At 42.9% G+C, this 130,629-nt stretch overlaps 7 protein-coding genes and 1 pseudogene across 9 annotated transcripts in view; 2 read left to right on the top strand and 6 right to left on the bottom strand.

Moving 5' to 3' along the window:
- Window positions 1–14,258: 14,258 nt before the first annotated feature.
- On the bottom strand, window positions 14,259–34,994 carry si:dkey-121b10.7 (heparan sulfate glucosamine 3-O-sulfotransferase 6). Its single transcript, XM_056430623.1, has 2 exons — window positions 34,157–34,994; window positions 14,259–15,719 (listed from the first exon to the last, which is right to left on the bottom strand). Exons 1-2 carry the CDS (start codon window positions 34,666–34,668, stop codon window positions 15,101–15,103), a joined length of 1,131 nt encoding a protein of 376 aa, XP_056286598.1. The 5' UTR covers window positions 34,669–34,994; the 3' UTR covers window positions 14,259–15,100.
- Window positions 34,995–51,317: 16,323 nt separating this feature from the next.
- msrb1b (methionine sulfoxide reductase B1b) lies at window positions 51,318–54,644 on the bottom strand. Its single transcript, XM_056430706.1, has 4 exons — window positions 53,924–54,644; window positions 52,856–52,998; window positions 52,619–52,736; window positions 51,318–51,937 (listed from the first exon to the last, which is right to left on the bottom strand). The coding sequence occupies exons 1-4, from the start codon at window positions 53,976–53,978 to the stop codon at window positions 51,921–51,923; spliced, it is 333 nt and encodes a 110-aa protein (XP_056286681.1). The 5' UTR covers window positions 53,979–54,644; the 3' UTR covers window positions 51,318–51,920.
- A 104-nt stretch (window positions 54,645–54,748) lies between these two features.
- neurl2 (neuralized E3 ubiquitin protein ligase 2) lies at window positions 54,749–57,951 on the bottom strand. Of its 2 annotated transcripts, none has more exons than XM_056430704.1 (2): window positions 57,149–57,951; window positions 54,749–54,955 (listed from the first exon to the last, which is right to left on the bottom strand). In XM_056430704.1, the coding sequence occupies exons 1-2, from the start codon at window positions 57,888–57,890 to the stop codon at window positions 54,840–54,842; spliced, it is 858 nt and encodes a 285-aa protein (XP_056286679.1). In that variant the 5' UTR covers window positions 57,891–57,951; the 3' UTR covers window positions 54,749–54,839. The 2 variants fall into 2 exon arrangements, with proteins under 2 accessions (XP_056286679.1, XP_056286680.1); XM_056430705.1 differs by having other exon boundaries at window positions 57,181–57,951.
- A 1,735-nt stretch (window positions 57,952–59,686) lies between these two features.
- On the top strand, window positions 59,687–73,483 carry tex2l (testis expressed 2, like). Of its 2 annotated transcripts, none has more exons than XM_056430650.1 (12): window positions 59,687–59,753; window positions 63,247–64,661; window positions 66,648–66,848; window positions 67,222–67,543; window positions 68,490–68,749; window positions 68,865–69,014; window positions 69,096–69,195; window positions 69,697–69,829; window positions 70,200–70,331; window positions 70,753–70,965; window positions 72,825–72,945; window positions 73,033–73,483. In XM_056430650.1, the coding sequence occupies exons 2-12, from the start codon at window positions 63,279–63,281 to the stop codon at window positions 73,198–73,200; spliced, it is 3,183 nt and encodes a 1,060-aa protein (XP_056286625.1). In that variant the 5' UTR covers window positions 59,687–59,753; window positions 63,247–63,278; the 3' UTR covers window positions 73,201–73,483. The 2 variants fall into 2 exon arrangements, with proteins under 2 accessions (XP_056286625.1, XP_056286624.1); XM_056430649.1 differs by having other exon boundaries at window positions 70,194–70,331.
- A 6,973-nt stretch (window positions 73,484–80,456) lies between these two features.
- On the top strand, window positions 80,457–83,424 carry LOC130203787 (NADPH oxidase organizer 1-like; annotated as a pseudogene).
- A 7,115-nt stretch (window positions 83,425–90,539) lies between these two features.
- On the bottom strand, window positions 90,540–101,887 carry LOC130203978 (SH3 and PX domain-containing protein 2B-like). The gene is made up of 5 exons (XM_056430448.1): window positions 101,760–101,887; window positions 101,612–101,669; window positions 92,697–92,835; window positions 92,478–92,585; window positions 90,540–92,037 (listed from the first exon to the last, which is right to left on the bottom strand). Exons 1-5 carry the CDS (start codon window positions 101,885–101,887, stop codon window positions 91,295–91,297), a joined length of 1,176 nt encoding a protein of 391 aa, XP_056286423.1. The 3' UTR covers window positions 90,540–91,294.
- Window positions 101,888–107,145: 5,258 nt separating this feature from the next.
- On the bottom strand, window positions 107,146–110,479 carry LOC130203702 (NADPH oxidase organizer 1-like). Its single transcript, XM_056430065.1, has 7 exons — window positions 110,308–110,479; window positions 110,110–110,190; window positions 109,940–110,012; window positions 109,604–109,787; window positions 109,305–109,513; window positions 109,086–109,193; window positions 107,146–108,645 (listed from the first exon to the last, which is right to left on the bottom strand). Exons 1-7 carry the CDS (start codon window positions 110,380–110,382, stop codon window positions 107,903–107,905), a joined length of 1,473 nt encoding a protein of 490 aa, XP_056286040.1. The 5' UTR covers window positions 110,383–110,479; the 3' UTR covers window positions 107,146–107,902.
- Window positions 110,480–127,101: 16,622 nt separating this feature from the next.
- Window positions 127,102–130,629, bottom strand: part of LOC130203705 (glucose-induced degradation protein 4 homolog) — a 3,942-nt gene continuing 414 nt past the window's right edge. The window contains exons 1-6 of the mRNA XM_056430067.1: window positions 130,601–130,629; window positions 130,093–130,152; window positions 129,563–129,670; window positions 129,377–129,478; window positions 129,148–129,278; window positions 127,102–128,392 (exon numbers count right to left, since the gene is read on the bottom strand). The exon at window positions 130,601–130,629 is cut by the window's right edge and continues 414 nt beyond it. Coding sequence (XP_056286042.1) covers window positions 128,329–128,392; window positions 129,148–129,278; window positions 129,377–129,478; window positions 129,563–129,670; window positions 130,093–130,152; window positions 130,601–130,629 — 494 coding nt within the window. The 3' untranslated portion in view covers window positions 127,102–128,328. The remainder of the gene's footprint in view (window positions 128,393–129,147; window positions 129,279–129,376; window positions 129,479–129,562; window positions 129,671–130,092; window positions 130,153–130,600) is intronic.

Genomic DNA, 130,629 nt, shown 5'->3' with positions numbered 1-130,629 from the left:
ACATTAATGACAAATAAAATGAACTTTTTTGATTTTAGAAAATGGCTGCAATGAAACAAAGAGTGAAACATTTAAAGGGGGTCTGAATACTTTCCGTAGCCACTGTAATTCAGACTTTGGCATTGGCTCACAGACCTCTCAGCAACCTCAGCTGGGCTTAGATGATGGCAAAAGATGTCATTAGAAATGACTATTGAACTCAATATGTTTAAATTCGGTTAACTTTAAGACTAATGGCATCTCCCACATCCATACAACAGTTTTTTAGTATGTCGTATCTTCATACTGTGATACAAAGCAGAAGGCGTAATACGATTGTTATTTTTACATATTGATGGATGCTATTCTCCCACAATGCAATGCCAAAGGAGGTGGAGGCTGGGAAGAATGTTTTTTATTCGGGTTAGCTCCAAAAGGATCTTAAAAAATATAAGAAACCAAAAGAAAGAAAGATAAAGTTGCTCTTTGTTCAACTGGCATTTCATTGTAAATATAAAAAAACCAAAAGAAAGAAAGATAAAGTTACTCTTTGTTCAACTGGCATTTCATTGTAAATATAAGAAAACAAAAGAAAGAAAGATAAAGTTGCTCTTTGTTCAACTGGCATTTCATTGTAAATATAAGAAAACAAAAGAAAGAAAGATAAAGTTGCCCTCTGGCATTCCATTGTGACTTTCCTAAGATGCTCCGTTTGTTTAAAGCGGTTAAAAATGTTTATTTTGTCATAAACCAACTATAAAAAACGATGATAATAAGTATGTAACGCACACTTTAGGATTTAAAGTGCTGACGTTGAGCAGATATAAAGTTTGACATGTTCCCCCGTCTTTGCTGCTATTTGCTAATTTGCGACCCTAAACATAAAGTAGGGCGACCGCTTAGCTTTCTCCGCTGCGCGCTCATAAAACAAAACATTTTGATCCGATGATGGCGCAATATAAAATGTTAAGGACTCACCAGAGTTGTTACGGTTCATCCCACGAGCAACATAAACGGTGGCGCTACAGGAGAAGTCATCAGGATTCTTTTAATGTCATTTCATTCAATAGATGTTAAGATATTTCAGTCCTGGATCGACCGGCCGGCATCGAGATGTTTTATGGTGCAGCAGCGGGGTTTTGTTTTTAGTCACCCTGAATCTAAATTTCGGGGGTTTGTGCAAGTGATTTATTGCATTTTGACAATGCATGTATGTTTAAACGTACGTTGTGTGCATACATATAGTTTTCAGTATCCAATCCCAGAGTATCACATATTTCAAGCATTTTTTTTCATCTTCTCGGACTAAAAATCCTTCCTGATATATCACCAGTGTCAATTTTATGTTGCCCGGAGAAGTTTTCACCCATTCGTCATTTTAAGTGTGTTTCGGGCCCGGAGCTCTACGTCAGCGACATCAAAGGCCGCCCCGCTGTCCCAGTCCATCACACACGTCTTCACAACATATACTGTTTATGTAGTTCCCCTCTGACAAGCCCTGACAGAAATAATCTTGCTCCACATTTGACCTCCGAGAGTTTTGTTTTTTTCTCAAAATAAAATAAAAATTCTTTGAAGTCTTTTTTTTCTCTTCCTCAAATAAATGGAGAAACACATTTCTTCAATTATTACCGAGTGTTATAAGAAACAGAAGCTTTTCTCTTTTTTTTTACGCACGTGTTCCCGCCGAACAATGAAATCATTATATTCCCGGAGCGTCGGCCCCTAAAATATGATACAAAGCAGAACACAGTTTCACGCTTTAATGGCATTTATGAGCTGATTGTTCAGTTATTTCAGCTTCGCTTTGTTTTGATGCTGATGTTATGGTACGTGGGCCGCTGGTCCTGTGTAGAACATCATACGTATGGCCTCACATCGGCACACGAACAGCATTTCTATTATTCCAAATGCAATATTGTCTCTGGAGAGTTTCATTAGACAGTGAGATATGCAAACTTTGAATAACAGTGACATCAAGTCGAGTAAAGAGCTTACTGCAGTGGGAATATAAAAGTCATTATTATTGGACTTATTGTAAGTCTTGGACTTTCCACAGAGCAAATTATTTGGCCATGAATCATTTGTATCTTCAGTTTTTCTTTTCTTCCAAAAAATGAAATGAACACTGGAGTCATTGTCCTCTAATTTACTGGTGCCTTAGTTAGAAATGCTCAGCTAGAGGTTCAATGATCTCACAGTAACAATATGAAACAAAAATATGATTGAATTAGATCTGTATTCCCTTTGTTTATGGTCACGGTGTGGTTCACAGTTCTTCTCCCCCCTCCCCCCCCTCAGTCTATTGTTATCTGTTTACTTTTAAGTATTTAATATGCACAACATGACGCATAATAACAGAGACAAACAGATCTATAATGCTCTTGTTATTTCTCAAGAAGTAAAAGGTTATCCTCCATCTCTGCTGTCTGTGCTGTACAACCTGAGCTGCCATTGATACCTCTCTGTGCGTTAGATATGAAGCTTCAGCCAACAGTTTTACTAGATATAATACGTCAATAAGTGACCTTTAGAGGGGCTGGGAGGCACAGCCGGCTTCACACAGTCTAACAGACACAGAAGTGATGGGGTGGTGTCCATCTTCTCTTCTAAATGTCTGCAAGAAGCATTCTTCTCTTTGTCCATGCAGCCAGCAGCCGGTTAGCTTAGCATTAGCATCACGAAAAAGCCCCTTTAACCCTCCATGGGGTCTGGGGTCATTTTCACGATTTTACACAATTTCTTAAATTCACCTTTTAAAAGGCGCTTGCATAACATACTCATGTGTTTTCCATCAAAACATTGCATAACAATCTCAGCTCTCTATATAATGAGGCACAATTGTCCTCAGGCACAAGTAAAGAGATATTATGGTTGAAAATTGAAGTTTGATTTTTTAAAATTCTTCATATATCTTGTGAAAACATTTCTTTACTCGTGTGGATGGACTGTTTGAAATTGGTTTACCAAAAAGGTCTTGGGCTCCACAGCTTCTTGTTGTTTTTCCTTACACTTTTTTACAGATGAAACCATTAAGGAGATTTAACGTGTTTAGAGGCGCTGATCTGTCTTTTTTCCCCCTGCAAATTCCTGCAAAAGTGAAACAGGAAAATAAATATTGATGCTGATATACAAAAAAAAAGAAGTGATTCTTCAGTCAGAAGAACTTGTGCATTCCCCCCCCCCCCCCCACAAGAGATTTCTTTATCTTTATTTCTAAGAGACCAGATGTTATCTGAGAGACAGTGCAGCTCTCAGCAAACATAGAAGCAACCAAATTGTATTAAAGATGAGTACAGGAGACATTCTAGCCTGCAATGTCCATAATGAGTCTTGCATTGCGGCGCTTCACTGATCCATTAGACGACTCCGAACCCATATCCGGTTGGATGTCAGACCTTCCTCAAAACTACTCTAAACTCTGCCATTACTGGGGGGGGGGGGGGGGGGGGGGCTCCGTCTCATCCCTCTCTCTCTCTCCTCGGGATGGTACCAGCGTCCCATATGGAAGACATCACGCAGCTCTCTTCACCGAGCACTAATAACAGTGTGTGTGTGTGTGTGGTGGGTTCAATAAAAAGGAATGGGACCATTATGTACTGCATCGTGTACTGCAGCGCATTAGCGTGGCCTCAGCAACCAGTCCAGAGAGAGAGAGAGAGAGAGAGAGAGAGAGAGAGAGAGAGAGAGAGAGAGAGAGAGAGCATGTGACTGGGAAGGGCCAAGCTCACCCAGCAATAACCAGTCGGGCTCTGAGGGTTGGAAGCTGCGGTGGAGAGGGGGAACACACAGGGAGATGGAGAGAGAGAGAGAGAGAGAGAGTCTCTGGAGAGACGGGCTCCGCCAGGGGTAACAGAACATCAACTACAGTTTTTACAAAAGGATGTCGAAGACGAGTCTCGATGCAAATGGAAGTCAGAGTATGTCATGCTCAGCTTAATAAGTAAATAAATAGGAATGCATGCAAAGGGGGGGCGGCGTCTCTGGGAAAGAACCCACCAAGGATGGGAGGAACATGTAGAGCAGCAGGAATGTAGAAGTGGAGACGAGAGCAATTTAACTCCAGGCGAGTTTTAACGACTGAAGAAGAGGACGGGTTCTACTTGTTGTTTTTATTTAGAAATCTCTCCCAAGTCCTCAGGACAGCGGTTCACAACGTTCGGGTGAGGGACTCCCAGAGAGGGCGCAGGACACTTTAAAAGGGATGGATATACACAATGTGAGGAAGGGAAGGAAACAAAAAACATCACGTTTCTATAACCTCTGCTATTTGTTTGAAATTGATAGTTTTACCCTTTTGATGCCTCCGAAATTATTCAAATTGAGCTTTTCCAGTCAGCAAACACACAAACAAATACTCTTGCTTTGTTTACATCCACATTGAGTGACTAGTGGTGAACAGCATACCGTAATTATATTTAATAAACACTCTGTTTAAAGAGCATAATGTGTTGGGTACTCACACATTGCTCACACTTTTCTTTTGACATCAGCAGACCCACAAATAGAACAGGAGCACGCTTATTCAAATAGTGTATGTGTGTGTGTGTGTTTCTGTCTCATCTGGAGATGTGTTTCTGTTATTTGAATGAAAAAGATAAACGCACACAGGGAAAGCGTGTGCGATACTTCCTTGTAAATTAAAATAATATTCAAAAGACATCTGCATAAAACTTCTGCACAACGTCAGTTTAGCATCTCACATGTGAGGCGGACAAAATAACAGAAACACCTCGTAACAAATAAAATAACCATGCAGTGGATACCAGTTAAGAGAATGTTGTGTGTGGCGTAAAAAAAAAATAGAATTTTAGTTTAACACTCAACCTCAGCTGGTGGTTGAGTGTTAATCAGCCCCAGCTGGAGCTAATCTGTGTGTGTGTATGTGTGTCTGTCCCCACAGTCTGCCGTCTCAATAAAAGATATAGTCTAACATCCTCCCGTATGCTCATCTTGTGATGCTTTGGAGGGACCTGTGACAGCCAGGAACCTGTTACAGATGCCTTTGCCACTTGCGGGCCCCCCGTCCCTCACCGTGACATCTCACCTCTCACCACCCTTTAAACCCCCAATTAAATGACCTCATCGCCCCTCGTCGACTCACGTCGATGTGAAGAGACAATCGAGCTCGACGAAGACACCAGTTGGCAGCGGAAGTGGGCGTCGCCGCCGCTGCTGCTTCCTGGGTGGGCAGGCGGGGCCGCGGACCCTCGGCTCGGCGGACGTCCACATGACACGTCCGTCCTCACGTCAGCTGCCGGCAGTGGACACGACGGGTTAGTTCAGACCTACAGCGATGCAGGGAATCCTAAATAGCTCCATCAGGACATCAAGTGCACTGTGTGTGTGTGTGTGTGTGTGTTTCAGCCTCTTCCTGAGGTCCATGAAGGCAGCAGGCGGCTTATATTTGGTATGACTGTCAATTTTGCTGGTGCCTTCTTCCCCCTTTTCTTTTTACTGTGTTTGGTCACCTGATACGGACCTCCATGCCAGCCCCCCCCCCCCCCTGTCTCTGTCTGTCTTTAAAACTGGTTTCATTGAACCTACTCGGGCGTCTGTTATATTTGGATTAGCCGACACCAGCTCGCCTGGTTTATTTTGACCTCTTAAGCCGTTTTTTTCAATGACGTTATATTCCGGACCACCAGAGTTGGACTTCTGGTATTTCCCTCTTGGCCTTGGGATTACATACCTACAGTAGAGGAACAAGCACACCGGGAAGGGTTTTTCCTCTCATTGCACAATTGTCATATAAAACTGAATATCAAGGATCTTAAAGATAATCCATCGTGAAAAAGATCAATTCGCTGCTTGTTTATTTTTCCGATAACGACTGATAGCTGTGTGAATAAGGACTAATTCATGAATAAGTGCCAATGCAGTCCTGATAATACCATCGCACAGTCGCTGTGTAATTGATTTCCTTTGTGTCGGACTGGAAAGTGGCAATCGCATGTCAAGTTGGCCAGAGATACATTTGTGTTGTAAAAATCATCCATTAACTCTGGACACACATGCACGCACGGGCGGTTTTTGCAGCGGTGCCACGTACACGCACCGGCACTAAAATCTCACACATCTGCTCACCGTCCTCGTAATTGTGACTCCATCAATATCATATTACTTCGTTCCTTCAGCTGCTTATTGATCACGCCTGCAGCGGCCTTTCTCCCTCCGTGCGCTGGTTACGATGTGCTCTATTACCTGCGTGTTAGTGTCAGCCTCCCAGTTCAGGGGGGTGATGGAATTGAGTGTGCATCATGCAAGGGCTGGGGGGGGGGCGGGATTATGTTTTTTTCCAGGCTACACACGCTTGTCTCTGGGAATGTGAAGAGAGTCTGTGGTACAGATGGACGCCTTATGGCTCATGGAGTCCGTTACGGTGGCCTGCATGGGATGTATGGATTAGGTTTGGACCAGTATGGATTTATAAAGGCTCGTACTAAAAGTGATGGTTTTGTGTATATATATATATATATATATATATATATATACATATATGACAGTATATATATGTGTATACATATATATAGATTGGCTATACAGGACTGTCTCAGAAAATTAGAATATTGTGATAAAGTTCTTTATTTTCTGTAATGCAATTAAAAAAACAAAAATGTCATGCATTCTGGATTCATTACACATCAACTGAAATATTGCAAGCCTTTTATTCTTTTAATATTGCTGATTATGGCTTACAGCTTAAGAAAACTCTAAAATCCTATCTCATAAAATTTTAATATTTCCTCAGACCAAGTAAAAAAAAAGATTTATAACAGCTGAGTGTTTGTCAAGGCTCAGGAAACCCTTGCAGGTGTTTCGAGTTAATTAGACAATTCAAGTGATTTGTTTAATACCCTACTAGTATACTTTTTCATGATATTCTAATATTTAGAGATAGGATATTTGAGTTTTCTTAAGCTGTAAGCCATAATCAGCAATATTAAAAGAATAAAAGGCTTGCAATATTTCAGTTGATTTGTAATGAATCCAGAATGCATGACATTTTTGTTTTTTTAATTGCATTACAGAAAATAAAGAACTTCATCACAATATTCTAATTTTCTGAGACAGTCCTGTATATACCAATTTATTTTGATTTTTGAATACTAAGTAATAGTATATATATATATATATGTGTGTGTGCGTTTGTATATCTGTATATATATATATATATGTATATTTATATATTGGCTATATATACCAATTTATTTTGATTTTTGAATACTAAGTAACAGTATATATATATATATGTGTGTGTGCATTTGTATATCTGTATATATATATATATATGTATATTTATATATTGGCTATATATACCACTTTATTTTAGTATCTATATATATTATTTTGGCTATATATATTTACTCTTTCTTCGTATAGCGAGGAGGAAGTGACTGGATCGACCTCTGAAGATGATGTTTGACTAAACTGAAACTAAACTCTGAAGATTAAATTCTGTATTTTGACATGTCTTTTCCCATGAGACTGAATAGTTACATCCATGTAGTCTTTCTCGTTATTAATTTATTCCTTAAAGTAAACCAAAAGTATGTCAGTCTGCCTCGGAGGGAGACAGGTGACAAACAATGTCATATTTAGGTGGAGATAAGAGAATAATTGTGTCTTCATGATTGTTCGTATTACATCTAAATGCCCCGAGTTAAACTGTGAATTATAAACCACATCTGTCTGTAGTTACATCTTCTATCTCAGCTTATGTGTGTTTATTACTGGGAAGGGAATGGAAAAGAAAGATGGAAAGTGTGTGTGTGTGTGTGTGTGTGTGTGTGGCCTATGATTTCTATTTTCCTTGGGCCCTTTCGTCTCATTTCTGGTGTTGAAGGCCCGACCTGAACACTGGACTCATTCCCTCTGTCTCCATCCTTGTCTAATTGTCCTCAACCCATCTAATGTCTCTCTCTCTCTCTCTCTCTCTGTGTGTGGGACATGCTTCTCATTGAACACTGAGTGTAAATTTCTGACCTCCTCGTAGCCTCTGAGTAAAGCGCTCCGATATTAAACAATGAGATGGGGATGGGGGCGAGGGGGGGGGGTGATCTGGTCCCCCTGTCGGGACCCCCGGAGGGATGGGATGTGATCTTGTTCCCATCTCGGGCTCCAAAGTGGGAATTAACCGTTTGCTCTGGGCGGTCCGTCTCCAACGTGCTCGGCTGATAATAAAACAGAACCATCTTCTCTCATAGCGATGGATAATATTCACCCTGAATGAACGACTGACTCAGAGTGTAAGTAAACTTTATTTATGCTAAATGTGTTTTTTTTAAAGGAAAAATCACCAATAGACCGTTTTAGACATATTCCTATTGTAGTCTCCGACACTATATTGATTATTTCACACTATATTTAAGCGAAACAATGAATTAAAGAATACATTGAAAGACAAAAGTACAGATTTAACCACACATAAATACAGTTTTCACTATTTCACTACTCTCAGGTATAACTCAACTTTAAATATATGTCTTTTTTTAAAATGTCGGTTGGATTGCCTCACTCTACTTACTAAATCACCGATCTAAGGAACTGAAAAGGAACATCACAACAAGAACAGCAACAGCACATTTTCCATTTGTGCCGGAGTTCTTTTTACCTTTCTCTCTCTCTCCCTCTCTCTCTCCCCCGAGCTGCTGAAAGGCGATCGGGGTCCTTGAGGACGAGACTCTTTCTCCTCAGCGAGAGCGAGAGAGGAAACTCCATCTGACCTGAGAGCGCCTCCAGAGAGGAGACCCGACTCCCCAGACATCTGCTGCGTGAAGCGGCATCTACTTTACCTTTAGGTGCAGAGGGGAATAAGGGAGGGAGGATGGAAGGAAAGTGTAAGATTGGGAAATAAAAGTCGGTGTGTGTGTGTGTGTGTGTGTTGGAGTCGATTTTTACAAGCGTCTAATACGTACAATCACATCTGTACATTTACGCCCCATGAATAGCAATTCAACCTACAAAGGTATGAGTAATAGAAACAATATAATAACTGTCTATACACAGAAACTGTGATAATCCAATGAACAGACATCACATATTTATCATAGATTCAAATAAACAAAATAACATATTTAATCAAATACATCTTTCTTAATAAATTACATCACATAAATAAATTACAAGCATAAAATGCTTCGTTTCCCCCCTGTTTTATTTAGAGGATTTAGTTTCCCTCTCTGGATTAACAAGTAAAATATTTTCTTTTCATTATTACATATTATATAACTTGTTTTCAAGGCTCCACTGAAATTCAAAAAATCTCATTTAATCATTTTCACCTTTTTTCAATTATTTTATTCTTGATTTTCAGCAGTAATCATCTATCTGTCACTAATAATTAAATGCATCATACATCATATCCCCAGTAGAACAACCAGTGGCCTTTCTCTAAAAAAAAAAGCGCATGTTTTTCCAGGAGTTTGACATGCACTTTAAGGGTCAAAGGTCATCCATAGATACCCTGCGGGGTCAGCTTCATTAGGTGTTAATGACGCTCCCCGAGGGCAAGTTGTCAGCTGTGCTTCTATACCTTTTCTTTGTCACTAAATCCAGCTTCTTGTTTAAATGAAAAGACGACCTGAGATCTGTCCATCCGGCCGTTTCTCCACCGTCTCCTTTTTTTTCTACGTCCTGGATCCCGAACGACGTGAAAACCCTCATCGAAACCGGCTCTGCCGAACACATGGCCGACTCCATGAGAGAGCCCATTCATTAAGCCCACAGTCATCGGGAGGCCGTTCCAATGGAAAGCGGCAACGCGCCGGCATGCAACGCGGAAACTTGGACGCGCTCCCGGTGATTTTGTAAATTAACGTACGCGGCGCTACGTCTTTGTTCCTCCCCTCCATCGGCTAATGAGAGAGGAAACACGGGAGCAAATCCTCTCCGCTTCGCCGGAGGAATGCGGCTCACGCAGCCAGAACCGAGTGTTTTCTCCTCATTTGAAAGCTGGCTTGTCCAGAGCGGAGAAGGCCTCGTATTCAAACCAATCACGAGCTGTATGATTTGGCGTCGTTTCGGGCAGTTGTGATAAACAGACAACGGCGGGGCCGAGAGCCCGGAGGACGTCGTGGTGATGTTTTCGAGGCTTTGATTTCAGCTTTTTTGTTTCGAGGCGGCCAAGTTCTTGTTTGCAGCGAGATTCACCAGTCCTCTCCGCGCGGCCACAGTTCAATCCCTTTACTGCCAGATGCAGTGCCTCTAGGGGTGCGTTGAATACCTTTTGAATGTCGGGGTCACACGGTACAGTTTGAAGAAGGAGGAGGGCGGAGGCGGGGGGGGGGGGGGGAGGGGGTTGAGATTGATGCTCATATATAAATCACCGGTTCTTTAATTTTGCATCTTTTTGCGGTTGTTTGGATTTACTTTTTAACTGGAAATGTTAACATTCACTTGTCCAGGCCAATTGAAGTAATCCAGCCGTCGTACTAACAAACCAACAGCCCATCACCTCCTCACTGTATGTGGTTCACAACGCCAGACGCGTGCGTTTGATGCCAAGAGTTCTTCAGTTCGAGACAGAGAGAGAATTGTGTCCGGCTGTATATGGAAGATCCTTTTGTTTCTGGCAACAACATAACAAAAAAAGAACTGGATATTTAGTGTGAGGGGAAAATGAGTTGCATGTAAAAAAAATCTTTAAATCTCTTCACACTTCCATACTTTGAGGTCAAAGGGCAACGATCTTTGCCTCCTTCCCATTTATGTTTCATTTAAAATTCACACGTCAGATTGATATATTATTTTGTCGCTGATTAAAATCCCTCCGCAGTCCCACTGTGGCCAAACATAAGGCACCGTGCATAATGAGGTCAAGGAAAGGGTTTCTCCCTCCACAATCTCCTTCAATAATGACCAATTCAGCTCAATCCTTCACATTAAATGTGTCCAAGGGAGCAGATTGCAATCGCTTTCTCAGTCCGAGAATAACCCCGTGCATACGAGGGTCAAATGACCATAGATGACCCTGGTGGTGGAATGCTCTTTGACCTCTGACCTCTGGCCACACCAGAGGGCTGATCCTGAGAAGAGCAAGTGGGGCAGAGCAGTGACCAGTTGCTCGCGTCACTTCGGGAGAGGAGATGGCGTTTTCAGTTTAGTTACTTATAAACAAGTTTGGGCATTTTGGTGTTTATTCAGTGGGATTTTTAGCATGCCGCGGTGGCAAGTTTTGGTCAACCTATTGTCCTTTAGCAAAGAAATGTAAGGACTTGAAGTTGCAAGCTGCCACTCTTAATATTTAGTGCTTCGTCATCAATCGGTTGGTCATTCGGTCTACCACAACTAAAACATATACACCACTATTTAATTAATTACCGTCACATCTGATACATATATTAATGATTACCTTCTGGTTTCGATGATTGGTATCCCCACCAAATAAAACAAGCTTTAATTTGCAGCGTGCACTGTGGTTCGCTGTGGGTTTCTAAAAACCTGTCGTCCATCTGCCTGACTGTAAGCAGGCGTGCACGCCGGCGGTGAGTCAAGCAGCCGTTCCTCTCCTCGCGCCCCAGTGAGGACACTTGACCCCCCCTCAACAAGGGTCACTGATCACTTTCATTAGGAGTGTGAAGATCTGAAGCGGTGACATTTCACCCATCCATCCCCATATATCCGGGTTGGGTCTAATCCGCGGCGTGTTTGGATCCGATGCACACGGAACCGCTGTCAGGGAGGTCATTGTGTGAGGGATGGGAAGAAATGCATCAGGAGTGGAGCTTTTCCGGATAAAGGTCCGCTCTGCAGACCTGTAGCTGAGCCGTCCTGTTTGCATATCAATACTATCAGGCCTGAATAACTTCAGTCAGCTGATGAATGAGAGATTTTCTTCTATCTCAAGTCTCGGGGCTCTTTGGTGCAGAGAGAGAGCGACATAAAGGAAATGTAACTCATCGACACGGAGGCTGGTTCCCTTTATACGTCGCTCACCCATGAATGGGGTTGTGTGACGAAGATATTCTATAACGAGAGAGAGGATGCAGGGTGGAAAATGAACACCGTCCAGCTGTCATATGCAAGCAGGTTTTTTAGTGAAAAGGTAACTGATCATCACTAAAAGTCTCTTCTGAAAAAGGCAAATAATAAAGCTACCTTTCTTGACCTGGAGCTATGTTGATACAGTAGGTTTTATAATCCCGTTTTCAGATATTCTGAACAAAAAAGTAAATTATTCACCTTCCTTTAAGCCACAGGTATCAAACACAAGGCCCCGGGCCGAATGCGGCCCACCACGTCATTGTATGCGGCCCCTGACGGCTTCAAAGACATATGATCATCTTTATATCCTGTGCTTTTATTTTGAAGGTTACAAATTAAATGGATTTGCATTATAATATTAGAGAAATATTCTTGTGTACAATTTTTCTACTCTCGAGTAAACAATAATCAAATGCAAAGAGAGTTATTTAACAATATGTTAGGGGTAGTTTATACACTGCTTCAGTTACACCGGCCCTTTAAGAGGCGGCCATGATGCTGATGTGGCTCACGGTGAAGATGAGTTTGACGCCCCTGCTTTAAGCTCTGTTTTAGGTGTCCACCGAAATAGATATCTGGAAATATCTGGCTCTTTTCTTGCATTATGTTCTCGTTGATGCTGGACAGGTAGTGTGCAGTGTGTTCATCAGTGTGTGTATGTGTTTTTTCCATATGTTCCGCCGCAGCCAAATACAGTGAATGCAATCAATCAGTCCATCCAACCGCTAACCAGCTGAACCCTTTCTGTTGGATGATAATCATAAAACTATAAACAAAGCGACAACCGATACCACCACGGATTTGTAATGAAATAAAATATCAACGTGAAACAACCGCAGATAGATAGTCGACGGGTAGAACAGAAACCACAGGACTGTGCGGCCCTGGACAGATTAAAGTCCTTCCCTGGTCCACAACCCATGTGTACCCCCTTGTGTATGCGTGTTTATCTGCATTGATTGCAGATGTGTGTGGAAGATATATCAGATGTTAAATAATATTGTACAAATGTATGATAGCGACCCATGTTCGACCCGGAGTTAAATCAAAGTGACAGTGGGACACGGTTTCAGCACATATCCCCGCCGCCTATAAACTAAACAGGCAGTTATTGATCTGGACCATCTCCCTTCAGTGGAGGTCCCAGAGGTGGAGAATGCAATATTAATGGATATGGGTGGGAGGGGGGAGGGAGTTGTTGTAGGTGTGTGTGTGTGTGTGAGAGAGAGCATGCATCCACCCTCATAGCTCATGCAGGGCAACTCCATGAACCAGCGTGCGGGTGGCGGGCGTGCAGTTTATGGCGGCCAGGCTCACAGGTCAAGGGGGACTGAAGAGGTCAAAGATGGTCCATTCCCAAAAGGTCTCCAATCACCCCAGTGAATTGATTGCTTACACATCAGGGGGGAGCCACTGTCCTGTGTTGACTTCAAATGTAGACCCTGCAGCCATATGAGCCCCCCCTCCTTAACTGCCCCACCACCAACTTCTGCAACCAGGAAGTGTTAGACCACTCGCTCACGCTCCCAGGAACAGCTGCACCTATTTGGGATTTTTGGCTTTTTTTCTCGTAATTTTCTGTTCAATAAAAGGCTACAGCAAGCTAGCCTGTTAGCTTCTCTCAGCATACAGACTGCAGGGGGGGGGGGGGGGGGGCTGAGGGTAGCAAGTGGCATGTAAACAAACAAGATTGAACCTGTTCATTAGTGAGTGTTCAAGTGTTTTAGGCTGATGTTGTTGCGTTTGGACTCGGGCAAAGCTAGCTGTCTGCTTTAAGCCTTAGCTAAGCTAAGCTAAGCTGGCTGTTGGCTTCATTCAATACAATTGAAATGTTCTATTTCATTGTATAGCCAAAAAAATAAATATCAGTATAAAACATTAAATGTTCTTATGTAGAAACAGAAGCAAATGTCTGTTTTAAAAATCTATTCACTTTGATATTTCGGTAGTTGATGGATTTTGATCCCTTTGGAAAGAGATTTTAAAGTTATTTATTCAGTTTGTTTATTATTATAAATAAGCAAAGTCTAAATATAAAACAACCTAGAGCATTTCCATAGACTGTGAATAAATGTCAGCTTTACTACTGATCATTCCTTCACAAAAATCACAAAACAGTGATTAATTCCTTATTTCTTTTCTAAACATCCAGTTTCTCTTCCGAGGAAGAAAAGAAGATCATCTGCTCGACAGATGATCTTTAGATCTCCGACCGCAGCAACACGGGTTTGTTTGGAATAAATAAAAAAGACTCGTGAACTGAGAGCATCAAAAGCAAAAATGAGCCCCAAACACATTTTTGAATAAAAGTTTTAGTCAGAATTTTCTGCAGGATTTATCATATACAAAAGTCTCACAAAAAAAACATCTGAACAAATAGTTTGTCATATTATAAATTAGGCTTTTAGAAATATAGAGTTGCATGAAAGTACCGTTTGTGGAGGTGAGTGTTGATTAAATGAAGTAGAAAACAATCACAGATTCACGCGTCGTGTGCGGAGAACCTCTCATTGGCTGTGTTGGCGACATAAATAACGGCGAAAGTGTTTTACATTACTACATGTTCATTCACCAGGACCCGGTAGAAAGTATTCTGAATGATTAAGTTATATCTCAACAATACACATATACATTTATTTCCATTGTGCCGTTGTGCATATTTCTAAACCCGTTGCCTCTTTGCGTTGTTGTTCTTCCCGCGTCCACGATGGTCCGATAAGTCGTTCGGTTTATCGTAACTTTTGCCAAACTGTCGAGCCTCGTTACTCTTTTGTGCCATTTTGGTTTAACTTCAGGCACATCTCTTTGCAGCGTTGCCCGTCTTTTTCTGGAGTTATTTTCAAAAAACATAAAAAAGCTTTTTAAGTGTTTTGGACATCGAATGACAGCTCAGCGTTCTCCTGGCCAAGTCCTCTGGTTTACCCTTGTCACAATGCAGCAGAAAATCAGCCCTTCTCAAAAGAGTTCCGTTAGCTGCTCACGAACTTTGATGCCGCGGCGGCGTCTGTAAATCTGGAGGAAAGAAGGAGTTTTCATAGCTTAAGAAAAGCAGGAAAGGTATCCCCGTCTGGTTTTGGTCGCTGGCTGACCGAGAAAGCCGGGGACAGTTTTTTAAAGAGCTTTGGCCAGTAGCCGCTCAATCCCAGCCAAAATTGTGGCCGGTCATTTGGTAAAACTTGAGATTGAAGGGTCTGTAGAAGTCTCTGAGCCGATGCAGGACGTCAGAGGGGATCTGGGGGTGGGGCCTGCCCTTCGACTTCCCCAGGCACCGCGGCCTGCTGCTCCCCTCCGGCTTCTTCAGGCAGGGGAAACCTTTGGTCTGGTTGAAGTAGAAGTGCTTGTCCGTCACCACACGTTTGAGCCCCAGGAAGTCCTGAACCCGGCCCATCTCGCCCGCCGGGTCCGTCACCAGGCGCTCGCCGCTGACGAAGAGGAGGCGCGACAGCGGGAAGAAGCGCAGCCAGTTCTCCAGGTGCTTGGCGTAGATGCCGATGCGCACGGCGCTCCAGGATGTGTCGATGAGGCCCGCGGTGGCATTGCGGAAGGCCAGGTTCTGGAAGGAAGGGAGCCCGGGAGATTTGGACAGAGTCTGGGTGTAGTCGGACACGGCCCGGGTCACGGGGTCACGCACCACCACGATGAGTTTGGTGTGGCGGCTTATGGAGAAGACGCGGCGAGGGGCCTCCTTAGTGATGAAGTAACTGGGGGTTTTCTCCATGGTGATCTGACCCTCCAGGGTACGAGGCATCAGGTTCCTGCACGACGGAGAAAAGAAGAAAAACTATTTTGACTACTATACTTGAGAAAATGCCAACATACATCTTATATATATATATATATATATAATTTTGATATATATATAAGGGAATGTGATAATTTTGATATATATATATATAAAAATTATTACATTCCCTTGATTTTCTCATTATTCAAAGCCATTAAAAAAAATTCTGGTTTGGAATTAGTGGGTTAAATCTGTGATTAGAGGAAGATAAACATGACATTAGCTGTGCCGGCATTGATGGAGTGGCCGTGTCAGCTCAGAGTAAGAGGGAGTCTGTAAGCGGCTACTGTAGGAAAACCGCAAGGCTATAATAACCTCAGGAAAGTCATTTCCTCTCCTCCGCTGCCTCCTCCTGTACAGGCCGGGCTCTCCCTCCACGGGCCTTGAAGATATGAGAGCGTCCCACAAAACTCAAATAATAGCCACATTACTGTCATACCACTGGTATTTGTAGCCTTACAGCAGGGTTTTAAAAAGGTAGGTACTCTCAATTGTTCTTCACTTTGAATACAGACAGTGTTGGACAAGCTGTAGTTACATGATTCTCTCAACCCCAATATTCTGTATTTATATATATATATATATATATCACATTTTGTTTCAGCATTATTGACTTCCACGTCTCATCAATATATTTGGTGGAGGATGAGTACCAAAGTTTATGAAAATAAGACCCCAAGTTGTAATACACTGGGATGATCCTTTTTAATGTCTTCATTATTTTGGCTGCAGTAATGCTTATAGATAAAAAAAATAAAATAAGAGGCAAAAGTCCGTAGGGCTATGACCTTATGGTGGCCATGTGTTTGCATTCAATCCTGGTTGTTGCATTTGGCCCTCAGATTGTTATTAGAATCGGTGGTTAGAGGTATTCTAGTCACACTTTGGCACTTAGAGGACTGGGCTGCCCTCTTCCTCTTGATCTGTACTCCTACTTAGATGACTCAGAGGCTGAGAAGACGTAGTAGTGCCTTAAAAGAAAACCTCAACAAATCCTGACCAGAAGCCTGCCTTTTGACTGAGAGTCATTATAACGTGCCAGAGCAGATTGTATATTAAAACGAGGGAAATGGGAGGGGAAAGAAAAACACATTTGTCTCGTGCCCTTTATTTCATTCGAACGCTACCGTAACGTCTAATGACCTCCGTTGAGAAAAAAGGAAGAAAAAAAAAATTCTATCCTGCCAATTTTCCTGTTGAATTCAAAGAGGAGATCAAAAAAGAAAATACAAATCTCAGTTTGTGTTCTATACATTAAAGCAATGAGGAATGCTAGGGTTGCATCTGCGCCCCACGCTCTCCCTCCTCCCAGGCAGCCATGCGGTGACGGTCGGGTTGGAGTCTCTTCGCGGTTCGTCTGTGAATGAAGAGCTTAGGGGGCCTCGGAGCTCTGGTGTGTGGCGATGGAGTCGACTTCTTTCCCTCTCTCTCTGATCCAACACACATAATCAGCCCCGAGTCTCCGATGCAATGTCCCGCTGGCATAAAACCGTGATGGGTATCACAACAGATACACACAACTTATGGTATTCATAAGAAACCCCAGAGATGCGTCACAGGGCTTTGGCCAAAACACAAGAAAGAAATATAGCAAATACCAAAAGGGAGACGAGTTTTGGGGGAAAACAATTCAGTTTCTATGGCTAGCCCCAACATCGGGATGTATTATGATGAGCATATGAGGCCAAAGCACAAGCTGAAACCTCTCGCTGTGAAGCCAAGTTTCTGAGGGGTGTTTCTGGTCACCACATGATGTGAGTTTCATGAATCTACATCTAATTTTCCATACGCATCCAAAGCCATTTTCACATCAAAATGTACCCTTTTGATACGGTCTTTTATTTGTCATTCATCTGTAAGGTTATTTTGCATGATGGTCTGGTTCATCTCGCTTGTCCTGTGATTCCTGACTGACTCCAAACAACCTGTATTTTTCACTTTATCGAAAGAAACGCGAAGAAAAACACACAGAACAACAACATGAGCACAGATATGCAAGATATCTTCTATATTTACGTTTTTTTCTTCTTCTTCTGTGGTTACAGGCAGAGACATAAAAAAAGCCAACCGATCTGAAAGCAGAAATAAGTGAGGCGCTCGTGTGTTTGATGACTAAATGGACGTTTGATTTCATCCAATCGCTCGAATGGAAGCTGCTGCCGATCCATTCGAGGCCGAGTGGGGCTCGACATCGACATCGTGTTTACATCCTGAACCACTGGGCCTGTAATCACAGAGCAGCCCGGCGACAACAGAAAGCCCGGGAGGAGGCCACCGTATGGGGGAGGAGGGATGAAACGGACGGTTATGGAGAGGAAGAAGAAGAGAAAAGGAAAAGCCCGGGCAAGAATAAAAGGAAAGAGGGGAAAGAGGGAAAAGCACAGATGAAGAGAATGACGCAATCCTCTCATTAACCTGACATTTCTTCGATGTAATCATCGTGTTTATTCTTTAAAAGAAATAATCTTATACGAGCCGCCGTTAGCGATCTGATGTTTTCATCATACCGTTAGCATCTGTGGCAGGAATGCATTCGGCTCGGAAAGAGCGCAGATATACGCACATCTGCACTCTTACCAAATGTGTCTGGACCCCTTTCACATGCTCGCATTTAGCGGTTGCTCTTTGTGGGTGGGCCGAGCTTTATTAGGGCTTGTTGAAAGCCCGGCAGGCTCACGGGCTACTGGTTTACGACCAGAATACGTGGATAGACGAGCGAGCCGTGTGTACCGACCTGCGTCAGCCTCTCAACACAGCGTTCTTCATGCGCAGACAGACCGTTTGAAAAGCTTTTTTTCCATTCTTGCCTCCTAAGCCCAGTTTAGAACTAGATATCTTTTGACATTTTTACTCCAAAAAAAGATGCCAAAGATATATGTAACATTTCCAAAACGCTATGCAGAATTTGCAGTATAATACAGGCCAAACCGCACTCATGGTAAACTGCCACAGAGAGACAGCGGTGGGATTAGGCGCAGCTAACCTTAGCCACAACTAGCCTTAGCCGCAGTTAATTTAGCCGCAGCTAGCCTTAGCCCGAGCTACCTTAGCCGCAGCTAGCCTTACCCGCAGGTAGCCTTAGCCCGAGCTACCTTAGCCGCAGCTAGCCTTACCCGCAGGTAGCCTTAGCCCGAGCTACCTTAGCCGCAGCTAGCCTTAGCCCGAGCTACCTTAGCCGCAGCTAGCCTTACCCGCAGGTAGCCTTAGCCCGAGCTACCTTAGCCACAGCTAGCCTTAGTCGCAGCTACCTTAGCCGCAGCTGGACGCAGCTGCAGATAGCCGCAGCTAAAGGTATGTTTGTTTTCTTAGCCTATAACTAGCTGTTTCCTTATTTGTAAAAAATATCAACTTGAAGAACTAACATCTCGGTATATATAAAATGATGCAGTCACTAAATCTAATAAAATGAGAACTGAACATTTTTTATTTTTTTTGCCATGCAGACAAAGTTCTTTATTAAATGCAAGTGAGCTGAATTATTGGACATGTAGGCCAAAGTGTTTATTGAGAGTTCAAACATCATTTTTACTTTTTTAAATGTGTCCCACCGACGTGAAAGCGCAATACGAAATCGAGGAAGGAACACCTTTAATAACCTTTAAATCACAATAAATAAAAATACATATGCTGTATAATTAACGGTGGACTGACATATATAATAGAACAACAGAGCTACTGATTACCTGATCACTGAAAGAGGACATTAGGTGTGTATTTTCAACCCTGCATCCCCTGAAGACTGTTGCCAAAGGCAGAGTGCAATATTTGTATTATTTAGGTGTTGATGTACTGTATGGTCGAGTCAAACATTTTGGGGGGGGGGTTGGGGAATTGATCTAAAAGGGCAGACAAAAGGGCATTACAACTATCTCAGCTACGCAGCCTCAAAACCTATTTTTCTGAGTTATTGTTCTACTTATAATGGCTTGAAAGGGCTTTAAGTACTACTCAAATGTGAGTTTATTTTACTTCCAAATTAAAAAAGACACCTGCAGGTATTGCCAACACGGCGGCTTGTCAAGTGGTAAGCACACACTCCAGTCACTGTCATGTGTACAGCTTGTACACCACACATCTCTCTCTCTCTCTTTCTGCCCTTTCGACTAAGACACTCACTCACACACACGTACACACATAGATCCACATCTGGGAGTAATAAAGTCCTCAGTGTGTGTGTGTGTGTGTGTGTAGCGGAGATGAGGGAAGTGTTTCTGGGTTCGGAAGTTTTCCTCTGGTGCCGGGGGTTTCGGAGCTCCGAAAAGCTGTGATCCATACGGCTCCGCTGGGCCCGAGGCCAGACCCCCGGACCCTCCTAATCCCCACCAGCCTGAACTGCGCGGAAATGGACTCTTCCACCCTGAAGGTCAGACGCAGATGGTTGTGATTCAGAGGGCGAGACCACCGGGGGTTCATGTAATGCAACATGTTCATCATGTGCAGATTTCTCTCTCTGGTACACGCGATGTTACCCCGTCTTCTCCTTCATCCATCCCTCCGTTTATCCTCCACTCCCCCCACCCCATCTCCCTCTTACAACATCAAGGAGAGGCCTCTCCTGTGTCCTTCGAAGTGAGATTGTTATGAATACATTTGACATGTGTGAAGGAATTTTAAAAACCCATCGACATCCTCAAACCCCACGACCGAGGGACAGATGAAGACAGATACCGTCTGCGCGTGTTCAATGATCTGTAAAAAGCTGCTGCGTGGAGGGAGGTTTGTCATTACTCACGGCAAATACAGGGCGAGGAGCTTCTGTGGGCTGATTAGAAGTCAGAGAGGACTGGAAGCAACTCGATAAAAGGGGAAGTAAAGTAGTACTTCACTGTGTGTGCGTGTGTGTTGGAGTTGTGCCATTACATTATGATGCTTCTGGCCAAAATAGAGCCAGTAGATTCATTGCCACGTAAAAATAGATGTTCTCATTTTGTTTTAGGTATTCTGATTGTGAGGCTGCCAAAATGCAGAAGTAATTAATAATAAGTATGGATCTGGGTTTCATTGCAGGTTTTTTTTGTGTCGAAAGTTTCAGAGGATGTTCTTGCAAAGTAGAAAATGCAGGTGAACACAGTCTGTTAACAGCATTAAATAAAAAAAATGAAAATAATAAATCTAATTCTAAGGCATTCTTCATTCAAGAATCTCAGCGTGCCATTATTTATTATGAAATCAGATTTTTTTTTAAACCTTTTAAATACCATGAATAATGCAATGTATTACGTTTTTATATATAAATAAAGCTTACAATTCTGTATTAAGTATATGAAATGATTGACATATATGTGCCTCATTTATTCGAAGTACTACCAAGTTCTGTATAACAATATTTCCTAGAAATTACAAAAAAGTATATGTATGTGGCCTGGATGTATATCTAATGCTACGGTCTCGAGCAGGCTAGTACCAAGACCTGCAGATACACTGAATATTGGCACACGGTATCATCCGTCAGCCCCTGATACAATATCAGCTATTACATGAACCCAAATCGCCCACACCTCGTGTTACTGTATCTCACTCCTGCACGTGTGTGGCGGACCATTACACCCTGCGAAGGTCACCGTCTGGCTGAAGCACCAGGGTGGCGAGGAGCATTCTCACCCAGGAGGTTTCACATCGACGGGGTAGGTCGGTAGGAAAGGAGCTGAAGAATGTGTCTGGCTGAGGGGAAAAATCGAGGCGTAACAGTTAACGGAGACATCAGAGGGTCTGCAGAGAGCGGTGAGTGAGTGAGAAGTGGTCGGTCAGAGTTTCCTCTGAGAAACCAGGGCGGCCCTAATGACAGAGGAGGATCTGTGTGTGTGTGTGTTTTTATTTGTGGTGCTAATTCTACACCATTCTAACACTCAGCATTGGCTGACATCCTGTTTGAATAATCTGCCAACTCATGTAACACATTCACAATTTGTCTCGTTGGGCAATTTGCTTATTCTTGGCAGAGATGAAGAGTTGTTTGTCATAAATTGATTTTTTTTATTAATTCATTTGAATTGATGGTTCCAGAAGATGTTTTAAATATATACGATGTTTCCCATCACCCCGGCCCTAGTTAGACGAGAAAATTAACACCACTCTCATGTGTGACTGTACGTTAGATACGTCGGCTAGTCGTTCCTACCCGTTTCTACCCGTTTCCAGTCTTTATGCTAAGCTACGCTAACTGGCGGCGGCCTTATATTTACCGTAGACACTTCAAAGTGGGCTCAAGCCTCTCATCTAACTCTCGGCATGGACAGGAATACACTAAATATAAATTATGATGAAGTCATCTCCGGGAAAAAAATATCACACAGCGATGACTAACAAGTACCAAAGTGACCACCGCAAGAAGAAAAAGAAGAGAAAATGAAGAACAGGAAGAGGGGATGCAGTGATATTATCTTTCTGATAGCGGAACAACCTGTAATGTTGGAACATAGAAATAAGCCATGTGTGTGCACTTATTGCCCCCCCCCTCGACTTATCAAGTGGGAAAATCTGCAGCCGTGTTCCTGCCGGGGCCCTCGGTGGACCTACTTGTGTGGCTTTATCACCGAGATGCCGGGGGGGCCGGGGGGGGCCCCCACCCTGCCTTCATCCGATCCCATGAACACAGGATGGGCAGACAGAACGTTTAAACGCGGATCCCCGTGATGGCACGATGGTCCGCTCCAGAGTGACGTAACTGGGCTGCTAATACGATGAATGTATGTGGATGGACTGGTCCATTAATGAAACGTAAAATTCTTCCGGAAGAAGTCTTTTCAATGAATAATCATGTTTATCATCACATTAAAGCTGAAGCTAAAGTAACTCTATTAGTCGAATTATTTGGATCATAGACTTATTGTTGGAATTTGAATATATTAACGGCTTTTTTTCTCGATGAATTATTTAATAAGATATCACAAAGTATTATAAGACCTTCTGAAAAAAACTACTGACACCCCTCGTAAACATGATTAAAGAAGCTCTAGAAAACAAAAAATTACCAGACTCATTGGAAATTGCAACACTCGTATTACTTCCGAAACCGGGTAAGGACAAACAGAAATGTGACTCATACAGACCCCTCAGCCTCTTAAATGCAGATTATAAGATACTATCCAAACTAATTGCCCTCAGACTGGAAGATGTTATACCAAAGATAATACACGCTGACCAAACAGGCTTCGTCAAAAACAGGTACGGAGCTGATAATGTGCGGCGACTGCTCCACATTCTGAACACCGCTCAAAAAAATAAAAATCCTATGCTAATAATATCTATGGATGCAAACAAAGCATTTGATAGGATTGAACCAAGCTTTCTTTTTCGGACTCTAGAGGCTATGGGTTTTGGAGAGAAATTCACTCGGTATGTTAAAACACTTTTCAATGCCCCTAAAGCTAATATTTTAACAAATGACGTCTTGTCTAACACTTTCTCACTAACCAGAGGCTGCAGGCAAGGCTGTCCAAGCTCCCCGCTGCTCTTTGCACTTGCAATTGAGCCATTAGCCATCGCCATCCGCTCCAACGCCTCCATAGCCGGAATTAAATTTGGTACAAGTGAACATAAACTTTCTCTTTATGCAGATGATCTCCTATTATATATAACCGAGCCACACACATCAGTCCCCCCTCTATTGAATTGCCTCAAAGAATATAGTGCAGTTTCGGGGTATAAATTAAATTACACTAAAAGTGAGATTCTACCACTAAATATACAGGACAACAATATTAGAGCTCTCACTGACCCATTGAGATGGTGCAAAATTGGTTTCAAATATTTGGGTATACAAATTGGCAAATCGGATGAACATATATTTAAATATAACTATATAAAATTATTGGAACAAACCAAACTTAATCTTCAAAGATGGATGGATCTCCCTCTGTCTCTCATAGGCAGAATTAATACTATTAAAATGAACGTTTTACCTAAGTTTATTTACCTATTTCAATGTCTCTCTGTAAATGTTCCAAAGAGTTTCTTCAAAGAGCTTAACAAAACTATAACCCCCTTTTTATGGCAAATGAAAAAACCCCGGGTTAAACTCATCTCTCTGCAGGCTCCATATTCAAGGGGAGGGCTTAACCTACCACATTTTAGAAATTATTATCTTGCCTCTCAGTACCGACCAATCTGGATCTGGCTGCATGCAGAGAACAGTGAAGTTAGATGGGTCTCAATAGAACAACATGTGATGAAGTCTATGCCTTTAAAGGACGTACCATTCATAGGTAAAAAATTTTTTAGCCACACTCACAAACAATTCAATAATACTGAACACATTTGCTGCTTGGCAGGAATCTCACTCACTCCTGGATATAAATATTTCTTTTCTTCGAAGGGCACCGCTGTGGGGTAATCCCAACCTCTCATACCACATAGAGGATTCAGTGTTGCGGGGATGGAGGGATAGAGGAATTAAAACAGCTGCTGACTTATACATTAATGATACATTTGCTAGCCTCCAACAACTAAATGATAAATTCAACCTTCCCAAACATAGTTTCTTCAAATTCTTACAAATTAGAGACTGGGTTAAGGAGAAATCTAAAGAAATATTCCCAGATATCCCGAAAGAAACTCCCCTTGAAACCCACCTATGTAACAAACTATGCAGATCAACAAAAGGAATAATATCTTCAATATACGGTATCATCAACGGAAAGTCACCTGTTTATGATAAAACATCTACAAAAGGGAAATGGGAAACAGACCTAGGATGTGTCTACGAGGAGGCAGACTGGCATCACCTATTGGAACAGGCACAGACGGTATTAATCTCCACAAAACACAGACAGATTCAATTTAATATATTCCATAGGACATACTACACCCCTTACAGGTTACATAACATGGACAGCAACATTTTCCCCAGATGTCAGAGATGTAAAGTGACAAACGGTGATCTTCTACACATGCTCTGGAGTTGCCCATTGATAGAAGAACTTTGGAAACGCGTCACTGAATTAACCTCAAGGATAATAGGAATTCAAATTGAACAGGACCCAAAGATATGGATTCTGGGGGACACAAGCTCTATCAATGCAAACTACCATAATAAATACTTTATCTTACTTGTAGTACTGCAGTGAAAAATGTATTCTGATTAACTGGAAATCTGAAAATCACCATCAATAAGACACTGGATTAATGAGCTTGTGTCCTACTGCACACCTGAAAAGATATTATATAATGTGAGAGGAAGCAGGCAACCTTTGGAAAAATCTGGGGCCCTTCATAGATATTCTGCCATCTCTGGACTCGGCTGATCGTGGTGGTGTGAGACCGGCGTCAAACTAAGCCCGCTGCAGGTTATTTATTTTTTATTTTGGTTTTATTTTGTTGTGAGTGCTGTATTGGTTTATGTAGATACAAATGTGTACGGATGGGTGTAGGTAAACTGTGTAGAGACTGTGTAGATGTATAAATGAAAGGAAACTGAGAGCCATACAAGGGGAGGGGTGGGATGGGGAAAAAGTTTTGTGTAATGTTTTTGTTTTGTTTGGTCTTATTTTTAATTTTTATTTTTCATCTTATGTTAAAAAAAAAAACATCATCCTTGTGTGGTGATTTCCACAGGATTATACATTTGTGTATTTTCTTTTGTAGAGTAGTGTTTTCAGCATAACAAACTGTAGGTGCTATTCCACTGCGGATGTTCTGTGGGGCAACATTTTTGTTAATAAAAAAAAAATCTTAAAAAAAAAAAAGATATCACAAAGATATGTGTATATTGTTACAGCCTTGCAGCGCATGTTTTAAGAATAATTTTACTCAATCATATTTATCAGCTGACTGCACCATTTTCTTCTTATATTTGGACACGTGCAATTAATTTGAAATATTTTGTCACATCTCCATTCGAATATTCTGAAATATGTATTTTGCAAGGACATTATTCCCAAACTGGCGGGCCAACAAACTGTAGTTCATCAAATGACCACTTGGAGGAGAGTTCCAGATGGGAGTCAATCCCCCAGAGACCACCATGTTCACAGCAGAAATAAACATGTTTACAGGGGATGATATTTTACATCATTCACCTCTTATATCAAGGCTTAGAGTTATGTATAATTGTGCGGTTAATTGTGTGATGATGGAGGATCTCTGTGCTGAAGGGGCAGGAGGATACCAGGAACCGCAATGTCCGTAATGTCCCTGAAACATGGCTAAACCCTGGATTCCTGGTGCATTTTAACCAAGATGTTTACTTTTAAAGAATCTATAGACTAGAAAAAAAGAAGGAGGAGTTCTGTGCTTTATGTTGGATCACTGGCGTTGTAACTTTACAGTGTGAAATTCCACGTGACAAATAAATGATGAATTGATTCGAATGAAGAAGTCATGAGGGCCATTTTTTTTTTCTGTGAGTGAAATTCTAACATACGTCTTGCTCTATGTTAGCAGCAACCGGCAAAACCCGGTGCAACAAGGCCGCCGGGTTACCCATAGACATGATGCTGTTCACTGTGGTTATTCCACGTGTTCCAAAATACATTGCAAATATTTCCATATATGCAAATCATTAAACATATTACATACTCACTGATATATATCGCTCAGTTAAAGATTAAACACGAGTCAAAACGTCCATACTTTAACGTTTATTATTCCATATGAGCACAGGCGACAGACAATGAGCCAGCTCATCTAAATGACACACACACACACACACACACACCTCAGAATCACTGTAATCGACTCAATATGGACGTTATTGCTCGCCTGGCAGCTCCCCGGCTCCCGAACACTCGATCCCGTACGATGCTAATAAGCCACTTCCGAGCGGCTCCGGCCCGCCGCCCCTCGTGGTTTCTCAGCTCATTGTTAGCGGCGTCTCGGGCTGAAACACCGGAAACCGCCGCTGGCAGAGGAACAGGGTCCTTCAACTGGAAACGGGCCGCTCAGCGGTCGGCTATTAGTGTCACCTATTCGGCTCGCCGGGCGGAGTTTGGATGGACATGAAGCGACGTGTGGCCAGGGCCGGTTTCCATATTCCCTCCAATCACGACGTCTCGTTTTTGGCTCTCTCTGCCAGAGCATCGGGTATAATTAATCTCATTTCCTCCGGCACACGGACATCGCAGACTATTAACCGGTCCGAGTCGGTTACGTCAAAACGACGGGAGTTGGTTTTTTTTCTCCGAGGACGTTTTAGCAGCGGAACAAAGAAAGGTGTGTTTTCTCCGGGTGGCTGCAGGTTCTCACGACCCCTCCCCCACACACAGGCAGTCAGACATTAAACAGAGAGAGACACAACGTGAGAGGTCTACACACACACACACACACACACACACACACACACACACACACACACACACACAGTCAATAATTACCTGCCTCTGCAGACGGCCCAGTGATGCTGAACTGATGCGTTTGAGTGTCAGCAGTAACTTTACGGGTGTAACTGTCAGCATCTCTTTGGACGACTAGAATAATGGATATTTTATTTACTTATTTTATTTTATTCATGTACGTTCTACATCAAACTCACTCTTCACAATATTATCTTTAAAATAAAGGGATTGACATTTTATTGTTTTCAGATCCGATCTTTAACGTATAACAGTTAGATAAAAAGAGCCAGCTGAGAGTTAAAGAGCGCCGCCCTGAACGAGCATCTTGAACACATCACACTGAAACCAGTGATTGACGAGTTGATTCCACTTTGGAAACAAATATCTTGGTAATTGAAATTGAACGACGATGCCAAACTCCTCAGTTTTGAGAACTTTAGGCTTTTATTTTGTGTGTTACATCCTTTTAAACTAGACGTCTTGGGCTTTTGGATTATTGGTTGAACACAACAAGCGAGCAATAACCTCACATTGGGCATGTTTCACTATTTTAAAAACATCTTAGAAAACCATGAACAATGAACAAAATGAACCAGAAACATAATTCTAACCATGATGTTTTAATTAGGCGATGATGTCACTATTTAAACCTCCTTAGTGATGGTGTTGGGTTGATGTGAGAAGCAGAAGCTTTTTAAATGCATCTTAAATTAACATTACACCAGCAGACTGGTGTAATGTTAATTTAATATCCACAGTCCTGGTTCTGCCCCAGTAAATGGAAGATAATATAAAGTTACAAACGTACTTACTCACATTAATTTTCCTCTCCTGAAACTGTCTCTGCTGAGCTCCAGAGATACCCCATATGGGCCAGTGTGGACAGGAGGACTGATTCCTCTTTAGAATATATATATTATGAGCATGTGAGTATTGATTTAAGATGCACTGGAAAATATAGGAAAATATATGACGTATCCTTCAAGTCCTCTTGTGTCGTTTCATCACGTTTTATTATGGTCCCACTTCATATTGGTGTATATGAGTAAGTGCTTATTTAAAATGTCTCTCTGGTGATGACGGGAAGCAACGAGAAAGAGAAAAAAAGAGAGGAAATAAAAGCAAAATGACGTAGAGAGGAGAAGGCGGAGGGAGCGGAAAGATTATTATGTCGTCGCGCTCCATTTCACATGTTGGCGTGTCCGTCATGTGATGTCTGTTCCACGAGTAAGAGCAGACTTCTGATGAGCGAGTAAACGCAGCGGCGTGTTACTTAATATCGGCGTTTAAGACCCAGACCGATGAATTAAAATCAGTCACGGTGGTGAATTTGTGTCTGTGATTGAAGCGGTGTGAGGTTCATTCCATTATGATTTAAAGAGAGAGAGAGAGAGAGGCATGCTGGGAGTCTATAGGTCGTCCAATGACGAGCTGTCAAAATATCGAGGGATACTGAGTTCTGATTTTTTTTCTTCACAAGTATAAATCCATACCTGTCCCACACCGATTCATCATGTCACGTTTGATTATACCAGTATACTTTTTGTATACCTCATTTACATATTAATTCTGACATGTACATGTAAAGTAGCAGCACGTGTCACCTCAGGTTTATTAGCCCCGACAGCGTCGCTCATGTTTATGCATCAACCGACTGCTTTTTCTTTTTCCTCCTTCTGCTGACGCGGCTTCGTGTTTGGCACAAAGAACTTCTTTCTTCCACGAGATCTGTGCGTTTCCTATTTTTTAACAAATTCTTGCTTGAACGCCACTCTTTTCCGCCTCCCAAAAAAGAAACACCCTCTTCGGTAGGAAGGTATGTGTGGCAAATTTCTGCTCTCAAATTCAAAACTTTTGCTCTCAAAATTTAAAAAAATGCTCTCAAAATTAAAAATGTGCACTCAAAAAGAAATAGTTTGCTCAGATCGGATATTTTTGTTTCGAGCACAGCAATTTTTTTGGGATCGAGAGCAACAAAAAATTTCTGAGCAGATGTTTTTTCCAGAGCGTTTTTTTTCGAAAGTAAATTTTATTTTTTAGAGTGAATTTTTTTTGGAGTGAATTCTGTTTGTTTTAAGTGAATTTTTTTTTAAGATACCTGACTTTTTTTTGAGAAAGCAAATTTATTTTGGGCATTTTTTTTTATCTGAGAGTTAATTTTTATATTTTAGAGAGCGTTTTTTTTCTTCTGAGAGCAGATAGCTTTTGGAGAGCGATTTTTTTTACGTGAGCAAGCTTCTTCTTTTTTTGGAGCCCATTTTTTCATTTTGAGAGCAAAGGTTTTTAACTTGTGAGCAGAAATTTGCTCTGAAAACTTTTTTCTTTGTTTGTGTAATTAAGACACAAATCTACCTTCATATTTCTGCAACATGCAGCTACCGAGAACGCGATCGGAGAGGAATTCAACCCCGTGAACCGGAGGGCGGGAGTCTGACAGGAAATAAAGCCAGGACATTCCTGTCTAGGTGAATCGTACAACGCTTCCTGAGAGAGAGAGAGAGAGAGAGAGAGGAGACAAATACACCACTCGATAAGGAAAGAGATTTAGAGAGCGAGAGATAGAACATGGAGAGGGGGGGGGGGGGGGGGGGCTCGTCCGATGGCTTTGCGTTACGCCGTCTGAGTGACCGGAACGAGCCCAATACATCCACCGACACTCACACCGCGGGGTGTAAATGTCAGCGGTGGGAGAGGCCCGAACCGCTCCTTGTCCACAAGATGGAATATTCAGGAGTCAATTCATTTCTGCTGCAGCGGCGCGATAAAGGCAGGCGGTGAGCGAGGGCGATCAATAGAGAGAGAGAGAGAGAGGAGACCCATTGGAGGAGATCGATATCGGGAGATGACATTTATATCTCCGGGGTATTTATAGCGTATAGAGAAGAAGAAGAAGAAGAAGAAGAAGAAGGTGGAGCGGACGGGACTCGCAGGTTCGTGGCCGAAGCGCCGCGGATGAATCCCTCAAAACACACACACACACACACACACTTTGCACACCACGGCCGTCTAAACCCTCGTCCTCCACCACCACAACCACAGCATCGCTTTCCAGTTGATGCCGAAGCCGAGGCCTTTCCACATTTTTTGGCCCAATGCTTCCTTTAAGGATGTCCCGTGTGTTTTACTTTGGTGGGGGGGGGCAAGGCTTCCTCAAAAGACTCAGACATGAGGAGTCAGAGAATACGTGTTGGAGTGATACTTTCCAGGCCCTGCATGATATTGTTGGCTTGGCGTCTAACACTGGATATACATGCGATCGACCGGGTACTTAAACATGTAATTACACCAAATGAAGACTATTTACAGAAGTACACATGATAGAGGGAAGGACACGGAGGAGGCCATGAGGACAGAAAGGGAGGGAAGGAGTCGTCGAGGCACACGTGTTAAGATGTGTCGCTTTGGTGAAGACAGCCAGGGATGAAATAAAATCATAATTTGTCGTTATATTTTTATTTTTTATATAAGATGAGCTCCTCAATCTGTCCCCATCCTCATGGACGTTCAGGTAGAGACATCTGCCTCATATAAAAGACCCGGGACGAGTGTGTCCCATTGAACTACACCCCCCCTGGGTACAATAAGCTTCCCTTATAGCAGTAACGGTTGAGGTGTGTGTGTGTGTGGGTGTGTGTGTGTGTGTGTGTGTGTGTGTGGGGTGCTTCATGAGGCCTTGTTTATCTACGACTTGTGGCGGGGGCCTAATCCCCCTCAGCCGCTCCGCGCGGCCCTGAGCCGTCCACGCTAATGCCCGACCTGTCACGACGCCGGTCCAATCCACCAGGCGTCGACGCGAGCTGTCGGCGGATTAGGATGGAGAGAGGAGGACGCCTTCAAGAGAGAAAAGAGGAGAGGAAGAGGGGGAAGGAAGAGAAGGGAACACGTCCCGTCTGTGTTCAGAGTACACGGTCAGTTTGCCATCAACAGACGGTCAGAGGAGCTTCGGACTACGAGGGGCGACTGTGGGTCAGTGGTTACAGGTCCGTCATCCAATCAGGGGCTCGGCGGTTCGATCCCCGCCCTGGTCGAAGTGCCCTTGAGCAAGACTCTTCACCCTCAATTTCTCCCTGTAGCTGTGTCCATCTTTTGGATAAAAGCGTCAGCTAAATGAAATGTGATACTCTCGGAGCGTGTGGCTTCAGCTGAAATGTTTGTCGTCAATCAGTCGCGTAAAAAAGAGAAATTGCAAACACGAATATTTAAACGTCGTCCAGTCTACAGAGTCGAACTCAGAGCGAGTAAATCATTGTGCAGAGCGACGCCGGCACGTTCAGCCGAGTGGAAAGAGATATGGTTGCGTGCGTCACGCTGATTTTTCCGCCAGGTTATGCGGACAAAAAGTTAAACTAAATTGACCTTTGACCCCCACACTGACCTCCAATGACGTTTTTTTTTTGGAGAGCGCAGTTTTTTTCCCGAGAGCGCTTCTTTTGGAGGGCAACGTTTTTTTTTGGGAAAGCGAAGATTTTTGGCTGGAGAGCAAATTTTTTTTTTTTGGAGAGCGAAGTTTTTTTTGGAGGGCAACGTTTTTTGGGAGAACGAAGTTTGTTTTTTCCGGGAGCAAAGTTCTTTTTTTGGAGAGCGAATGTTTTTTTGGGGGGGGAGAGCACATTTTTTTTCTCGGAGGACGCAGGTTTCATTTCGAGAGCGGCGGTTTTTTTTGGAGAGCAACGTTTTTTTTACAAGAGTGAAGGAGCGGAGATTGGACCAATGAGATTCTGGCACAGGAAAGATTCTGAAGTTATGACGAAGAAATATTAAATATGATCGAGATACAAGGTCAGAGAATACATTCTTGAGATTGTTTAGTATTCATTTGTCATCTATATTATATCATACAGCTGATATTATACGATGTCATACAGCTGATATTATATGATGTCTTACAGCTGATATTTCCCACCGATTATGTTGTGGCACACGGGATATTCTCACGTTAACCTCTCAGGAAAGTGATGAAGAGAAGAAGAATGAAAAAGGACACATTTTGTAAACATGTGGTGAAGTGTTTGACTTTGAGTAGCTTCACGCTGACATTGAGGATCATTTGATTTCCCCTAAACTCCATCAATTCACACACATCAGAAACGGCTCCATTGATTAGTCGACCCAGAGAAGATGAATTATTTTGATAATCGGTAAATCGTATTTTTCCAGACACGGTGCCAAACATTCACTGATGTCGGAGACATTTGCTCATCATGATGATGATGAAGATGATGATGATGAAGAAGATCATGATGATGATGATGGGCACTTTTCACATTTTATAGACAACGAAGTTTAAATTCTAGTTTGTTTCCTGTGATTTTGGCGTCTTCTCCTCCGTGAAACCGATAGCAACCAGCTGTTTTACAGACGTTACGACTACTTGAATAAATAGTACGGACGTGAAAATATTCAATACAAATATTCAATGAAACTATTTAATAAACTATTAAATAAGGGATTCAGTTTTACATTAAACGTCCCATATCTCTCACAACTGTATCATCACACATGCAACAGGAAAGCCTTATCCTCCTCTTCCTGAAAACCACACTGAGGAACCAACACACACACACACACACACACACTTTGATCTCCAATGTCACTTAGTGCTGTTCCACCTGAGCCTCACAGGGAACAGATCATTACCCGGCTGTATTGATCTCTCACAGCCTCTCTCTCCCTCTCTCTCTCTCTCTCTCTGTCATCTTCTCTCAAACCCCACTTCTTCTTTTTTCTTCCCGCCACACCTCCAAGGTTCTTTTCTTTCTCTACTCGTCTCTTTATCAAACCATGATCTACTCCCTGGATCCCGCCCCCCCCCCCCTCATTATTCCTCCTGTAATGGTTCCCCCTCTCCCTCCCTCTCCCTCGCCCTCGCCGTCTCTTCTCCTCTCATTTCTGTGCTATCAGATAACAGATATCATTTCCAACCCAAAACACGGAGGTTCCTCTCGCAGCGGATGCTTCAACTTATCAACGAAGACTTAAAAAAATAAAAATAATGGAGGCAATTTGTGACAAAAGAAATATGTCAGTCAATCTTTTTTAAACATTTAAATAAAAAAAATAAAAGGCCTTTTCTTTGCTGATACTCCAACAAACACCTGCCAGAGGGGTCATCCACACTACCACCATCCACAACAACCCTCCCTCCCTCTGGGATGCGGCTGCATGCGCCTGCGGGGGCCCTCGGGGGACCACCAGTGCACACTTAGGGAAGCGGCGTGTCAGCTCAATAAACAGCAATTTATTGGCAGGGGACTGAATACACCGCCATCCTCGGGAGCCCTCAGCAGAGCATCTTATTGGTGCTGAGGGATATTAATGAAGAGGGGAAAGAGAGACTGATCACGCCGCGCATGAGAGGACGCGCCAACCACACGCCTCACGTGCACTAATGAGAGCAGAGTGCATGTGAAACAGCTCTGCTCTCGTTACATCATGCTCGCTCACTGACGTGTCATCATTTAAAGTAACTAGACGACGACACGTGATAAGGCCAACTAAAGCACCGAGGTTGGTTTAAAAAAAGTTATTGATAGATATACGGCATTAAAAAGTGTAGAAAACTCACTTTTAAATTCTTCATACTGGATCATCGATCATTAACGTGTATTTCTTAACACTTCAGTTAGAGGATGAAACAGATTCTAATGAGATTTAACTTAAATGAACTTAACTGAGATACGGAAAACACTTAGATTTATTGATGATAAAACGATATATGCAGGCACACCCATTGAAAAGTCATTATACATCTTTAAGAATCAAGAGAAGAAGAGGGTCTATACTTGCAAAGCATGACCTGATTATACAATGTGTATATAATCCATCAGGAATAAGATAATTACATCGTGGAGTTAAGTCTTTTTAAATCAACGCCTCCAGCTTAATAAACAAAACAAAAAAATAATAATTAAAAGGCTTCTGTGCCATTTTGAAGTAGAAAGGGGAAAGTCTGTCTCCTGTAAAGTGACAGTGAGCAGCTCCAACTTCCAATCAGGCGTCCGCGACTTCTGCCCCTGAACTTTGACCCTCACATTTCCCCCGTTTTGGAGACAGCGGGGAGGGGAGGACCGCGTGAATGTCAGTTCATATACAATTCGTTGTTGTATCATTTGGTACTATCAATATAAATGAAGCCTACCTGTACCAGTCCAGTCCCTTGTCGTAGAAGCGGTCGAAGAAGTGCGGCTCCGAGCCGACGGCCCTCACGTCCGGATGGATGCGCAGGAACTCCAGCAGAGCCCGGGTGCCACCTTTCTTCACCCCGATGATGATGGCCTGCGGGAACTTTTTGCTGCCGAAATTATTGGCTATGGAGATGTTGCTCGACGGCACGTCGCCGCCTCCGCGCGACAGCTGCTCGCGCATGACCCGCGACGCGTTGCACGCCGCGCCGCGCGCCTCGCGTCCATCGTCCACGGGGATTTTGTTTTTCTGAATATTGTTCTGCTGGTCGTACACGGGCCTCGGCAAGGAGTCACAGTATCCGTTGAGGCAGTAAAAGAGGTACGTGAAGAGAATAATCATGGTCAAGAAGACGGACAGCTTGGACTGCACCCGCAGGTGTCCGAAGTTGAACGCAGCTCTCCATTTACTACATCCCATGAGTCGCACTCCGCAGCACGAGGACACAACGCAGGAAACACGCCGCATCAAAAGACGTCATACTTCACTAAAAAGTCACACTCGGCGCTTTTTCAAAAATGTGTGCGTAAACAAAAACAACCGCGACAGCAAGTGGCGCAACACTTGCCCACTCGCGCGTAAAAAAAGCCCCGCATGCTCCTCAGTTTAGCTCGCTCGCGCTTTATACTCTCTCTCTCTCTCTCTCTCTCTCTCTCTCATTCAGCATCAGAGACAAACTTGTAGATGTTTTTTTCCAAGAATTCAAAGTCCCACGGGAGGCTGAGCTGCGTGCCTTCTGTGCGTCAACGTCCCCGCAGCGCTGCGTGCCTTCTGTGCGCTCCCGTGGCTCCTTGGCAGGCAGCGGCGGCGGCGGCTGCATATAGGAAGGAGAAGAAAAAAACACCCTCGACACTCCTTTTCCCGTCTGACTGCCAAATCCACGCCCTGTATATCAAACACACGCCCTTCTTTAACACTCGGGTCGAGCGACACGAGAATAACGTCAATACCCTCCAAGTTGTCAGACAGGGAAAAACTCTCAGTGAACTAAATATGTTTACGGGTTAGCTTGATTGCGTTCAATGATTCGGAAGAGGGTGGGACATATCTGGAACATGATGAAGAGGGGGGGTATTTGTTGTGATGCACTTCCCCCTTTAAAGCATCCCCTGTGTCTGAGCTACCAGGTTGTTTCTTCCCCGACATTCCTGGCTGTGGACGGGCCTCGTGTCCACCTGTTGTCTGCGGGCCCTCCGGACCACACACCCGGATGGAGACATGCCACGACGCACACACGTTAACCTTTACACTGTTGCACGACAGGGGGACAGACAGGTGGCATCAGCTCCCTCTGATTTCATATCGTTACTTTTTTGTTGTTGCAGTGTACATATTTTTAAATGATTAAGAGCAAAACAACAGGCCTAAAAAAAAAACATTCAGGAGAGCTTAGGAAAAAATGTCTTTAGCCATCATATGAGACATTTGCTGAGATGCAGGTTTTTGGAACCATTGAAATCTAGACATTTGCTCCTGAATCCTTGCCAAGGGCACAGATTATATCTTCAGTAATGACGCGGACAGGATGACATTTCCGGATCGTCCCCTCCTGATACCGGTGTGAGGTGTGTTACAGCCGATAGAGAAACTCAAGTCAGCCCTGTTTTATTTCTGCAACCTTTTTTTTCCCTCGAGAACATGCAACCGCCTGCTCCTCTTTTCATTTCATTATATGAACTGCATGTCATCCAAATATTTCCCATAAAATTCCACCTCAAGTGGCTTCAAAGATAATACATAATATATTAAATTGCGTGATGCTGTGTGGCTGCTCGGCTGCATAAATGTGAAACATTAGGGCTCCTTTTTCTTGCCATAATTTCCCCATATTTGCTATTTTTTGCCAATTTAAGGATGAGAAAAATCTAACATAAAAGGTTTTGTGGGTTTGTCGGAATCTCTCTCTGTGTCCCGGCGGACACTTATTACTTTTATCTACCCACGCTTTCTGGACTAAAAGCTGCAGTTCAATTTACTGCATGTTTTCCACGCAGACCGCCAAAGCTCCAGAGTTATAAGAATAAGCTCGCTGCTGCTGGGATAGAAGTGGCCTTACAGCTTAAACTAAATGTACTTACTCTGTAGTTATAATGTATTCATTCAAATTAAATCGTGTCAAAAGCCGTTGATGTCGGGAAGGATTTTAACATGATTTAATTTAAATGAATGTGTGATAAAACTACGATAGTTTATTTGCAATAGTCACAACACACCCCTCTCACTGTGTGATGCTGTCGTGGCTTTTTAGTTAACTTTTATAAAGCTTTTTTCCATAAATATATCAGTTTATGGTAAATATGGAGATGCTAATCATTTGAGGGACTATCCAGAGCATTTAATAAACAGTTATGGAGATGTTAGTACTGGCCTCCGCGCCCTTGAAAGTTGGCTCAATAGTCAACGGATCCTCATACAATATTCATATCGGACATAAAATGTTCATATTCATGTATTTTTTTCAAGAAACGTCCTGCAACGTGTCAATTTCCCCTCGTTTTACATGAAGTGCTTTTTAAATATAAACTTCCATCTACATAGGAAACAACTTTCAACACTTCTAGGTTCGATTTAGGAATAAATTGTGAATTACTTGGCAACAAAACTGCTAGTAAGGTTAAGGAAAAGCTTGTGGTTTGAGTTAAAATGACTACAGACTTAAGTACCGCTTGTACAAATAAATGTACGTTAACTTCTAGTTTTACACGGAGCACCAACACTCGAGACAGTGAATCTAATCATGACGCAATACTTAACTAAACAGATATAGCCTCCATTTAGTCCTTGTGAAATATGAACTGGGAATAAACCAAAAATAATGTTGATTTTTCAACAAATAGGTCAAAAGGGTGAGCAGAAATGTTCCAAAACCCACAGAAACCTGGAAAGTTGAAAACCTCAAATGATGATACACGACCGTTCAAAGGTTTGGGGTCACCCAGACAATTTGGTGTCTTCCATGAAAACTCACACTTTTATTTATAAAAATGAATTCCGAAATTAATATAAAATATAGTCAAGACATTGACGAGGTTAGAAATAATGACTTTTATTGTAAATATGAATGTTGTTCTTCAAATTTGTGGCTCAAAGGAAGGCCAGTTTTATAGCTTCTCTCAGCAGCATAACTGTTTTCAGCTGCGCTCACATAAAAAGGGTTTTCAAGGATTTTCTACCCCTCCGCTAGTCCTCTAAGGCGATAACACAATGTACCATTATAACACTGGAGATGGGCCTCTACACACTATGTAGAGACTTCATTAAACACCAGAGATTAGTCATTTACCACATTAACTATGTAGAGAGTGGATTTATGATTAATGTAATGTTATCTTCATTGACAAAAACATTGCTTTATTTTGAAAAATAAGGACATTTCTGAGTGACCCCAAACTTTTGAACTTGTGTATGTCAGTTTTATTGTCGCTACTGTTCCTTCAAGCACACTTGGGTTCCTTGCACTAGTTGAGGAGGCGACATTGTGTTTGATGCATTGTTGGGATTTATTGTGGCGTGGTGGAGTTACACTGGACCGACCCATCCCATAATGAACCTTCAGCGTCACACGGTTCTGAAATGGATGCTTCTGGTATTAAGCCTATTTTTCAAACAGTTTTTGAAAATATACGTTTTAGATTATAAATCACAATGTATTGGCACTTTCCCCCCTATATGTTGGAACGTAAGTGAGGTGCTACATGGCAGCACATCCAATACGGATGATAAATCTGAGGGGGATGACAGTATCTATCGACCCCGGGCCTCCTCCGACCTGGCAGTATGTCAATTTCCCCAAGTCTCTAAACAGAGAAGGCATCATTTACCCTCCTGTACTCTCCGAGCACTCCTCCATATTGATCCGCCGTGATATTGAAAAACAATCGGAGAGGTGCCACTCTGCAGTCAAGGTGATCAATAATGTGGGCGTGGTTTGTTTTGTGTCTGAGGCTCAAAAGTGGTTCATATTCGTCTGTTTGTCAGCAAAATATTTTTTAAGGGCACTTTGGGAATAGGATGAGAGAGAAAATATTCAAATTATTGTCTGCTTTCTTCTCCATTTAGACTTGTTTTTAAAATTAAGTTGATTTTGATTATTCATTTATTTAGTACATTCTAGTAAATTCTAGTAAATTCTAATAAATTCTAGTGAATTCTAGTAAATTAAAGTATCTTAATTCAAGATGCCAGCTGAGATGACTGTTTTCCATTAGCTAGTTAGCTTTAGCCAGGGCTTTGCGTTAGCTGGCCGTTTTTGTCCACCGTGATTGAATTTGCGTAATTTAGTTCATACATAACTGATTTTATCATGATATCTTTTCATCTACATTTATATATAATGTTACCGATAACAGTAGAGAAAATGATGAGGTAAATGTATTTTTAGCAGTGGCTAGACGAGTGTCCTACTAGCTAACTTTGAGTTAGCTTCATTCTGTGGCAGGGAGTCCAATAAATGTGGTTTCCAGACATAATAGTTGGATTTTGCTTGTTTTTTAGCTTTTAAAGTAGCTTTTCTGAGAAATTATACATTTCTTATATATTTTAATGTCGTCAAACAGATTTCAAAAGGTCTTAACTCGACCAAATACAGATACAATATTGGCTTTTCTAGGGAAAATTCAGCATCATTTAATAATAATTCTAGTCATATTGGAATGTGAACATGTTTATTTGCTTGTTTTTGTATTGGTATTCATAATTGCCATGGTGGAATACAAACCTGAATCAATCACAAGATACTAGAGCTAAATAAACGTCACAACATTAAATATATGCTTTAATTTATTGCAATATGTGCAAAAAACGAACAAAAAAACACAACAAAAATCACTGGGTTATTATAGCCCCACTATATTGTAGCTGTGGGGAAAAATATCTGCAGTTTGTGCTTTATATATTTTGGCCAACATCAGCTATCGTGTGCAATATCCATCTAACAACAGTCCGATGTATGGGAACTTCGCCCCTTTAGTCTACAGTGAAAACCCGGAAGAAAGGCATTCCCACACACACACACACACACACACACCTCTATCAGTAAATGACATCGTCGGTGTTGGATTCCCACCCAGCTGTGTACGGTCTGTGGCGGTGGGAAGGCAGACAGCTGTACAAAGCCCGGCGGTCCCTGCTGTGCTCTGTAACCCTCGGTGACGTCCCGGTGGCTTCAAAGCCTCCTGGACACAGAGTTAACCCCAAACTGGTACCTGTGGAAGTTCAACACGGACGTCCAGACAACTACCCCCGCTGTACTGTGCCTAAATAATCTCCATTTAAAAGGTCAACTAACTGACGCAGGGTTCATGCATGTGGACCAATGGATTTCCAGGACTTTTCCAGGACTTTAAACCAAATTTTTAAAAATCTCGGTCCCTACATAAAAGCGTGAAAAATGTGCGAATATGAAAGCGTATGCCGGCTTTAAGCGTCATTCTTTTAAAAGCATATTCATTATTTGAAACTCTGTTAATGCACATTTCCAGGACTATTCCATAAATGTGGGGAGTTTTCCAGGCATGGAAAGAAACATTTACAAATTCCAGGACTTTCCCAGGTTTTCCATGACCCTATGACCCCTGAGACGTTTTACATGCATATGTTGTACTGTTGAAACCGTGAGTAATACTATACGAAGAACTAGTAGCAGCAACAAATGTTATACTTCATCTTGGAGAGTGAAACCAAATGTTGTCTTCCAAAAGGAAGTCCTCGGGAGAAGAAAAAAAACAATCTTTTGTCCGATTTTTTAGAATTTACTACGTTTTTTTAAAATTTCTGTCAAACAGTTGGCGGCGGCGTTGCAGACGTTTCCCTCAGAGGTCGAGAAATTCAAAGCATCTTCAACCAAATCATGTCTAACCTTCTTCTTTGTGTCTCTTTATTTTTAAAAGCCTTTTTTGTGTTTTGTTGTTGTTGTGCTACTCACAAAAGCTTAATCCCCTCACTGTTCCCGGGTCAAAGTGAATACACCCGACTTCTCAAGTTGTCCAGAAGGGCGTTGCAGCCATTGTCCCCTCTGGAGAATACGGAGCATTGTCCCAGCGTTGCACCGGATCGCCGAGGACACAATGCACGGGACGAGCTGCTGAAGAACTGCTCTTCAGATGGCCTGTCGACTCACCTGGATGGAATGTGCCCTCCCCGCACATACACTTGTTACCAAAGTCCCCCCAGACATCATCATCCCGGATTAAAGGATGAGTTACATGCAGGTTTTTTTGTTCTTTTTCAGTCCAAAGTTCAGGAAACGCCGTTATCCCGATAACTGATTGCAGAAAGAGGTTTTACACGTCGGCAGCCACAGCTGATGTTTAGATGATAAGAAGATGACCGTGGTTAACACCAGTGAGGATCACTTCAGACTCATGTCATATCACGAGTGGGAAGAGAGGGAATTCAGACTTGTTGTTTCTCACCAGATCGATGGAAATAAGCCTGAATTAGCTTCACATTCACAACCGTTTTCAGAGGTGGAAAGATTACAAGAATAAATTAATCATTTACTACTTTATGGAAAGTGTACTCAAGTTCACACTGTACATGTGGAACAAAAGTAGTGAGAAAAATAACATTTTGGGCTTGGATATATTGTTAAATTAAATAACATAAGCTACAAAATAGATTATACACAAGTGGAACAACATGAGAAACAAAAGCCCTGATGTCCAAACTCTGCAACTGGTTATCAATCATAAATATACGTGCACCTTCCTCAGTGCACATGTACAGCCTCACAATAATTAACCAGAAAAGAGACAAAACTGGAGAGAATAGCGCCCGGAACTTCTTTAATAATTTCAAAGCAGACGGCGTAGACATATATGAAGTATTGGCATCGTCCTCTGGAGAGGAGGAGAGTGAATTGTTCTCACCAGTAAAACCAGTCCAGCCTCTCCTCACATACAAAAGGTTTTCAACGTCACGGATTAACCGCCTTAAACTGTAACGCACAGTCACTCTGAGCATACAATAATCCTTTATTTCCACCCCTGACAGATTGTGTCTTTTTAATTATGAGGAATTGGTTTTAGGTTCATTAGTTTTAATATCGGGTATCATTTGCATCGATTTGTTGACACTAATAAACTTCTGTTTCTACCAAGTGGGAGTTGAGCTGTCACACATTACTGATGCCGCTTCACAAAGTACAAGTAAGCAGGCCGACGTGAACGATTATTACGGCCGCATGTAATTATGGGATGTGTGTAGCCGCGTGAATGCAGCATAACCCGAGACTGTATTATTAGAAGTAGACGTCAAACCCAGATGGCATCTATGTGCCATGTTCACACGGCATTTAAACAGGTTTAATTAATAACAGTAATAACATTAATTACACCTGTTCTGTTTCAGTTGGCCACAGTTCTGGTGGACGCCGCCTCACTGGAATGACTTTGACATTATAAATAGAATAATTAACACACATGACATGTGTACTATTTATTATTTCCACCATCTTGGTTTTTAAAAAAAAGTCCGGCTGACGGCGTCATAGTTTTTGAAAATATTTGATCAAAAATCCAAAGTTATGATGTGAAAATGTCGCTGGATGAAAAGAGTGTCATTAAAGGTATGACACGCAACAGCAATATTACAAATTCAAAATATATAAAGACAGATTTTTTACATTGTTTGCTGTTTGCAGCCTGTCAAACGTCACTATATCATTGAAGCCTACGGGCAGAATGCATTCTGGGCCGCAAAGGATTGAGTTTGCCAAAATGAGAGCGAGTATAATCGCTCTGCGGGGAGCTGATTATACTTCCACTGCGGAAAAAATGACAACACGACGATGTTTTTGCTGCTCGTATTCAGCTCTCCGCACACATCTGTGTTTTTAACCGCCTCGGCGCGATCAACAAAACGTTCGAGAAACCAGAAGTTTGACGGCGACCGCTCGGACGGGACTCTTTGATTCCACCGCTGCTCGAGTTTCGGCAACTGAAAACACGCCGGAATGTGTCTCTCTGCACCGAAAGATGTCAACAGGAACAAAAAGGGCCCGGCCAGATGCAGCAGCCAATGGGAGAGTCCACGCAGCATATCTGAGCACGCCGTTGGGCTGAGTGTTGTGTGAAGGCCGGTGGCGGGGGGTGGGGGGGATACGCTCAGCTTCTAACTGCAGGGCAGAGCTCTGCGGCGGGCCTCGGGTAAGTACAGGGCCCGGCAGCGCCGTACATTATCACATGGGTGTGGCCACGAGCCGCTGAGGAAAAAAATTTGAGTAGAAGACGGCACGTGAAGGGCCAGGCATGCCGGCACAGGACGCTGGACACCTCACTGGGGGATACGGGGACATGTGAGGGTGGAAATAAAGATTTGGCCAGCTTCAAGCAGTCATTGAAGGTGAGGAGGGGGGTGGCTGCCTCCATGTGACCCAACCTGATGCCTCCTCCCAGCTTATCTTATTTACTGCAGGTCATTGTGGTTAAACAGTGACCGCTGTCTCATAAAAAACTCAACGTGTCTCTGGGTTGTTTGCAGGAAGCAAAAAATAAACCGTTCACTTGTGTTTATTTCTCACCTCATCTTTAATGTATATTTTTGTATTTAAAAAAAACCCCACTTCTTTCTTTGTTGAGAGGAAAAACTGTAAAGGAGAACAAATGAAATTCAGATGGTTCCTGCTCCGTGGAAACTTTCTGGTTTTGCATTGAAACAAATATTGAGACTCATGGGTCATTATGAATATACGGTCTGTGTAATGGGATTTAGGGAAATCCATCATGATCCGTTGATGTGGTCGGCCACAGCGCGCCGACCAATCACGAGCCGCGTGGTGTACCGACGCAGGAGGAGATAAGGCTTCAGGTGTGTCATGCGACGTTCAGGCGCAGACAAAACAACGTGGAGAGAAATCAGCTTATCTCTCGACATCCGACGTCTGTTGCGACAAGATCGAGAGAAGAAAGTGGCTGAAGCTAAACGTTACATTCGGCGAGGCGGCGGCTCCTTTTGGGAGTTAGTTTCTACCACAATGCATGAATTTCTCAACTCTTTATTTTTATTTTTAAGATAGATATTTAAAAAGTCATGTTTTCTTCTCTTTTCTTTTTACCAGTCGAGTGTCCACTCTCCAGAAACAGGAAGTCATGTGTATCCTCGAGGCTTTGGGCTTCATGAACCTCACATTTTTTGAATTTCCTTTCGTCGTAGAAAGATCAAAGTCCTTCAACAACGAGAAATATCGTAAATATGTTTGCACGGTTTTCATCTGAATGTTTTAAGATATATCGAGTACTTATCTGTCGGAGCAGGCGTTACATTGTTCGTATAGTTTAGTGTTTCAGATCTTGCATTTTTGTATGTAATCAAATTTTCTGAAGAGGACCTGAAACTAAGGATTGAGAACATAAACAAACCATAAATCATAAGAGGAGCAGGGTAACTAACTCATGGACTTCTACACAAACAGACTTTTTGTTGTTGTTGCAATCAGAGGAGTCGCCCCTGGTGGCCATTAGTAAGAATGCACATTCAAGGCACCGTGGCATTGTTTTGGTTACCACACACACACAGGCGTTCATCTCATGTCATCTCATGTCATGTCTGGCAGGAGAGTAAATAAGCATAACGTTTACTTTAAATGTGCTTAGATCCAGGCAGATAACAGCTAATACGTGCATTTCATAAACTTTCCGCTTTAAAAAATAATAATTTACACAGCACTTGAAATGGCTGCTGTGAAAGGGACGTATTGCTTTAATGTACACATCTTCACGTGAAGTTGGACAAAAACAAGCTGTGTCATTAATAGACAGCCGTGCTGTGAACACAGGACTTGAGTTACATCACAGGTGACGTCAGGCTCCTTTAATGACAGCTATCAGCTGATCCGTGCTGCACTCCACAGCAGCGAGCAACCAGCTCCTCCGATAGCTTATCGGACAGGTGTGACTCCAGGTAATAAGGCCACCCTGTAAAATGTGCTGATCGGCGCTCCACTCTGCTCACAGGTCAGTACGCGAGCATGCCGCATGTGTGTGTGTGTGTGTGTGTGTGTTCTGGCCTCCATTCAAACATTTAGCTAAGAATCCTGGACTGTGCGCTACAGCGGCTACCGAGCACTTTACTGGAGAGGCTTTCCACCAAAAATGTAGGATTCCGTGAGCTACAAGTGATGATGTCATTCATGCAACAGAAAGCTGGCCTGTAATGATTCACATCTTCTCTGCTATGAAATTCCACGCAGGAGGATGATACACCAGAAGCTGGATGCGGCTGAAAATATAGATGGAGGCCGTCTGATGGGTAGTTAGCAGAACCCAAGGGCAGAATAAAAACGACCTCTGACCTCTAAAATGCTTATGTGGAGGGCCAAGCTTTTTCTTTTTTTACTTAGAACTTCATCAACATGCCGTAGAATCCTCCATTTGATTATTGGAAATCAATGGACCGTGGAGCGCGAGGGGGCTTCGGGAAAACTTTGAAAACTAGTGAGATCTTCAGCAGTCTCACCACAGAATTATACCTCTGGAAGCCTGAGCCTGAGCCTGACCCAGTGGGAGAGACAGGCAGCCATAACAAACATGACCCCCTCAACCACTGCCACCACACACACACACACACACATCTGCTTTCATAGCATATCACAGTTGGCGGAGGCCAAGAGAAAAGCTCCTGATTAAATAGTTTGGGAGCGTGCGTCGCTCCGGCTCGGGGAGCTCAGCGGCTTTGAAGCCGGTTCGCGGCGCTCGCCTGTTATCTGCTCTCGGGGACTGAAGATAACGCGGTAGGACAGCGCTCGGGAGGCGATGTTTACCAAAAAAAAGTCGGCGGCGCTGTCGGGGTGGGAGGGGGGGCATCCCCGCTGAGGCAGACGTGAGGCTCGAGAAGGAAAACCAGACGGCGGTGATCGGGCAGATGGAGCTCCCACCTGGATGTGCTGCTACCTGCTGCCGCCAGACTTTTTAAAACCGGGGTTTAGCTGTTCCCGGTTAGAGGGTAACTACCAGCAAGTTACTTAGACAAGTCGATTAGAAGTTCAGATAAGACATTTGCAGGATTACAGCAGAACGTGGATCGTGCAGCAAGAGACATGAGGAGGAAACTAAACCAAACATATTAGATTATAGATTAGATATTCCTGTATTCGTCCCACAGTTGTGAGATTGCAGGATCACAGCAGCATTAATAAAAGGTAAGAATAAAACACAATAACAATACTAAATACTAAATATACAGAGGAAACTGAATGACATTGGTCACTGCCTTGTGTACACAAGGCAGTGACCAAAGTCAATTTTCAGCAGGTTAAAGTGTCCATGATAAAGTGCTGAGTTTTATTACTATATAGCCGTGGTTGTATTTACCCAGATTTAAATGGAGGTGAATAAAACTCAATTTGTGGCACTCGAAAAAGAAAACAAACTTTTAATAACACACGGTTTGGGACCCTGGTGACCTCGGGGTTGAGGTGTCAACCATGGCTAGGAAACTGCTCTCACTCTCCCCTACGTCCTGTTATTGACCGTCTAATAAAGACTGAGAAACACCCAACAAAATCTTTATGAAAACATGTCTTTTGGAGGAAAAAATGATATACACAAACTCCTTTCTAACATAGCAATATTGCAAAATACAATTGTAGCATACCAGAGACGCATTAGACGAACACCGTTTACACAATCGGAGCAAATGCGAGACGTCGAAGCAGAAAGACGATAAGTCAACGGCCGCGTGGCTTTCCAGCTCCAACCGACGGTGTCGATACGTCCGCTGACTTATTGAGCCGCAGCTCGATGCTCTGGATCTCCCGAGCGTGATGCGTGGCGATAGGTGTGTGTTTGTGGAGTCCGCGGGGACCCGGCGGCTGACATCGGGGACGCGAGCCGGGCCCGCCGCTCTCTGCAGGCACCACATGTCAGGACATCAAGATGGATGGTCGCGATTGGCTCCGGGTTCAGAGGACGGAGCATAATTTAGCCCAGATGCTAAGTGACTCTCGTCCCACTGGCGGACCGGTTAGCCGTCTGCGGGGAGGATGACGGCTGGAGACAGGTTATGATTAGACGTCTGAACACACCAGAGTCAATGTATTTTTATATATAGCCTATATATATTATAGGATGACAAAATACATTTTCAATTGCTTTTGCGAACAGACTTACTTTTACAAACTCAAGGCAAGCACTACGTTTAGGGGTCAGAATTCAAATGTCACACAAATGTTGACAGATTTTACACATATAGGTACATTTATTTGTCATTTTGAATTCTACTAATCACCACAATCATGGGGAGAGAAGGAGGAGTACGAAAAACAGCAAAGTTCCCAGGCTGGATTCAAACCAGGGACCTTGTGGATTTGCAAAATGGGAGGCGCTAAAGTCAAAGTCATTAAGTTATTGTTCCACTCATCAGGTATGTGACTCACAGGTGGAGCCTTGTTATATAACTTGGATCACCATGAATATCGGTCTAAAATATAATAATATGCATCCGAAAATGATGCGTCTCCCATAACATTTAAAGGGTATAAACTGAAATAAAACATTGGGGGGGAAGTTATTTCCAGCTCTTACGGTGTATATATTTTGGTTTCTGCTAAATCGTTTCAACATGAATACCCCGAACTTTATGGAAGTGTAATATTTGCTCGAAGTCATCGGGCTGGACATCCATTGCAAAGTAAAGACTGTTTAACGCCCGAACAAACAAATAAAAGGGAAACACCTCGACTCCTTCCTCATTGCTCGAGTATCAGCTGAACTTGTGTCCATCAAATTTCAGAATATTGCACCAACAATCCCTCATGGGGAAATGTATCACGCCTTCAGCAACACTTTGCTTACATCACACGCACACACACACACACACACACACCCTGTTGTTAACACAGTAGTTTGCTGCCAAGAGCAGTTAAACTGAATATAATTTCTTTATTACATCATATGCCTTGGAGTGAAGGAGCGCGTTGAGGCCGAAGAGCTTCTTCCTGGAAACGGGACATTCAACACAGTTTCAGTCGGTGAAGGAGTGTTTGCCTTTTCACAATAACATTTCCCTCGCACTGAGATTTAACCAGACCCGCTAGATTCTGCATAAGACTCCTGAAAGAGGAGATTAGACCGTCTTCCTGTCAGACAGGATACGACTAACATGCCCCGATGCCGGCGTGGCAAAACCTTCCTTGTGTAGCAGCTGCCCCTATGAGTGGAGGCCTTCACTTGACTGTTTAACGGTTAAATCTAACTCCTAATCTTGATTCCCCATCACAAAACCAGTGTCTCTGTGAGTGTGTGTTTGTGTGTGTTTTGGCACGACATCCTGCTCCAATATGCCCCGAATAACAACGATGTCATCCACCTGTTTTTTTGGGCTCGGGGGTAGCGATGACTGATGGCGCAATTTTGAATAATCATCTTATCTGATCTGGAGCTGAAACCCAAAGAAATTACAGACCATAAATGTGAAATGTCGTCTATTCTGGGTTTATCCAGTTTTAGGAGAAACGATACAACAGAGGGTTTCCACTCAGCTTCTTTAAAATAATGTTGATCAAGTCTGAAAAAGTGTTTTTCTTGTTCACCGAAGCTTTTACTTTGATAGAATACACTCTTTTGGTTTCATTTAGCCTTTCAATCATTCCGCGGTTGGGGATTTCTACCGGAAATGTTCATATTTAATGGAAGATTCACCTTCTCCAGCACAGACGTGAAAGGTGGAGGTTGTTAAATGCAACAGTGCAAAGAAAATACCTTTTTAGAAGGTGCAGCTGTCCTCCGAATACCCTTTCCTTTTATAACATTGTGGAGGCAGCCCTTTCAAAATGTCTCGGGGCAGCTGGGTTAATGCACTGCCTGTGTGACCCAGCAGCGGAACGTCTGCCCTCTGTGGGGTTTCACCGTTAACCTCGAGATCCCTGGTACAAAAAAAAATAATGATGTCTTGAATTCACACTGCATTGAGAGACGCCTTCTCCTCTGTAGATACTTTCATGTGAAACCCCAAATGCTGCTTTGCTCTGAATATGAGTCATAGGCTACAGTTGGTAAAGTCAGTAATGGGAAGATGCATCATTGCCGATGTACAGGACTGTCTCAGAAAATTAGAATATTGTGATAAAGTTCTTTATTTTCTGTAATGCAATTAAAAAAACAAAAATGTCATGCATTCTGGATTCATTACAAATCAACTGAAATATTGCAAGCCTTTTATTCTTTTAATATTGCTGATTATGGCTTACAGCTTAAGAAAACTCTAAAATCCTATCTCATAAAATTTTAATATTTCCTCAGACCAAGTAAAAAAAAAGATTTATAACAGCTGAGTGTTTGTCAAGGCTCAGGAAACCCTTGCAGGTGTTTCGAGTTAATTAGACAATTCAAGTGATTTGTTTAATACCCTACTAGTATACTTTGTCATGATATTCTAATATTTAGAGATAGGATATTTGAGTTTTCTTAAGCTGTAAGCCATAATCAGCAATATTAAAAGAATAAAAGGCTTGCAATATTTCAGCTGATTTGTAATGAATCCAGAATGCATGACATTTTTGTTTTTTAATTGCATTACAGAAAATAAAGAACTTCATCACAATATTCTAATTTTCTGAGACAGTCCTGTATTTGTCTCACAGTTAAGCACAAAATGCCATAACTACATCTCTAGTTTGCTAGATTTGGGCCAGACACATGACACTTTGTTCTTGCCAAATAACTCATTTGGATTCAGATTTTACTGAGGAGAAAGAAGAAAGTGAAGCACTGACAGGAAGGTTTTGTATTTTCCTCAACCCCAAGATAAAATGATGTAACTATAGTCAGATGTTATAAATTAAAAGTACAGCAACAGTGGTGTGTAGGAATCTTCTTCCCCAAAGTCCAGAGCCGAGAGGAAAAAGGAGAGCGCGGTGGAACATGAAAGAGAGAACAAAATACGCAAGAATGCTAACGCACATTCAGGTTGGTGCGTCCTGTACGCAGCCAGCTAGCTAACGGCTAATATCTGTCGCCCTATGTTTGGGACAAATGCGCAAACTTTCCAACGCTCCGATTTCTGGAGCATTTATGTTAACACATGGTGACACTGGTCCACATTATACCTTGTACACATAGTCATGCTAGCGTTGTTATTGTGACCATACAGCGTTGATATTAGCCGTCAGCTCATTTCCTCACGGAGCTGCTAGCATGATTAAAGTCTTAAAATGAAAATGCATCCAACGTTATTTAATCTTTTATGAGATAACATGTGTTTGTATTGTGTTCAATCTGAAGCTAGCTAGCTTCCCTAAGTTATAGCGGGTTACAGAGGTGTTCCAATAGGCTGACATTATTTATTGAAGGTAGCTAGCTAATAGTAGCTTAATAATATTAAGTTAGCCACTGCATAGGGTTATCAAATTGTTAAGTAATCCTGTTCCTTCGTCTCAGAAAACTAGAAGACATTCAACTATAGTTTTTGTTCATTGTGAGCAATTAATTTACATTTAATACATTCGTTTAAAACAGCGAGTTAGCGGTCGCTCCGCAGAGCGCTGTTTCTATGTAAAATGAGTAGAAACAAAGAAAGACAATAAAGAATTGGGGAGAAATGAAGGAAATGCGAATGAGAGGAGAAGACTGAAGAAACCTCTGATAAATGTTAAAGTACAGAGTGTAGAAGGTTCAATTACATCCAGAATGCACCGAACCTCACGGACTGATGGAACAGCGTAAGGCGATCCGGGGGAAGCTTTAATTAGAGCCCACCTCGCTTATCTGACGCAGCGATCACATTCTCATCTCCCTGCGTTTGCGTTATCGGACGTAGCCGATCCTGTACAGTTTGACGGGCAGTGCGTAGGCTACCACCATACCACGGACCAAGGTTGTGGGTTTGATTACCAGCGGGACCACCTATGCTAAAAATGAACACACTCGCAGTGCAGTGAGGCACCTTGGGTAAAAAAAACCTCAATGAAATGGACTGAAAAGAGTAAACTCTCGAGTGTTTGTTTGCCTGCCAAGACAAAACAAGAGGAAATGTACTCAGCCATAACAACCTCAACGCAAGGTCAGGCTTCTCCTCCACACCGAGGGCTGACATCCATTTGAATCGCGTTGGCAGCGTAGAGGCGGAGATGGATGTGTGTGGAGTGGTGCTCCAGAATATTCAAATTGTTGTAATGACCTCTCATAATTGCACGCTTCAAGAAGTGATGTTTTGAGAGAAAATATGCTTTACACTTTACTTTTCTGTGGCGAGAGACCAATGAAATTGAGGACGGCGTGGGTCTTTTTGTGTGTGTTGTGGCGTGTGTGTGTGTGTGTAGGTATCAAAGCATGACATAACATAAGGTTAAAAGAGACTTGAGAGATTCGTCCAAGACCAGTATAGCAGTAACTGTTGTGATTGGCACACACGTTGTTCTGTGATTGTGTGTGTCTGTGTGTGTGTGTGTGTGTGTGTGTGTAACTTCCTTTGTAATGATAGCCCTCAGTCTCTCACCAGATCTACTCGTCTAAACCTCATGGTCTTTGCCAACCCCCAGAGTCGAGAGGATATGGCCTGAGCCTGGGCCCCCTGTTCGCTTCTGAAACAACCAACATTCATAATTAATGCACAACAACAAAAACAACAACAACAACCTCAGACTGCTCATGCTCACAACAAGCGAGCAGGCATATGCATGCAGGTAGTACACCACAAGCTGTCCAAGAACAGAAAGTATCCCATGTTGTTTACGTCAGACCGTCTGTAGAGGTGTGAGCGTGTTCTAGCAGGACAGTAGCGCCATCTAGAGGTCAGTTTGAGGAACACCAGTTACTCGACTTGTCTAAAACTAAAAGTATTTAATTCAGAAAAACGGTCCCTTGTATTTGGGTATTAAGTATTATTACTGGTATGGTAGCATTTGGCTGTTTTAGTGAGTGGAAGTAGAGATCATTTTAAAAGGAACAGAAACTTTTACAACATAATGTTACATTGTAAAAGTTGGTAAGTGTTTAATCTATATTAATGCATCATGCTTCATGTTCATCATAAGTGTGGAATGTAAAATCTTATTTTAGAAATTATACTATAGCTGTCAGATAAATGTATTATGGTTAAAAGTATTCTATTTCCCTTTCAATTGTTTTGAATAAGGCCTCGAGGTACCTTCACTGAATAAATTATATACAGAAATGCAGAAATACTTTAAATTATTATTTATTGTTTGTTCCACATCAATATTCTGTAATAATAGAGCCATCAACAACAGTTTTTCATTCGTCCACTACACTCTTGACTCAAAGATAAGATTTTCAAAGTAAAATGCAAATCTAGAAAAGTTCTAAAGTTCTAAAGAAATCTTGAAATAAATATACAAAACAGATATTAAAAGAGCAGACTGACTATGTGAGCTTCTCCAGTGCATAGATAACACGGTTATACATGTAACCGTAGTGAGTAAATGATACCAGCAGTACATTTAAACATAATAATTTTTAAAAAGCATATTTTCCTACTTTCTGTATAAGATCAACTGATATGATTTAGATTGAAACAAAATCATAATGATGGAGTTAAATCGTATTTAAGATGTATTTGAGGAATGTGCATTTTTTTTGTGAAGGTATATTTGCAGAGGTAAGGTCCGGTCACTTTGTCACAGGCTGGTCAAAGATCCTTCAGTGGACAGGACGTCCCTCTCGGGCCTTTTTCCCCATCCACGTCACCCACTGACCCGACCTGTTCCCTGGTCCTGGACTGAGCGGCAATCACCGCAGCTGGAGTAGAAACTCATCCCTCGCTCTTCACTGCTTGTCCTTGGCTGGGAGAGAGACACACATGTAATCAATGTTGATTCACAACGACACAAAACCTTGATACCAGTCAAATCATACAAAAATAGGTCAATATGCAGCGGAGCAGCAGAATCAGGGGACAAATTGGAAAAGACACACGCATTTGTGTTAATTAAGCACAAATATGGTCGTGGAAAGTGTCTAAACTACATGCACTTACATTTTCAATTCAATTCAGTTTATTTGTATAGCCCAATTTCACAAATTACAAATTTGTGTCAGAGTGCTTTACAATCTGTACACATAGACATCCCTGCCCCAAAACCTCACATCGGATCAGGAAAAACTCCCAAATAACCCTTCAGGGGGACGTTTTATTCCTTTATGAACAATTTCACATTGAAACTAAATTTCAATTTGTTCAACGTAATCACATTTTATTTCCATAACTCTGGTGCAACATCCACTTTGTTGGATTGTAATAATTATCCTAAAATATAATGCCGTTTAAACTACTCTCAAATAATACTAACATACACGCAACACCAACATCTCTCTGCAGAGACAACGTTCTATTTGAATTGAGTGTATACAGACTTTGCTGTGGAGGGATCTCATAAATATTATTTGAAAATACGAAATTAAAAACTGTCCTCCTTCACACTCAAACCTCTAACAAGTCTAACTCACGTCCGTGGTCATTTTACCTTTGTTCGGGACAAACTTGAGCGAGTGACTGAATATTCAAAAGCGTGAGACTCCGTCCTCCGGGCCGTCGTTTACAAATTCGTGGCCGAGCCCGTTGCCACACTTGCCACACAAAACCTGCGTACACACATAAAACAGTCACATCGCCCTCCATGGCTCACATCCCTGTTTGGTGTGTGTGAAATAATACAGCAGTGGGGCAAAAACAACAAAAAGAGGGCTCAGAACACTGTGACCTTGAAGGCAGTGAGACTCTCCATCATCTTGGTGACACTGTCCTCTCTGACGGTGTCGGTGAAAGCCGGCCAGGGAGACGAGTGGGAGAATTTGGACCGGCTGGAGAACAGTGGGTGGTTACACTGGGAGCACACGTACATACCTGCAAGGGGACAGTTATTTTTAAAAGCCGTCACATTATTTAATTTACCACTGCAGAGTTGTATTTTATGTAATAGGACAAATGGTTAAACACTAGATGATTAAAATGAGAACAAAAACAACTTTTGAACAAACCTAATTGTATTTCATTCTTATTTGTTTGTAATTTTTTCTTTGAAAACATTTATATGGATATATAATATTAATTTATGAAATATAATGATTTGGACGACCAGCTGAATACTTTAAAATGCTTATTATATTACATTTTTTTAAAGAGTGATTTTACTCAAATATACCATAACTTTAGTGCAAGATTATTTTAAAATAATAGAAAATTACATAACGTTTTTGTGACACCACGTGCTCCCCTCCACTCATCACGGTGATATTACGCAACAACTAAACGTTTTTACCATAACTATCAACAGCGTTATTATTATTATTATTATTTATATTTGAAAATTCAACGTGAAGTTTCTTTGGGTTATCCCTTGAAACACTAGATGATTAAAAGGTATAACCCAAAATAACTTTTAAACAAACCTAATTGTATTTTATTCTTATTTCTCTGTAATTTTTTTATTTGAAAAAATGTATATCGATATATAATATTAATATATGAAATTACTGCTGCGTTTTACCATAACTATCAACAGCATTATTATTATTATAATTAATATTATTATTTATATTAGAAACTTCACGTTGAATTTTAAAATATATACCGTGGAAAACAAAAACAAAAATGATTTGCCAATTTTTGTGACACCACGTGCTCCCCTCCACTCATCACGGTGATATTACGCAACAACTGAACACCGGTTCTCCATCGACAGCCGTTCATTTGAAGCGGAACCTTGGCCGAGCTAATCCGGACTAAACCGGGTTACGTCACTGCTCACACTAAACTCCGCCATGCTCACCGGGCTTGAAGTGATCTTTGTAGACCTCGCCGCCAACAAAACGACAGAACGACATGAGGAGGTTCAGTAAACCTGAATCCGGGTTCAGGGTTCCGTCTCGCGGCGGTGACAGGTGCCCAGGGAGGCTCTCCGGTTCATCCTCCTCTCGTGTGACGTAATCCGGGATGGAGATTTAACGGGAGCTCCTCCCACTGCGATCGGCCTGTATTGACGCTAGATGTCAGTGTGCGCACCGCAGGAGCCCTCACAACCCTGGTAAAACCAGGAAAAGATAATGACAAAATAATACAACAGTGTTTCCTGTCAAATTAAACAGCACAACGTAAGCTGCAATAATTAGGAAGCCATTTTCAAATGCTCCAAACTCAACTCACACAATAAGAACTCAAGTAATATATTTATAGATTGCCATAAAGTTGGACAAATTAATATTCTGACAGTCGAGCTGGGACTTTCCTTCATTCATACACTTGTTAAAAAAAATCAGGTAGCATCCCGAAATGTTCTTTTTGTTTCTGCCTTGCTGAGAATATTTAAGAATCAAAAGACATGGCTCACTTATTAGAAAACTGAGGATGATAATGCAGGAGTCAGGGACCTCACAATGCGGGTGGAGGGATTATAGTACAGAGGGCCCACGACCCCAACTTGACCTTTATTTTGATCTCCACCTGTAATGTTCCGTTGGATGAAATCTGTCCACAGACAGACAACCTAACACATAATGTGAATGTTAGTTATCAGGTTTCAGCGTGGTCAGTGTCTGGCAGGTATTGAGATAACTGTCAATATATTGTATATTTATCTTATCAATGAGACACAGACTTCAATCGTGAAAATAAATGTATTTTTTTCTTGACAGGAACAAGGAGAGTCATCAGAAATGATATTTCTGTCCATTGCAGGTGTGTTTCCTTCACTCATATTTGCAGTAGTGCTTCAGTGCCTCTGGCAGCTCCAGCCAGTCGAGGGCCATCCTGTGGACGATGTGCTTCTGGATGGATTTCCGACACAATGTCTGCAAGGATGAGACTGAAGCAACAGAGAAAGAATAAATATGGAAGAAAGACATGCATTAAAGGTATGGATGGGTCCCTGGGCCAGAGCCTATTTACAGATGTAGAAGTGTGGTGAATAGTAGTTATTATAATCATGTTTCTTTTGAAGCAAACAGATACAAAATAACCACAAAGAGACTCAAACCCCATAAAATGACAGAAATGCTAAACGACAACAATGAGACACAAAAAGACGACAAAGAGACTCAAAAAGAATACAGAGACCCAAAAAGACTGCAAAGAGACTCAAAAAGAACACAGAGACTCAAAAAGACTACAAAGAGACTCACAAGACTACAAAGAGAAACAGATAGAACACAAAGAAACTAAAAAAGACTATAAAGTGATGCAAAAAGACTACAAAGAGACTCAAAAAGAACACAGAGGCTCAACAATACTACAAAGAGATACAAAGAGACTCAAAAAGACTACAAAGTGATGCAAAACAATTACAAAGGGATACAAAAACACATCATAGAGACTAAAAAAAGAGTACAAAGGGATACTGTAGCAGGCCTACTGCCGCTACCCGTGGGTTTCCCCCACCAGCACCAAGGATCCGCCAGGCACCAAGAGGTTCGGTTGAAAGACATGCTTTTATTTCACAAAACACAATACCAAGCAGACCGCAAAACATGCGCCTCTGCTCACTTCTCCTCTACCTCCAGCTCTGCTGCCCTTTTATACAAGCAGCATCGGCTGCTGACTGATTGCCACTCAGTCAGAGCAGCTGACTGATTGTCAACCAGCCAGCAGCCGAGGCCAGATTGGGGACAGCTGCCACATATCCCCACCACCCGATTTAGGCCGGGGCTCCATCCGGCCTAACCTACTCCCCCTCCCCCCCCATGAGAACTTGGGCGGAGGAGGGGGCTCTGGGGGACCGGGCTTAGGATGTGGGGGCTCTGGGGTTCGGGACGGGGAGCTGAAGCCCGCCGGGCCGGGGAACAGGGGTTCTGGGGGACCGGGCTGAGGACGTGGGGGCTCTGGGGTCGACCGGGACAGGGGGACGGGGAGCTGAAGCCAGCCGGGATGGGGACGGGGCAGGGGTAACAGTCGCCGCCGACGGACCCCGGGGATCAGGGGTCGGTAGCGGCGTCGGGTCTCGGGGAACCGGGGTCGGCCTTCCGCCGATGGGTCCCGGTGAACATGGGTCGTCGGCAGCTCCGACGGGTCCTGGACCTCGGGGTTCGGCCGCTCCGACGGGTCCTGGACCTCGGGGGTTGGCAGCTCCGACGGCTTGGAGGTCGGCAGCTCCGACGGCTCCTGGACCTCGGGGTTCGGCAGCTCCGACGGCTCGGAGGTCGGCAGCTCCGACGGGTCCTGGACCTCGGGGCTCGGCCGCCCCGGCGGGTTCTGGACCTCGGGGGTCGGCAGCTCCGACGGGTCCTTGGGCTCTGGGGTCGGCAGCTCCGACGGGTCCCGGGGAACGGGAGTTGGCCGCAGCGCCGGCGGGTTGTGGAGGGTCCCGAGGAACAGGCGGTTCTCCTCCGCCTGTGCCCGCCCCATCTCCTCTATTCTTGCCAGTATCTGGCCCAAGCTGTCCATCAGCTCCACCTCCGGATCTGGCCGCATCCCTTCCAGGCGCTGGATTCCAGGGGGCCCCACGTTGGGCTCCAGTGTAGCAGGTTCCATGCCGCTACCCGTGGGTTTCCCCCACCAGCACCAAGGATTCGCCAGGCACACAGAGGTTTTGTCTGAAGACATCTTTTATTTGGCAAAACACCGCACACCGAGCAGACCGCCAAACATACGCGTCTGCTCCCTTCTCCTCTCCCTCCAGCTCTGCTGCCCTTTTATACAAGCAGCATCGGCTGCTGACTGATTGCCACTCAGTCAGAGCAGCTGACTGATTGTCAACCAGCCAGCAGCCAAGGCCAGATTGGGGACAGCTGCCACAGATACAAAGAGACTCAAAAAGACTACAAAGGGATGCAAAACAACCACATACAGACTCACAAAGACTATAAAGAGACTCAAAAAGACCACAAAGGGACCCAAATAAACTACAATGAGGCGCAGAATGACAACAAACAACATCTGTGTGTAGTTGTTGTGTCTCTTAGTGTCTGCGAGTGCGGTACCGCCCGTTACACTGGGACATGCCTGTGGACCCTTGGTTTGTAATTCCGTGATGCTCGAGCACCAGGATCGATGTAACACTCACATCCGTACTCCACCTGGACAATCCGGACGCACTTGGTGGCAGCAAAGACGTCCACCACGGCGTGGAGGGGCTGGATGGAGGGGATCCCCTTGGCGGACGCACCCATGTCCTCACCGTTGATGATGATGTGCATGTCGGCCAGGTCCTGCCCTCTGGCCACGTACAGTACTCCAATCCGGCTGCGTCTGGCCGTGGGAGGCAGTGTGTTGGTCTTATACAAGTCGTCCAGAATGTGGCTGTAGCGTCCGGGCCGGCTCCGCCCGACCAGCTTGTCCCTGGGGATCCGAACATCCTCGATGTACAGGTGAGAGTCTGTGAAGAAAGCCTTTGGCTTGGTGTTGTCTCCTCCTCCGGCCTCCCCTCCTCCGAGCCTCCGGCCGCCATCCAGTCCTCCGTCTCCGGCCTCTTGAGGACTCTCTACCACCTTGTTGTGGTTGCGAGTGATGGCGAAAACCCAGCTGTCCCCCGAGTCCGTCATGTCCGGGATGGAGTATTCGGGTACAGCGTCCAAGCCCCCGGGGTCGATGGCGGTCAGGCCCACCCGGAGGTGGCCGCACCAGCCCAGCTCCTTGTCCTCGATCTCGATGAGAAAGATCTCCCCGGGCTTCAGAGGGTGTTTGCTGAAACACACTCCGTTGGCGAAGCTCTCCACGCGCGTGGCCTGGGTTCCCGAGAGGTCCAGTCTGACATTGGAGCCGTGGATCGGGTGGAATTCCATGAACTGGTCAGGACAGGGCTGCATTCTTCAGTTTGACCACTAGTCAAGAAAACCCCAAAAGAAACACAAACTTGCGACCTGCACCGACCACCAGATCCCTGCTCTGCTGATCCGTGGGCCGCTCACAGACACTTCTATTTTTGAACTACATATGTCAACAGATGGCAAGGTATGTGTGTGTGTGTGTGTGTGTGTGTGTGTGTGTGTGTAGTGAGGGGGGTGGCCGACATGCACAGTCACTCACATAAAGATTGAATAGAGGTTAGTAGGAACAACAAAGCCCCCTCGGGCTTCTGCACTCATTCAATTTCATAAACTCATCATAAAAAACCATATGGCATGGAGATATGCTGAGCAGCCTTTCAGCGCCGCAATCTAAATATAGTCGTGCCGCGCGAATACTGGAATTGTTATTCTTATGTAAAGCAGAAATTAAAGCAATATACCCAGTTAGAGATGGCTGAGCAGATCTATTACGATAGAGGAATTATAGCATATGAGAATATGAAGAATATTTGTTCAAAGGGAAAACCCATGAGCAGATCATATCCATTATATATGACAGAGGAAAGGCTCCTCACTCCCTGCTGATTCAGTTCATATCATTTCAGTCTAAAGCTCTCATGTAATTTTATCGCGTCGTATTAATTATACAATATTCGATGATCGGGAGCGATACGCCGCACACCGCAGCCCCTCGGTGGTGACACAGGAAGTCGTTGGCAGTGTGCAGGTGAGAAATCGTCACCGCGGTGGAGCCTGTTGCTTGAAAGTGAGATGGCGTTGAGTGAAACACACTCTTTGACTTGCAAATGACAAAACAAGTATGTACATTCCATCACCTGCTCTAAATCTGCAGAGCAGGTGTCTTTTCGAAAGTCTTTTCGATACAGTTCCATGCGATTAGGTCCAGAGACCACATGTCCACGGCAGGGGCGATAGGAGTCAAAGAAGGAGGGGGGGGGGGGAGCTAAGCCCTAAGGTGAGTAGCATGTCTGGTTATGTTTTTGGGGCCCCTGGGTGTCCATTGTTTCCATTGTTTCCATTGTTTCCGACAGTTCATAGATTGGTTCAATCAGAAAGTGGTTTGGCTCTGTAGTTTTGCTTCATTCAGTATCTGATGACACAAGAGACATAGAATTACGTCTAAATGTTCTGTGCACAAGGGTCCCGGGTCAGTCATGCATGCAGCCCTCCTGATGGATGGGGGGTTACTGCCTCTCCACCCAGCTGCAGCCTGCACACCACTCGCCCGTTCTTCACTTTGTTATTTCTAGGCCTTCTTATGTAGGCCAAGATGGAAGGGGGGGGGGGGGGGGGGAAAGGGCGAGAGATGGGAGGCAAAGTAATGATTACATCCTCTTCTCTCTTTCTTTATTGACTATTTCCACCCTTTTGGCCATTGGATACACACAAGTACACTAGGATGTAAATGGGCTATTAGTAATAATGTGGACCACCATCCACTAACCCTCGAGCTGCACTAGCTATCACCGTGTTTTATATAATTAGACAGCACACACACTGTGGGTGCAGAGTGGTGTGTGGGTGAGTGGAGTTGTTTGTGCGTCGGTTGCGGGCTGCAGGACTCTTAATCTGGATTATCATGCAGCGTGGCCCCATGCTCCTGGTATAATCTGGTTTGGTGAGCTGTGATTCTCGGCAGCGCGCATCACACATCTGGATACGCTGCCAGTCGGTGAAGGGGAGGTATGTGAGGAGAGAGGGAGGGAGAGAGAGAGAGAGAGAGGGGGGGAGAGAGAGAGAGAGAGAGTCAGCCTTCTCACTCCTCCGTGGTTCGTGCGCACACAAGTGGAGAGGGAACCAGCAGGCAACATCCCTGACCGGCGGGTTTAGTCACATTTCCATGCAAATCATTTTTTTAATGTAAGTATTCTTTATTCCTCATCTCCATTTATGTTTGTTTTTTTCTTCCTCACAAATTTGCAGTTATTTTCAAAATAAGAAGTGTGCCTGTGCGTCTCATCCGGGTCGGAGCGCACTAATGGCGCTCTGCAGCGTTTTCTCAGTCACTATAACTTCTTCTGTCTAGTCACACTTGTCTCGTGAGAGGAGAGAGAGAGGAGGAGCTCTGGGTGGGAAGAAGGAAAGAGTTCAACTGTGTCTGTCAACTGGTGAGCACAACAAACACACGTGTTTGTTTGTCTGCGTGGTTGTTGTTATTATTTACCCATTCTGGTTTATTTGTCTCACCAGTCATTTTATTATGCAATAATATGTTGATTATTTTTCTCGCAATTAATAGGCTACAATTATTTAGCCAGTAAAATATAAAGAAAAGGGTGTCACATGTTCAATATGTGTCATATTTAAATGTCATGTTTTTTTATAAATAACAATCCATAACTCAGTTTACTCAGCTTTCTCTCATATTACAAAAAGCAGCAGATTCTCACACTTGAGAAGCTATGACCAGACAAAGTTTGTGCACTTTTTGACAGGTGACCAACAGGCTCAGTTTATAGTCCATATGTAGACGTGTGGACTATATGTGGACTATGTGCACTATTTGAAGAAATAAGTGAAACCGTTAAACCTATTGGTTAAAATCTATTCTCAAACTCATCAAACCATTCACCCTGCACCCTCCCTCTGCAGAAGCATCTGACCTCAAGCCTATAAGAGCTCCGATAGAGAGCACTCTGTACTTCAGAGGATTGTGATGTTACTAATAGCTACTATCAACACTGGGGGAGATGAGCCATCTTGGAAACGCACCCCACCAAATATTGGTTTAGCCCATAATCCAGCTGTGTGATTTGTCAGATTTCACAGTAAAACCCTGCATTAATGCTAATCTGAGATTGATCCGTTGGTGTCTGATTAGAGGGTGCATGGCAACACACACACACATTCACACACACAGCAGATTTGTGCTGTGTTTTGTGCTACATTCGTCACATGAGCACTGCATACTTCACACGCAGCCTTACGGAGCATGTTAACCGCTCGGAGTTTACCATGAAGCGGTGCTGGTGAAGGAACTTGAAACGACCCCAAATCAAGCAGATATTGACAAAGAAACAACATACTTGCATATGTAGTATATTTACGGAGTGGAGCCCACTCTTCCTTCGGCTCTTGCCTCTCTGCGGTTGTACTGGTCCAAGTTTTACTAAATCTAGAGGACAGAGTCAGTGGAGTCACCAGCGATCACGCAACTACTTCACAATATATAATTTTTTGGAATTAATCTAATAAACCATTTAAAAATGGATATCATACATTAACTTCTATTAAATTTAGTATGATGCATGTATTCCTAAATAAAGTAAATTGGAGCCTATATTTGTTTTGTACTAGCGTCGATTATTTTATGGCTGATGATCAATCCCACTGATTACTCCACGAGCGCGAACATGGTTTTTAGTTTCCATTGAAATTCATGACATTTGGATGTATCCGTGTCTCCACAGGATTACGTCTTTAAAAAAAACGACTACACTACTTTGTCTTATTAGCAAAAAAAAAGAATTTTACTTAAGTGCTAATTAGCGCCGGTTAGCACGTTAAACTAAGACGATGATCGTGGTGAATGTAATATTGACCCTTCTAAAGGAAGGGAACTCTTACATTGTCCTTGTGAGTATGTTTAGCATACTGAGGTTAGCATTTAGCTCAAAGCAATGTCCACAATACTGTAAGTTCAGCCTCACAGACCCGTACAGTAGCGTCAAAACACACATGCTTTTCTTTTAAAGCTCTCTCCACAGCTGACACGAGGCCGAAAGACGTCCCTTAACCCTTGTGTTGCCTTAGGGTCATTTTGACCCGAATCAATATTACACCCTCCCCCCGCCTTAGGATTAATTTGACCCCATTCAATGTTTAATGTCGGTGTTCTTTCGGAAGTCAACAAACAAACATAAAGTGCCTCACACTTAAACTTGGAAAACAATATTAATTCTAATAATTTTCTGGAGGTTTTAATTGCTTGCGTCAAATTGAACCCAAAGGGTAAAATATGTTAGTAAATATAAAGGTAACAGGAGGGTGAAACATTGAATCGGGTCAAAATGACCCAAAGGCGGGGGGAGGGTGTAATATTGATTTGGGTCAAAATGACCCTAAGGCAACACAAGGGTTAAGTCGTTGATATGGTCCTTCCATTTATTTAATATCCAGTTCTCGATGAAGTTATGCAAAAAAAGATGACTAATAGTAAACAACATCGTCTCGTTATCGTGTTCTCCAATTAGCTTGGACACAACGTTGTTAGCTGAACAGCGGTTTAGCCTGATGTGCGTGTGAGCGCACGTGTTGTGTTTTCTGGCCCTGGTCCCCCTTCCCACCCCGTAAGAAGCTGTGATGATGAAGGTCTAACGCTGCCCCGGCTGCATGTGTGTGTCTGTGAGGTTTATCTCCTCGACAACCATTTTGGGTGAGAGCAGATTAGTCAGAATCCACCAGCTGCTGGGGAATTGGCTGGAATCGTGCCACATTGGGCGCCGCGATACAGTTACGTAAATGCGACCAGTCAAGAGGTCAGAGGTGAGGTTTGACTTGACCCCCGAGACCCAGCGGGGGAAAGGCTCCACACACACTGGGCCCGCTGTTTTCCCAGCTAGTGTCCAGTGATGCAGAGCATCCCACTAAACAACAGCCGATAACACAATCACGCCTCTCTGATCTGTGTCGGCCGCAGCATTATTTTTACAAGTCAGTAGGCGGTGGTTGGATAACGTGTTTCAAAAGCCACACGAGGTGTACGAAGGAGGGCGTATTTAAACACTGTCTCACTATCCATCTCTGAGTTACGTAAGTAACTCCTTTAAACAGCTCGAGAAGACACCAGAGGGAGGGTTGTGACTTGGCTGACAGTCAGCTCTGTGTGGGGGGAGAGGCTGGAAGACGCTCTTTGGGTGATGGCGTGCTGAATACTACTCCGGAGAGAGTGAGTGGGGTGATGTCTTTTTTTGAATAAATTATCTTTGTTTTGTCCTGAAAGGCTGCACTCCGACTCAAACTATGGTTTTCCAATGTTGTGCACAGCAAGTGAATAAATACATGAAACCAATCAGCCCCAAAAGACATTAGATCCTAGACTGAGCTGCCCTAGATTGTGCAACATTTGGGGGACAGTCTGTTTTTTTGTCTATTTTTACGCACCTCTACAACTCATTCAGCATGTGGAGCGACAGCTATGGGAGAGGCGCTTATCTGAATCAAAAGTATCCAGATCACGACGTGACGTTCTCACATTGGCGCAGGGAAGCAGTTTCTGTGAGAGGAAAAGAAAACCCTTCCCCTCTCTCTCTCCGTGGCTCATTACCTCGCCGCGTTTATTTGTTCTGCCTCCGAGGCTCAATAAGAGCAGCTTACCGTGTTCTTCATTTATTCTCTTTCCCCTGGCTCCCAGGTTCCTCGGCTGTGCGATGTGAAGTCGAGATAATGGCGGAGAGTGGAACAGACGGGGACGGAAGAAGCGAGGATGGAGACGGAGGGAGGAGAGGTGGCCGACCTCTCCCGGAGGCCCACGGCCCGGCTGTTGGCCTCTCTCCTTTCGCCGGCACCAAGAGGCATCTCCCCCGAGGGATTGTGATCCAGCTGACTGGCACTGAGGGCGAATGGGACAGCCTGGACGACAGCGAGCTCATCTTCTCCCTCGACCACGATGACGACTACCCCTCCATCTCTCTCTCCAGGGAGAGGCAGCCTCCGGTTGAGGACGACCGGCGGTTGCATTCCCACGCTTTCCACGTTCCTCTTTCCCCATCGGACCCCGGCTCCTTGGGGAAATGCTCCGCCACCGGGCCCAGCTTCCTCTCCCCGGGCCCTTCGTCGCCGACGCGCCGACCCCTCGCCAGCTTGGTCAAGTCTCTCTCCACGGAGCTGGCGCTCAAAGAAAGCTCCGCCCTCAGACCGAAGCCCATGATGAGCCTCGTGAAGTCGATTTCGACGGAGATCTCCCGCTCGGAGCCGGAGGTGTCGCAGTCGAAGTCGGACTCCCGCCTCAACCTCCACCTGTGGAAGCAGCTCACCCAGCCGATCACCCGCGGCAGCGGGGACTCTCGCACCGCGCCCCCGTCGCCGAGCTCGCACTCCCCCGGCGGGGAGGGTCTGAGAGGGGGCTTCTTCAAAATGGAGTTGGAGGACACCAAGAGGAAGCTCTCCGAGGCCGTGCACGAGCCTTTGAGCAACATGTTCAGCAAGATGATGAGAGAGGAGGGCGCCGGCAGCCCCCGACACCAGTGCAGAAGCCACCAGGTCAGCCCCAGGGGTTTGGGGCGTGACGGGAGCACGGACGCAGTTCCCTCCGAGTCTCCCGTGAGGAACGCGAGAAGAACCGAGGCCGAGGCGTCGCCCGTGTTCGACTGGCCTTCCGCTCGACATCCCGGGAGAGGCCGGCCTGGCCCCTGTCCCGTGCATCACAACAGGCAACATCACCGGGACGAGGAGCTGGAAATATGTACAGACGGCGACGTGATGCAGGTGTTGGCCGTGGAGACTCGCGGGCAGCCGAGGAGATCGGCTACCGCGGCGGCCCCCTCGGTTAGGACTTCTGACCTTTCTCGACCTCCTCATCCTCTGCCACGCATGAGCTTATTCTGCGTGGCAGTGCTGTCCTACGGCTACTTCATCCTACCTCTCAGTCCCTACTTCTCTGGCTTGGCTCTGGGATTAGCTCTGGGCTTCTTCCTGGGACTGCTGCTCATCAGGATGGGCTCCCCCAGGTCTCGCTGCTCAGCTGCTCCACACAGACCAGCACAGACTCTGTTGGGAGAGGAGATTCTGTCGGGCGGGACCGGCGGCACTGAGCCCGGCAGCCTGAAGGTAAATGTGACGAGTCATTAAGGAGGAATTTCTCAACATTTCTTCCATCAAACACCTGATGAGCACTTTTCATTTCTTTGGTCCAATCAAGCCGTGTTATATAATAGTTGGCATTTTGGGAAATGCATGTAGAGAATTAGACGTCCAGTGTGAAGCTACAGCTGGTTAGCTTAGCTTAGCACAAAGAACATGGAGAAACTAAACTCAGTGAAAGTCACTAAAATCAGAGTACACTTTAAAAAAGCATTTTTACTCCATTTACAGTAGCAAGAGGACATAAAACAATGAGTTTTCCCCCACGTTGATGTTTCGGGAGGTTTCTGGTCATGAGGCGACAGACTGAGAACAAAAGACTGACAACGCTATAAATAAAGTACAAATAAAATGTCAGTATGAATAATACATTGTTTAGATTCAATTTACATTCAGCCTTCTTAATATTCAGCATATATTTCAGACTGAACAAAGCTTCTTCATCTTTTTATTTTAAAGCCAGAAACATTACACACAAATATTCTATTATATATATATATATGTATATATATATTCGTATTCTGGGGCTGCTTTTGTAGCGACGGCCAGGGTACCGTTAGCTCAGCATGAAGGATGAAACAGTTAGCTTGGCTCTGTCCGAAGATCCAAAATACACTCGCCAGCACCCCTGAAGCTCACATATCAACATGATTATTACCTTCGCATTGAAAATGCCGGAAGGTTATGTTTTGATCGCCGTGTATTTGTTTATTTATTTATTTATTTGTATGCGTGTTATTCGCAAAACTCAAAAAGTATTGAACCGAATCGTATGAAATTTGGTGGGATGATTGTTTATTATCCGGGGACCAGTTGATTAGATTTTGGGATCGATCGGGTCAAAGGTCAAGGTCAAAGGTCATGAACAGGTCAAAATCTTTCGCAGAACTCAAAAAGTATTGAACCGAATCGCTTGAAATTTGGTGGGATGATTGTTTATTATCCGGGGACCAGTTGATTAGATTTTGGGATCGATCGGGTCAAAGGTCAAAGGTCATGAACAGGTCAAAATCTTTCGCAGAACTCAAAAAGTATTGAACCGAATCGCATGAAATTTGGTGGGATGATTGTTTATTATCCGGGGACCAGTTGATTAGATTTTGGGATCAATCGGGTCAAAGGTCAAGGTCAAAGGTCATAAACAGGTCAAATCTTCTTGAATCACATGGAATTTGGTGGGATGATTGGTTATTATCCGGGGACCATTTGATTAGATTTTGGGATCAATCGGGTCAAAGGTCAAGGTCATGGAAAGGTCAACACTTTTTTTTACCATAGCGCAGTCAATTTTTATCCAATTGGCATGCAACTAATGCCAACATGTTCATAATTCAATGCCCAATCTTGTGATATGCGAAGGTATGCGCTCTACCGAGTGCCCGTTCTAGTTTAACATGCAGTAACACTATTCATCCACAGTCCCTGCGCTCGGCTCTCATCCAGACAATAGTTTAACAAAATGTAAGTTTTGACATATTTCTTAGCAAAAAAAGCAAATGACAATGTTCCCCAAAATGTCTAAAACGAGATTATCTCTTGAGTGCAGTTCTCTGGTTTCATCATCTGTCACCTAAACACTCTGATTGGTCAAGTTGGTTGACGACAGCATGACGGAAAAAGAAGCGTTGCCTGGGAGACCAGATTAGGGGCAAAGAAAACCCAACAATTTAGTGTTGTCTTCCATGCATATTCTCAAGTACGAACACTAGAGAGAGGGAATGACTCACCCTCTCTCCGCTGGCAGACTCGCCTTCTGCAACTAATGTGTTCATGTTAAAAATCAACAAAAAGACACACTTATTCACATTTACCCGTTGCGCTGTTTACTTCACTCTCACTTCTCACAAGCGTCACATGACTTTCAATATCCCAAACAATTCCAGATGTAACTCACTTGCAACTGTGAATGACGCTCATTGCATTTGCACTTTTTTTTCTGCCTTTCTTTTCCAGGGATGGATGAATGAGATCCGCGACTACGACCCAGAAACATCCCATCCGGCTCTGACTCGCTCCGTGTTTGCCGCCCTGGAGGGCTCCCGCCTCCGTCTGGACTCCCCGCGTAACAACGTCAGCCGCAGGGCGGCGTACGCCGAGAGAGTCCACGAGGCCGCCTTCGTCAAGTCACGCTGCTTCGAGCTCGCAAAGAGCAAAGTACGATGGCTATGTGACTTTGTTATCGCAATTTGTTGTTCCGTAACTGAGGCTGTTGTATTGTTCTTAATGGTACATAAACCAAGGAAAGTAAAGCCCTGATATATGTTGGTGTTCTGGTGACGTTATGATATCGTATCTAGGGCAGAGATTTCCAATTAATGAATGCATAGGATTTGTTTGCAAATTAATGCATTAAAGTTGGAAAGCCTGAGAGAAAATAAACAAAGATAGCAGAAAAGCAGAAATTGAAATAAAGTTTATTTGGTTAAATCCACTTGAATGAGTTGATAATGCATAAACGGGACATCTGACTGCACTACCCTTTTCCTTTACTTCCACACAACACGACTCTGCCACTGTTCCCCTGAAGGTATTCCTGCAGCCATCTGTGTTGGCTCGAAAGAGGACGTGGAATCCAAAGTATCCCATCTGCATCCAACCGGCCGGCGGATCGAACCCCCGGGAGGACGAAGGAGGAGGAAGGCCGGAGGAGAGTCGGGGTGAAGAGCCGGGATCTGAACGGACCAGTTCCTCCAAACACGTCTGTGACCTCCCCGCCACTCTTTACCTCTTCGGACGCACGGGAAGAGAGAAAGAAGAGTGGTTCCGTCACTTCCTGTTTGCGTCCATGGATCCGGAGGAGGGAAAGGAGAGGGACAGACAGAGGCCTGGCAGATGTGTGTCCAGACCGGGTATGAGAAACGTTAATAATGCATTAAGAGAAGAGAGGGCTTCCAGATAAGGCATCTATACACATGCTATGTATATGTGTGTGTGTGTGTGTGTGTGGATTATGGATTACATGCTCCAATTCTTTGCATTTCAAAACCAATCCCTTTCGAGGAAACACAGAGATGTTGTTTGTTGACATGACACGGAAAAGGCTGCTGTGTTTTGAGGTAAAGTGGGAATATATAGAAACCCTATGTATTTTATTTGATCTGTCATCAGTCACACCTCCTTTTGGAGAAATATGATTGTTTTCCTGCAGAGAATTAGATGTGAACATTGATAACTGACAGGATTGTAGCCGTCGCCAGTCGGTCCCCCCCCCCCCCTAAGCACCAAGGAAATGCGCAACCAGAGGGATATTTGGTAATGAGTTTTATTCCCAACACTCAGACCCCAGACTGTGTCTCTGCTCACTCCTCTCTACCTCCAGCTCTGCTGCCCTTTTATATCAGCAGCATCGGCTGCTGACTGATTGCCAAACAGTCAGAGCAGCTGACTGATTGTCAACCAGCCAGCAGCCAAGGCCAGATTGGGGACAGCTGCCACAATAACATTATTGTATCTTTGCATTGAGCCAGAGCTTAGTTTAGCTGGAAATGGGGGGAAACAGCTAGTCTGGCAACCAGCTGATGTCTGACATTTTATTCATGTCGCCTTCCCCACTAATTCCATCATTCCATCACCATAGAAACATTAAACTTACAACCCAGTGCTTCCTTAGGTTTTTACTTCTTTGTTTTTTACATTAAAAGCCTATCTATAAAAGGACGGCTGCCCAACTTTTAAGGGGAACATGAACGCTTCATTTATAGTAGAAGTAGTAACATTGTGTGTTGGGGGGGGGGGGGGGGGGCAAGGTGACTCCTTCTATGCATTGATTTCCAAACGCTGCCTGTCTTGTCTCAGGTGACCCAGCAGTGGGTCAGAGCGCTGTTGCCCAGGGCAACGTCCCGAGCAGCAGAGGCTCCAGCAGAGTGGGCAGCAGTGACGATGAAGCCCCCTCCACGTCTCCGGTCCCCGCCGCTCCTCCCAGTCAGACCCCCAGGGGCCTCTCCCTGCTGGACTACCCCAGCTACATGGCTCGTCTCCTGGCCACGGAGGAGATGACCCCCCTCGGTAGTCCTGGAGCCAGCAGCGCAGAGACAAGTCCCACTATTAAAGGAAATGTGAGTATTCAGGCATTACCATATTGTATTCCTCTGTTTTTAGTTCTGAATTGTACTAAACCTGCTCTTCTCTACTCCTTGGCTAGCTCTTAGTAAGTCTTTTTTGTTTTTACAGTGTATCTGTGACCTAGCTGAGCAGCCTGGGACGGGCCAGACTGCGTGGGCTAACGCTCTGATTGGTCGAATCTTCTGGGACTTCCTGCGGGAGAAGCACTGGGCTGACGTGGTTTCCCGCAAGATCCAGAAGAAGCTGAGCAAAATCAGAGTGCGAAGAGATTCATGTGAAAAAGTTGCTGTGTCAATTTTAAGAGCTAATTTAATATCATTTATCATTTGTATTTTACAGCTGCCTTATTTCATGAATGAGCTGACTCTGACCGAGTTGGACATGGGCGACTCTATGCCACAAATCGTGACGACCTCCAGTCCAGAGGTCAACCACAGAGGTCAGTACAGACCGGAGATCACGAAACATCCACGTCACCAACATGCAAACACATGCAAGAGGAGATGAGTGAGGAGATGACTTATTGCTCATGTGATGAAGAGTATCAGATCAGACGCTGTAATCCTGTTGTAATCTCACAGGAGAGCATATCGGCTTGTGTGTGTGTGTGTGTGTGTGTGTATGTGTGTGTGCTTTTTAAAATCTGACAGACGACGCCCCTAATGATGAGAGGAAAGTGTGTGAGCATGCCCCGACCCCATGATTTTGACCTCCAATCCCAATTCGCTGTAACACAATTGCCTGTCAACCAATTATCTTGTGTTCAGCTCCTAAATGGGATAAATAAATCCGTTATTTGTTTTATATTTAATTTCAAGGCTTGATAATTACAGTGAAAAGCCGTTTTTAGTCTGCTGGCATGTGTGTGTGTGTGTGTGTGTGTGAGTTCGGTCTTGATTTTGGTGGTCTGGTGTTGACCTCCTCCTGCTGCCCCCTGCAGGCCTGTGGGTGGAGCTGCAGCTGGTCTACACCGGTGCCCTGCAGATGACCCTGCAGACTAAAATCAACCTGTCCAAGCTCGGGAAAGAGGGCAGTCAGGACGCAGAGTGCACGCATGAAACCGGTAGCCCACGGTCAGCACTACACACACACACACACACACACACACACACACACACACACACACACACACACACACACACACACACAACATACATGCCCTTTATGAATAGTTTTTTTCTTCGTATTTGTTACTTTTTGTTATTTTATATATATGTAGCCTATATTGTTTTGTTGAAAATGGAAGTAGCACAGGCAGATACATATCCTGACTTGTCGTCCTTGCTGTAGTACTCATAGGCTTTGCAGCCTCCAATACCCATCATGCAACTGAATATCTTCCAGTTACACCGTCAGACTTTAGTTATTCTGTAGGACGGATGTTTACGTGCAGGCAGTAATTTGGCCCTAACTTGTCCGGGCCTCCTCTCTTCCTAGCTGCAGGCCGATCTTCAGCGTGTTGGCGGACAGCGACGAAGACTCCTCCAACGCCGGTTCCTCCGATGAGGAAGAGCCGCTTGTCTCTGAGCCTCAGGCTCCAGTGGGGGAGAAAGGATCCACACCAGCTCCTGATGGGTGAATGCAGATATACAAATGAGTGTTTACCAACAATAAATATGACCTGGTATACGTGTTTTCATTCTACTAAGTAATAATATGACTTTTTGTATTTTATATTTTAAAAAAGATGTTCAAAGCCGGTTACGTTAATTGATGAAAGAATATCACACATATACCATCAGGTGCTACCTTTGTGTGATTCAGCTAATTAAAAAAAGGGGAGAAAGTGTAACTTTTAGTCAGCAACACCTTGAAGTGTTTCCTCTATTTTCCCGTCTGGGTAGCAGAAAATAACCTACACACTCCAGATGGCTGTTGCTTTCCTTTTGGTTTACATTTCAGACTCTCGTTTCTCCTTAGATTCTGGCTTTAGCATCTGAGTACTAAATCTCCTCTCCTCTCCTCCCCTCTGCCCTCTTCTAATCCTGTTTTACAGGACAGGGGGAGGAGGAAAGACTGGACGGAGGATTTTGAGATTTGTGGACAAAATCGCAAAATCCAAGTACTTCCAGAAGGCGACGGAGAACGAGTTCATAAGGAAGAAGTTTGAGGAGATGTCCAACACGCCTCTGCTGCTCACTGTGGAGGTCCGAGAGCTGTCGGGGACTCTGGTCGTCAACATCCCGCCGCCCCCTACTGACAGGATATGGTAACTACAGGGGCTTTAATGCAGTGTATGTCTGCTGTTCATCATTAGAAGAAAAAAGTTTCCCCAACTTTGTTAATTACAATTTCCAGTTTCTCTGGTTCCGGTGGTAGTTTGCATGACTCGTAAGTCATGGGCAAGCAAATTCAATTAAATGTAAAGTTGTTGTTTTTTTATTTCCGAATGCTCCATCTTAACAATTGCTCTTTTAAAAAACCCACAAACTCAGGTTCTGAAAATGATATGTGACAAAAACCGAGGGACATAATTTGCCTGACGTTTTAAAGTGTAAGAATTAGCTTGTGCAAACTATGTAATGACTGTTTCTAAATGACCTCACGCCCAGTTTGGGTATTAGTTTTTCTCAAATTAAAGCTCTCATTCCTGCACGCACAAAAACGCACTGCAGCTACATCAATAATGGGAATTCATAAAACAAATTGCTTCATGTTCAAGCAGCATGTTGCATACCTGCAAACTTGTCACCTTTCGGTGAAATTCACCGTTTTGAACTCAAAATAGGTCATCCACGTGAATCGTGGAGATCCGAAGAGTTTTTGTTTTTTTGGGGGGGGTCACCTGGCCCGCTGCCGTTGAGATTGCAGTGAGACGCGGAGAAAAGTGTGAAGTGTTGCTCTTCGCAATAAAACATCTTTGATGGGACGTGTCGCGTCTCGGCCAATCAGCGTTCAGATGTCGACAGCGTTTGGGGGTTCAGGTTAGCTTGAATGTTAGCCCGCTACATCTGCTGCTGTCACGCTGCACGGTGTAGCGATGCTAACAAAGTACCCGTACGTTAAACACGATGTGATTGAGCATATTTTTAGTATCGATACTTCATTAAGAGAGCGATCAGAGCGCACGCGCTGCTCCGTGTCGAGCTGTCTGCGCACACTGCGCTGCGCAGCTCACAGCGAGAGAAGTGGCGCAGCTTGAGAGACCGACTTCGGCTTAAAAAATAAAAAGATGCCAGAAGTGAAATGTTTCAGTCTGTAAAGTTCTGTAACTCTCCAGCTGCTCATCCTGATGAACTGTGGATCATCTGGTCAGAGACTAACGGCCTCATAGTGTATAATCAATGCTATGATGGAACCATGTAGTTTCATTCATATCTGGCTGTATTAATACTCATATTACTGTCATTTGTTAAGTGTTGAAAAAGTTGGTAAAAAGTGAACCATACAGATGTTTTATTTATTACTATTATAGATAAATATACCAGTCTCGTAATTATGGTACCATATTGTTTGTATGGTGTATTGAATTCTGGTATCGGGTATCATGATATTTATGGCAGGTATGTAATATGTATAGAAGTTATAATATGAGTATCGTGACAAACGGGTAGAGACAGAACAGATTCAGGGAGAAGTCCATGAGGACTGTTCAGGCAACAAAAAGGAAGTTGGTTCATGAATGACTTTAACCATATTATATATAATGACAATGTATATTTGTTATTACTATCATTATAGGGCTGAGTCAGAGCGGAGGACCTTTTGTTCTTAAACTGTTTATTATCATTATTTAGATTTGTGGTCAGAACAATAAAATGACTGTAGTTGTGGTTCTAAAAGCTTTGAGGCTTCAAACAACGTGGATGTGGTGTGGTGACAAAAAAAAAAGTCACCTGCACCCCCCCCCCCCCCCCCGTTGTCACCTTTTTCACCCCTCATGAGTTTGCAGGTATGATGTTGTGTTAGTGACTGTTTGTGGCATGACTCACTTTTCACACCTCAGCTCCTGCCAAAAGAACATCGATCCCTCCTAGTTGAGTGATTCGGACTACTGAGAGCACAACAGGAGGCTGAAAGCAGCAGTTAAATATATATTTGATAGATATCCTGTATGATCTCCTCTAGGTACAGCTTCTGCGTGCCTCCCAAGCTGGATCTGCATGTCCGTCCCAAGCTAGGAGAGAGGGAGGTGACGTTCTGTCACGTCACGGAGTGGATTGAAAAGAAACTACAGGACGAGTTTCAGGTAAAAAAATGAAGAAAAAAATATTGATGCTGTCATCTTCTCAGCTTTCCTCACAACTACGTTTTGTTCTTTCTTTTCTCTCTCCAGAAAGTGTTTGTACTGCCAAATATGGATGACATTTACTTACCCATGATGCACTCGGGGGTGGACAGCACTCAAGCCTCAGAGCACCTGGCCTCTCAACGGTCCCGACGCTCCTCCACAGAGTCAATAGAGAGGATCCCACCTGAGGTCTCTGGGGCCGAGTCTGACTAGTGTTGATGAGCACAGGACAACTGGACCCTGCTATGTGGATTTGTTACATTCACAGGGACAAGAGGGGAAGAAGAGGAGGAATGAGAATCACCAACTCAAATCATCTTTTGTATTTATTTCTGAACCAGAGGTTTCTGAATGTGTGATGCTGTAACGCAGATTCCTGTACAAGTGCTATCTTTTTACAAATGTTGACACGTGAACGATCCCCATGAGATTATCGCTGGTTTGATGTTTACAGCTTAGTGTCACTTTGGATATGAAATAAAGCCCGAAAAACACCTTCAAGTTTTACTTTCCTGTAAACATTTCTATCTGTAAATCTTACTTTTCCATATGACCTCTTTGGCAGCAAATGTAATATATATTTATTTTAATATTTTAGGAGACCTAATTGTAGTTCCTGCAGAAACTATATATAGAAACAAATCTCAAATCAATGATATATTATATATTAAAAGAAGCCAATGATGTTGTTTGTACATTTTCCAATGAATGCCAAAGGCGAAACAGAGGCAACCTAGTATATCATTGGCTAATGCTATCGTCATGGACTGATTTGCTTATTAGCTAATGCTAGCTTCATGGACTGATTTGCTTATTAGCTAATGCTAGCGGCCTCGCTAGCTGGAAGGAGAGAGTATGTGCGGGAACACCCTTGTTTAGATGACCAAAACCAGGCAATAATTATGACACACCATCAGTGCCAATAGCATCAAACACTGTCGGAACAAGTAAAATACAGAAAAAGACTGCCCCCTGCAGGCTTAGGTGTTAATCCAGACCACATGGCGGCGTAATGCCTGTGGACTTCTTTAACACTTGAAAAGACTCTGTCACAGAGCTACCAACTATCACGGTTTCGCCGTGTGACACACGCTTTTGCATATTTTCACAAGCTCTCACGCCACACAACCAATTTCTCACGGCAAAAGAAATTCTGATTTTGGGCCGAGGCGCGTTGGTTTCTTTTCAAACTCCGCGACGATAGATGGCGCTAAGGAGCTTATCTGTAAACCTGTTCGCTGCATAGACATCCTATTTACCCCAAAGAGTCCCGGAGTTAGCAACAGAAGAAGATTTTCAAACGGACACAACGAGCAGAGACTACGGTATGTTAATGCAGGGCTCAAGTGTCACGCATTTCGGTCTTACGTCATGCACTCCCGCCACACATCGTATTTCTCACGCTGAAAAAACTAGGTTATTTCATGTTTTAATTTGCCGCAGCTCGCAAACATGAGCTGGCCGCGCCGCTCCCCTGGAGTTCTGCTGTGAGGAGCCACTTATCAGCCAATTCGAAAAAAAGAAATGGACTACACAATAGCCAATCAGAAAAAAACGTATCTGTTGTATCTGGGTAAGATTTAATCCAGCAACCAATGAAAATAAAGCATCCTGGATAGATATGTCACTCTTGCCTGTCTTCAAAACGTAAGAGCCCTGTTAATGACATATGGTTCAATTAAGTTCTCACTCTCTTAAACTTTACATCTTGAAATAATTCGTTGTGTTTGTGCGTGTGATTTTGTGTGGTGATGTAAACTCAGCTGTCATAAGGAGCAGCAGGAGAGCACCATGTTAACCTCTTGGTATCCTGCATGCTCAAAACATCATAACATTGTTTGTTAAGGCTGCCCACATAGCATTTATCACTTTATTTGCAGGCCTAGGAAAAGGACCCTCTCAAAAAAAGGCCAAACAGCACTTTGAACAAGTAAGATGTATTATAAAGAATTTAACATAAAGACAGGACATTTGTGCAATAGAATTAGGCATGTTTTTGTAAATGAGAGTAGAGTTATTAAATAACATTTTAATTCTTTAAGGTAGCAAAGATGCCTCGTAAAAGCCCTTTGCCAGGCCAGAATGCAGGGTACAACATGGGTACAACGCCACATTAATTCAAATTTCCTGATATTTGAGCCACCAACGTGAGTGGCTGCGTGCGCGGCAAAATGTTGGTCACCCCCGACAAAATCTCACTCCAATGTTTTTTGAAAAGTTGGCAGCTCTGTTGTCACGGTTTGAGCTCCGCTTCAATGCTTCAGAAACTTGTCTTATTAGCTCAGGATTTATCCAAATACAACCATCTGAACCATGAGATAAAAACGCGGGGGCAAATGCAGTGGAAGAAAATGGTAACAAATGCTCATTGACTGAAGAACATGCAAGTAAATCAACAACACCGAAGATGGAAAGCAAAGGATCCACTTGACTGTTTGACAAAACGACGACAGAAAAACAGCCTCTATGAAATTTAAAGTCTTGATGCATGACATTAAATCACATGGGAAAGAGGTGTGCTCGTGTGGGGGAGGGTGTGCATGTGTGTGCACGTGTTGCTCTGTGGGGCACTGTCTGTTGAGTTATTTGTGACACAGTTCATTAGACAGGCACTATGGGACTCTTTTTAGTGTGATTTAATGATCATGCGTCACAGACTCCTTGTCTCTCATTGGTTGTTTATGGGGTATTTTGCAAATGAAAGTAAAGGAGCAATACATGAAGGCAGAGAAACCAGATTTTTTCACTGATTATCTATCGCATACTATTATCAGGAAGAAATAAAAACGTTTGAGCATATGGGAGAAAGTGTTTAAAGACCCTACACCACCATGCATCACTTTGATTGAGATTTTACTATTGTGGAAGTTTGCAAACTCCCGGGGGGGTTTTGGGCATAATGAAAAATCTTCTTGGTTGTAACCCTCATGGCAGTAAGGGCCCAAAGGTCAAAAGAAACCCAAGTTCAAATTGACATAAAATTCCAAAAGGTTTTTGGGTCAGAAACTTCCAGGTTAAGACCACTTCAATGACCATTGAAATGTATTTAAATGGCTGATAACTTTTGCTGCCTCAGCCAACCAAGCACACAACATAATATTCAAATCTCAAAAATGTATTATTAATTTTGTTAGCAGGCCGTGAAAATTCAGAAAACCCCAAATGGTTCAAGTGTCAAGGTCATAAAGCTTAAATTAAAGTTACTAACACTGAAATGAAAGTCACAAATCAAGGTGAAAACTCAAGGGTCCCTTCTCATCTCTCCCAAAGAAATGCAGTTAACTCCAACCAGGGGCTTAGGTTATAATCATAAACTTTAGGGAGCTTCATTAATATGGATTCAAAACTGCAAAAATCAGCATCACCGCCGGGTCTTTCCATACTTCTCGTAAGAGCTAATACGCGGGTGCCTTGTCCGGCGGCCCAGCGCCACTTGGGACAAATAGTACGCTCCGAACTGGGGAGGGCTCGCCCCAACTACGCCTACTGAAGAAAGCGAACCTAGTTCATCTATAGCGTTTTTCAAAACAGATCAGTCACAGAGGACCCTCTAGTCTGGAGGCCTAGCGCTGAAAAGGGTCGGGAGTGCACCCTTTTGGAAGACGTTGATTCGTCGAATAAGGGTGGGTTTTCAGGCCTTGTTTTTCTTCCCTTGGCTTTATTGGTTTCTTTTGCAATATCAAGCTTTAAGGTGGGGAACGAGGCCCCTTTGCCGCGGGAGGGTTGGTTCAAAAGGTGAAAAAGGGCCTTTCCAGTGAAGGGTTGAGAGGAGAAGGTTGTAAAGGGTTGTTTTGTCGGAAATTGAGTTTTTAGGTAAGGGCTCTGCCTTTTGGGGAGGTTGGTGACGAATTTCTTTGACAGCCAGCGGATGTTGACATTCCAACCCTCCAACATTCCCTTAACCTAGTTTTTGCAATTTGATAGGGAAGTAAACTAAATAATTTTTAAACAATCTTTTCAATCCGGGATGTGAACCTTTCCGGGATTTTATTCCCCCTATCCATCTATCGTCTTCCTTCCGAAGGGGGTTTAAACCCAACTTATTTCCTTACCAGTTCTTTCCTAAGCATTCCCTTTAAAACCTCTCATCGTGGGGGCGCTTCCGGAGCCGGAAGGAGGGAAGGCTACTGGCCTCTTGAGGGACTAAAGTTATTTTTGAACGCTCATTTCCCCATTCCAATTGGTAGAAGGAAGGGCTCCACACAGCCTCACCGTCCCTACAGAACCTGGAGAACGAGGACCGGGTCCTTATGGCCAGCTGACTTTTAACCTACCTTGTTCGGTTCTTCGGGGAGGACTGCAACCCAAGTCTGTCGGGAAACCGTGGCCCGGAAAGGTTTGGGAGCCCAAACGTGTGGTTGTTTTTGTGCCTTGGTCAGCAACGGCGGAGCCCTTGATATGCTGCTATAGGCTTATAGCTGCCGGGGGACGTTTTAGGATACACTGAGCACCTATCTCCTCTTCTTTCCCTACTTATGGATGAATTTTGCACATTACTAACTCTGCTTTCTCCCCGGAGTCCTTGTGACTTTGCCTCTCATAGGGTCCATTGACCCTGGCTGTATCTTCATACATGCAAGTTAAGCATCAACACCAAAGTCAAGATGGAAAGCAAAGGATCCACTTCACTGTTTGACACGACGACGACAGAACGTGCCGGAAATACAGCCTGAATATGAAATGAAATCACATGGGAGGGAAGTGTGGTGGTGTGTGGGAGGGTGTGCATGTGTCGCTCAGTGGGGCACTGTTGAGTTATTCACGGCACAGTTAGACGGGCATTATGAGACTATTTTTAGTGTCATTTAATGATCACGCGTCACAGACCCCTTGTCTCTCTTTGTTCATCTTTTGGCTGCAGTGGAATCTTGCAAATGCAAGAATAGGATCAATAAAAGGAGGCAGAGGAACCAGATTTAGAGGGCATAATTTAGTAAGGAATGTGTGTGGAGGTGTGTGTGTGTGTGTGTGTTTGTACTTTTATATTTCTCCAGAAAGTTTTTTAAAGCACACGTTTATATTTCTCCAGAAAGTTTCCTATTCAAATACTCTGCGTTTAGTTCTCACCATTATTATTCTGCCTCACTTTGATTGAGATTTTACTCTTGTGGAAGTTTGGTGTATTTTGATTTTGAACGGTAGAGCAAAAGATGAAGAAAAAAACATTGAAGAAAGAAATATTAACAATGAAGATGATGATGATGCCTCCACATATTTTGCTCATGAGTACGATGTCTCGGTGCTTTACTGGACATCATACACTACAATGGATCTATTATTCTACTGAAGGGTTTAAGATGACATCATGCTTGGTTTTTCCTTCTATGTTCTTCCTGAAACTGCATTTTCAGAGCACTCTGGTCTGCTGGTAAATGATGCGTGCTTAATTAGGGGTACATCCAAAGTTTAGTCGTTTTTAGAGGAAATAAAATGAAATACACCTAACCAAATCGGGCTGTAAAAGCAACAACAACAACAACAAAAGAAGGATTTAGCTTTTCCCTATTTGTTCTTTATTTATGCATAGTCGACCTTTAGGTTTTCTAAATAAATAATAAATGCTACTTATACATTCACCCTCATATCTAAATAACAAGCATTATTTATTTACTGCAGGGTATAATACTTGAACAATTAAAACATCATTAATTGCATAGGCCTTTTTCAATGAAAAACACAGATTTAAATCATAAGATGAATGATGGCTGAATTCTTTTCTTTTTTCTTCTTCTTATTTCTTTGGTTTATTTGATAAGGACGGCGCACATTATTAAAAACATTTCTGTAAATGTACCAGAGTTATTAGCCAAGAGGCTATTTTTCATTTGTAGTTCCGAGAGGCAGATGGCATGAAACAAACCTAAAAACACAAGATTACATATCCAATGTTTGTACAAAATTTACGGTTTCCATGAAGCCATAATTCCATTTAGCTGCTTCAGTAACCGGCGCACTTGAGTAGAAAAGAGCCGGCAGTGATTGTAATTGTTATTTTAACTCGTGTCCTTTTCCTACGATAACAATATCTATAACCTATAAGTTGTACGTCATTTTAGTGATGCAGCATTGTTTTAGAAGATTTCTTTCTCCAATGCTGCGTTCAATTTGCCATCTGAATGCAACATCTTGAAAAGGAAACTTTCTATAGAAATATTAACTTTTCCTGTGCTAGTAAACATCATGTGCTTTAATCCTCCTCAGATATAGTTTCACATAAAAACAGTGACATCACTGACTGACAGAAAGTACATCTCCTGCCACTTCCTGACGATTCCCGGTAACTGTGTGACACACATTTTTGAGTCGATTCCTGGCTTCAGAGACGCTATACAGAGGAGAGGTGGTAAGAGGAGAGGAAGTAAGAAGAGAGGAGGTATGTGAACGAGAGGTTGTGCAATCCCAACCACGTGTGTGTGAGGGAATGCTTCTGTAGCCCGAACATTGAACTAGCCGTGCATATTATTTGCTCGGGAGTTCACGTCCGCCATTATTGTCGCTGATTACGTGCCACCATCAGCTGTGCCGAGGAAGCAGTGGACACCATCCACAGGTTCCTGGGTGTCTCCATCGACAACAGACTGCACTGGAAGGCCAACGTCGACGCTGTGTACAAGAAGGGGAGGAGTCGAGGAAGCTTGGATCCTGTATGTTTGCAGCAAGATGGAGCTTATATACAGATAATGATGCATGACATTTTGAAAATTAATTTTTTTCCTGCCCTGCTACAAAAAAAAATCCGCCTCGGGATGAAATAAATATATATCTAATATAATCTTGTTTCACATGAAAAGAAAAAGGGTGAGGCACCAAATATAAACTTTGGGAACATTTCTGGCCTCATAAAAAGGATGGCTGTGTGCAGTGTACATCTTGTGCCACTTCCTGACGATTACCGGTGACTGTCACACACACGCACACACACACACACACACACACACACACACACACACACACACACACACACACACACACAGAGTATTATGACAAATAACTAGCTGGTATTTTTGGAGTTTCCCATCAGTCTAATCTTAGGGCGTTTTTTCAGAAGTGCAGCACATGCCTGATTACTTCCTCGTACCTGTTTTTCTAACAGCAACACAATACATTCTTTCTTCGGAGATCATAGAAAAGGTTGTAGTTGCATTAATTAGTCTGACATCATCATTCATTTCAACATTGAAGTATGTGGTGCCAAGTGGCACGTCCCCAAATGCAATTACACGTTAAAAAATGAAACAAGAATAACCGCCTGAAGATCCAGCTGCACTGACCACGCCTCCGCATGTCATTTAATCTCTCCTAATATCTGAAGCGTATATAAAGCTCAGCAGACACTCTGATCTGGCAGAGCAGCAGAGGCACTTCAGCTTGATACTTAAGGTCAATAAGGCAGCTTTTCATCCTGAGAGCTCGGAGACAAACAAGTGGACGATGGCTGGTGAACAACGCTTTGTGATGAGTGCCCGCATTATCGGAGCCGTCTACAGGGACTCCCCAAAACTGAAGGTGAGTTAAGACCTGAATCACTTATTGATGTGCGGTTTTAAATCTCTCTGCTGTATTTGGGTTTGTATGAAAAGTTTCTGGTCTCAAATCTTTCTTTTTCTTGTTCTCCTTCCACAGATGTTTATAATATCTGTGTTGTGGTCTGACCAGACTGAAATCGTTGTCTACAGGTCCTTCAAGGATTTCAAGAAATTTCATGTAAGACCGAAAAAACCTCCCTATTGGTGTTCTCAGGCTGCTGTTTATATTGTAGGAAAAATAATGAATTACAATGTTTTTCTTCTTCTTCCAAACAGATGCAGCTGAAAAATAGGTTCCCTCACATGAACCCTTTCAGGAAAAACAACAGAGTGATCCCTACATTTAGAGGTAAGATCATTTCAACGGGTTGTTACAAGTTGTATTTAAATGGTCTCCTAGTATTTGTCTGCAACCATTAATTCGAGGAATAGCACACAAAACAGTTTCATATTCATCTCTGCAAATCTGGTATTAATCCTAATTTCCTCTCGTCTCTCCAGGGCAGGCCAGGAGGAACAGCCTCCAGCAGAACGGATCCAAGCGATCCGTCCAACGCATGAAGTTCTTGGAGAGCTACTGCGACAAGCTGTTGAAGTGCGACCCAACGGTGACTCAGAGCTCCATGGTTTTTCAGTTCTTCATGCCCAAAGATCACGACCTGCAGTCGGACTTCACCAAGAACAGGTAGGTTGTCTTCTCAGTGTTTAGCTGAAGTCATGTGAGAGTTTAATGGACGTTCTTGAACCTTAAATGACAGACTTCTCTCTCACACAGCACCATGATCCTTCTGTCTGATGATCTGCCTGATGGCTCAGGTGAAGGAGGCGGTGATGTGAGGTGCCAGCTTGCAGGCAGCGTCACTCACCCGTTTGTCACCCAGACGTACCGCTGCGTGGCGCACGACAAAGGACACCAAGAACCGTCCATTTAAGACCTCTGTGGACGAGAAGCTGGATGTTTTGATTAAAGACCCTACAGGTCAGTGCTGAACCTTTTTATTGCAGTTGCTTCCTGAAAATCAGCAATAGCCTTGAGCCCTCCCCCAACTAATGTATGTTTTACTGAAAGTATGTTTGATTTCCTCTCCAGGTTGGTGGCTGGTGGAGAACGAGGACAAGCTCTTGGCTTGGTTTCCTGCTCCCTACCTGGAGTTATGGGAAGGAGAGGACGATGAGGATGCTGGATTCCAGCTTGCAGGTTTGTGTTACTTGTAGTCACAGTGGAATTTTAAAGAGCAAGAACTTATCTCATTCTACAAGATTGATGACTAAACTGAACCTTTGTAAGCCTGATATTGGAGTAACATCATCTGACATTACTGTAACAACCAATGCATGTCAGAAGGACCTACTGCATATTACTATATTCGTAATATATACACTATCATCAGTGTGTGAATGATGTCATGTAGTGTTAAAGTGCTTTGAGTGGTTCGAAGACTAGAAAGACGCTGTCCAAGTTCAGGTCCATTTAGCAATCACCATTTACCATGAATGCGAGTCGTTACCTTGTTAAGTGGTCTTTAACCACTGGAAGTTTACTTGCATCTATTCTTTTCTACTAAAATTCACTTTTAGAAAGACAATATGTAACTGTACAGCAGTTCCTGAGCTTGTTGTCTTGTTTGTGACCTTTAGGTGCCCTGTACTGCGCAGTGAGGAGTTACTCAACCAAGAAGGATGACGAGGTGTCAGTGCTCATTGGCTCAGTGGTGGAAGTGCTGAGCAAGTCTGACAACGGCTGGTGGCTCATCAGGTTCAATGGCAAATCAGGTTACATCCCCTCCATGAACCTGAAACTATACAACAACCCACGGGCAGGCCTTTACAGCCTGCAGAGAAAGCTGCACAGTTCCACTCTGAATCTGGAAACTCAGGGGTCCCGTCCACCCAGCAGCAACATCAAAAACAGCACACGGCGGTTTTCTCTAGGTCAGACAACAGGGGAGCCCAGTATGCCAGGGCATCTCCAAAAGGCCCGATCTCTAGAGGTCCTACCTGAGAACTGGTCGCCAACACCGTCGGAGAGCGACGCCTCAAACTCAGGCTTATCCCCAAGCAGTGGATCATCGAGTCCCACAAGCAGTCTTACAGCCTGTGTCCAGCCTGGTTTCAGTGACGATGGGGGCAGCAGCCCTGATCTCAGCTTATTTGACCGCCGTGGATCCAACACGAGCACTGACAGCTCTGGATCAGACAGCTTCACAGGAAGTGAGGCGGCTTCAATCGCTCCCAGGGTGCCACCCAGACCAAAAACAGAGGAGATCCTGACCCGCTGCACTACCATGACCCGCAAGGCAGCCCTGGCCAACAAGACCCGGCTTCCAATTCAGCCAGAGTTGATGCACAGCCACTAGAAAATCACCAGCCTTTTATTTTTTAAGTATTTATGTGACATATATAACCTGTTTGACCCCATAGGGTCTGTGAATCAAGTGTGTTTTGCTCAGCATTGTTTAAATCTCTATTTAAAGTTGTTTGAAGAGATAACCTTGTCCAGATAAATATCTATAGATAGGTTGAAAAACACAAGATACCATCATAATAATAATGTAGCTTCGGTGAAGCATCAGAAGAATTACGAACAAGAAAAGAAATGTGACATCGTCATCCAAAAGTAAAATAAATATTCTGTCTAGCTTTGAAGACACTTAAGGGTCCATTTAACTTTAAGATTGCTGAAGTTGAAGAGGTTAAATATTTACACTAAACTGGACTTGAGCAACATTTTTTTAAATGACTCCAGTGTGAAGGCTTCTTAATCCAAATGAAGCCATTAACAAGCTAATATCAGACAGGAAAGGATTACCAGTTTCTGTCAGAACATGTTCTAATTTATTATATTTTGATTATTTGATTGCTTATCGTATGAATATTTGTATTGTTGTCTGTCCATTCATGTAACTGATCAATGCAACTTCATAATGTGTAAGTTTCCCATAAACATGTCAATATAATCAAATTTAAGGAACTTCTTGAATTACCGAAAGCTAGAGAAGCAACAATGTAAAGATGGGGGCAAAGGAGTGCCAAACCAGATAAAAGTATAAAAAACAAACAAATGGAGAACACCTTGAATGAGAAATTAGAAGAGAAACTCAGATTCACAAAACAAAAATGTTAGCAGCACACCTCAGACGAGGTGAAAGGGATCAATATAGCAAAGGAGGAACATATCATAAGTCTTTATGCAGATGACATAATTACCTATCTCCAAAATCCCAACTCTTAGACTTATGACTTATATTTAGGCTGACTATGGTCGGATGTCGGGCAATAAACTGAACGTCACAAAAACAATAATAATTCAATCCTATTCAATTCAGTTTATTTGTATAGCCCATTTAAAAAAATTACAAATTTGTCTCAGAGTGCTTTACAATCTGTACATATAGACATCCCTGTCCCAGAACTTCACATCGGATCAGGAAAAACTCCCATACAACCCTTCAGGGGGGAAAAAGGGAAGAAACCTTCAGGAGAGCAACAGAGGAGGATCCCTCTCCAGGATGGACAGGTGCAATAGATGTAATGTGTACAGAAGGACAGATTAGAGTTAAAACACATTCAATGAATATGACAGAGTGTATGAATAGTTGGTAGTAGGCATATTCCACGATGGAGACCTCGATGATCCATCAGGCAGATGGCGGTAGAGAGGAGGAGTGGCGGAGTCTCAGCAGGGCCATGGCATAGTTGGTACTCATCTGAATGCACTCTGCTGTACCAAAGCCAGAAGTAATGACTTGTCCATCTCTGGCCACATTACTTTTTTGGGGGAGAGCATTTGTTTTCCCTTTTCGTGGGGATAAATAGCCAAATGTACTTTCAATAACAATCTTTATTCACATAGTGTCCTTTTTTGAACGAGGTTTCAAGGTGACAACAAACTTTAAAAACAACAGTCAAGTCATAGCACAAGTATCCATCCATTCATTTTCAGCCACTTAGCGAGCTCATTTGGGGGATCCCCAGGCGTTCCAAGTTCCCTCTTAATGTCTGAGGCGATACTGAGACCCCCCAAACCCTACGTTCTCCACCCTCCGCCTGCGCCTCGATATCCTGTCCATGAAAATCACTTATTTTCTGACCGGTATGGATTGAAGATCAGACACTGTTGACATACAGTAGAAAATACGTGGCAGACGTGCTTCCTTGGCACCACAGAATTCAGAAAACAGCCATTTTGCTATTTTAAATTGTTGTTGGCCCTCCCACCACTAGAGGGCGGAGTGACGCTGTCAATTGGGACAGAGGCCGATATAATCTGGAGGATCAGGGCCAGGTGTTGCCAGATTGGCAGGAGCACACCGTTTATGACCGCATGTCATGTTGTGGCTTGTGGTATCTCTGGATAATGAATTGTTAAGAATAAATTAGCTTTTCGTTTAAAACCTGAACATTGCATCGTTAATCGCACGCGTCCTAAACTAAGCTACAGCAACCATAGTGGCCTTTAAAAATATATATATATATAGGCAACGCAATGAATGAAGACCAAGTCAGACTAGCTTCTGCAACTATATCATATTTTATGATCTCCTGTTCACTCAATAAAAGCTTTTTTAGCCATACCAGCTATCATTAATAGCGACACAGTTAAAGGAGCTGGGTATAGGGTCCACAGAGGGGTAGCATATTATTGTCATGAAAGGATTTATTGTGTAACTGTAAGACAAACTCAAGGTGAATAATTAATCTGACACGTGCTGCTGTTGACTCAAGGATGACTTTTTGCAATCATCAAACCAGTTTTATTGTTTAATCAGTGTGTGTGTGTGTGTGTGTGTGTGTGTGTGTGCATGTGTGTGCGTGTCATACAGTAACCGTGAATCTTCAGGGAAGTGTTGTAAGTGGGAACACGGTACACATTGTATTTTAGACAGATCAAACTGAACACTACCATCCTTCCCTCCGTTATATTTGGTGCTACGCTCTTTTACTTTAACTTTTCACGGGGAAAAAATATCTGATGAGATGTAAAAGCACAAGATGTCCACAAGAGCAGGAATAGTTCATATTTCTATAAAATTCTGCATTCAGATGTTAAAGAGAGACAAATTATTCTGCCTCACTTTGATTGAGATTTTACAATTGTGGAAGTTTGGTGTATTTTAATGAGAGATCATGCGGGAGGATTACCTTTTTGACGTCACTTGTCACAACCGAATACAATGTTGCCATGAACGATGACGCAGTCAGACTATCTTACGCAACTAAAGCATTGTATGGTCTCCTCTAAAGAATAATGTGTCACACAGTCACTGGGAATTGTAAGGAAGTGGCATGAATTGTACTTTTCTTTCAGTCAGTAATGTCACGCACATGTCATCACTCTTATGTAACCAGAAACATTCCCAAAGTTTATATTTGGTGCCACCCTCTTTTTGTTTTCATGTGCAACAATATCTGAGGAGAAGTATATGATGTCCACATGCACATGGCAAAGTTCATATTTCTGTAGAAAGTTTCCTTTTCAAGATTCTGCGTTCAGATGTTAAAGAAGAGAGAAAATTATTCTGCCTCACTTTGATGAGATTGTAAGTTTGGCATATTGTAATTTTCAATGAGCAAAACTAAAAAGGGATGAATACATTATTGGAGAAAGACATTAAAAAGATGCGCACCATTAACGAGTCTTGTACAAGGTCTCTCTGTTCACAAGTTAGTTTACAAAAGGTAAGTTAATATTACTTGAGACGTCAGGGGAAATAAACAGTAGCGTGCTTTTAAAGATGGTCAATACTATTACTTTTTACAGCGTTAGCAGGACAAGGCTGATATTTATCATGGTGAATCATCTTTGTATTGCTCTGTCAACACAATACTCACCATTGGAATTCACCAGCTGACCTAACCGCTTCAGGAAGGCGACAGGAGGAAGAAGAATTCCTGACTTCACTTCAAAGACAAACATACTTCGGTACGTAATAGATCAATTAGAGCTCCTGTAGTTCGTGATTTACTCATACTTTCGAACAATTCAAGCCCCAATAAGGAGTAATATATACTACACTAAGTATGAACTATTATAGTATATAAGATGATTCTGTAGGGGACATGAATGGACAATGAATTGTACTAAAACACTAAATAATTGTTCACTTTAGAACTTTAATCTGTTGACTGTTTCAATACACTTAATTATTACCTTGTAGCTTATGTACTTTTATTCCGTCTGTATATTTAATATTGATATCGCATTTTTTCATTACAGTTTTTTAAAAACTCCTCTGTTTTACTTTTTATTTCTATTATTGCTCACTACTGGGCACCTGCTGCTGTAATCCTACAATTTCCCCAGTGAGGAATAATGGAATATTTAGTCTCGTCCAATCTAATTCAAGTCCATCTGAAAACACTGACATGGCAATACAGTACGACATTCTCACAGGAAAGGGACGTGACAAGCATGATGATGATCTTAAGAATATGATGCATTGCAGCACCTACAAAATCATATATAATTCTATCAAACTCAAACGAGGCAGCTCAGGACACTCTATCTCTGCTAGAACATCATATACTCTTCCTATTGAGTTCATCTTTTATTTCACACTCCCAATGACAAACTATTGCTTCAGCTCATATATGAATACACGCAAATTAAGTATTTAGAATACTTGACTTTGGTGTAGTTCTTATTAATCTGAATTTGTAGGGACCTCACTAAAATCCCAGAGGCACGGGTAGATTGGTACGTTGCGGTTGCTTTTAATCTCCCACTGCAACATTAAAATGCCAGTTTGAATATTTCTAATCAAGGTGCTTGATCTTTGTTATGAGCGGTTGACGACAACTTGTCACATCAGGAATTTTGCTTTCATAAATCCGTTTTCTGAAGATAATTCCTAACCTGGGTTGAGATTCATGATCAACGTGTCAGGCTCTGAGTTATGCCGATTTCCAGGAACCCCAAACTTGCTTTACCTCAGCTCCATTGATTGTAGACCGTGGTCTGATATCAACTATAGGCTGCTTCGTTTTGCTGATGTTGAGCAGTAGCAAAGGATCGTTTATGGGAGCTGCTGGCGGCCTTATCTGCATGACATTGTATGGCCCCGCGACGTCTGAAAATATAATCAAACTAAGCTGCACCATAACCAAGATGGTGTTGATCAGTAGATGTCTGATTTAATTCAATGTTTAAGTTGAGGTATGAAGATAGATTTGTGTCTTTATTACACAAACAAACAAAAAAGGTTTTGAGAGCAAAGGTTTTTAATTTGAGCGCAAATATTTTTGATTTGCAGCAATAAATTCTAATTTTATAAGCAAAACTAACAATTAATTTACTTACAAACGACAAATTTGATGTCCACGGTGCATTGCTTGTGTCTCATGCACTCCAGGAAACATAAAAGGTAAACTATATCTGTTGTGTACCCACATCTGTTTTTCTTGGAAATGACATCATCCTGTTTTCTTCCTGAAGCTGCCTTTGTGAAGCAGTCTGGTGATGTGTGCTCAAAGTATAAGTGTCCATTGAGTTGCTATAGCAACTACACAAAGTTTAGAAGTTTTAGGATGGCTGAACATTCGTTGTACCTCCTGTCCTGCTAAGGTTGTAAAGAAACATACACATATTCAGAGAATGTTACTGGAAACATATCACCTGCATATTAGAGACCGATGTACAATACTTGAAATACCTGAAATATTTTCAATGTCACATTTTAAGGTGTGAATAACATTTTTTACAACAGCTGAATTCCTGGGTTTGTAAAGCCGGCTCAATCTCACGCAGTCATGACTTACTGGGACACTTGCAATGTCCCATTAGCAATGAATATAGGCCAAATTTGCTAAATGTATAAATCTTATTCATGGTAGTGCAGAACAATGTAGTGAAAAAGAAATGTGAGAACGTTCCTGGTCATTATTATTTAAGGTGATAAGTACTGTAATGGCAGTGATCTGTGTGTAATAACATTCATGACTACTGTATCACACGCACACACACACACACACATGAATTGATGATCACACAGGGCATACTCTCCTCAGTAGCACGTCTTTAGTTAATTATTCACTTCAGGTTTCCTTGTCCTTCTCAGAATAACAATGAATCCTTCCTTTATGACTATAATCCATTAAGTAAACAAAGGACTTACCAAAACCTCAAAATCTATTTCCTTTTACCGTGTGGCAAGGAATAATCACGGTCCTATTCATTTTCATGTAAAAAAAAGAAAAGAAAATACCCACATTTTATTGAGCAAACAGAGTATGATAAAAAATTATGTAGTTGTACAAGCTAGCTTGACTAAAGATTCTTTAATGGCCAAATGTAATTCTTTTACGATGTATTGCACAATTCAGTTTCAGGTCACAGAGTTTTTTGGCAGGAACAAGAGGCAATATATAACTTTTTTGGAATTTTTTTTATGTGAATGTTGTTGCCAGTAGAATAAGCACTATAAGACAATTCATGGTGGTAGATTAACTCACTATTTTCCACTGATAAAAAGGTAAAATAATTACGATAACATTGTCTTATTTTAGAAAACAAAAAAGCTGACAATATTTTAATGTCTCTCTAGCTATGGTTATAATATAATATATGTGCTTGTGTTATCTGAAGCTTGACTCACAGTGTACGTAGTTTAGCTAGTATTTTACGTTTTTTTCTGTTTTTTTCTTTCTTCCGTGCATCATCTTTTGAATCTTGTAAAAAAAGACACTATTTCATTTTAGGCTATTACTATCAATATGTCATCCAGGTTAAACCCTGGGGGAGATGATTGATTGATTGATTGATATATTTATTTGTCGTTTGCCAGAGTACAGGTACAAAAGCATCGAAATTACAAGAAAGGGTGGATGAAAGATTACAGCATAACATGAGGGAAGAAGGCGAGAAAAAACACCAACCCCCCGACTATGCCCCGAGAGGGGTACAGTGTGGGAGCAGGAAAAAAACACCTTAGCACATAAGCACATACATTTTAGACATGACTTGCAATGAGTAGGAAGGGGGGAGGGGAGGTAATCCAACAACTGGGTGATCTAAGCCCATCCATTGGGGGCAGAAGGTAACCAGCACCGACAAGCAGCCAGCCGGTCCGGCGCCAACACATGCGTTTGGTTTTGTGTTTGCTTGTATGTGTCCGTAACCTGCGAGTGTGCACCTCTGTTTTTCTACACAGGCAATATCACATACTGCCGCAGCAACCGCACAATATTTTCGGTTGGACAGTATAATATATATATATAGTACTATATCATACTATATAGTAGTTGGCTGCATGCTACAGGATCTCATGGTTGTAATGTTTTATAGCCATTGACTGCCTGCTTACCCGTCACTCAGCACAAGGACAGATACAGAGAACTTGCATTCCTGCAGCTGTAAGGCTCTACAACAAGTCACCTCTTGCCAGATCTTCTTCCCCTCTTATATTTGCATTTTTGTTTTTTTTTTTTTCTTTTTTTTTTTTTTTTTTTTTGTTCTGTTGCTGCTGGCGATAAATTTCCACATGAGGATTGGGATTAATATATTTCTATTCTATTCTATTCTATTAACCGGTCCTCATGAGTGAGAACACAGCTGAGTGCTTCGCCGACCCCCAGCCAGAGACACAGACACGCTTATTGTTACGGCTAATGGAAGTAGCCGTACACACACTGCGTTAGCATGCTGCCACTCAGCCGTTGCTAAGCGGGCGGATAGCTTGGTGAGTTTTCCTTTGTGTTTTGGATTGTATGGAGGGTGTCATGTGACATTTTGGAGCCAATGATTTATTTATGTATCGCAATATTGATGCTTGTTGTTGATCTTTTTAATGACACCTCACAGGAATGATTATATAACTTAAATCACACAATACAGCAGCGACGGTTGCAAAAGCACCCGGTGCACCATTGTAGTGGTTGTTGTGGCTGTTATTATTATTTTTTAAATCATAATTATGTTTAATGAAGAAATACCTGAAATGTTAGGGTTCATATACATACAGTCTTCTTCCTCTATATTCATTAAACATTTTAATACATATTAGCTAGTCATATTCATCAAACAAGGACTTCTTGTGATTCTTGAACATTTTATTTATTCAATGTGAAACGTGTGAACAGGTTATAATGCACTATGTGAATAGAAATGACCATACTATAAGTAACAAAACAGAAATGAAAGGTAATAATTAAGAACGAGTCCCGGGAGGAAACCGGTAATCCTTTCTCGTCCGCTGACTCGCCCATCATTGTGCTGCCTTCATTTGGAAATGGATCGAGAAGTCTTCAGACTGGAATTCAGTCTGCTCATAGAACAATAACAAAGTATGAACATTACATTACTGCTGTAAATGATATCGAAATATCAGGTGCTTGATAATTTGGTGATTAATAATAATTGTTATCACCAAAAAGCTCTGAACTTGCAGAACACATTTTTATGTCTTAAAAACTGTGATGAATGGAAAAGAAGGATGCATCAAATGCAGTCTAATAAAACAACTTCTACCTCCTCTTCAACAACAAAAATCCTAGAAAGCTAGAAAGAAGTTTGTTTACAATTGGATGACAATGTCACACACATGTTCTTGTCCTTCTGATGCTTCACTGAAGCTACATTATTGTTATGGTATCTTGTGGTTTCAACATATCTCATCAAGATTACTATTTCTTCAATCTTTTGTGGGACAAACATTTAAAATAGAGATTTAAACAATGCTGCACAAAACACACTTGATTGACAGACCCTATGGGGTCAAACAGGTTCAATATGTCATATAGATACTTCATAGATCAAAGGCTGGTGACTCCCGAGCGGTTGTGGATCAACTCCGGCTGATCTGAAGTCGGGTCTTGTTGGCCAGGGCTGCCTTGCGGGTCATGGTGGTGCAGCGGGTCAGGATCTCCTCTGTTTTCGGCCTGGGTGGCACCCTGGGAGTGATTGAAGCCGCCTCACTGCCTTTGGAGCCCAAGGATTTTGAGCTGTCAAGGCTAGTGTTGGATCCGCGGCGGTCAGAGACAGTGAGGTCACTAGAACCAGGCTGGAACGAGGCTGTGCGACTGTCGGTGGGAGTCGATGATTCACTGCTTGAATAGTCTGAGAAGCTGCTCTCGTTGCTTGTGTTGCTCGGGCTTCGTGCACGACTGTCTGAGTTTGAGGCGTCGTTCTTCGACAGTGTTGGCGACCAGTTCTCAGATAGGACATCCAGAGATCGGGCCTTTTGGAGATGCCCTGGCACACTAGGCTCCCCTGTTGTCTGACCTAGGGAATACAACCGTGGCCTGTTTTCGTTATTGCTGCCGGGTGGACGAGGAGCCTGAGGTTCCATGCCGGTTGCCAGGTTCAGAGTGGAACTGTGCAGCTTTCTCTGCAGACTGTAAAGGCCTGCCCGTGGGTTGTTGTATGGTTTCAGGTTCATGGAGGGGATGTAACCTGATTTGCCATTGAACCTGATGAGCCACCAGCCGTTGTCAGACTTCCTCAGCACTTCCACCACTGAGCCAATGAGCACTGACACCTCATCATCCTTCTTGGTTGAGTAACTCCTCACTGCGCAGTACAGGGCACCTAAAGGTCACAAACAAGACAACAAGTTCAAGAACTGCTGTACAGTTACAAATTGTCTTTCTAAAAGTGAATTTTAGTAGAAAAGAATAGATGCAAGTAAACTTCCAGTGGTTAAAGACCACTTAACAAGGTAACGACTCGCATTCATGGTAAATGGTGATTGCTAAATGGACCTGAACTTGGACAGCGTCTTTCAAGTCTTCGAACCACTCAAAGCACTTTAACACTACATGACATCATTCACACACTGATGATAGTGTATATATTACAAATATAGTCATATGCAGTAGGTCCTTCTGACATGCATTGGTTGTTACAGTAATGTCAGATGATGTTACTCCAATATCAGGCTTACAAAGGTTCAGTTTAGTCATCAATCTTGTAGAATGAGATAAGTTCTTGCTCTTTAAAATTCCACTGTGACTACAAGTAACACAAACCTGCAAGCTGGAATCCAGCATCCTCATCGTCCTCTCCTTCCCATAACTCCAGGTAGGGAGCAGGAAACCAAGCCAAGAGCTTGTCCTCGTTCTCCACCAGCCACCAACCTGGAGAGGAAATAAAACATACTTTCAGTAAAACATACATTAGTTGGGGGAGGGCTCAAGGTTATTGCTGATTTTCAGGAAACAACTGCAATAAAAAGGTTCAGCACTGACCTGTAGGGTCTTTAATCAAAACATCCAGCTTCTCGTCCACAGAGGTCTTAAATGGACGGTTCTTGGTGTCCTTTGTCTCGTAAGCGGCCACGCAGCGGTACGTCTGGGTGACAAACGGGTGAGTGACGCTGCCTGCAAGCTGGTGTTGGAGTTGGACATCGACACACCACCTGGACGACACTCACTGGAAGAAAGAGCGGTAGACTTCTACGTTACATCTATAAGCGTTTTATTCAGAAATCAGGATACAAGTAGACATCATGCATGGACCCCCCTCCTGAGCTCTGACCGATGGCCTCAGCGCTGGAGAAAGGTCCACGGTTCGGAGTGTTCAGCCATTTTAAATAGCCGAAAGGAACAGTTCTGATTCGTCAGGAGATAAGGGGGTGGGGTTTTCTCATTGGCCCTTGTTTCTTTGCTTCCGCCATTGTCGCTCCTTCATTGGTTCTTCTCGTCTGCCAATGAGTTCATATGCTTGTAAAGAAGTGTGAGAGACAGGAAGGCGCCTTGTCCGTGCAGGGATGGGGTTTGGATCTTCTCAGAAGGCTGTCCAAACAAAAGGGGCCTCATCCCATGTGAGTGTGTGTTGGGTCAGAGGAAGGAGATGAGTGTTAGGTCAAGGGTGACATCTGTGTCTGCTTGGGTCAGAGGGAGGAGATGAGTGTTAGGTCAGAGGGGACATCTGTGCCTGCTGTTTCTCGGGGGGGAGGGGATACATAGGTGTCACTGTTATTTTCTTTAGATCAGCCCAGGCGCCAGAGTGCCCCATTAGACATTCCAAGCCTCCTCCAGTCTATTCCTCCTTAAACCTAAGCTTTATGCACATCACGATAAGGGCAAGCTAAACTAAAGTATATATTCTTTACAAATCCCTCTTTTCACATCCGCTGGATGTGAACCTTTACTACCGGGAATATTTATCTCCTCACTATGCCAGATCTTCATCTTGGCCTGGCCGCACTGAGCAGCTACGATCCATGGTCTGGAAGAACTTTATTTTCTTTGCCAAGCGCCTATGGATCTCCTGTCCCTGCCTATCTCCCTAGCATTCGGTGGGGAAGGAGAGGCTGCTTCTCTCGTCTCGCCTCCGCTGTGCCCAACGGAGAACCGGAGAGGAGGAAGGCGGGTACTGAGGCCTACTTGTATGGAGCTCAAGTTCATTTTGTGACACGCTCTCCCATTCTTTCAGCCCATAGAAAGTTGGGGCTATGCCAAAGGGACAGGGGGCACCGGTACACATCACAACATCCATACCCAGAGTTATCTGTAGGCCAGAAACCGTGGAGCACTGTGTTACCGTACTAATGACCGCCCAGTCCTCGACTGCTTGGTATGGCCAGTTGTACTGTCTGACCAAGTTTGTTCTTCTTGGCGTTGTTTCAAACTGAGATCCCATAGGATCTGCAACCCTGTGAGACTGTTTGCGGGAGGGTAACCAGTGAAAAAGGGATGTGTGATAGCCCAACGTTGTAGGTATTGATAATTCTCGTGCCATATCGCGTACAGTGGCTCTGTCTCGATACCTGCTTCTCCAGGTGAGAGTCTCCTTCGGTTCGGGATGGAATAGGGCGTGGTTTCTGTCATGTGGTACTCCGATCCACCTCTTAGATCTTCCATCCTAGGGAAGTCAGTATGTCTGTGTGCGTTAAATCTGTAGTGTGCAGGTGTCGAAGGAAAGAGATGAAATTGAGAGTGGTCAGGCAGGGGGGGGGGGTCTTGCATCCTAGCGGCTGGTGAGTAGCAGGTTGGCATCCTGATAACCAGTTGACGATCCGGTCCCTGCTGCAACTCATCTGCTTCATCCTGGTCTGGGTCCTGGAAGTCCTTCTGGTCCTCTGGTCCTCTGCTCCTCTGCTCCTCTGCTCCTCGTCAGCGTCTCCTCCGGCTGTCGATGGGGTCTTTATCCGGTGGTCTCGAACTTGATTTCGTCTGGATCGTCCTGGCCAGGCTTGTTGTTGTTCTTTCACTGGTGTCGCATGGGCCCTGGATTCGACATGACTCTCATGGGCAGCATCGTGCTCTTCATTGGCTCCCGGCTCCTCTGCTTCCTCAGCCTTCCAGCGTCGAGATATCTGTTGATGAGACTGCTATCTCTAATCCCCAGAGTCTTAGACTCAAAATCAGCCAATCCTCACTCAAAGGTGAGTCCAGCCTTTAACACCTAGTGATTAGTTCAAAGTTCCGCTAGAACAATGGAGGGGTCAAATGTCACTAACCCACGGTCAAAACGTCACTTCCGGTCAAGTCACAAACCAAGTATTTTCAAAATACGAGTCTCGTCTTTGTTATTGTCCGCATTAAAATCATTTTCACAATAAACGTCCTGTCTTTGTTATTCTAAGTCACTTCACGTAGAATGAGAAAACACAACACAACAGCCACTAGGCCGGATCTATACAGAATGTGACACTTGACTATGAAAAATTTTATTTTAATTTCTATATTTAATAAGTATCTAATACTTTCTAGGCTTGAATTCGCAATCTTTAACTGAGTCGGAGGAACAGCTTCTCACCCCGTGTGGGAGGAATCATCTATTAAATGGCCATCCGTCGTCCAACAGAGTCTCAATTACTTATCCAATCCAATCTAACTTTATTTATCTTTACTGGTTATGATAAATGATCCTATCTATGGCCCTTGACTAGGGCATAGAAATATTCAAATCCTACTAGGATCTGATAGCAGGCAGGTATTCGTCCAGCACCCTCCTCTCGTGCTCGAACCCTAAAACAGGTTATGGGGAAAAGAAAAACATTTGCACATCGAGGTGCCATTAATGACAGGAGACGGTGAGCAGTGAGAGTCGATGTTGTCTGCACACATCTTCCTGTGTTGCAGTCCTAACTCTCGCTCTAATGTCTCAGTCTCTGCTCCTTCTTGTCTCCTTTCTGTCTCCTTTCTTTTCCTGTCTTTCCAACCTTTCTTTGCCTGTCTTTCCAACCTTTCTTTGCCTGTCTTTCCTACTTTTCTTTTCCTGTCTTTCCTACTTTTCTTTCACTTCACGTAATTCAACTGGCTTCAATCTATAATATTAACATACAGTCACTCTCAGGCAACATACATTAAAAACAATATTCTCCCTAATCTTTTCTATTATAATGTCTTTTTTGGCAGGTTCTTCTCTAAACCTCACATGACTAATCCTACGATAATGGCAAGGGTCAGTCCCATGACTATTAGAACAGTTTGTCTGACTTCCAGCTGTTCCTATAGTGGTTTGTGGGGGGACCTTCTAGCTGGGCTATCAGGATCCCCGAAACGCCTACGGAACGACCTCTATGGCATCAATATTTTTAGATCTGATTGTGTTTCTGTCAATGTCCTTGTTGGACAGGTGGCTGGGGCACAATGTGTCAGGTGGTGTCAAGGTGCCTCTGCCTTACCCTTGACCTGGACCATGTGTGAAGTAACCTCCTTCACGTCGTACAGACCAGTCCACCTAGGCTCAGTCCACTTCCTCTTGTGAACGCTGACCCTGACCCAGTCACCTACTTTTACTTTGGTTGGCTCTGCTGCCTCCTGATCGATCGTCTGGGCTCGAACAACCTGGTTTGAGAGAGCTTTGGTGAGAGAGAAATTAGAGCTTTTATGTATTCTGACATTTCAATTTTACAGACATCCAGAGGTGGCATATGACCTCCATCTCTGGGTGGCTCTGACATACTTCTTCCTGTTAACAACTCACTTGGTGACGTCTTCCCCCCTGGTAATGATCTCATGGTCATCAGTACCTAGTGGAAGCGCCTTCGCACATTTTCCTTTTAATAATTTGATTGGCTCTCTCAACCAATCCTTGAGACTGAGGGTGATATATGGACCCAAACTTGTGGGTTATGCCCAGTGCATATCAACTTTCCCCAGCAGTTTGTTGTTAAAATGTGTTCTGTTGTCGGACCTGATGCATCTTGTAACTCTATACCTTAAGTGTGTGCCTGTGTGCACTATATGGGATATGATCAAACACTCGCAAGTTATGTGTACAGGAGTGGCGGCTCTTCTTCGAATCCGTCGACGTTGAACCCCATCTACTATCACCACAACTATGGAAGGAACACAAATAAGATTACATCTTTTCATTTATCAAGCATTTTATGATTTAAAAAAATATTTTTATGGTTCTTGTTGTAGTCACTGATTCTAAACCTACTGATATCTGATCTATTAGTCTGTACTTGTTCTGGCCCTCCTCTTAATAGTCTGGCGTCAACATAGATTGTTGTGTGCTTCTATCCCTCTTTTGAAATAGGATGGAATTCCTAAATCCATCCTTTTCAATAATAATAATCTTAATAAACAGTCAACTTCTAGAAGAAAGGAGAGAAATAAAATAAAAATGCTTGCGTCTGTCAAATCAATGCAGGAGAACCATGTCTTGTCTGAACTCACAGCGTCATCATTGTGCTTGGGTAAGGAATGAAGGGAGAATATTCGTTACTTTAAACAAAACTGCCAATTTAGCACGTCGCATAAATAGGTGTCAGTTTCTTAACAGCTCATGAGAAATCGATTACTCGTACGTCCAACGGACGACTGTAATAATAACCACTATTTTTCCAAAAAACAGTAAACCCAAAACTATCCTTTGAAACCGACTAAAATAAAAACCTCAGTTTTGAAACGGTGATGAGAAATCAATTACTCGTACGCCTAACGGCATTACTGTAATAATAACCACTATTGTTTATCAAAAATCAATAGTAAACCCAACACTATATCTTCAACACTGGCAATAGTACTCAAAGAAAAATATCTCTTAAATCCAAATTGTCAAAATGTGTTGGTGAAAACAGCAGCAGCATGTAACTGGTGTGTCGGATGTAATTTACAACAACAACCACGTACTGGCGTCTTCTACTATGCTAATGTGTCTCACCCCCACTGACCTCGTGTCTTCTCACAAAGGAACAAGAAAAAATTTAGTTTGACCTGGCCCTTGGTTAATCCGACCCGCACTTTTTTACCCCATGTACAGTATTAAAACAAAAAATTAGCACGTTGATCTGATCATAATAAGTCGGCCTAATTATTAAAGAACGGGTTACAAATTTATTTATTGGCCCCATATCAAGGCCCATTTTCCAGGTTTAGGAAATTAATTAATTAATGTATTCCAGGGAGCCCTCGTCCTCTCCAGTACACTTGCCTATAACAACCATTCTATGGTTTAAAAAACTATATCTACAGTTTGTTCCATCCTTAAGGGATGCTGGTGACGATTAAATTGGAATCGTGCGGTTTTAACTATCTCTACGGGAGCTATCGGAATCAGTCACACATCAGTTCACCCTTTAGTCCTAAAAGTGTCTGGAAAATAAGTAAGCATGTCGTCAGTGTCCCCATGATCAGTGTTCTCTCTACTATGTGTGTGGCTAAGCATGTGTCTCTAATACTAACTGGACCTCCGATGTGTGTGCAGTTCTTTACATATTCTCAAATGTGGAGTAATGCAAGTGTTAATTTTGTTTGTGCACCCAGTCCGTAGCCTCAACCTCTGCTTTCACCATTGTTCTTCTCTGTGCCTCCACTCTGGACAAACACTGTGATGTGGAGCTGCGGCGTCAACGACTGCATACAATCTGCAACTCTGGTGTTCATTCACCGGCCGCTGCTACTCCTTGCTTCTCTGCATCGATCTCCAAGCCTCCTTAGCTGGGTCTTCACGAACCTCAATCTCGTGTTGCAGGCAGTCCCTCAGGATCTCAGATCTCATCTTGTATCAAGGAGGAGTTAAGGGCACAATGTCTTTGGTCCCCTGGTGGCGAGTAGGGATGCAGGACTTTGAACCAAAGTCTCCACTGCTGGATGTTGTCATGCAGAGGTGTGATGTCATCATCATCTACTCTGTCCCACCGGACGCTTTGCTTCCTGTTCAGTGTCTCTTTAGTCTCCAGTTGAATCATTGGGTGACTAGTGGGTGTGGCACACTTCTGTTCAGTGAGTACAGTTCGCTGTCAGCTGTTGGATCTGGGCACGCCTAATGTGTCTCTGGTCCGGGCCTGGTGCCGTGGATCACTATTGCCTTGTGGCTGTGGCTATGTGTTGGGTGCTTGTTATGGCGGGGTTAGACATTATGAGAGTACTGAAGTGGTTCTGACTGAGACTGCTAACCCTGTGGTGGATAAGGACAAAAATTAGCCCAATGTCCAGCCTGACTATAATTAAAACAGTTATCAATAATCGTCTAAAGCCTCCGTTGCCCCAGTTGTTACCCCTCTTACTCCTGAACGGCTTCTTTTATGCATATTATCTCTGTTATGGGGCCCCATTTATGGGCTGCTGACCCTCCTGTTGCAGGACATAAGGTTTGAGGGAACTAAGCTTGAAGCGGTGCAAACGTGGCTTGCTGTGGCTGTTGATAGATCAGTGCTTATGGATTTGGAGGAGGAGCTGGATACGGACTATACGGGACTTAAGGTCCATGTGGTTGTGCTGCAGTCTGCTGCACCGTGGCTTGTGCCATTTACTTCTGCTTTGGTCAGGTTCATCTTTTCTCTGCTCTGTTTATTTTTATCTATTTGGCGTCTGACCTGAGCTTCCCAGTCATAGAAGTTCATGTACTTTAGTCCTACTATCCCTTTCAGTTCGGTCTGTATGGTCACAGTCACTGATGATTCTATTGATAACCTAAAAACTGTTCAGTCATGCTATCTTCAAGGAAATCTTCCCCTAGTTTGTCGTTCTACAACTCTCTGATTCTACCTAAATAAGCTGTTCCTCCCTCACCATCCAATGGTGGCATCATCATTATCTTAGAAACATCAACCTTTTTCTTAGTTTTTCTTTTATTATTTTTATATGAACTGCTAAGAGAGGTGCCTTGTGGCTGAAAAAACTGCCGTTATGCTTGAAAGGGGTCAAATCTTTAAGAGAGACTGAGGAAAAATTATAATAAAAATATAAAATAGATGACTATATAAAATAATAAAGGGGATCAATTTAAAACTGAATAACCTACAACCTTTGAATTAGAAGTCTCATTCTCTACCGACTGAGCTAGCCAGGCAATTGATCAGTTAATTTAAAGAAAAATAAAAAATGTGGCAAAACAATGCATTTCTTTAAAACATCATTTCAAAAAGTAAAAGATGGTCGCACACTCTACTAATTAATAGTTATCTTCAAAAGGAATTCTTCCGTCCTTGTTCTTGCTCTGTTATTCTCTCGCTCTGTGTGCCTGCAGGGTGTAAAACGGCGCGCGCAGCTAAGTGGGTAGGGGAGGGGCTACTCTGTCTGTGAAGGCGCGTGCCCTCAGCGGGGACGCGCAGCAGCTCTCTGCTTGTCTCCCCCTCGTGTGTTTACGTTTCTGCTCTTGTTAAGCGGAGTTTCCTCGTTGTTTCTCAGTATCCTCCTCAATCTCAAACTCATAACTGCTTTTAAACATAATCGCCATACAATGTGTTCTTTACTCGGCAACGTGCCTTTCAGAACAATAAATCCTCATTTATCACTCGTGCAATTCAACAGATCAGAGGTTGCGTTGACACCGTTAGGTTTCGACTCTGCTCTGTTGATTCCACTTTGACAACATTTATTCACCTTGACAACATTTATTCACCACCGGTATTCAACATTCATTCACAGTTTATGCATTACACATGTGTTTAATTTCTATGCGGCCTCAGTTCGTCGGGTCGTCTTCCAGCCTTGTGGCCGGCCTCAGTAAGTTTGAGGACTTCTAATGCGGCCCTCACTTCGTCGGGGGGGTCGACTTCCAGCCTTGTGGCCGGCCTCAGAAAATTTGAGGACTTCTATGCGGCCCACACTTCTGGGTCGTCTTCCAGCTTTAACCGCTGGCCTCCTGTTGAGGACTCCTAATGCGGGTTCTGTTCGTCGAACTCGGCTTCCAGCTTAATCAAACTGGCCTCCTGTTGAGGACTTTTTATGCCAGGCTGTATCGTGATTTCCCTTTTTACGCTTTATCTTTATCATTTAAATTAAGTCAAAAATTCTGCAGTTTCAATACTCACTTCCAATACTCCTGATCAAATTTAGAGTATTCAATTTGACTGATTTAAAAATAAATAGGTTCAGTCCTACCTTATTTTGTACACCGGTGTTTGATCAGTTTTTTGGAGTGGGCCTTGAAAGCAGTGGTCCGTCCGGGGGTCTCTCGTGCTCGTCCTCCTCAGGTCTCTGGACCGGATTTCACAACCATTCGTCTGCTACCATTTGTTGGAGTTGGACATCGACACACCACCTGGACGACACTCACTGGAAGAAAGAGCGGTAGACTTCTACGTTACATCTATAAGCGTTTTATTCAGAAATCAGGATACAAGTAGACATCATGCATGGACCCCCCTCCTGAGCTCTGACCGATGGCCTCAGCGCTGGAGAAAGGACCACGGTTCGGAGTGTTCAGCCATTTTAAATAGCCGAAAGGAACAGTTCTGATTCGTCAGGAGATAAGGGGGTGGGGTTTTCTCATTGGCCCTTGTTTCTTTGCTTCCGCCATTGTCGCTCCTTCATTGGTTCTTCTCGTCTGCCAATGAGTTCATATGCTTGTAAAGAAGTGTGAGAGACAGGAAGGCGCCTTGTCCGTGCAGGGATGGGTTTTGGATCTTCTCAGAAGGCTGTCCAAACAAAAGGGGGGGCCTCTTCCCATGTGAGAGTGTGTGTTGGGTCAGAGGAAGGAGATGAGTGTTAGGTCAAGGGTGACATCTGTGTCTGCTTGGGTCAGAGGGAGGAGATGAGTGTTAGGTCAGAGGGGACATCTGTGCCTGCTGTTTCTCGGGGGGGAGGGGGTACATAGGTGTCACTGTTATTTTCTTTAGATCAGCCCAGGCGCCAGAGTGCCCCATTAGACATTCCAACCCTCCTCCAGTCTATTCCCTCCTTAAACCTAAGCTTTATGCACATCACGATAAGGGCAAGCTAAACTAAAGTATATATTCTTTACACTGGCCCCTCACATCACTGCCTCCTTCACCTGAGCCATCAGGCAGATCATCAGACAGAAGGATCATGATGCTGTGTGAGAGAGAAGTCTGTCATTTAATTTCCAAGAACGTCCATTAAACTCTCACATGACTTCAGCTAAACACTGAGAAGACAACCTACCTGTTCTTGGTGAAGTCCGACTGCAGGTCGTGATCTTTGGGCACGAAGAACTGAAAAACCATGGAGCTCTGAGTCACCGTTGGGTCGCACTTCAACAGCTTGTCGCAGTAGCTCTCCAAGAACTTCATGCGTTGATCGCTTGGATCCGTTCTGCTGGAGGCTGTTCCTCCTGGCCTGCCCTGGAGAGACGAGAGGAAATTAGGATTAATACCAGATTTGCAGAGATGAATATGAAACTGTTTTGTGTGCTATTCCTCTAATTAATGGTTGCAGACAAATACTCGGAGACCATTTAAATACAACTTGTAACAACCCGTTGAAATGATCTTACCTCTAAATGTAGGGATCACTCTGTTGTATGGTCTCCTCTAAAGAATAATGTGTCACACAGTCACTGGGAATTGTAAGGAAGTGGCATGAATTGTACTTTTCTTTCAGTCAGTAATGTCACGCACATGTCATCACTCTTATGTAACCAGAAACATTCCCAAAGTTTATATTTGGTGCCACCCTCTTTTTGTTTTCATGTGCAACAATATCTGAGGAGAAGTATATGATGTCCACATGCACATGGCAAAGTTCATATTTCTGTAGAAAGTTTCCTTTTCAAGATTCTGCGTTCAGATGTTAAAGAGAGAAAAATTATTCTGCCTCACTTTGGATGAGATTGTAAGTTTGGCATATTGTAATTTTCAATGAGCAAAACTAAAAAGGGATGAATACATTATTGGAGAAAGACATTAAAAAAGATGCCGCACCATTAACGAGTCTTGTACAAGGTCTCTCTGTTCACAAGTTAGTTTACAAAAGGTAAGTTAATATTACTTGAGACGTCAGGGGAAATAAACAGTAGCGTTTACGAAAGATGGTCAATACTATTACTTTTTACAGCGTTAGCAGGACAAGGCTGATATTTATCATGGTGAATCATCTTTGTATTGCTCTGTCAACACAATACTCACATTGGAATTCACCAGCTGACCTAACCGCTTCAGGAAGGCGACAGGAGGAAGAAGAATTCCTGACTTCACTTCAAAGACAAACATACTTCGGTACGTAATAGATCAATTAGAGCTCCTGTAGTTCATGATTTACTCATACTTTCGAACAATTCAAGCCCCAATAAGGAGTAATATATACTACACTAAGTATGAACTATTATAGTATATAAGATGATTCTGTAGGGGACATGAATGGACAATGAATTGTACTAAAACACTAAATAATTGTTCACTTTAGAACTTTAATCTGTTGACTGTTTCAATACACTTAATTATTACCTTGTAGCTTATGTACTTTTATTCCGTCTGTATATTTAATATTGATATCGCATTTTTTCATTACAGTTTTTTAAAAACTCCTCTGTTTTACTTTTTATTTCTATTATTGCTCACTACTGGGCACCTGCTGCTGTAATCCTACAATTTCCCCAGTGAGGGAATAATAATGGAATATTTAGTCTCGTCCAATCTAATTCAAGTCCATCTGAAAACACTGACATGGCAATACAGTACGACATTCTCACAGGAAAGGGACGTGACAAGCATGATGATGATCTTAAGAATATGATGCATTGCAGCACCTACAAAATCATATATAATTCTATCAAACTCAAACGAGGCAGCTCAGGACACTCTATCTCTGCTAGAACATCATATACTCTTCCTATTGAGTTCATCTTTTATTTCACACTCCCAATGACAAACTATTGCTTCAGCTCCTGCACATATATGAATACACGCAAATTAAGTATTTAGAATACTTGACTTTGGTGTAGTTCTTATTAATCTGAATTTGTAGGGACCTCACTAAAATCCCAGAGGCACGGGTAGATTGGTACGTTGCGGTTGCTTTTAATCTCCCACTGCAACATTAAAATGCCAGTTTGGAATATTTCTAATCAAGGTGCTTGATCTTTGTTGCGGAGCGGTTGACGACAACTTGTCACATCAGGAATTTTGCTTTCATAAATCCGTTTTCTGAAGATAATTCCTAACCTGGGTTGAGATTCATGATCAACGTGTCAGGCTCTGAGTTATGCCGATTTCCAGGAACCCCAAACTTGCTTTACCTCAGCTCCATTGATTGTAGACCGTGGTCTGATATCAACTATAGGCTGCTTCGTTTTGCTGATGTTGAGCAGTAGCAAAGGATCGTTTATGGGAGCTGCTGGCGGCCTTATCTGCATGACATTGTATGGCCCCGCGACGTCTGAAAATATAATCAAACTAAGCTGCACCATAACCAAGATGGTGTTGATCAGTAGATGTCTGATTTAATTCAATGTTTAAGTTGAGGTATGAAGGTAGATTTGTGTCTTTATTACACAAACAAACAAAAAAGGTTTTGAGAGCAAAGGTTTTTAATTTGAGCGCAAATATTTTTGATTTGCAGCAATAAATTCTAATTTTATAAGCAAAACTAACAATTAATTTACTTACAAACGACAAATTTGATGTCCACGGTGCATTGCTTGTGTCTCATGCACTCCAGGAAACATAAAAGGTAAACTATATCTGTTGTGTACCCACATCTGTTTTTCTTGGAAATGACATCATCCTGTTTTCTTCCTGAAGCTGCCTTTGTGAAGCAGTCTGGTGATGTGTGCTCAAAGTATAAGTGTCCATTGAGTTGCTATAGCAACTACACAAAGTTTAGAAGTTTTAGGATGGCTGAACATTCGTTGTACCTCCTGTCCTGCTAAGGTTGTAAAGAAACATACACATATTCAGAGAATGTTACTGGAAACATATCACCTGCATATTAGAGACCGATGTACAATACTTGAAATACCTGAAATATTTTCAATGTCACATTTTAAGGTGTGAATAACATTTTTTACAACAGCTGAATTCCTGGGTTTGTAAAGCCGGCTCAATCTCACGCAGTCATGACTTACTGGGACACTTGCAATGTCCCATTAGCAATGAATATAGGCCAAATTTGCTAAATGTATAAATCTTATTCATGGTAGTGCAGAACAATGTAGTGAAAAAGAAATGTGAGAACGTTCCTGGTCATTATTATTTAAGGTGATAAGTACTGTAATGGCAGTGATCTGTGTGTAATAACATTCATGACTACTGTATCACACGCACACACACACACACACACACATGAATTGATGATCACACAGGGCACACTCAAAGAAATGACTCATTGGATGAACTCAATTAAATTGTTGGCAGGTTTTCCATCCAATAATTATATGCAACTCCAACTCAAATTTAGCACATCAGTGCAATACAATGTAATTAAGTTAGTCCAACTCATTTGTATCAAATACATCTAAAATAAAATAACGATATTCATTAAATTAAATTAATTTGTGTATGTCCAACTCAAAATATGAACTAACTAACTAACTAAGAAAATATGCAAACTCCACACAGAAGTAAAGCCCCAACTGGGAATTGAACCCACAGACCTTTGGCTTTGAGGCGACGGCGCTAGCCACTACACCACCGTACAGCCCAGAAAGTGTCTTCACCTTGTAAACAACTGATTTTCAGCTGGCGCATGCGCAAAGGGTAGTCCTCAATGAAACACATTTATTTTGAGTTGATATGCACACCATCTAACCTAAATAAATCTAATAAATGAAAGAATTCATACATTTTGTGTTCCACCCATTAAATATAAATATCTATTTTTGTAATTGATTTATTTAAATGTATCAAACAATATTTAAATGTGTCACCTCGAAGAAGGGCTTGAATCGTTTTTGCGAGTGTAACCTAAATAAATCTAATAAATGAAAGTATTCATACATTTTGTGTTACACCCATTCAAAATAAATATCTTCGTTTTGTAATTGATTTATTTAAATGTATCAAACAATATTTAAATGTGTCACCTCTAAGAAGGGCTTGAATCGTTTTTTTGAGTGCATACTCTCCTCAGTAGCACGTCTTTAGTTAATTATTCACTTCAGGTTTCCTTGTCCTTCTCAGAATAACAATGAATCCTTCCTTTATGACTATAATCCATTAAGTAAACAAAGGACTTACCAAAACCTCAAAATCTATTTCCTTTTACCGTGTGGCAAGGAATAATCACGGTCCTATTCATTTTCATGTAAAAAAAAGAAAAGAAAATACCCACATTTTATTGAGCAAACAGAGTATGATAAAAAATAATGTAGTTGTACGAGCTAGCTTGACTAAAGATTCTTTAATGGCAAAATGTAATTCTTTTACGATGTATTGCACAATTCAGTTTCAGGTCACAGAGTTTTTTGGCAGGAACAAGAGGCAATATATAACTTTTTTTGGAATTTTTGTATGTGAAAGTTGTTGCCAGTAGAATAAGCACTATAAGAAAATTCATGGTGGTAGATTAACTCACTATTTTCCACTGATAAAAAGGTAAAATAATTACGATAACATTGTCTTATTTTAGAAAACAAAAAAGCTGACAATATTTTAATGTCTCTCTAGCTATGGTTATAATATAATATATGTGCTTGTGTTATCTGAAGCTTGACTCACAGTGTACGTAGTTTAGCTAGTATTTTACGTTTTTTTCTGTTTTTTTCTTTCTTCCGTGCATCATCTTTTGAATCTTGTAAAAAAAGACACTATTTCATTTTAGGCTATTACTATCAATATGTCAGCCAGGTTAAACCCTGGGGGAGATGATGCGTTTGGTTTTGTGTTTGCTTGTATGTGTCCGTAACCTGCGAGTGTGCACCTCTGTTTTTCTACACAGGCAATATCACATACTGCCGCAGCAACCGCACAATATTTTCGGTTGGACAGTATAATATATATATAGTACTATATCATACTATATAGTAGTTGGCTGCATGCTACAGGATCTCATGGTTGTAATGTTTTATAGCCATTGACTGCCTGCTTACCCGTCACTCAGCACTCTTAACCGGTCCTCATGAGTGAGAACACAGCTGAGTGCTTCGCCGACCCCCAGCCAGAGACACAGACACGCTTATTGTTACGGCTAACGGAAGTAGCCGTACACACACTGCGTTAGCATGCTGCCACTCAGCCGTTGCTAAGCGGGCGGATAGCTTGGTGAGTTTTCCTTTGTGTTTTGGATTGTATGGAGGGTGTCATGTGACATTTTGGAGCCAATGATTTATTTATGTATCGCAATATTGATGCTTGTTGTTGATCTTTTTAATGACACCTCACAGGAATGATTATATAACTTAAATCACACAATACAGCAGCGACGGTTGCAAAAGCACCCGGTGCACCATTGTAGTGGTTGTTGTGGCTGTTATTATTATTTTTTAAATCATAATTATGTTTAATGAAGAAATACCTGAAATGTTAGGGTTACTCATATACATACCCAGTCTTCTCCTCTATATTCATTAAACATTTTAATACATATTAGCTAGTCATATTCATCAAACAAGGACTTCTTGTGATTCTTGAACATTTTATTTATTCAATGTGAAACGTGTGAACAGGTTATAATGCACTATGTGAATAGAAATGACCATACTATAAGTAACAAAACAGAAATGAAAGGTAATAATTAAGAACGAGTCCCGGGAGGAAACCGGTAATCCTTTCTCGTCCGCTGACTCGCCCATCATTGTGCTGCCTTCATTTGGAAATGGATCGAGAAGTCTTCAGACTGGAATTCAGTCTGCTCATAGAACAATAACATAGTATGAACATTACATTACTGCTGTAAATGATATCGCAAATATCAGGTGCTTGATAATTTGGTGATTAATAATAATTGTTATCACCAAAAAGCTCTGAACTTGCAGAACACATTTTTATGTCTTAAAAACTGTGATGAATGGAAAAGAAGGATGCATCAAATGCAGTCTAATAAAACAACTTCTACCTCCTCTTCAACAACAAAAATCCTAGAAAGCTAGAAAGAAGTTTGTTTACACTTGGATGACAATGTCACACACATGTTCTTGTCCTTCTGATGCTTCACTGAAGCTACATTATTGTTATGGTATCTTGTGGTTTTCAACATATCTCATCAAGATTACTATTTCTTCAATCTTTTGTGGGACAAACATTTAAAATAGAGATTTAAACAATGCTGCACAAAACACACTTGATTGACAGACCCTATGGGGTCAAACAGGTTCAATATGTCATATAGATACTTCATAGATCAAAGGCTGGTGACTCCCGAGCGGTTGTGGATCAACTCCGGCTGATCTGAAGTCGGGTCTTGTTGGCCAGGGCTGCCTTGCGGGTCATGGTGGTGCAGCGGGTCAGGATCTCCTCTGTTTTCGGCCTGGGTGGCACCCTGGGAGTGATTGAAGCCGCCTCACTGCCTTTGGAGCCCAAGGATTTTGAGCTGTCAAGGCTAGTGTTGGATCCGCGGCGGTCAGAGACAGTGAGGTCACTAGAACCAGGCTGGAACGAGGCTGTGGGACTGTCGGTGGGAGTCGATGATTCACTGCTTGAATAGTCTGAGAAGCTGCTCTCGTTGCTTGTGTTGCTCGGGCTTCGTGCACGACTGTCTGAGTTTGAGGCGTCGTTCTTCGACAGTGTTGGCGACCAGTTCTCAGATAGGACATCCAGAGATCGGGCCTTTTGGAGATGCCCTGGCACACTAGGCTCCCCTGTTGTCTGACCTAGGGAAAACAACCGTGGCCTGTTTTGGTTATTGCTGCCGGGTGGACGAGGAGCCTGAGGTTCCATGCCGGTTGCCAGGTTCAGAGTGGAACTGTGCAGCTTTCTCTGCAGACTGTAAAGGCCTGCCCGTGGGTTGTTGTATGGTTTCAGGTTCATGGAGGGGATGTAACCTGATTTGCCATTGAACCTGATGAGCCACCAGCCGTTGTCAGACTTCCTCAGCACTTCCACCACTGAGCCAATGAGCACTGACACCTCATCATCCTTCTTGGTTGAGTAACTCCTCACTGCGCAGTACAGGGCACCTAAAGGTCACAAACAAGACAACAAGTTCAAGAACTGCTGTACAGTTACAAATTGTCTTTCTAAAAGTGAATTTTAGTTGAAAAGAATAGATGCAAGTAAACTTCCAGTGGTTAAAGACCACTTAACAAGGTAACGACTCGCATTCATGGTAAATGGTGATTGCTAAATGGACCTGAACTTGGACAGCGTCTTTCGAGTCTTCGAACCACTCAAAGCACTTTAACACTACATGACATCATTCACACACTGATGATAGTGTATATATTACAAATATAGTAATATGCAGTAGGTCCTTCTGACATGCATTGGTTGTTACAGTAATGTCAGATGATGTTACTCCAATATCAGGCTTACAAAGGTTCAGTTTAGTCATCAATCTTGTAGAATGAGATAAGTTCTTGCTCTTTAAAATTCCACTGTGACTACAAGTAACACAAACCTGCAAGCTGGAATCCAGCATCCTCATCGTCCTCTCCTTCCCATAACTCCAGGTAGGGAGCAGGAAACCAAGCCAAGAGCTTGTCCTCGTTCTCCACCAGCCACCAACCTGGAGAGGAAATCAAACATACTTTCAGTAAAACATACATTAGTTGGGGGAGGGCTCAAGGCTATTGCTGATTTTCAGGAAGCAACTGCAATAAAAAGGTTCAGCACTGACCTGTAGGGTCTTTAATCAAAACATCCAGCTTCTCGTCCACAGAGGTCTTAAATGGACGGTTCTTGGTGTCCTTTGTCTCGTAAGCGGCCACGCAGCAGTACGTCTGGGTGACAAACGGGTGAGTGACGCTGCCTGCAAGCTGGCCCCTCACATCACAGCCTCCTTCACCTGAGCCATCAGGCAGATCATCAGACAGAAGGATCATGATGCTGTGTGAGAGAGAAGTCTGTCATTTAAGGTTCAAGAACGTCCATTAAACTCTCACATGACTTCAGCTAAACACTGAGAAGACAACCTACCTGTTCTTGGTGAAGTCCGACTGCAGGTCGTGATCTTTGGGCACGAAGAACTGAAAAACCATGGAGCTCTGAGTCACCGTTGGGTCGCACTTCAACAGCTTGTCGCAGTAGCTCTCCAAGAACTTCATGCGTTGGACAGATCGCTTGGATCCGTTCTGCTGGAGGCTGTTCCTCCTGGCCTGCCCTGGAGAGACGAGAGGAAATTAGGATTAATACCAGATTTGCAGAGATGAATATGAAACTGTTTTGTGTGCTATTCCTCGAATTAATGGTTGCAGACAAATACTAGGAGACCATTTAAATACAACTTGTAACAACCCGTTGAAATGATCTTACCTCTAAATGTAGGGATCACTCTGTTGTTTTTCCTGAAAGGGTTCATGTGAGGGAACCTCTTTTTCAGCTGCATCTGTTTGGAAGAAGAAGAAAAACATTGTAATTCATTATTCTTCCTACAATATAAACAGCAGCCTGAGAACACCAATAGGGAGGTTTTTTGGTCTTACATGAAATTTCTTGAAATCCTTGAAGGACCTGTAGACAACGATTTCAGTCTGGTCAGACCACAACACACATATCATAAACATCTGTGGAAGGAGAACAAGAAAAAGAAAGATTTGAGACCAGAAACTTTTCACACAAACCCAAATACAGCAGAGAGATTTAACACCGCACATCAATAAGTGATTCAGGTCTTAACTCACCTTCAGTTTTGGGGAGTCCCTGTAGACGGCTCCGATAATGCGGGCACTCATCACAAAGCGTTGTTCACCAGCCATCGTCCACTTGTTTGTGTCCGAGCTCTCAGGATGAAAAGCTGCCTTATTGACCTTAAGTATCAAGCTGAAGTGCCTCTGCTGCTCTGCCAGATCAGAGAGTCTGCTGAGCTTTATATACGCTTCAGACAACAGGTGGAGTTGGAGAGAAAAACACCTCAAGGCTGTAAAAAAAAAAGATGTGCAGAGGCGTGCTCAAACCACTAGAGCTGCAGAGGTTGATGTTGAAGAATGTGGAGCTGGAATAAGGCAGTCATGAAATGAATAATTGCTTCCACTGCTTGTCACCGAAAACCCCCAGCTGATGCAATTGCAGGTTATAGTTATATATTAACAAGAGAATACATATTTAAACAAAAGACTCACATTTAATGAGAGATTTTATTGACTGTGGGTCAGTGGGTAGCAGGTCCTTCTTTCAATCAGGGGGTTGGAGGTTCAATCCCCGCCCGAGTCAATGTGTCCTTACGCCCTTCCCTGAAGTCCTTTTCCAGGTGGGTTTCCGGTGGAATACTTTGGCATGGGATATCTGTGGTTTACTGGAGGGTGGGGCCTTAGGGTTTTAAAGGGATCTTATCAGCGGGGTAGTCGGTTGGGATCTGTTGGGGAACGTAGTCGGCCCGGAATTGTATTGGTTTGGTCGGAAGTCGTCGGCCCTGGTTCCCTTTTCTCCTGGCTCCTGGTAGCGTGGTCTTATTGGGCCGACGGTCCCCGCTGAATCTCTGCTTCATCCCGGTCTGGGTCCTGGGCCCTTTTGGTGTTCCCTTTCCGGGCCCTTTCCCCTGGCTCTCCTCTCCTCCTTCCTGGCTTCCTGTTCGCTGTTCCCGGTCTTTAAGGTGCTTATCTCCCAGGGCCTTGGCCCAGGTTTTAAGTTCCCTTTAACTGGTTTTGTCAAAGCCTTCCGGTGAAAAGATATAAGTCACTAACCCAGGTCAAGACTCTCCCAGTTTTCCAAAAGTCCCTTTTGTATTAATTTATTCCAATAAAAAAGCCAATTCATAACCAGGCAAAATTAACAAATTCACAACCAATAAAATATTTTTTTAAATTTCTAATAATAGTAAAACTTTTTGTCCAATTTCACATGAGAAAAACCCCCAAATTCAATAAGGCCCCAAAACTATTTATTTCCATTAAAATTTTAATTTATTTATTATGTCTTAAGATTATCTTTTTCCCTTTACTATGAGCAGGAAACCCAACCCGGGAGGTTTGATCTAACGCCTTTGGCCAAAAATAAAATATTATAAAATTAATTAATTTTTATACATGTTGATCTAATCTATTTTTCCTTACCCTCTTGCTGTCTTTCCCTGTCATTCACCTTTCTCCCCTTTCCTCTTTTTCCCCAACCTTTTTCCGTCTTTCCTCTTTCTTTATTCCAATTCCAATCTAACTTAATTTATTACACATCTGGCTCAAAATTCAATTTCTTCCCCATCCCTTTTCTATTAATTTTTGCATTTCTTCCTACACTTCCAAACAAAGGGGTCTCCCCCCTTCTTGCTGCTTCCACTTCCTATTTTTGCTTCTACTACTAGGACAATGAACGATTACATAATACTTAGGACATTTTTTCAATTTTTTGAATGCTTGTTGGCAGGTTTCCTTGTGCTACCAATTCGTGGGTTTAGTCCCTGCCTTAGCCGTCCTTCTCGTGTCCTTCTGTTAACCCTTTTTTTTTCGCATTCCCAACCGCTGCCTGACAACCTTTTTTATTGGTTGGTTAGTCTTTTCCGGTCTTTCACCATGGATTTTATTGCTTAATTTTTTCTTAAACCCCCGGTGGAAAACTCATCCTGTGGCTACATACAACCAGTACCCCTTTACTTTTTTTAATGTCATTTTTAGTCTTAAACCCAAACTTTTTATGGGTTTTATCCCCTTGAGCTGGGGAAGACCTGTTTTGTCTTGAGCTTAACTTTAAGGGTTTTGTTGTTCTTTGGGAATCGATCATACCTAGTTCTGGTGCAATGCTACTTCACCGTTAGACAATTGCTTTTTTTCCCCATTACTATGGACATGGAAGGACCAAATAAGTTCATTTTCTTTTCAAATTTTTTTATTTTTTCTTGATCCTTTAACCTTGTTTTATATACTTCGCCCTCTTGTCGGGGTCAAATTTGAGTTGTGTTCCCTTTCTTTGTGGGAACCTAAAAATCCTTTTCTAAATTAACCTTTTAAAAATTTTGGGGGGAATAAATATTTGGTTTCAAATATGCAGAAACCTTTTTTGGGCTCTTGGCTAGTGAAATTAAGAATTAAATTTTTTAACAAACCAATTTCAAAATCCCATAAAGGGTTTTTAAATATGGTCGTTACTGTCAAACACTGTATAATAACCACTTTTTAAAACTCCCTTCCTTTTTCGTAAATAAAACCTCAGTTTAAACGGTATGAGTCTTCAACGCCACCATTCTGTAAAAATCCTATTGTTTTCAAAAATAAATAAAAACAATACTTCCGGAAAAAGTATAAAAATCCTTTTAAATTTCTGACAAATTGAACTGGCAATTTAAATGGGTCTGGGTTTTACCCGTCTCACTTTCTCATTTACAGGTGAAAACAATCAGGAAGCCTGGAATGCGAGAATGCGAACATAAATGACCTGAACCTCTCAAGCATATCTGCCGGTGCACAAATAGTACCCCTCTAGGGCCAACTCCTGAGCTGGCCCAGGCTGATTGTAAAAAGTCGAAATGGATAAGAGTCTTGTCTACGATAAATGAAGCTTAGCTATCAGCTTCTAGCCTCAGGACCGTAACCCTTCCAGTCTAGATTAGGAATTGCTTGCCCCTCCCCTATTACGGACCTCCAGTAGCTTGGACCTTGTAAACGTCACCCCTTCAAAGAACTGGGGCGGTGGAGGCTTGGAGGCAGAGGAACAAGTGTGCTCGACCGGCTTGATTCTACTAACGTTGAAGCGTTGGGTGCACTCTCAAGGTCACTGGGGTTGCCAATACCCGGCCAGCGCGGGTTGATGACTCTGGACACTGGAAGCGGACCCACAAATCTCGGAGCCAGTTTCTTTGAGAGGCCGACATGGAGTGGTAAGTCTTTGGTAGAGAGCCAAGCACCTTTTTTGGCCTGGACTGTAGGAGGGAGGCGACCCTGCGATGAGCGTCCATAACAGCCTTCATTAACCGAGCTGAACCCGGAGAAGAGACGCGGCGAGCACCAGCCCAAACTCATGCGACAACGATCTGATCATTGGCATGTGCCGATGGAACCATCACCTCTTCCTCGTTGTTAGGGAAGAAGTGGAGGCTGGAAACCATTGACACAATGGAATGGAGAGGAACCTGTGGCAACGCCGTGGGAAGGGTGTGGGCAACCTCGACTCCATGTGAGGTGGTCACTCCAGGTGGTCTGGTTCGAGGAGGCGAGACAGCAGTAGGCGTAGTCTCTAGTTCTTGGTTCAGAGCGCTCAGGCGTCCATTTGACTGAGGTGATATCCTGATGACAGGCTGGCGGTGCGCACCTATGAGCTCGACAAAACTCTTTCCAGAAGGAATGAATTGGACCCCTGCCGGAAACAATGTCATTAGGAATCCATGGATCCTGAATCGTGGATTCATCATGACCTCATGCGGTGACTTTGTGCAGAGGAAGCTTGGTCAATAATGGATGGAAGTGGAGCCATTTTTTGAAAATCGATCAACTTCACTGTTAGAACCCGTGTAGTCTTGCCTCTGGATGAGGGAAATCCTGTCACAATCCAGCGAAATGTGTGACCAAGGGCGATGGGAATCGGCAGCGGCTGGAGCAAGCCCATCTTAACTTGAGATGAGGTCTTATTACGCACACACGGACAAGCCGCTACATACCGACACATTTTTCTTCATGGATAGCCACCAGAAACGTTGTTGAATCCTGAACATTGTTCTTGCTACTCGGATGTACGAAAGCACAGATGAGTGAGCCCAGTGGATGACCTTGGGTGAAGAGCCTCAGGAACAAACAGCAGATTGTTGGGACACTCGCTAGGCGCTGGATTCATGACATTTGCCTCTTTAACGTCTGACTCCGCGCCAGGAAAAGGCTCCGATCACCCGGTTAAGTGGAAGGATGGTCTTAGGCTCACCGCAAGTGGTTCGGGATCGTGAAGCGAGACAAAGCATCGGGTTTTGATTCTGAGACCCGGGAGACAGAGATAAAGTATTTATCAGACTTTATTTTCGGTTCTGCAGTGAACAACAGAAAAGCGCTCACGTAGTGAGGATCAAAACTTTCAGAGCACAACATAACCCGACCTGATCATGGCAAAGACCAGACGAACTGACAAGGAACACTGGGAGACAGAATCAACATAACAAGACACAGGGACCAATCAGGGTGAAGACACTGATGAGCAGCAGGAGAAAGATGACAGGAAAACAACTGAGTTTGGAATGCGTAGAAGGCTTAACATAAAGACTTGGAACCTCTAGCATATCTGTCAAAAAGACAAAAATTATCTTGAGGCAGTTGAGGAATTGCATGGACATCCCTGCCCTAAAAACCTCACATCGGATCAGGAAAACTCCCAAATAACTTCAGGGGGGAAAAAAAGGGAAGAAACCTTCAGGAGACAGAGAGATCCTCTGTAGATGTGATAAAAGAATAGATGTCAAACAGAAGGACAGATTTAGAGTTAAATATATCTAATGAATATATAATAATATTCTGAGTTCATTTTATATCTATTAATGCATACGAACTTGAATTTAAGCACATGGTAACAAGACACAGGTGGGACCAATCAGGGGGCGGGCTGACACTGATGAGCATAGGAGACAGGTGTGATGACAGGTGAAAACAATCAGGAAGCCACTGGGTCTTGACGAACATAAATGACCTGAACCTCTCTAGCATCTGTCAGGTGCACAACAAAATTTGTCTCGGGAGTGCTTTTACAATCTGTACACATAGACATCCCTGCCCCAAACCTCGCCGGATCAGGAAAAACTCCCAAATAACCCTTCAGGGGAAAAAGGGAAGAAACCACTTCAGGAGAACGGGAGGATCCCACTACCAGGATGGACAGTGCAATAGATGTCATGTGTACAGAAGGACAGTTAGAGTTAAATACATTCAATGAATATGACAGAATGTATGTGAATAGTTCCATCAGATTTCATTTTATATATAAACCGCGTAATAACATAGCTCAGCTAGTATTGCAAACATTGGCACAAAAAAAAATACATGCATGGTGTGACATGTACCGGGGAGGACAGATTTTTCAGTAGAAGCATGCTTGAAAATAAACATGCTTCAACCTGTGCTGGAATGCGAGAAAATGGGAACATAAATGACCTGAACCTCTCTAGCATATCTGTCAATTGCACAACAAAAATTTGTCTCAGGTACTTTACAATCTGTACGCAAGACATCCCTGCCCCAAAACCTCACATGGATCAGGAAAAACTCTAAATAACCCTTCAGGGAAAGGGAGAAACCTTCAGGGAGAGCAACAGAGGGAGGATTCCCTCTCCAGGATGAACCCAGGTGCAATAGATGTCATGTGTACAGAGGACAGATTTAGAGTTAAAATACATTCAATGAATATGACAGAATGTATGAATAGTTACGATAGTTTCATTTTTATATGGAAACCGTAATGTAACATAAACTCAGCTAAACTATTGCAAACATTGGCACAAAAAAAAATACATGCATGGTGTGACATGTACCGGGGAGGACAGATTTTCGGTAAACGTAGCGAAATAAATGGCACAACCTGTGAAGCATATAGGAAAGTGAACATAAATGACCTGAACCTCTCTGGCGCCCTCACAGCCGGTGCACAACAAAATTTGTCTCGGGAGTGCTTTACAATCTGTACACACAGGCACTCCCTGCCCCAAAACCTGCCGGATCGGAAAAAGCTGCCCAATAATAACGCCAGGAAGGAAGGCGCTCAGGAGAGCAGCAGGAGGATCCCTCTCCAGGACAGGTGCAATGGATGTCTGTGTACAGAAGGACAGGATTTAGAGTTAAATACATTCAATGAATACTTATTGGAGATGTATATGGTTCGTGATTTCATTTTATGTCGACCGTAATGCTTGTAAATAATATTGCAGAGCATTGGCTAAAAAAAAAAATACGGCATGTGGTATGACATGTGCAGGAGGGGACAGATTTTTTCGGTAGAAGCGTAGCGAAAATGAGCAGCCATTCAACCTGTGACTTATGCTCAAACACGGACTCGCACAGTTGACCTCGTAAAGAAAATGCTGATTAGATAACATGCATTTGATCTCACAACCAAGGTAATTGAACCTGATGCTCTATTACGACGTCGCCGTAAATGTGCTTAAAAAAGTGTTAAAGCTATTGAACAACACCAGCGAGTTGGAGTATTTGCTCACTGGGCGTCTCAATAGTGAGGCGTGGTTGAGATTTGCCCTGTGGTCTGCTTAGCAGAGAGTGTGCACAGTTTCTGAGAAGTTTTGATAAGGAAGTACAGTATATGTGTGCAGCACGAAAGAGACCAGTGACAATTTGTACAACAATCAAGTTTAAATGTACCTAGATAGTGATATACCTTCTCAGGAATAAGAGTCACACACAATGTAGTAAATTACTCAAGTGATTCACAGTAACTAAATGTTTTTAAGCATATTCACTTTTTTATACGTTTGGCACATTCGTATCCTCTGGGAAAAGATGATCTTAAGCAGACATCTGCACATGCAATCTTCGTCTAAACAATTGTTATTCTGTTGTAGAATCTCTCACTATTTATATTGTGTGCTACACAACAAGCAATTCAACGATACCCATCTGAAACTACTGACTACACCCAACCTATCACTGTCTGCCAATTAATGTTGGTAGAATTTTGATCGCTGATGTTATTAAACACACATAACAAGCTGGGCTGAGGTATAATGAAACCAGGTGTGCGTGATGTCACGTAGAAAATATTAAACACTTAATTATGTGTGCAATTATCACACATTTATTCACTTAAAAATTGCCAATTTACTTGCAGTAGACGACAAATTGGTTTCCCAGAGCTACCAACTCTCACGGGTTCATGTGACCTGTAACATACTTTCACGGCGCTCTCACGCCACAGCAATATCTCGGGGAAAAGTCTGATTTTGGGCCGAGGCGCGTTTGTTTCTTTTCAAACTCTGCGACGATAGATGGCGCTGAGGAGCGCATCCAGGCACGTGCACAGATAGAGCCCTAGTGGTGCTCAAGCACCAGCCCTTTTGCCCTGGATGAAAAGTGCCCTTTGCTGATCACTTTTCTTCATTAATAAGTATTTAGAATAAAAAATAGTCTCTGTCGTCAAGTCCTCCCAAAATGTGTTTGGATATCTGTCGGGCATTATCGACATGCTGCGCGCTCACAGGCCCCAGCCACGCCCCCGCCGCGCCTCCTCTTTAAGTCAAGTATGTCATGCTAATCCTGCTTCGTCATCATTCCAGCAAATAAACATTGAAATCGTGCCATCGTCAATATTTACGGCCAGTGCTCCTGGGCCAAACGGGCGATAAACCATGTGGTGGTCTTGTTGGTAATTGCAGAGGGTGAGGGTAGCATGAAAAACAACGCGGCAATGGCTACTTGCTAACCCAGGTGATGTCATGGGAGTATCGGTTGAGGCCTTATAACGTTTTTACAAGTTTGATATTTCGGCGCTGACCCGAGCGGTGAGGTTAATCGTTGTTTATTATATGGCATTTTGGCTCCTATTATTTTGTAGTAGAAAATAAGTGTAATTGTTAATAGAAAAACATGTCATTTTGTTCAACTCCTCATGTCTTCTCCACGACCTGGCCATGTTTCAAGTGTTGCTCGCAACCAACTCCTTAACTTGGAAAAATCATTTTGGCGATGGGTGCCCTTTTTTTTGGTTTGAGCACCTGCCCCCCAAAATGTCTGCACGTGCCTGAGCGCATCTATAAACCTATTCGCTGCATAGACATCCTATTTACCCCAAAGAGTCCCGAAGTTAGCAACAGAAGAGATTTTCAAACAGACTGTGACAGAGACTACGGTGTGTTAATGCAGAGACTCTCAAGTGTCACGCATTGAGCCGTGACAGTCTTATTCGGTCTTACGTCACCTCCCGCCACACATCGTATTTCTCACATGAAAAACTCCCGGCTGTTGTGTTTTGTGTGCGCGCGACTGGCCGCGCTGCCCTCACCATGGAGGATCAAGCGCTCCTGGGTTCTGCTGTGAGGTGCCATATCAGCCAATTAAAAAAATGACGCTGTAGCCAATCAGAAAAAAAAACACATCTGTTGTATGGGTGAATTTAATCAGCAACCAATGAAAATAAACATCCTGAATAGATATGTCACTCTTGCCTGTCTTCAAAATTAAAATTTATTAATGACAATAATAGTTCAATTAGTACTCCTCTCTTAAACTTTAAATATTGAAATAATGTGTTGTGTTTGTGCGTGTGATTTTGGTGATGTAAAGCTCAGCTGTCATAAGGAGCAACGGAGAAGCACCGTGTTAACCTCTTGGTATCCTGCATGCTCAAACATCAGAGCATTGTTTGTTAAAAGCTTAAATAGCATTTATCCTTTATTTGGGCCTAGGAAAAGTTCCCTCTCAAAATTTTCCGACAACTCTTTTGAACAAGTAAGATGTATTATAAAAGATTTAACAAAAAGACAGGACATTTGTTGTCAATTGTGTGTTTTTGTAAATGGGAAATGAAGTTATTAAAAAATATTTTAATTATTTAGGTAACAAAGATGCCTCGTAAGAAGACGCTGCCGAACTGAATGCAGGGTACAACATGGGTACAACATACATTAATTCAAATTTCCTGATGTTGAGCCACCAGCGTGTTATTGTGCGTCTTGTGACAACATTTTAGTCACCCCGACAAAAATCTCACTCCAGGTTTTGAAAAGTTGGCGGCTGGTTTTGATTGAAGGCAAAGGCACTGCCTTAGCAACTGTGAATTATTTAACGTTCCCACCCGGACTTTTGTTGTCAGGATAGTCATCATATTGCCAAACAGACACAACGAGCAGAGACTACGGTGTGTTAATGCAGGGCTCTCAAGTGTCACGCATTGAGCGTGACAGTCACGCATTTCGGTCTTACGTCACGCACTCCCGCCACACATCGTATTTCTCACGCTGAAAAAACTCCCGGCTATTTAATGTTTTAATGTGCCGCAGCACATGAGCTGGCCGCGCTGCCCTCACCATGGAGGAATCAAGCGCTCCCCTGGAGTTCTGCTGTGAGGTGCCACTTATCAGCCAATTAAAAAAAAGAAATGGGCAACACAATAGCCAATCAGAAAAAAACGCATCTGTTGTATCTGGGTAAGATTTAATCCAGCAACCAATGAAAATAAAGCATCCTGGATAGATATGTCACTCTTGCCTGTCTTCAAAATTAAGAGCCCTGTTAATGACATGTGGTTCAATTAAGTACTCACTCTCTTAAACTTTAAATATTGAAATAATGTGTTGTGTTTGTGCGTGTGATTTTGTGTGGTGATGTAAACTCAGCTGTCATAAGGAGCAGCAGGAGAGCACCGTGTTAACCTCTTGGTATCCTGCATGCTCAAAACATCAGAGCATTGTTTGTTAAGGCTGCCCAAATAGCATTTATCACTTTATTTGCAGGCCTAGGAAAAGGACCCTCTCAAAAATTTTCCAAACAGCTCTTTGAACAAGTAAGATGTATTATAAAGAATTTAACATAAAGACAGGACATTTGTGCAATAGAATTAGTCATGTTTTTGTAAATGAGAGTAGAGTTATTAAAAAATATTTTAATTATTTAAGGTAACAAAGATGCCTCGTAAAAGACCTTTGCCAGGCCAGAATGCAGGGTACAACATGGGTACAACGCCACATTAATTCAAATTTCCTGATATTTGAGCCACCAACGTGTGTGGCTGCGTGCGCGGCAACATTTTGGTCACCCCCGACAAAATCTCACTCCAAGGTTTTTTGAAAAGTTGGCAGCTCTGGGTTTCCCCCGATTGAAGGCAAGGCACTGCCTTAGCAACTGAATTGTTGCAACGTTCCCACTTTGGACTTTTGTTGTCAGGATGATCATCATATTGTCATGATCTGGAGTTTGTGTCTCGTTTTGTGTCTTATTTTGAAGTTATTGTGTCGTCTGTCTCCCTGTGATTGTCTGCCCTGGCCCTGATTGTTTCCTTCTGTGTGATTGCTGGCCCCGCCCTCATTGTGTCCACCTGTGTCTCGTTCCCCGTTGTCCAATCACCTCCGCCTGCCTGTGTATGTAAACCCTGTTCATCTCAGTCCCAGGGTGCAGTGTTGCCAGGTCCGCGGTTTTCCCGCGGAATTGGGCTACTTTTGAAGTGTTGTGGGTTGATTTTTTGTACGCTGGTTGGGTAGACCTATTTTGCATGCAAATTACATGAATATCTTTAAATAAAAATCCATATTTTAAATGAAATAATTTATTTATACCCAAATCCTACCAAACTGACTCCAGATCAGCACGTACACGCCGACACATCCGCGCAGTGCCTTCGATCTCCGCGACCTTGTCCGTCACCATGGAAACAGTCACGTGACATCTAAGCACTTTGGTGCTAGTGACGTCACGGAGCCCCGAACCAGAGTCTGTAAGTAGAAGTGATTTCCAGCAAAGCAGCAGGGATTTGTGAATCTCACAGGAGCGTTGGGCGATAAGCGATTCAGAATCGCCTACACGGGAGGAGCGATTCATAGGCGAGTATGATTATGAATCGCCTACCTCCCCAACGGGGTGGGACGGTTTGGCGAGAATCACCTCGTGTGATTACTCCTACACCCCATCCCGGGGTGGGTTTGGTTCTGTGGGATTCACAAATGGGGCCCTTTTAACCCCTTAGTTTAGTTTATTTTAGTTTATTTCGATCAGCAAAATATACAACAATCAGAATTCAACAAAAGAAGAAAGTGGCTGAACGAAAGGGTCGAGGCTGAAGCTATCTAGCTTATAAGTGCCCTAACCTATGATTTCTCAAAACTTATTTCAAAGAACCATATATATATATTAGTGCTGTGAAAAATAATGCGTTAACGCGTTATGATTAAATGACAGGATTAATTAGTTAATTTTTTTAACGCATTTAACGCATGTGCAGAATGAGCTTCCAATACGTCTGTTGTTGGTCGTCTCTACAGCAGCATGTCATTCTGTCTCAAAGTGTCGCGTTAACACGACTCCGATCTCCGTCTCGCGCGCCGCAGAGCTCGGATGCCGGCGCCTGACGAAAAAAAGTCACTTGCGCCCCTCTCCCCCCCCCATCATGAAGGAGTTATGCTTAGGACACCAACATGGTTAGCAGCGGTACTGGACATGGACTTTAAAAGCAGTGTATATGATTTGGCACGGGCATATTTTGAGTTCTGATATTGGGCTGGTTTTTGGGCTGGTTTTAATTGGCCATTGGGCTGGTTTTGTCACATAGACCTGGCAACCCTGCCAGGGTGGCTTCGTACTGTTTGGTCCGCGTTTTTGTCGTCCTGTTAGTAGTTTGAAATTAAATATAGTTTTTTGTAGTTATGTCGGCATTTGGGTCCTCTCTCGCTGCGACATCCGTGACACCACATGACACATATTCATCTTGGTTTAGCATGTTAGCATGCTAAGATTTGCTAATTAACACTAAGCACAGCTAACTGCAGGGGAGGGATTGTGATGAGTTCTGCAGGTTTTTGCTCTTATTGTATTGGACAAACCGAAAATGTGACTTGTCACTCACACTGCAGCCTTTAAAAGTGACTCTGAATCCATCATTTAGACTAAGACAACAACATATCCTCTTGAAAGGCAAACAAAGACCCAGCTTAGCTAAAACAATACTGTCAATGTGGTTTATGGGCTGATCCAATCAATCATGAACCCAAACGTGCTTTTCTTCCTCACATATTTGTTGATTTACTTATTTCCGGATCGCGTATGTAAGAGCGGACAAGTTTAAAACCAGATGTTAAAAGGAATAAAGCAAGGGGTACACAGAATGAGTCACACCCACTCTGGTGCTGGTTAGAAACACAGCATATGTGGTGGGAGACTGGGTCAGTGGTTAGCAGGTCTGTCGTATAATCACAGGGTCGGTGGTTCGATCCCCTCTACCGACACAGTCAAGTCAATGTGTTCTTGAGCAAGACACTGAACCCTATTCAATTCAATTCAGTTTATTTGTATAGCCCAATTTCACAAATTACAAATTTGTCTCAGAGTGCTTTACAATCTGTACACATAGACATCCCTGCCCCAAAACCTCACATCGGACCAGGAAAAACTCCCAAATAACCCTTCAGGGGGAAAAAAGGGAAGAAACCTTCAGGAGAGAACAGAGGAAGATCCCTCTCCAGGATGGACAGATGCAATAAATGTAATGTGTACAGAAGGACATATTTAGAGTTTAAATACATTCAATGAATGTGACAGAGTGTATGAATAGTTCATAGGCATATTCCACGATGGAGACCTCCACGATCCATCAGGCAGATGGCGGTGGGGAGGAGGAGTGGGCGGAGTCTCAACAGTGGGCGGAGTCTCAACAGGAGTCAGGAGCAGGAATTCCACGACCCAGACCTCGATGCTCCATCAGGCAGATAGGATCTATGTCGTCTCATAGGGTCCGATGACCCCATGAGACGTGAAGTCAAAAGGACTCCGGGGAGAAAGCAGAGTTAGTAACGTGTGATTGAGAGATGAAAATTCATCCTTAAGGAGAGAAAAGAGGAGATAGGTACTCAGTGCATCCTAAAACGTCCCCCGGCAGCTATAAGCCTATAGCAGCATATCAAGGGGCTGGACCAGGTGAACCTGATTCAGCCCTAACTATAAGCTCTGTCAAAGAGGAAGGTCTTCAGTCGACTCTTAAACGAGGTGACTGTGTCTGCCTCCCGGACTGAAGGTGGAAGCTGGTTCCATAGAAGAGGAGCTTGATCACTAAAGGCTCTGGCTCCCATTCTACTTTTTAAGACTCTAGGAACTACAAGTAGTCCCGCATTTAGTGAGCGAGCTCTCTAGTGGGCAATATGGTACTACAAGCTCCTTAAGATATGATGGAGCATCACCAATCAAGGCTTTGTAGGTTAAGAGAAGAATTTTAAAAGTGATTCTTGATTTTATGGGTAGCCAGTGCAGAGCAGCTAGTGCAGGAGTGATGTGATCTCTTTCTTAGTTTTAGTGAGAACATGAGCTGCAGCATTCTGGATCAACTGGAGGGACCTAAGAGATTTATTAGAGCAGCCTGATAATAAGGAGTTGCAGTAATCCAGTCTCGAAGTAACGAATGCGTGAACCAATTTTTCTGCATCTTTTTGAGACAAGATGTGCCTGATTTTTGAAATATTACGTAGATGAAAGAATGCAGTCCTTGAGATTTGCTTTACGTGGGAGTTAAAGGACAAGTCCCGATCAAAGATAACGCCAAGATTCTTTACAGTGGTGTTGGATGCCAGGGCAATGCCGTCTACAGAAACCACATCTACTGTGTATGAATTTAGGTCGCTTTGGATAAAAGCGTCAGCTAAATGATATTTAATGTTAGAGGTACATGGCATTCCACATCATTTGTGGTGGTTTAAAGGCATAATCCATTAAGATTTGTATCCAAATCAAACCTTATTTATGATATTTATGATCTGCATTCGAGCTGCACGGTGGTGTAGTGGCTAGCACTGTCGCCTCACAGCAGGAGGGCCGTGGGTTCAATTCCCGGTCGGGCGGTCCTTCTGTGTGGAGTTTGCATGTTCTCCCCGTGGCAGCATAGGTTCCCTCCGGGTTCTCTGGCTTCCTCCCACAGTCCAAAGACATGCAGTCAGGTTAATTGATGTCCAAATTGCCCGTAGGTGTGAATGTGAGCATGAAGGGTTGTCTGTCTCTATATGTGCCCTGGATGGACTGGCGGCCTGTCCAGGGTGTCCCCTGCCTTCGCCCTATGTCAGCTGGGATCGGCTCCAGCGACCCTAATGAGGATGAAGCGGTATTGATAATGGATGGATGGATGGATGATCTGCATTCCTCAAGCAACTGCCGTTCATCAATTGCCGGAAACTGCCTTCACGTGCACGACGAGCATGTAATCTACTGCAATTTGATCTAGTTTATCGAGCTCTGCTGTTTACTGTCTCCGCTATCTTTAAACCTTATCAGAGCAACTGGAGAAGCACGGCAGGGCTTTGGTCGAGAGGAAGCCACAGAAAACACAATGTGTTGGTCACAGAGGTTAATGCTGACTGCTATGGTTCATCAAAAATGTTTTAAAAAAAGGAAACATTTCATTTTCAGCAGTTGTTTGTATCGAGATATAGATATAAACACACACACAGCGGATCAGTTGTAATTCTTACAAAGAGTAACAAGAAGAGAACAAGAGCGAGCAATGTCTATTCACTGTGCTGCTTTAAATCATTTTGCGGTTGTTCACAGCATGATGTTTATGATTATTTATATTGTAATGTTAAAGCTTGGTCACATTCTTATCATCTGGTAAGAGACGATCGTAAACAGACATCCGCACATGGATTCTTTCACTAAACAATTGTTGATCTGTTGTAGAACATCTCACAATAATTAGTTAAACAAACCAATGCAATACATGCAGCTGAAATGATTACACCCAACTAATGACTGTCTCACAATTCATTTTGGTATGCAACCCACAGACTAAAGCCAAGTTTATTATATCTGCAGGTGATACTTTTACTTTTTGTTATCTTCCAATTAGTCTTTCGATATTTCGGGTGCTCTTATTTGAAATGGGGATTTTATTAAACATATATATTGCATTAACAAGCTGGGCAGCATATCTAGGTGAACCTAATTCAGCCCTAACTATAAGCTCTGTCAAAGAGGAAAGTCTTAAGTCTAATAATAATGATAATGGATTCCATTTGTAAGGCACTCATCCAAGAATCTCAGAGTGCCAAGTCTTGAGTCTACTCTTAAAGGAGGTGACTGGGTCTGCCTCCCGGACTGAAGGTGGAAGCTGGTTCCATAAAAGAGGAGCTTGATAACTGAAGGCTCTGGCTCCCATCATACTCTTTTTTCTTTTTGTATAAATAACTATTGTAAATAGATAATTCAGATGGTTTGCTGAGTAAACAGCAGGCTGCTAACAAGACATGAAGGCATGGACCACGATCCAGACCTCCACAATCCAAGAAACAGAAGGAAGAAGGGGGGCACCAGGCAGGATGCATCACATTGACAACACAATCAAAAAAAAGAAGCTGCCTTTTATTCCAGAAGTACTTTGTTAATCCCAAAATGTTCCTCTCTCTTCTCATTGGACTGTTGTTGGCGGCGTAGTGGACGTGGCTGCCTCTGTGCCAAAAGTAACAGTGTGAAAGAAAACTGGGGTGTTAGTTGGCAGGACTGGGGTTATGGTTAAATCTACAACTATTATATGGATTGCAATTCCATCAAATGTCGTATAATTATAGCCATGGTGCCTTAACCCTTGTGTTGCCTTCGGGTCAATTTGACCCGATTCAATGTTTCACCCTCCTGTCGCCTTCGGGTCAATATGACCCGATTCAATGTTTAACCCTCCTGTTACCTTTATATTTACTAACATATTTTACCCTTGAGGTCAATATGACCCCAGCTATTAAAATCTCCAGAAAATTATTAGAATTAATATTGTTTTCCAAGTTTAAGTGTGAGGTACTTTATGTTTGTTTGTTGACTCCCGAAAGAACACCGACATTAAACATTGAATCGGGTCAAATTGACCCGAAGGCGACAGGAGGGTTAAATATTGAATCGGGTCAAAATGACCCGAAGGCAACACAAGGGTTAAGAAGGAGGCCACATCTAATAGCTGGATTGGCACAAAATGACTGCGGCTGCTTTACCCTCTGGTGCCACCATGTGGTCGACGTTGGTAGTTTTGAGAAATTTTTTACACCTATTGGATGGATTTTCGTGGAAACTGCATTCTACTTTCATGCCCCTTTCAGGATGAATTGTACACCTACTGAGTAAACCACGACACTTTCATCCAGCCCAATCATCGGGCAAGATTTCAATCTTTCCAACACTTTTCTTATTATTTGTTACAAATGGCTATTAAAATAAATATCCTTCCCATGAGCCTCAGACATTTGTTGTGTTTAGTGCCATTTAGCAATTTTACAAATGTATTATCAATCACACATGCTAAACTAGGATGGATAATACAGTTCACTGTAGACCTGCTTGGCATGAGCATGTACATAGTGTTTTGTATTTGTTGATGACATGTATTGTTATCGATATATATGTTAATGTTTGAATCCACAGGAGCATGGGACAAGGTATTTGATTATCGTGTCTTATGTATGATTTAACTTTATTCCTGTTTATTACTTTAGGTAAGAACCTTTTATAAGTCCTTTGGGTTTCTTTTTTTAAATCTCCTGCACTCATTTCTGTCTTTTAATAATGTTACATTTGTACTGTTTTTCTTTTATTGTTCGAATAAATAAATGTTAGCAACACAATGTATGAAAGCTTCAAAACACCAGAGGGTGGTGTGGGTACAAAATGTTGTCGCCATTCAAATGTTTAACTGGCAGCATCATGACTTGATTTTGCATTCAAGTACACAATCAAGTTTATTAATTGAGAAAATAATATATCTTGACAAATTTAAATTGATAGTTAAATGTGTAAAATGCAGTTTGTTTTAGACTTCAGAAAGGTGAGTTATGAAAATATCACCTAACAAACGATGATGTAATGTAGTGTATTGGTCAAACAGGCAAGACACAGGGAAAGGCCTTTTGATATGACTTTTTAAAATCCATTTTACAGTCACACTGTCAATCAAATCCAAACTTAGTCTCAACAAACAAAACACACAGTTATAATACAACTCTGATAAGCTTTAGAAAGATGGCACCGACACGTGGGAAGGGAACATGACCAGGGAGTGTTTACATAGGCAATTTAACAAAAATATTTCCTGTCATGAAGATAGATTCTTTTCTTTTTTTATTATTATTTTTTTATACACATGAGGATAGAATAAAATTGTCTCTGAAAACTGCAGTTTTTTTTGTTTAAAGAGTGCTATGGTGAAAGTGTTGCATAGTCAGGGGACAGACGTGGGGTTAGAAGGGATCTTCTCCTGCCACCTCGTGTGCTCAGGGCACGCGAGGAGCCCTGACCACGAGCTTCAGATCCATACAGTCCATCTTTGTGCAAATGTAACGCAATAGAACCAGATCCACAACAATCACATGTTGATAATAACCTCCCAAGGAGTTGTATGAACATGAGTGGGGGGGGAGCCTGTTTCGCTCGTCACTCACACTGCAGCCTTTAAAAAGTGACACTCTGCATCCATCATTTAGAGTGAGATAACAAAATATCCTCTTGGCAGGCAAACAAAGACCCAGCTTATCTCAAAAGAAATACTGCCGTAGTAGCTTATGGGCCGATTGAAGCTCCAATCAATCATGAACCCAAACTGCTCTCGTGCTTTTCTTCCTCACAGACGTGTTACTCCTTTCCAGATCGCGTCTGGACGAGCGGACTCCCTCAGAGGAATCCTTGCCCAGCGGGAGTCGAGCGTGTTCCTGCGGCTCGGCATCGGCTCCGAGTGAAAGCCGCCGACGATTCTGGTTGCAAAAAAACCACTGAGGAGAATTCCCAACTCGGTTTATAAAGTGTCTGGAGATGCCAGACATTAAAAAGGAATAAAAGGAAGGGGTACGCAGTTTGGAGGCGCACCCCGGTCTCTGCTGCTGGTTGTAACTTTAGCAGCCAGGGAGCACATCTGCTCTTACTTCCTCTCCTCTCATCCATACATTCATCCGTGCGATATCCCGTCCACTGGTCCATCTGAGGTTATTCCACTCGTCGGGAACACTGTATGAGTTTGCACTTCTCCAGATTCTCGTCCCCATTTGTTCTCCTTTTTCGTTCTCGGTAGCATCTGCAGACCTCTGCTTCGCCTTAAGTCTGTGTCCATCAAGAAAAGATCCACGATGCCGGCCGGGGTCACCGGAACTCATAGATGGCGGCGCTGTGCTCGGGAACGTGGGTGAGGTTTAGCGACTGGTACCTGCAGTATAGCAACACAGCATGTTAGGGAGGTACACTGCATACGCTGGTTTACAGCTTTGTGGCATGCCTCAGAAATTACACACGGTTTGTGGTGGTTTATTATGTTGAGGCACAATCCTTCCAATTTTTTATGACATCATTTCACCATTTTTGATACTTTATATGGTCCGCATTCTTTCCTGAAATAAAAATAGCTATTCAGCAATTGCCTTGTTTGGAATGTATTAAAAAGTCTGAAGCGTTTACTCAGTTTTTTATTCAAGCAGCCCAGGTGGGAACAATAGCTGGCACTTACTTGTTGCTTTAAAAAGGTAATATCTAAATAAGTGACTTTACTTAAATCTTCCAATTCAGCTGCCGCCCAGCTTGTCAAAAAAACAACAACGCCAAAATGAAAGGTTTACTGGAATAAAACGATGGATGTTGACATCTGAAAGCCAAGTCTTATACTTATACTAATAGTCTATCACACAATGAATTGAGGGCAAACTGCAGTCTGGACTGATGCTCATATTCAGTTGTTTCTTCATGTATGGTTGGCAGAGTTCACCCCAGAGTTGAACAAGCCATTTATAAGCCTATAACAACATTCACATTGCAGTTAAAACTATTTACAGCCCTCAAAATAGTTCTAAATGCCAATGTTATAGCATGGCCTGGGGTTTGATCCGGCAACCTTTTAGCAACAAGTCTGCTCATTGGTAAAATGACTCTGCTTGACCTCACACAGTGCCGAGTGTCGTGTTGCGTTACCATTCAGAGCTCCTGTGATAGTAGTAGCCCTCGATCGTTGCTGTGGACTTCTGGAAGCATATGTAGTAGAATCCGGCAAAGGATGCTCCGCTGATGTCTTTTATTGTGTGGTCGGGCACCAGGAACTGCTCCTGCAGGGACGGGACAGGGTGAGGAGTAGCAGCAGCTGCAGTTCAGAGGTCACTTTTTTACAACATATGGTCACGCTCAATTTAAGCAGTAAACTTACCTTCCACCTCATGAAAATATAGTCAGAGTTCTTCAGATGCTCGTAGTCAAAATCATCCGAGTTGAATGTCTTTGCATACTGGTAGAAAGCCTGGAACTTGCCCTTGACGGATAAAGTAAAAGAAAGGGATAAACCAGCCCGCCGTCGAAGACTCGTGTCGATTTATGAATGAAGCGTTCCCCTTACCCAGTGCTTACGATCCACGTCCTCGTCTGCGTCCCATTTACGCGTGAGAAACGGCCGCGTCCTGCTGATGATCTCCCCGGCGAAGAACGTGGTCAGAGTTGGGTACTCCTGTGACAGTGAACGCAGCAGCGACGCCGTGATGTCATTGTTTGCTCTGTTACTGCCAATGTGATACTGATAACAAGCCTGAGGCTTTTTTTTGCTTTTTTTGGAAAATTAAAGTATGTCACGCCGATTCTAAAGTCCGCCAGTACAAGGTTTCATCTCAAAATAAAATTATAGGGTAGAAAGTTGAGATTATGTTCATCATATTGTGGGATGTATATGATACTGTAACTTATGATATATTTTCAGTACATTTATCGATAAAGTTTTGACATATTTAGTACCCTGACCTGACAGTATCTATAATATAAACAAGAAAAGGGAACGAGACGATACCCATCTTGTGAACACAATGAGTATTGGCCCGACACAGGTCAAACATGTTTTATGTTTTATGGGTTAATAAGGGGAAATACTCCTCTCACCTCAGTCAGTCCTTTTATCTTCAGGTATCCGCACAAGTAGGAATCCTCCATGGTAACATGCTTAGAAAGCGCACACAAGAAAACAACTGAGAATGTGGATATTTACCTCATATTTGTCGGTTTTTTTCCACATTTCAAATGTCAGTTCGTGGCAATCAGATCACATATGAGGATTTTATGATACAAGTTAATATCCTCTCCCATAACACAGCCATAAACGTGCAGGTTTATAAAACTCTTCCAACAAATGCAGAGGCCACACTTATCAGACCTCTTATCAATTAGTTTTGGATTATAACATTACATAAAATGTCCCTTCATGGTGGAAAAGTGTTGGTAGTAGAGTCGATGGCACAGCTACATCCACAGCTAGCTAGGCGAGTGACTCAACCACAGGCCAGGGCTCATTGGTTTTCCAGCTGTCAATCATCCCACCGCCCGTTTGACAGATCATCAAATCCCCCTGACAGCTGGCCTAAATAGTAAATTAAACGTTTCACAGCCTTACCTGTAAAACGACCTCAACGTCGTACGAGT

This window comes from Pseudoliparis swirei, chromosome 13 (genome assembly GCF_029220125.1).
Source record: "Pseudoliparis swirei isolate HS2019 ecotype Mariana Trench chromosome 13, NWPU_hadal_v1, whole genome shotgun sequence".
NCBI classification, from domain to species: Eukaryota; Metazoa; Chordata; class Actinopteri; order Perciformes; family Liparidae; genus Pseudoliparis; species Pseudoliparis swirei.
This window is presented reverse-complemented; position numbering and strand designations above follow the sequence as displayed.

Coding starts and splice junctions, on each gene's coding strand:
- si:dkey-121b10.7 (XM_056430623.1), bottom strand. CDS start 34,668: ATGCGGCGTGTTTCCTGCGTTGTGTCCTCGTGCTGCGGAGTGCGACTC. Junction 15,720..34,156: donor AAGGGACTGGACTGGTACAG/GTAGGCTTCATT, acceptor TCCGTCGTGCAG/GAACCTGATGCCTCGTACCC.
- neurl2 (XM_056430704.1), bottom strand. CDS start 57,890: ATGCAGCCCTGTCCTGACCAGTTCATGGAATTCCACCCGATCCACGGC. Junction 54,956..57,148: donor TGTCCAGGTGGAGTACGGAT/GTGAGTGTTACA, acceptor CTGTTGCTTCAG/TCTCATCCTTGCAGACATTG.
- tex2l (XM_056430649.1), top strand. CDS start 63,279: ATGGCGGAGAGTGGAACAGACGGGGACGGAAGAAGCGAGGATGGAGAC. Junction 68,750..68,864: donor GTCCCACTATTAAAGGAAAT/GTGAGTATTCAG, acceptor TTGTTTTTACAG/TGTATCTGTGACCTAGCTGA. Junction 69,830..70,193: donor CATGAAACCGGTAGCCCACG/GTCAGCACTACA, acceptor CTCTCTTCCTAG/CTGCAGGCCGATCTTCAGCG.
- LOC130203978 (XM_056430448.1), bottom strand. CDS start 101,887: ATGAAGTTCTTGGAGAGCTACTGCGACAAGCTGTTGAAGTGCGACCCA. Junction 92,586..92,696: donor TTTGATTAAAGACCCTACAG/GTCAGTGCTGAA, acceptor TTTCCTCTCCAG/GTTGGTGGCTGGTGGAGAAC. Junction 92,038..92,477: donor TGCTGGATTCCAGCTTGCAG/GTTTGTGTTACT, acceptor TGTGACCTTTAG/GTGCCCTGTACTGCGCAGTG.
- LOC130203702 (XM_056430065.1), bottom strand. CDS start 110,382: ATGGCTGGTGAACAACGCTTTGTGATGAGTGCCCGCATTATCGGAGCC. Junction 110,013..110,109: donor AGGATTTCAAGAAATTTCAT/GTAAGACCAAAA, acceptor TCTTCCAAACAG/ATGCAGCTGAAAAAGAGGTT. Junction 108,646..109,085: donor TGCTGGATTCCAGCTTGCAG/GTTTGTGTTACT, acceptor TGTGACCTTTAG/GTGCCCTGTACTGCGCAGTG.